Below are 111,489 nucleotides of genomic sequence, written 5' to 3' on the forward strand. Positions count from 1 at the left end.
CACTAGTAGGGACAATCAAGAGAATATATCAAGGAATCCTGTGGCATTTCCAAAAGATGCATTCCAAAGATGTCTATGCAATGATGGCCCCTCTAGAATAGTTAGCAGGTAGGTTGAGACTGTTATCAGTTGCAAATAACATTTACTCAGACTAGCAATGGTTTAAACACAGGAGGTCAAATTTTCTCATGCAAAAAGAAGTCCTGGTCAGGAGGGGTGGTTTATAACCTGTAATCCTAGCACTCTGGGAGGCCGAGGCTGGAGGATTGCTTGAGCTCAGGAGTTCGAGACTAGTCAGAGCAAGAGTGAGATTCCGTCTCTACCAAAAAGAAAAAAACCCCAGCTGGGTGTTGCAGCACATGCCTATAGTCCTAGCTACCCAGGAGGCTGAGACAGGAGGATTGCTTAAGCCCGGGAGTTAGAGGTTGCAGTGAGCTGTGATGACACCACTGCACTCTGGGCGGCAGAGTGAGACTCTGTCTCAACAACAAAAAAACAAGGAAACTGAGCACCCCTCTTCACAACCCACCACCCCTTAAAATAAAAGAAGTTCTGAGGTAGGTGATGGTTGTAAATTATGAAATGCAAATTGTAAAACACCAGTGAATCAATGAACTGACACTACCAGACTTTAGGACTTACTATAAAGCTACAATAATCAAGACAGTACGGTATGGTTGAAAGAACAGCCAAATAGATCAATGGAACAGAATAGAGAATTCAGAAATAGACCACATAAATATAGTCAACTGCTTTTTGACAAAGGAGCAAAGACAATTCAATGGAGAAAGGGTAGGCTTTTTTCTTTTTTTATTTAAAAAAATTTTTTTTTTACCTACAACCCTGGTGAGGGTAGTCTTTTTAAGAAATGGTGCTGGAACAACTGGATACCCACATACAAAAAAACGAGTCTAGGCCAGGCACAGTGGCTCACGCCTATAATCCTAGCACTCTGGGAGGCCGAGGCGCGAGGATCGCTCGAGGTCAGGAGTTCGAGACCAGCCTGAGCAAGAGCGAGATCCCATCTCTACTAAAAAATAGAAAGAAATTATCTGGACAACTAAAAATATATAGAAAAAATTAGCCAGGCATGGTGGCACGTGCCTGTAGTCCCAGCTACTTGGGAGGCTGAGGCAGGAGGATTTCTTAACCCCAGGAGTTTGAGGTTGCTGTGAGCTAGGCTGACGCCATGGCACTCTAGTCCGGGCAATGAATACATGAATGGTATTCGTGCCGTTATGAAAGAGATCCAAGAGCACTCATTTGCCGCCTCCTTCCCATGAGGACATAGCAAAAAGATGGCTATCTATATATCAGAAAGTAGGCGTTCACCAGTCTCCAAATCTGCCAGTGCCTTGATCTTGGACTTTTCAGCCTCCAGAACTGCAAGAAATAAATTTCTATGGTTTATAAGCTACCCAGTCTATGTTTGTTATAGCAGCCCAAACAGACTAAGACAGCTGGACACTGACCTTACACCTTTCACAAAAACTAACTCAAAATGGATTACAGACCTAACTGCTGAATGCAAAACTATAAAACTTCTACAAGATAACACAGGAGGCCGGGCACGGTGGCTCATGTCTATAATCCTAGCACTCTGGGAGGCTGAGGAGGGTGGATCGTTTGAGCTCAGGAGTTCGAGACCAGCCTGAGCAAGAGCGAGACCTCGTCTCTTCTAAAAATAGAAAGAAATTAGCTGGACAACTAAAATATATATAGAGAAAAAAAAATGAGCCGGGCGTGGTGTCACATGCCTGTAGTCCCAGCTACAAGGGAGGCTGAGGCAGGAGGATGGCTTCAGCCCAGGACTTTGAGGTTGCAGGGAGCCGTGATGAGGCCATTGCACTCCAGCCTGAGTTAGACCCTGTCTCAAAAAATTTTTTTCAAAAATTAAAAACTGCTCTGTAAAAGATGTAAAGAGATTGAAAAAGACAAGCCACAGATTAAGAAAATATATTTGCAAAACACATATCAAGTAAAAGACGTGTATCCAAATTATACAAAAAACTCTTAACATTCAACAATAAGAAAACAAACAACCCAATTTAAAAAAATGGGCAAAAGATCTGAACAGACACCTCATCAAAGAAGATATACAAGTGGCAAATAATCATATGAAAAGACGCTCAACATCATATGTCATTAGGGAATTACAACTTAAAATGAGATATCACTACATAATTATTAGAATGGCTAAAATCCAGAAAACCTAACAATACCAAATGCTGGTAAGGATGTGGGGCAACAAGAACTCTCATTCATCACTGGTGGGAATGCAAAATGGTACAGCCACTTTGGGAAATGGTTTGGCAGTTTTTTGCAAAGCTAAACATACTCTTACCATATGATCCTGCAATCACACTCCTGGGTGTTTATCCCAATGGATTAAAAACTATGTCCATACTCTGGTTTCTCTTCAGATTTTATAAATCTTTCACCTTTTAAAAACTATGTCCACCCAAAAACCTGCACATGAATGTTTATCTAGCTTTATTCATAATTGCCAAAAAGGGGAAGTAACCAAGATGTTCTTCAAAAGGTGAATGAATAAACAAACTGTGGTACATCCATACAATAGAATTGTATTCATTTATTTATTTTTTTAGAGACAGGATCTTGCTCTGTCACCCAGGCTAGAGTGCAATGGCATGATCACATCTCACTATATCAAGTGATCCTCCCACCTCAGCTTTCTGAGTAGCTGGGACTATAGGTATGCACCACCATGCCTGGCTTTTCTTTTTTTTATATGGGGTCTTGCTATGATGCCCAGGCTGGTCTCAAACTCCTAGCTTCAAGTGATCCTCCCACCTTGGCCTCCCAAAATGCTGAGATTATAGGTGGGAGCCACTGCACCTGGCCCATACAATGGAATATTGTTCAGTGATAGAAATGAGCTATCAAGCCACAAAAAGGTATGGAAGAAACTTAAATGCATATTGCTTCATGAAAGATGCTAGTCTGTAAAGCGTACATATTGTATGATTCCAGCTATATGACTTTCTGGAAAAAGCAAAACTATAGAGATAGTAAAAAGATCAGTGGTTGCCAGCTGTTCGGGGCAGGGGGAGAGAAAGGAAGAGATAAAAAGAGGATTTTTAGGGTATTGAAACTATATTATATGATACTATAATGGTGGATATATGACATTAGGCATTTTTCCAAACTCATATTGCTGTATAACAAACAGTGAACCCTAAAGTAAACTATGGATTTTAGTTAATAATAATGTATCAATATTGGTTCGATTGTAATAAATATACCACACTAGTGTAAGATATTAATAATAGGAGAAACTGTGAGGGAGGGGGTGGAATGGGAGTATATGGGAACTCTCTGTACTATCTGCTCAATTTCCTACAAACCTAAAACTATGTTAAAAAATAAATTCTATTAATTCAAAAAATAATGAAGTGATTTTTGGCAAAAGATTTTTTTTAATGGCATTTCAATGCTGACACAGATGAGAAAGTATAGGCAACCTTACATACTGCTAAAATAAAAAGGCAAATCACAAACAGGAAGAAGATATTTGCAACACACATAAATTAGCAACATATAAATACACACATTCAAAATATATATGTAAAGAACTATTATAAATCAATAAGAAAAAGACAATAAAAAACAGGCAAGATGCTTGAATAGGCACATTAGTGACAGAGAAAATTCACATGGTCATTAAATATAAGAAAAGTTACTCAACCTTAAGTCATCAGGGAAATGCAAATTACAACTACAATGAGATCTCACTACTCACCTACCCAAATGGTTAAAATTAAAAACATTGACACTACCAAGTTTTGCTGAGGATCTGAAGCAACTGCAACTCTTATTCACTACTGGTAGAAATGTAAAACAGTATAACCACTTTGCTAAACCATTTGACAGTATCAAATAAAGCTGAACGTATATCCTCCATCTAGGTAGACTGTGAACATATGTTCATATGTATACGAAGATATGCACAAGAATATTTGTAACAGCCAATAAAACCTTAACAACCCAAATCAAAAACAAACCAAATGGTCATCAATAGCAGAATGGATAAATAAATTGCAGTGTTATTTGCACAGGGGCATACTTTATGGCAACAAGAAGGAGTAAATTACCACAAGCAACAACCTAGAGGACTCGAACAAACATAACACTGCACAAAGAAGTCAGGCATACTCTACAATATCATTTAAAATTTACTCAGATTAACCTACCTAGCCCATTTAACAGCTGTATAGTACACCACCGAATAAAGACAGCATAATGTTGTTTAATCATTCCTATATTGATAAACATTTAGGGTACTTCAGTGTCTTTTGCTATTTTAAACAATATTGTGAAGGGATTGACTTCGTGCAACTTTCCAAACCAGACAATTTATTGTGAGACATATTAAGCATTTATATATCATATAAATAAAAAGATAAATTTCTTGTTTCTAGGAGATAGCATAGGACATCATGTGATTTCAGAATTTCAGCTGATGGTCAACAGCACAAGCAAGGCCTACCAGTAGGGCAGAGTTTGGCAGACAGGCTCTAATGAGGAGACTATCTTGGGTATGGTCAAATTTCCCAGGATCAGTTTGGTTAGGAAAAGTGAGGCCTAATGGAAAGAATTGGAAGCCCATATGAAGAGTTGATATTATATCCCCACAGGCACTGGGGAGTCTTTGCAAATGCTTGATCATCCCTGGTCATCTAGTGGTTAGGAGTAAAAAGAAAAAAGAAAAAAAGAAAATGCTTGACCAAGGGAAATGCATTCAGTCATCAGAGATTCACTAAATACCCACACTGCACTAACTGGGTAGATACCAGGCTTACAAAGGCAAGAGGGCCGAGTGTGGTGGCTCACTGCCTGTAATCCTAGCACTCTGGGAGGCTGAGGCGGGAGAATCGCTCGAGGTCAGGAGTTCGAGACCAGACTGAGCAACAGCGAGACCCCGTCTCTACTAAAAATACAAAGAAATTATATGGACAACTAAAAATATATATAGAAAAAATTAGCTGGGCATGGTGGCACATGCCTGTAGTCCCAGCTACTCGGGAGGCTGAGGCAGAAGGATTGCTTGAGCCTGGGAATTTGAAGTTGCAGTGAGCTAGGCTGACGCCACGGCACTCTAGCCCAGGCAACAGAGTGAGACTCTGTCTCAAAAACAAGCAAACAAACAAACAAAAAAAAAAAACAAAGGCAAGAGGCACTGTTATAGAACCATAAAATAGTGAGAAATATACATACACTATGATCAAAGCAATACATTTGGTAAGCTTTATAGAAGTTTATGTAGAGTTTGTCCACAGGAAGGAGCAACAGACTCTGTCTTGTGGGGAGAAAAGGAGAGGTTCAAGATCAGCCTGGAGTTTGACTATCAGAAAAGTTAAGGCGTGACATGAAATCAGAGACTCAGAATTGACAGACATTCAAGAATTGACTACCTCTTAGATGAGGAACAGGGTGTCTTCAGGAGAGAGAAGGGAAGGATGTTTACTTTTCCTTCTATACCTTTTAGTACTTTTGAATTTTGCACATGCATGAGTAACTTGCCCAAAGCTCTACAGCAAGGTCTTTGTAACTCTGACCCATGTTCTTAGTCATTACACTAGGCTACCCTCTAATTCCATGCCTTTTCCACTTAGAAAAGAAAAGAGAAGCAGTAGCTCTGATGATGACGGTGACAGAGTTCGAACAAAATTCTTAGTTTGAACTGTGGGTCATTGAAAGCGGGTAGTGTCTGTGAAAGTCGAACATATGAATTGGTCATTTTTTTCATACTCAACTAAGAGTCCAGAAGCTAGGGGAAAAAGCACTCAAGGCTCACAACATTGCTCCAAGAATGTAATTCTCTGTAAGCATGGCTGCTGAAACTGCCTGCTGTAACCTGAAACCAGTTATATATAATAGTTTCTGAAACATCTACTGCTACTCTCTGTTTCAGCCACCCCCATCACTCACCAATCAAAACTTGCCAGCTCCCCAGAACCTTACTTGTGCCAATGAACTTTCTCAAAGAGCAACATATAACACTTCTCTTTTTTTTTTTTTTGAGGCAGAGTCTCACTCTGTTGCCCGGGCTAGAGTGAGTGCCGTGGCGTCAGCCTAGCTCACAGCAACCTCAAACTCCTGGGCTTAAGCGATCCTACTGCTTCAGCCTCCCGAGTAGCTGGGACTACAGGCATGCGCCACCACGCCCGGCTAATGTTTTCTATATATATTTTAGTTGGCCATATAATTTATTTCTATTTTTAGTAGAGACGGGGTCTCACTCTTGCTCAGGCTGGTCTCGAACTCCTGACCTCGAGCGATCCACCCGCCTCGGCCTCCTAGAGTGCTAGGATTACAGGCATGAGCCACTGCGCGCCCGGCCAACACTTCTCTTTTGTATAAAACCTCCAACCTTCTCTTTCTTCTTCAGACATAACCGTAGACCACCTAGTCTACATATATGCCCCAAATTGCAATTCTTTCTTCCTAAATAATATGTTAAATTTAGAGATTCATCTCTACATTTTTATTTTGACTTCAACATGTTAATGACCAAAACAGGGACCGTGTGAGAATCTATTGGTTTGAAGAGGAAGATGATGAGTTTGTTTTGGAGGCATGAATTAGAAATTTGACAGAAACATTTAAACAAAGATATCCGGTGGACCAATCTTCCAAGACCCCTTCAGGGAGTCTGCAAATTCAAAACAATATCCATAATGGTGCTAAAAACATTTGCCATTTCCACTGTGGTTACCTCATGAGGGCACAGTGGAGTTTTCCAGAGGCTACAAGTGGTGGGATAATAAGATCAATCTGATGGCTAGTGATATGTGTGCTTTTGTATTCCTGTAATTCAAAAGTTTCTCATTTTTCAAATATCAATAAATATAACACAAAAAACCAAAAGGTTTTTTTTGGGGGGGGTCTCAATAATTTTCAAGTTTGTAAAGGGGTCCTAGAAACAAAAAGTTTGAGATGCTCTGCTGGTCAATCACTTTCAAACTCTTTATCAAGGTCTTACAAGGGGAAATCCATTTTACAACCTGACCCAGTATCCACATATATGCAGATGTGTAACTGAATCAGAGTCTCACAAAACAGTATTCTGGCTCATGCTAGTTGGGATGCACCAGGTGTTTTCTATTTAATTAAAAAAATCAAATTGCTGCTAATGGCTCACTAAACTGATTTCATGACCCACTAATGGATAATGACCTACAACTTGAAAAATACTGCTCTAGGGTCTAGATGATTGGAAATATGGAAGGAAGCTGGAGCATTAGCAGGAGCCACTACCAACAGAACATGGGGTACACTTAATATTTGTTAAGGAAGCAAATGAAGGGAATGTATTGTTCCTTGAGCTGCTGGTTCTCCAATTACGTGATATTTGCAAAAAGCCAAGAGGTATTATGAGGATCAAATAAGAAAAATGGGCCGGGCGCGGTGGCTCACGCCTGTAATTCTAGCCCTCTGGGAGGCCGAGGCAGGTGGATCGTTCGAGGTCAGGAGTTCGAGACCAGCCTGAGCGAAACCCTGTTTCTACTAAAAATGGAACATAAATTATCTGGACAACTAAAAATATATATAGAAAAAATTAGCTGGGCATGGTGGCGCATGCTGTAGTCCCAGCTACTCGGGAGGCTGAAGCAGAAGGATTGCTTACACCCAGGAGTTTGAGGTTGCTATGAGCTAGGCTGACGCCACAGCACTCACTCTAGCCTGGGCAACAAAGTGAGACTCTGTCTCAAAAAAAAAAAAAAGAAAGAAAAATGAGCCAGGTGTGGTGGCACATACTGGTAGTCCCAGCTACTCAGGAGGCTGAGGCAGAAGGATCACTTGAGCCCAGGAGTTTGAGGCCAGCCTAGGCAACAAAGTGAGACCTGGTCTTTCAAAAATTTTTTTAAACGTAAGTAAAGTGTCTTTGGATACTGTAAAATACTATAGAGATAGGAAGGTTTGCGTTAGAAGAAGCTGATGGAAAAGTACAAAGATCACTGGCCTTAGAATCAGAAAATTCAGGTTTAAATCATAGCTCCACCATTTACTAACTCCGTAACTTAGGTATTACTACTGCTAATAGTAATTAATATTTATTGAGTGCTTATTGCATGCCTGGTATGATGCTAAGTTTTAGTAAATGTTTACCTCATTTAATGTTTACCTTACTTTATTTTGTGAGTATTCTCATAGATTGTTCTCATTTTACATATATAGAAACTGAGGCTCAGAGAGCTAAGATAATTTAAGAGATTACTTAATATAGCAGACTTTTAATTTTTGTTAGCATGTTTACCCATCCAGCATTTAATGCTTTTTCTTCTTTGAAGAACACCTGGATTTTCCTTAGGGAACCACCTCTCCCACACATTCAGTCCATGTTTGGGGGAGTCTGGGTCCACCTCTGGGATTCAGGGCTGCATATGTATTATAACTCGGCTGGCCATGAAGCATAGTCCTTCCTACTGGCCACAATGACTGATTGAGGTATGGGCGTGTGACTCAAGTTAAGGTCAATCAGAGCTAATGTGGGAACTTTTCCTACAACAATGGCAAGGAGGTGTCTCTTTTCCTCTGGACTCGTTGCTATGATGAGGCTGTAACCTGGAGCTACGGTGGCCACCATGCCAACACTGGGTGAGAGGTCACCTGAGGATGGATCAACAAAGAGCAAAGCTGAGATGTTGCAGGGGTGGGAGAGAAGGAGAGAGAGAGAGAACTAATGACACACTGTGAGCCTGAAGTGACACACTATGAATGACACTAGTGATCTAGTGAATGATACACTAGATCCAGCCCGAAGACAGATAACCATGAGCTTTTCAGTTACAAAAGCCAATACATTCCCTTTTCTGCTTAAGTCAGTTATTTTAACTTAGCTATTTAACAAATGCTTATGTAGCACTTACTAAGTACCAGGAATGAATGTAAGCACTTTACAAATACTAATTTAGCCTTCATGACAACCCTGTGAAGGGAGGTAATTATTTTCATTTTTTAAATTATTTTTTATTCTTATTTCTATTTTTTGAGATGAAGTCTCACTCTGTTGCCCAGGCTACAGTGCCATGGCATCAGTCTAGCTCACAGCAACCTCAAACTCCTGGGATTAAGCGATCCTTCTGCTTCAGCCTCCTGAGTAGCTGGGACTACAGGCATGCGCCACCATGCCCAGCAAATTTTTTTTTATATATATATTTTTAGCTGTCCAGATCATTTCTTCATATTTTTGGTAGAGACAGGGTCTTGCTCTTGCTCAGGCTGGTCTCGAGCTCTTGACCTCAAGTGATCCTCCCATCTCGGCCTCCCAGAGTGCTAGGATTACAGGCATGAGTCACTGAGCCCGGCCTAAGAGTTTTTTAAGTGATTTATTTTTTTAAGTACTCTGTTGTCCAGGCTGGAGTACAGTGGCATAATTATAGTTCACTGCAGCCTTGAACTCATGGACTCAATTGGTCCACCTGCCTCAGCCTCCCAAGTTGCTGGGATTATAGGCGTGCCACCACACTTGGCTAATTTTTATAATTTTTTGGAGAGACAGGGTCTCACTGTAGTGCCCAGGCAGGTCTTGAACTCCTGGCCTCAAGCAATCCTCCCATCTTAGTCTCCCAAAGTGTTGGGATTACAGGCATGAGCCACTGCTTATTTTCATTTTAACAAACTATAGAAATGATCCCTGAAAGTATGGGATTTTTTTTGTTTTGTTTTGAGACAGTCTCACTCTGTTGCCCAGGCTAGAGTGCAGTGGCATCAGCCTAGCTCACAGCAACCTCAAACTCCTGGGCTCAAGTAATCCTCCTGCCTCAGCCTCCCAAGTAGCTGGGACTATAGACGTGTGCCACCACACCGGCTAATTTTTTCTACTTTTAGTAGAGACAGAGTCTCACTCTTGCTCAGGCTGTCTCAAACTCCTGAGCTCAAGAGATCCTCCCACCTCAGCCTCCCAGAGTGCTAGGATTACAGGCGTGAGCCACCGAGCCTGGCCCTATTTTCATTTTAAAGATGAGAAAACTGAGGCACTGGGAAGCCAAATAACTCTCCTGGCTCTTTCTTAGGATGTTTCCCTTTGGAACCCAGCCAGGATTTGATCTGGCTCCAGATCCCACACACTTAATCAATCTTTTGCCAGTATTTTTCCAACCCTCTTCATTTGCCTTCCTTCTTTATCATCATTACTATAATCACAGACCTTCTATACTATTGTTTTTTTGTTGTTGTTTTGGGTTGTTTTTCTTTTTTTTTGAGACAGAGTATCATTCTGTTGCCCGGGCTAGAGTGCAGTGGCATCAGCCTAGCTCACAGCAACTTCAAACTCCTGGGCTCAACCGATCCTTCTGCCTCAGCCTCCTGAGTAGCTGGGACTACAGGCATGCGCCACCATGCCCGGCTAATTTTTTCTATATATTTTTAGTTGTCCAGCTAATTTCTTTCTATTTTTATTAGAGATGGGGTCTCACTCTTGCTCAGGCTGGTCTTGAACTCCTGATCTTGAACGATCCTCCAGCCTCAGGCCTCCCAGAGTGCTAGGATTACAGGCATGAGCCACCACACCTGGCCACTATTGTTCATTTAATAATTCCCCTTAAGTACACTTTAAATCAATTCACTTCTTTTATTTGTCCCAAGCTATAATATTAGTGAAATCATGAGTTTGGTGTCCTAGACATGGTTTTCTATTTTAAAAAAGAGGTTAACTATTAATGTGTTATATGTTTATCTGTGGTGCCTAAAATCACTGTGAGTATCCCTGCCCCCTGCCTCCACTTTGCTTCACTGATGCAATTAGTTTCTTCATCTGTAAAATGGGGCTAATCAGATGTCCTCCACAGACTTGTTGTCTGAAACAAATGAAGAAATAACTGAGGCCTTGCCTTGTCACTCATAAAGCACTAAACAGAAGGGAGGCACTATAGCTGTTAAGATAATAAACTCCTAGGCTGGGTACAGTGGCTCACTCCTGTAAGCCTAGCACTTTGGGAGGCTGAGGCAGGAAGATCATTTGAGCCCAGGAATTGGAGGCTGCACTCCAGCCTGGGTGACATAACTAGACTCTATCTCAAAAAAAAAAAAGGGAAAAGAAGAAAAAAAAAAAGAGATGGAGTCTATATGAAAGACAAAGGGAAGAAGAGAAAAAGAGAGAGAAAGAAAGACAGAGAGAGAGAGATGGAGTCTGTTTCCCTTCCCCTTGAAATGGAATGGGGCTTTTTGACTGCCTCAACCATTACAACATAGTAGACAGGATGCTGAGTAACTTCTGAAGTTGGATCATAGGTGATATTGCTTCTGCCTGACTCTCTTTCTTGGGAACTTTCCCCTTGGGATTTAGCCACCATGCCGAGGAAGCCCCAACTGACCCATGTGGCAAGGAGCTGAGGCCCATAGCCCACAGCCTGCATCAACCACCAGATAAGCAAGTGTTCTCTAGCAGAATAGGGTTGTGGGGGGAGAAAAGAAAAAAAAAAGAAGAAGAAGAAAAGAAAGTGAGCAAGCCTTTAGATGTTTCCAGGTTTTGGCCTTTAAGTTTTCCAGCTGAGGTCCCAGACACTGGTGCAGAGATGAGATGTCCTGTGGTGCTTATCTGAATTCCTGACCTAGAGAGCTCGTGATTGTAATAAGTGATTGTTTAATTCCAATAAGATTTGGAGGAATTTGGCATGCACCCTTAGTATCTAGAATACCTCCTCTCTTTGCCTGGCTAACTCCTACTCATCCTTCCACTCTCAGCTGAAATGCCTCTTCTTCAGGGAAGGCCTTCCCTGAACAAGAATAGGTTAGTTCCCTGGTCATAATCTCTCACAGTATCCTCTACTCTCCTTTTGTAACACTTTCCACACCTTTCGTGATTTTTTTCCCTACCTTCTTTGCCATACTAGGAGCTCTGTGAAGGCCAGGACCACGTCTGGCTGCAGAATCTCCAGCAGCTAGCCAGGGTGCTCTCAGTAAGTCCTTGCTGAGTGCATGGATGAATGCCTTTCCCCACAGTGCCTAGCACGAATGCTGGACAGGCGCCAAGAGTTGGACTCTCGCTGGAGGGTTTGGGAATTATTTTTGACAATGTTCCTGTGTAGGCTACTCCACTGCAGCCAGGGTAGTCTTGAATTACTATGTAAATACTTCACTGTTGCCGTAAAAAGATATCCAAGATAGGTTGTTCAGTAACAAAAAGTGAGTTTCAAGAAAGTTTAGGCTCCCACTTTCACCTGGAATGAAGCAAGTGGCAAAGAACATCACTCCCACCTTAACACTGAGGAAAAGGCAGATAATTTATGAAGTCATAATTTTTCTTGAGCTCATCAGAAAGTTAAGGTTGCAAGGTAACCAAGTGAATTGAATTCCAGAGAGGGACAAGCCACCAAAGATGGGATGGGACACACAAATTGTGTCACCTTTGTCAGAGTGTGAGGGAAAGTGGTGGCTGCCCTCCAGGTGGATAAGAAGTAAACAGCTAAAATTTTAATAAAAATTTAAAGACCAAGTGTAGGCTAGCATGTCGTTTGGTATAGATTGGGGTCCAGACACGAGGGGACTCTGCACTCACTCCAAGCTCTTCTCCATGGGCCTCCAGTGGGTGCTCAGAAGAAAGACTGGAGGCAGGGCAGGAGATAAGAGAGAGCCCCCTCAGTGGCACAGGTGTGCAGGAGATGGTGGCTGCTGTTGACGGGTGAGCATAAGCCCTGCAAGCTTTTCTTCTCAACAAAGCAAAGGTGTCTGGGGTAGGGGAAGCAAACCCTTTCATGCCATGTCTCAGGAAAGATTTATTGCTTCTGGGGAGGAGTAGAATCAAAACCCATCTGCCTTGGGCGGTGTGTGCATAGGAAACATTCTCGCTCCATGACACAGGTAAAGACCCACTGCACCAGGGAAAGAGTAGAAGCAAACCCCTCTACCTTTCCAGGATGGGCAGGAAACTGTCTTGGGCCCACGATCCTACAGCAATACCAAGCTGACGTCTGCTAACATAGCAGACAACCAAAAATCCAAGAAGGAAGGGCAGGAATGTTGAGAAAGCTCCAGCCGGAATCCTGGATGCATAAAGCCTACCTAAGACTGAGGCTGGATCAGGACAACAGAGAAACCCACCCCACTCCTGGAGGAGCACAGTAGCAAGTCACAAGCAACAGTTGTGCTCCACAGGGGGTAACATGGGAGAAGGAGCTCTGCTGTGGTCTAGATGTACAGAGGTGGCTGAAAGCTGAGGAGGAAACAAACAAAAGCTGGGAAAATCTGTTGTCAGCAGATGCAGACCTACACTGAGAAACAGTAAAGGAGGTTCTTCACACAGGAGGAGTATGATACCGGAGGGAACTTGGACAAAGAAATGAAAATGGTAAAAATATAAGGTAAATAAACAAAAAAAATGTGTGTGTGTTTTTTTTTAAATAGATCTCACTCTGTCACCCAGGCTAGAGTGCAGTGGCACGATCATAGCTCACTGCAGCCTCAAACTCCTGCCTGGGCTCAAGTGATCCTCTTGCCTCAGCCTCCCAAAGTACTGGGATTACAGGTGTGAGCCACCTTGCACGGCCACCACTGAAACTTTTAAAGACGGTAAAACAAAAAGTCAGTAATGGAGATACAGTGGAATCATAAAAAGAAAAACTCAATCCAGAAAAAAGGAAAATAGGAACAAGTAAGAAATGGGATAAATAAAAAACACGTGATAAGACAGTACCTTTAAATCATGTCAAAAACTACATTTTAAATTATCTAAATATCCTAATTGAGAGGCAGAAATTATCAGATTGTATTAAGAAAGCAAGACCAGAAGCATGAGTGCCTGGCTTCCAGCTGGCCTTCTGCTTTCAAAAAAGGAAAAGAAAAGAAAAGAAAAGAAAGAAAGACCCAACAATACCCTGTCTATAATAATAAATATAAAGACATAGGTAAATTAAAAGTTAAAAAAGTTAATGGGTAGAAAGCATACTAGGCATGGCAACTCATGCCTGTAATCCCAGCACTTTGGGAAGCTGAGGCAGGAGGATTGCTTGGGCCCAGGTGTTCAAGACCAGCCTAGGTAATAGTGAGACCTCATTTCTCAAAAAGATAAAAAAATTATCCAGGTGTAGTGGTATGCACCTGGAGTCACATCTACTTGGGCTGAGATAGGAGGATCACTTGAACCCAGGAGTCAAAGGCTGCAGTGAGCTATGATTATGCCACGGCACTCTAGCCAGGGCAACAGAGCAAGACTCTGTCTCCAAAAAAAAAAAAAAAAATTGAAACTGTAGTTAAAACCCTCCAACAAAGAAAACTCCAGATCCAGATGGCTTCGCTGGTGAATTCTACCTTACTCTTAAGGAAGAAATAATACAAATTTTATACACATTCTTCCTAAAAACAGAAAAGGAGGGATCATTTTCTTACTCTCTTTATACAAAAAGAGTATCACAGACTAATATCTCTTATGAACATAGAAGCAAAAACTTTTAAAAATGTAATAGCATTTTTAGGCTAGTCGTGGTGGTCACACCTGTAATCCTTGTACTCTGGGAGGCCGAGGAGGGAGGATCACTTGAGGTCAGGAGTTCTAGACCAGTCTGAGCAAGAATGAGACCCCGTTTCTACTAAAAATAGAAAGAAATTAGTTGGACAACTAAAAATATATAGAAAAAATTAGCCGGGCATGGTGGCACATGCCTGTAGTCCCAGCTACTCAGGAGGCTGGGGCAGGAGGATCACTTGAGCCCAGGAGTTTGAGGTTGTTGTGAGCTAGCCTGACACCACAGTACTCTAGCCCGGGCAACAGAACATGACTCTGTCTCAAAAATAAAAAAAAAATAAAAATAAATGTAATAGCAATCAAATCTACCAACATATAAAATGATACTACATTATAACCAAATAGGGTTTACCCTAGGAATATAAAGTTCTCCTGACATTTGAAAATGAATTAATGTAACTCACCATATCAACAGATTAAGAAAAACCATCCATCATCTTCATATATGCAGCAAAAGCATTTGACAAAATTCTATATACATCCATGATAATAATTTTAAAAAGCCAATTCTCAGCAAACTAGGAATAGAAAGGAATTTACTTAACCTGACATCTACATCTGTAAAAGGCATCTACAAAAAAACCTGTGGCTCATATCCTACTTAATAGTGAAACATTGAATCCTTTTCCTCTATGATTGAGAACAACATTAACATGTCTGCTCTTGGCCAGGCATGGTGGCTCATACCTGTAACCCTAGCACTTTTGGTGGCTGAGGTAGGGGGACTGCTTGAACCCAAGGAGTTTAAGTGCAACCTGGGCAACATAGCAAGATCCCTCCACCTCTACAGAAAAATTAGCCAGGCATGATGGTACACATCTGCAGTCCCAGCTACTTGGGAGGCTGAGGCAGGAGGATTGCCTGAGACCAAGAGATCAAGGCTGCAGTGAGCTATGATCCTGCCACTGCACTCTAGCCTGAGTGACAGAGTGAGACCCTGTCTCAAAAGAAAAGAAAAAGAAAAAAGAAAAGAAAATCTGCTCTTACGACTCCTATTCAATCTTGTACTGAAGGTACTAACCAGTGTAATACAGCAAAAAAAAAAAAAAAAAAAAAAGAAATGCAAGGCATGAAGGCATGTAGATTGGAAAGGAAAAAATACAACTGTCTTTATTTGTAGCTGACATGATTGTCTACTAGAAAAGCACAATAATAAATAACTAAAAGAAATAAATTATAAAAGCAGCTAGAACTATTAAACAAGTTTAACAAGATTGCAGGGTACAAACTCAATATATAAAAAATCAATTGCATTTCTATATACTAGTGATAAAAAGGAAATTGAAATTTTTGAAAAGTACTAGTTGCAAAAAGCACAAAACAATAAAAAATACTTAGGGATAAGTCTAACAAAATATGTGAAATATTTTTATACTGAATATTACAAAACTGATTTCTCATGAGAGAAATCAAAGAAGATCTCAATGAATGGAGAGATATACCATGTTTGTGGATCAGAAGACTTAAAATTAAGAGGTCAGTTCTCCCCAGAATGATCAATATACTCAATGCAATTTCAACCAAAATCCCAACAGGGTTTTTTATAGACTTTGGTAAGCGGATTCTAAAATTTATATTGAAAGGCAAAGGAACCAGAACCACCAAAACATTATTGAAGAATAAGAGAGAAGGAAGATCACATTACCTGATTTTTAAGACTTACTATAAAGCTATGGTAATAAAGACAGTGTGATATAGGTGAAAGGAGAGATATCATAAAACAATAGAACAGAACAGAAAGTCCAGAGATAGATCCATATACAGATGGTCAATTGATTTTCAAGAAAGTGGCCGGGCGCGGTGGCTTACGCCTGTAATCCTAGCACTCTGGGAGGCCGAGGTGGGTGGATCCCTCGAGGTCAGGAGTTCCAGACCAGCCTGAGCAAGAGCGAGACCCCGTCTCTACTAAAAATAGAAAGAAATTATCTGGCCAACTAAAATATATATAGAAAAAAAAATTAGCCGGGCATGGTGGCGCATGCCTGTAGTCCCAGCTACTCGGGAGGCTGAGGCAGTAGGATCGCTTGAGCCCAGGAGTTTGAGGTTGCTGTGAGCTAGGCTAACGCCACGGCACTCACTCTAGCCAGGGCAACAAAGCGAGACTCTGTCTCAAAAAAAAAAAAAAGAAAGATACAGGCCGGGCGCGGTGGCTCACGCCTGTAATCCTAGCAATCTGGGAGGCCGAAGCGGGAGGATCTCTCAAGGTCAGGAGTTCGAGAGTAGCCTGAGCAAGAGTGAGACCTCGTCTCTACTAAAAATAGAAAGAAATGATTTGGACAGCTAAAAATATATATATATAGAAAAAATTAGCCTGTCATGGTGGCACATGCCTGTAGTCCCAGCTACTTGGGAGGCTGAGGCAGGAGGATTGCTTGAGCCCAGGAGTTTGAGGTTGCTGTGAGCTAGGCTGACGCCACGGCACTCTAGCCTGGGCAACAGAGTAAGACTCTGTCTCCAAAAAAAAAAGTAGAGAAAAGAAAAGAAAAGAAAGGACAGACAAGGCATAGATGGAGAAAATATTTGCTAATCACATATTTGATAAAGGACTTGTATCCAGAATATATAAAGATGACAAAGAACCCTCAAAACTCAAGTTGGTCAAGTTGGTATTGCTATTTGCCAGGCATTGTGCTGGGTGCTGGGGGTATGGAAGTAAATGCGACTGACACAGGTTGTACCTCCACGTGGGTGGCTGAGACAAAGATTTAAAAAGGAAAGGCAGTGTAGCATGAATAGTGCCAGGCCAGGGGAAGTGTGAAGGATGATAGAGTCCTGGAAGAGCCTTCCTAACCTAGTGCTGAAGATCAGAAAGAAAAGCCTGCCCAGGAGTGAGATTTAAACTCAAGCCTCCCAGAAAGATCCACAATATAAACACAGTATTTTAGTTGACTCACACATAACAATTTTGTCTTGCCACAAAACTACAAATCCTCGCTACTTAAAGCGTGCTCTGAGACCAACAGCATTGGCATTACCAAGGAACTTATTAGAAATGCAGATTTTAAAAGCTGGCAATGTGGATTTTTAAAGAAAAAAAAGAAGAAATGCAGGTTCATGGATTCCACCCCAGACCTACTAAATCAAAAGCCACATTTTAACTAGACATGTATGCATATTAAAGTATAAAACACACTGTTGTGGCCAGGTGTGGTAGCTCATGCCTGTAACCTCAGTACTTTGGGAGGCCAAGGTGGAAGGATCACTTGAGGCCAGGAGTTCAAGACCCACCCTTGGCAACATAGTAAGACCGTGTCTCTACAGAAAATAAAGACACACTGTTCTAAGCTACCTTGATGGCAGGGGCTGTGGTTTTTGTACTTAGTACCCTAGGCCCATTAGAACTTCAGTCCCTAACACCCCAGGCTGCAGACTGGTACCAGTCTGTGGTCTATTAGGGACTGGGCAGCAGAACTCTACTGCTCCCCCCATTCATCTGTGGAAAATTGTCTTCCATGAAACTTAAGAAGGGGAGGGAGGGGGTGTGGTGGGCCATACAGCAGAAGGTGAGCAGTGGGATCGGGCAAGTGAAGCTTCATCTGTTTTTACAGCCGCTCCCTATCACTGGCATCACTGCTCCCCATCACTGGCATCACCACATAAGCTCCGCTTCCCTCCTCCCTGCCGTTCATGGAAAAATTGTCTCCTATGAAACCGTCCCTGATGCCAAAAGGTTGGGGACTGCTGCATTAGAATGTTAACTCCAGGAAGGGAGGATTTATATTCATCTTATTCTCTTTTGTATCCCCCGGTGCTTGTTATATGGTTAGGAACTCGGGCTTAGAGCTGGAAAACCTTATGCACTTTATCTTCCAACTTCTGATGCTTTCACAGAGGACCCATAGGATACTAAAGCTGAAAGCACCTTAAACACCATTCATCCCTGTCTAGTAGAACTATATGTGATAATGGAAATGTTCTATATTTGTGCAGTCCAACATGACAGCTACTATCCATAATTATTTATTTATTTATTTATTTATTTTAGAGACAGGGTCTCACTCTTGCTCAAGCTGGTCTTGAACTCCTCATCTCAATCTATCCTCCTGCCTCAGCCTCCCAAAATGCTAGGATTACAGGCATGAGACACCGCACCCGGCCTTGATAATTGTCTATGGAGCTCTTGAAATGTGGTTATGTGACTGAGAAGTGAATTTTTAATTTAATTAGTTTTAATTAATTCAGATAGTCACATGATCCACATGCAGTGGGTCATGCCTGTAATCCCACCACTTTGGGAGGCCGAGGCAGGAGCATCACTTGAGGCCAGAAGCTAATGGCTAGCGTAATGACATCACAGATCTAGACTAATCCTCCATTCTCTGTACTGGAAGACTGAGGTCCAGAAAAACAACAGTGATTTGAGTAAGATCACACCACGAGTGAGTGGGAATCTATAGATGTGATTTGATGAGCATTAAAGGTTAAGTGCACCAAACTTATAAATAGAACTAGGTCTCTGGTATTGGCTCAATCACAAAACTGGGCAACTTGGATATTTTCTCTGGACTTCATATCTCTTCATTCTAATTGGGTCATTTGTGTGCTCTCTTCTTACAGTGCCACCTAGTGGTACACTGTGAACCCTGCACCTCCCCTCCACCAGGGAGGATAGAAACCCTTGTAACAGTTGATCACCCGTTAACTGAGTGATCTGGCCATCAGATCCCACTCTGATCCATCTACTTTGCTCACATAAGACATGGGCAGCAGTTCAGCGCTAACACTGCTAGGAGATGTCACTTCCATGGCTCTTCCTGACCACCTCTCACCCACTGCATCCACAGAACCAGGGCTTTGTGACCATGGAGCCACATCTTAATTTTCCTTTCAGAAGTCTCCTATTCTTGTGTGTCTGGTCTGCAGCATGGCAGCCACCTCCTCTGCCAGGCCCGAGTTTGATTCTTTTTTCTCTATCTCTGGACACAGTTCAACTGATGACCAAGAGAAAAGCCAGCAGGTGGCTAATTTTTTTAACTACAAAAAATTTAAAAATTAGACAGGTGCAGTGTCACATGCCTGTAGTCCCAGCTACTCGGGAGGCTGAGGCAGGAGGATCGCTTGAGCCCAGGAATTTGTGGTTACAGTGAGCAGCTATAGTGAGCTACGATTGCACCACTGCACTCCAGCCTGGAAAAAAGAGCAAAACCCTGTCTTTGAAAAAACTAAACAAAATAAAACAAACAGAAAAAACTAAACATAGAAAAGGTACAGTAAAAATACAGTACTATAATCTTATGGGACCACCATCATATATGTGGTCCGCCATTGAGCAAAACATCATTAGGCAGTGCCTGACTGTAATATACGTACTTAGTGCATAATAGGTTATCAATAAATGGTAGTTGGTTATAATCACAGTAATAATATATACCTTCTATTTGCTCGGCACCAGTCTCTGAACTGCAGAAAATGCAGAACAGGAGGAGATGTGATCCCAGGTGGCTTCCACACCGGTTGTAGAGAGCAGATCATTGGAGACAGGATACAGTGAAGTGCAAACGGCAGGTCACAGCCTGTGAGTGCTGCAGAAGCACAGTGCCAGGAAAGAGAAAAATCATCCTCACATCTATGTAACACTTCAGTGTTTACACTGTCCTTTAACGTCTATAATTTTACTTATAACAACTGGGAAATAGATATTATTGTTATCATCTCCATTTTACAGAGGGAACTGAGGCTGTCAGAGAAAAAGTGACATGCCCGAGGTTGCATCACTAGGAAGTGGCAGAGGTGGGACTTGAGCTAGGGGCATGCTGACTCAGAGGCTGCCTTCTTTTTACTTCCCGGGTTTTCTAGATGACTCTGGACTTGAGATGGGTCTTGAAAGGTGAGAGGCATCAGAGAAGCTGAGGAGGCTATTTGAGCAGTGACATCCATCAGGGAATGGAAAATGGTGGCAAATTGGATCAGGTGACCACTAGAGCCCTCCAAGTGGGGGGAATGCCCTGATTCTATACACTGAGGATTTCTAACTTGGCCTGGTGGGTGGAAGAGGTCAGGGAGGACTTCCTGGAGAAAGTGGCATCTAGGCTGAGATCTGAATGATGAGCAGGACTTGGCCAGAGTTCCCAGGCAAAAGAACTATCATGAGCACATTTGGGGAACTGGAAGTAGTTCAACCAGACAGGAGTAGAGTATGGTTAAAAGCAAGGCTGTGGGCCAGCGCTTTGGGAGGCCGAGGCAGGAGCATCACTTGAGGCCAGAAGTTTGAGACCAGCCTGAGAAACATAGCGGGACCCTGTCTCTACAAAAACCAGAAAAATCAACTGGATGCGATGGTGCACACCTGTAGCCCAGCTACTCGGGAGGCTGAGGCAGGAGGCTCACTTGAGGCCAGAAGTTTGAGGTTACAGTGAGCTATGATGACACCACTGCACTCTACCAGGAGTGGAGTGACAGAGCTAGACTATCTCATACATACATACATACATACTTTATCTCAGGCTACCAAGGACTCAATGGAATCTTTATCTAAGCAATCTGAGATTTAGATCAATCACTGTAATTGGAATGTGCAAACTGAATGACAGGGGCCAAATCGGAGTTAGGGAGGCTGGCAGGAGGCTGATGCAATAACCCAGGCAAGAAAGGAAGTTCGCCTGGTGGAGGGGGCATAGCAGGAATTGCGAGGCATGTGCAGATTTGGGAGATGATTAAGAGGCAGAATGGACTGGAGTTGGTGATTAACTGAATGCTGGGAGTAGTGGGGGCCAGAAGGCGGAGGGAGGAGTTGAGGATGGAGCAGCTTCATCAATCCCTGGGCTGGGGAAGATGAGGGAGACGTGGTCCCTGAAGGGAGAACAAAGGAGTGAGGCTTTGAAGGGCAAGGGGGATTTAGCAGCTCATGGGAGGAGAGGTGTCAAATACACCTCGTGAAAGAAAGCTGAATTTCCCCTTTTCATTCATTCAGCACATATCTGTTAGGGGCATACAATGTGTCAGGCACTATTCCAGGCACTGGGAATACAGCAGTGAACAAAACAGACCAGGTGGTCCTGGTCCTCATGGAGTTTACATTCTAGTGGGTGGAGACAGGCAATAAACAAAGAAATAAATCTATAAACATGTCAACATGTGGTAGGTGCTATGAAGACAGATGGGACAGAGTAAGAAGCTAGTGGGTGGTGGAGGCTGCCATTTGGATAAGGTGATCAGAGCAGCCTTCTCTAATTTTCAGGCAGAGACCTGAATGAAGTGGGGGTATGACTCCCCCAGTGTGGGTCACACCCTTGTGAGCAGAAAGAAGGGTAAGGCTTAGAGGTAAGAGGTTCTCCTCGTGCCGTGGCCATGCTAGCCAGGGCCTGGGTGAGAAATGGGGGCTGGATACCCCGAAAGAAAGTTGGATGTTACCATAAACTCATTTCCTCCTCCCTGAAAGATGAAATTCCCCAAGATCATTTTTGAGCCCACCCAGTCTTCTAGAGACTGGAGCTGGTTTTGCCCTCTCCTAGCTCTGCTGCTTACTAGCTGCAACTTTCTCCAAGCCTCAATTTTGTCATTTATAAAATGGGTATACTAATACAGGGTTGCTGTGAGGACCAAATGAAGTTAAGCATACAGTGCCCGGCACAGCACAGATCGTTCAATGTTAGTGTTTTGTTTTTCCACGGAGGGATAAAAGGTATAGGATGGAGAAAAGTGGTTTGACCAGGCTGTGAGAATCTGATTCTAGCATTGAACTCTCATTGCTATGTTGTCGGCAGGAAAAGAGTATACCGATACATTTCTTCCCCGTCACCTCCTTTCTCTCTCCTCTTTCCTTCCCCCCTCCCCCCCCCCACCCCCGGCTTCTGACCTGGTCATGTCTGTGGTTACAAGCAGGCCCACTGAAGAGAGAATGATAATAGATAATTCTCCTAGTGCACGATATTCTGGTTCACTCTTAAAGCCCCCTCTTCTGTTCCCAAGCCCCCTTCCCCCACTGATGGACTGGATTTATTTCACTGGTGGAGGAGGGAGTGAGCAGAGGGGGTGTGGTGGAAGAAGTGACTCAACCTCGGACTTGTCGAATTCCACATAGGCTCCGCCCTGCAACTCCCTGCCCCGGGTCTCTGGGCTGGGTGGGTTGAAAGGTGGCGCTGCCCTTACCAGGTGTGGCATATTGAGATTCTAAATGCTGAGCCTCTAAAGACAACCGAACCTGGCTGGGGTGGAAGTGGGAGGGTGGGCAATAGAGGTGATCTCTCTGCTAATGACTTAGATTCCTGCCAGAGCAAGGCCTCTGAAGGCAAAGAAGGAAGAACCCTTGGAAGGAAGAGGCGTTGGGTGGGGGAGGGGAGAATTGTAGGGAGTCTTGAGAAGCCGACTGTGTGACCATGGCTGAGTCACTTTGTAATCAGGCCACACCCTTGCTTAACAGCCTTCAGTGGCTCCCCACTGCCACAGGATAAAGTTCCAAAGATTTAACCCAGACCCAACCGACAATTTCAGTTAGGCTTGCTTCCCCTGTTTCCTGCCATGCAGACCTCACCAGAGGTCTCTACTTGGAATAAGCAAGAACTCCTTTATCTCCTTTCTTTTTTTTAATGCCTTGTGAACTAAAAGAAAATCTTAAGTCCCCCTCAGCTGACTGAATGGACACCCTCTTGGCCAAGGGGATACCCTAAAACTGAGTTACCGGCCATGAGAAGGGAGGTCAGATATGTGTCATCCCACTCCCCCCTCATTCTTGGAGAATATCCTTTGTAACGGGCCTCAGGCTATGCAAGACAAACCTACAGGTCCTCAGTTCACACAACAAATATGTCCTGTAGCTTGTCTCTAATTAAGACTTATCTTAAAACATTCCAAGCCCCTCCCCCCCCACTTTGAGATGTCCCATCTTTTCAGGCCAAACCAATATATGCCTTCCACGTACTGATTTATGACTTTACCTGTAAGTCTTGTCTCCCTGAAATGTGTAAAACCAAACTGTAACGCAACCACAGCAAGTCTATTTGCTCAAGGCTTCTTGGGCATGGCTCTGGGTCATGGTCCTCAAATTTGGCTCACAATAAACCTCTTTGAATTATTTTACAGAGTTTGGCTTCTTTTCCATTGATTGACAACAGTCTTAAGGATTACTGGCTGGGTATTTTGCAGCATGTCCCTCAATTTGTTTGCCTGACATTTTCCTCCCGACTTGCCTGGGCTATGGGTTTGGTGGAGAATCCCAGAGGTGAAGTGCCCCTCTCATCACATCATACTAGGTGCCCACCCAACTCACATGACATTACTGGCGATGCTCGCCAGGTTTCTCCACTGTGAAGTTACTTCACCCACTCCCACAGCTTACTCCCTCTCTCCTTCTCCCCAACTCTGCCCCTCCCCTTTCCATACTCTGTTCCTCTGAAGCCAAGTCACTAAGTCCAGCCCACACTCCAGAGGCAGATGGTGGGCTTAAGCGCCTCCTCCTTTGGGGGGGGCACGTATCTACAGAAATTACACATTTATATATTTCAGGGAGACAGGAATCACAGGTAGAGTCATAAATCAATACATGGAAGACATACATTGGTTGGCCTGAAAAGGTGAGACCTCTCAAAAAGTGTGGGGGGGGGGCTTTACAGGTTATAGGTGGGTTTAAAGACTCTGTGACTTGTAATTGGTTAAAGAAATGAAGCTTTGTCTAAAGGTTTGGAATGTTTTAAGTTAAGATAAGGAAGCCTATGAATCAGAGATAAGCCACTGGCCTTATACCCAGACTCAAGTAATTTGTTATGTAAATGAAGGACCTGCAGGTTTGTCTTGCATAGCCTTAGGCCTGTTAATGAGTTACAAAGGATATTCTTCAAGAAGGGAGGGGGGCCGTGATGAGGCACGTCTGATCTCCCTTCTCATGGCAGGTAACTCAGTTTTAGGGTAACCCCTTGGCCAAGAGGGGGTCCATTCAGTCAGCGGTAGTGGGGGAGCCTTAAGATTTTATTTTAGTTAACAGGGAGCTCTTTCAGGTTGTCTCCTGTGTACTTTTGACATGCCCTCATCCTTTTGTTTGTTTGTTTTGAGACAGAGCCTCCTCCTATCGCCCAGGCTAGAGTGCAGTGGTCTCATCTTAGCTCACAGCAACTTCAAACTCCTGGGCTCAAGTGGTTCTCCTGCCTCAGCCTCCCGAGTAGCTGGGACTACAGGTGCAGGCCACTACATCTGGCTAATTTTTCTATTTTTTGTAGAGACAGTTTAGCTCTTGCTCAGGCTGGTCTCGAACTCCTGACCACAAGTGATCCTCCAGCCTCAGCCTCCCAGAGTGCTAGGATTATAGGCGTGAGCCACCGTGCTGGCCTCCTTTTATTTTTTGAGTACTTCACTTTCTGGCACTGCAAGATTCTCTGGGCTCATCATTTCTTTTCCCTGCCCAAGCCCTAGAATCAGCCATTTCTCCAAAGGTTCCTGGTTTGTTTTGTTGGAGAATGATATTCAGAAGCCAAAATCTGAGTTCTGGGTCATTCATCACTCATTGCTACTGGGGAATAGACCTACATTTTGTTGTTGTTGTTGTTGTTGTTGTTTTTTTTTTTTTTTCTTTTGAGACAAGGGTCTCAGTCTGTTGCCCAAACCAGATGTAGTGGTGTCTTCATAGTGTTACAGTGGGTGGTCCCGAGGATAAACCGAGTGGCACAAGGAGAGTCAGAGAATCAAAGTTTATTCACCAGCGGGCTCAGAGGGGTCTGACCACCAAATTCTGAGCCCCACCTACCCAATTTTTCCCACTTTTATTAAGTTGGGGTGGTCTGAGGGGTGGGGTCTCAGTGGCTAAGGTAATAGGTTAGTTGACGTGTCAGGTAATTGGTTAGTATTATGTTAATGTGCCAGGTAATAGATTAGTGGATGGGCCAGGTAATAGGTTTTTATTATGCTGATGCGGGTCTTCCTTGAGGGGTGGGGGTCTCAGGTGGCTGATGCCCAAGTAATAGATGGGAGTTTTCCTTATCAATAGCTCAGAGCAACCTCAAACTCCTGGGGTCAAGAAATTTCCCCTGCCTCAGCCTTCCAAGTAGCTGGGACTGAGGATGAGTGCCACCATGCCCAGCTAATTTTTGTATTTTTTGCAGAGACAGGGTCTTATTGCTGAGGCTGGTCTTGAACCCCTGGGCTCAAGCCATCCTCCTGCCTTGGCCTCCCAAAGTGCTAGGATTACAGGCATGAGTCACTGCACCCAGCTTAGACCTATGTTTTGAAATTTTGAAATATGTCACACATACATCAAGCACATAAGCACAGTTTAAAGAATAATTATAAACTAAACACAATCAAATCTGTTTTTAGCATTAATTATGTTCATTCTTTTTTGTATCTTCCTCCTGAAACCTTCCCCTGACCTGCAAAGCCAGAACTGGGTGCCCCTTATGTGAGCACTCATAGCCCCTAGTACTTATTCCTGTCCTGATTATATGTTTATCCATCTCTGTGGGAAGCAAGTCAGAAGATGCAGAAAAGTTTAAAGAAGAAAACAAGTCAGCATTATTCCACCATCCAGGGAAAAAGGTTCTAACTACCTGAGTAGTCTGAGGATGTAATGGGTTCCTTCTAAATTTGTGCTTATTTCAAGTGCCACGTGGGACTAATGAATACATGAAATGTAGCTGATCTGAATAGAGATGGTTTACAAAAAGAATGAAATATCTCACTAACATTTTTTTCTTTTTTGAGACAGAGTCTCACTCTCTTGCCCAGGCTAGGGCGCTGTGGTGTCAGCCTAGCTCACAGCAACCTCAAACTCCTGGGCTCAAACTATCCTACTGCCTCAGCCTCCTGAGTAGCTGGGACTACAGACATGCGACATCATGCCCAACTAATTTTTTATATATATTTTTAGTTGTCCAGCTAATTTCTTTCTGTTTTTAGTAGAGATGGGGTCTCGCTCTTCCTCAGGCTGGTCTCGAACTCCTGAACTCAAACGATCCACCCACCTTGGCCTCCCGGAGTGCTAGGATTACGGGCATGACCGCGACCGGCCTGTCACTAACATTTTTATATTGATTACGTGTTGAAAAGATAGTATTTTGGAAATGTTAAGTAAAATATAATACTAAAATTAATTTCTCCTGTTTCTTTTTATGTTTTTGTTAGTTACTAGAAAAATTTTAATCATATATGTAGTTTGCATTAGATTTCTTCTCTTTTTTTTTTTTTTTATGTTTTGAGACAGAATCTTGCTCTGTTGTCCCAGCTAGAGTACAGTGTTGTCATCACAGCTCCCTGCAACCTCAAACTCCTGGGCTCAAGAATCCTCCCCTGGGCCAGTAGAGGTGGCTCATGTCTGTAATCCTAGCACTCTTGGGAGGCTGAAGCGGAGGATTGCTTGAGCTCAGGAGTTCGAGACCACCAGTGAGACCCCGTTTATGCTAGAAATAGAAAACATTAGCAGGGTGTGGTGGCATACCCCTGTAGTCCCAGCTACTTGGCAGGCTGAGGCAAGAGAACTGCTTGAGCCTGGGAGTTTGAGGTTGCAGTGAGCTAGGCTAACACCACGGCACTCTAGCCTGGGGAATAGAGCAAGACTCTGTCTCAAAAAAAAAAAAAAAAAAGAATCTTCCCCGCAAGAGTCTTGCTCTTGCTCAGGCTGATCTCCTGAGCTCAAGCAATCCTCCTACCTGGGCCTTCCAGAGTGCTAGGATTACAGGCATGAACCACCGCGCCAAGCCTATGACATATGTTCTATTACTACCAGCATCTTATGGATAAACGCAGGGAGGTATAGTGAAGTAAAGTAACTTGCTCTGGGTCACATGGCTAGATAGTGGTAGAGACAGCTTTCAATCCAGGCAGTCTGGATCTAAGTCGGTCCTATTAACCATTATGCTCCAAATGCTTTGAATTCTTGCTATCATGGAACTTATGTTCTAGTAAGTTCCATGCTAATAAAATATATAGTATGTCAGACACTGAAAGAGTGGTAGAGAAGAGTGAAATAGAGAAGCTAAGAGGGCCTGTGGGGTAGGGTTATTGTACTTTAAAATAAACTGGTCAGGGAATGCCTCGCTAAGAGAGAACATTTGAGAAAGACTCCAAGGAAGTGAAGGAGGAAACCGTGCAGATCTCTGAGGGTAGCATCCTAGGGAGAGGAAACAGCAAGGTCAAATGCTCTGATAGGAGTAGACTGGAGTGTTTGAGGAATAAATGGCAAATAAGCTAGTGTGCCTAAAGCAGAGAGAGCAAAGGGGAACAGAGTTGGAGATGAGGTCAGAGAGAGATTGGGTGGGGGCTTGTCGGCATAATAAGCACCTTTGATGGGCTGAGCAGGGGATGACAGCTCTGATTTAGGCTTTAAAGGGATCCCTCTGGCTGCTTTATTGAGACAATGATCTAGACAAAAAAAAAAAAAAAAAGGCACTGGCTTGGACCAGAGCAGTAGCAATGGAGGTGGTAAGAAGTTGTTAGATTCTGGAAATATTTTGAAGATTGAACTGACACTATATGTGGAGGATTGACATGAAACAAAAGAGTCTAAGATGACTCAAGTTTTTGGCCTGAGTAAGTGGGAACATGGAGTGAGCGGCTGTTTCTGGCATGGGGAAAACAGCAGGACAAGTATGTTTGGGGAGGGCATGGGAAGGTATGGAGCTCAGTTTTGGACTTGCTGAGCTTGAGATGTCTATTGGACAACCAGGTAGAGATGTTGAGTGATCAGTTGGATGTAGGAGTCTGGAGTTTAGAGCTGAGAACTGGGCTAGAGATATAAACCTATGAGTTGTCCTCATATAGATGCTGTTTGAAATCATGAGAAAGGACGAGGTCACTAGAGAAATGAATGTGGATAGACCAGTGGAAAGATGAGAACCAAGCTGGGGCCCCCACCATTTAGAGGTTGTGGCTGAAGTGGAGAAGGAAGATGATTCAGCAAGGGAAGAGGGAGAAGGAACAGCCAGTGAGATGGGAGGAAAGCCAGGAGGTTGTAGGTTTCCTAGGCTAGTTGAAGAAAGTGTTTTCAGGAGGATCACAAGTGAGCATATGTGTTGAAGTCTGCTGATAGGTAAAGAAAGATGAAGAACAAGAAATATCCACTTGATCGAACAACATGGAAGTCATTGGCAACATTGACAAGAGCAGTTTAGGTAAGCACGTGGGGGTGAAAAGCCAACTGGATCTGGTTCAAGAGAATGGGAAGAGAGGAACAAGGCAGCCAGTGTAGACAACTCTCTGGTGTTTTCAGCAGGGCTGGAGGGGGGAGTGGGGTGAAGAGATGTGCGTTAAAGTGCCAAATAACACATTGCACTCATGACAGAGATGCCAGGGAGTGGGAGGAAGGGAGGGGAATGTTATTGGTGGCTTAAAAGACTTTCAAATTTCATAAACCAGCACAGATAGCTATAAAACACATAGAAAGCAAATATATATATATATTGAAAGCAAATATAACAAACTGTAACAGCTGATAATTCTGAAAGTTGAAATTTTGGGTGTTTGTTATATTATCTTTATACTTTAAAAAATTTCTTATAAATAATTGGGAAAAAAAGGTTTGTGGGCCAGATTGTATGAAGGCCTTTGAGTGCTGTGCTGGGATGGGGTGTGTGTATAAACAGGGGATGGCCACAGCTCAGACAGCTCTTCCTGAAAGCTGTGTGGAGGGTGGAATGGAGAGGGTGGTAATTAAAAGTTTAATAGTCCAGGCCACAGTTTTCCAAAGTGTGGATGGAGTGTGGACCATTTGTATCACAATCTTCCTGGGGGCTACGAGGGAAGCTGATGTGGGAGGATTGGTTGAGGCCAGGAGTTTGAGGCTGCTGTGAGCTGTGATTGCACCTGTGAATAGCTACTGCACTCCAGCCTGGGCAGCATAGCGAGACTTCATCTCTAAAATAAAATAAAACAATCTTCTTGGGGCACTTAATAAAAATGCAAATTCTAGATCTGTCTCCTCATGTCTGCTAGATACTAACTTTTTCAGCGGGGCTAAGAAATCTGTATTTGAAAACAAGCACACATACACACACACACACACACACACACACACACACACACACACACATGTGCATGTGACTCTGAGAGGGTGGAGTGGGCTCAAGCTTGGGGGAAGATGGTGAGTTGAGTTTGTACCTATAGAGAGAGAGGCGCCTCTGGGACATCCAGTCAGTAAGTGGACATTAGGGTATCCAGACTGCTCATGGGTGTTTATCAGATTCATTATTGATTTTCCTCCTGCAGGAAGCCTAGGGAGTTGCACATAGTAGGATCTCACTGTTTATTGATTGAATTATGAACTTAGCTTAAAAGCAACTCACTCAAATTCTAACTCCTTACCATCTTCCAAACTCTCTTTCAGTTGCCCAGGGTGTGCATGTTTTTGTTATGGTGGCTATCAGCCTGCGAGGATGTGGGAAAAGCTTGGACTTCAGAGTCAGGCAGACCCAGATCCAAACTTGGGTCCACTTCTTCCCAGTTCTATGACCTCAGACCAGAGATTTTCCTCTTGGAGCCTTGGTTTGCTCATGTGCAATTAATGCATCCTGTGACTCATTCATTCACTCAACAAATATTTATTGAGTGCCTATATGCACTTGTCATTGTTCTAGGTGGTGGGGAAGCAGTGACGGATGAGACAGACAGGGCCCCTGCCTTCCTGGAGCTCACATCCTGGAGGTAGAAAACTGCAGTAAAGAAAAAAGGCACTATAGCACTCTGGGAGGCTGAGGCAGGAAGATCACTTGAGGTCAGGAGTTCCAGAACAACCTAAAAGAAAGAGTGAGAGCCATCTCTACTAAAATAGAAAAAATTAGCTGGGCATGGTGGCGTGTGCCTGTAGTCCCAGCTACTCGGGAGGCTGAGGCAGAAGGATCGCTTGAGCCCAGGAGTTTCAGGTTGCTGTGAGCTAGGCTGACACCATGGCACTCTAGCTTGGGCAACAGAGTGAGACTTTGTCTCAAAAAAAAAAAAAAGAATAAAGGCACTAAATAGACAAATTATACTGCACATGGAAAAAAGCAGCAGGGTAAGGAGTTGGTAAGGGTGGTAGTGGTGGTTATCAGGCAGAGCAAGCATTACTATTAAATAGGGTTACCACATAAGTAGGCTACATCAGGAAGGGAGATTCGGGAAAAGGCTTGAAGGAGGTAAGGGAGTGAGCTGAGTGGACATTTGGGGAAGAGTGGTCTAAGCAGAAGGAATAGCGTGCTGGCCCTGCGGCAGAAATGCGGCTGGCAGTGTTGGAGACTTATCAAGGAAGCAGTGTGGTAGCAGTGGAGTGAGTGAAGCGGAGATTGGAAGAAGGACCTGCCAGCCTATAACATTATGACAAAAGAATGAAGGAAATTAACTCAGTTACTGAGTGCTGAGTATGTGCCAGGAACTGTGCTTGATATACACTGAACTTTTCATCCTGGCAATAACCTTACAAGGCAGGTAATGTGACCCCACCCATCTTTCATATATATGAACAAAGTCAGGGACAGAAACAAAATGTGACTTGCCTGTGATGCACAGCTAATAAGTGGCTGAGCAGGTCCTTTCCTAGTGCCATGCATTATGTGCCATGTATCTATTGATGTCATAGCTATAACAATTCCATAGAATTCCCAGCACTTTTAGTGAAAGGATTCAATGAGGGGATCAGGAAGCAGATAAGGCTTAAGTAGAGGGAGATGCCACCCAGGGCCCAGGCATCCTCAGGCTGTCCTACATCCTCAGGGCAAAGGTCTGCAGAGACACGGCCTCTCCGAATCAAGAGCAGTGTGAGCCTGGAATGCTTAAAAAATGAGGACTTGCCCAAACAATGTTACAAATATTGCAGCATATTTTAACTAATTACCTTTAGCAAGGTAATGGTTTTAACACACACAATACACAGTAATATGATTTATTTCAAAGTGTTAAAATTCATAGCATGCTACAGGTGATATGGTCTGATGCTGAGACCCATGTCACAGATGTGAGGGTCTTCTTCCCAGACTGTCAATTGTCTCTGTGACTGAATGTATAATTTATGTTGTCCTAACATCGAAAGTCTACACTTGAGGCCCTCAGTACATGTCAATAAAGATAGTGATGGTGAATATGTGTGGTGCTTGCTGGATGCTGCTCTAAGTGCTTCATGCACAGTGGCTAATATCTTCACGAGAGCCCATGGGGTTGGTACTATTGTTGCCCCCCATTATGGAGGGAGAAACTACAGAATAGGGACTGACTTACCCAGGGTCTTATAATTCATGAGTGGCTGTCCTGGGATTTGAACATAGACAACGTGGCTATCCACGTTAGGCAGCCCCTGTATTTAACTGTTATTCTTCACTGCCTCCCCAGGGCTGGGCCTTGGGCACAGATTCTCCCAGGTGGTTTCTACCAAGGACTCTTTCCTGGTATTGTCATGTTGTAACCTTTTTCAGGCCATGGAAGATCTCAGGGCTGGCATTTCCTGGCCTTCCTGGGATCTGCTGGCACCTAGAGACTGGGCTGGCACCCAGAGACTGAGGACTGGAGTGGGGGAGAGTCAGAGGGTGGGGAGGATCAGAGCACACCAGTGAGTGCTGCCTTCAAGACTGGAAAGGAATATAGGTCTTGGGGTTCTGGCCTGGGGGCACCTGTGGAAAGTTCCTTCACCAGCCCCACCCTTTCCCTCTCTTCTTCTTTTTACACTGAACCTGTGGTGTTTTGAAATAGGCATTTCCTAATAGCTGTGTAACCTTGGACAAATGGCTTTATATTTCAGAGCCTTGGTCTTTTCACATGTAAATGGAAATGAGAACGGCAGCTACTATTTATTGAGCCTTCTGTGCAGCAGGACTTCGATTGTTGATAAACCTGGGCACTTGGCTGTGAACTATAGAGAGCTGAACAGTTGGGAGGCATTATTGCCACTATTCTGATCCTTGCTCTAAATGCTGTTCTTTTTGGTTATTTCCATTATAGCTGATGTTCTCCTTTCGTCTGCTTCTAGATAACACAAGGCCCCTGACCTTCTCTGAAGGCTCTTGCAGGCTTTTTTGTCATCTTCCAGGTGGCTGGACCTGTGCCTGGAGAATGTGAGGTACAGAGAACTCAGTTTAATGTTACCACCCTCAGTTAGGATCATATCACTCTATTATTTATTTATATTTATTTATTTACTTTTAGAGACAGGGTCTTGCTATGTTGCCCAGGCTGGACTGCAATGGCTATTTCACAGGCACGATCATAGCACACTTAGCCCCAAACTCCTAGGCTCAAGTGATCCTCCTGCCTCAGCCTGCTGAGTAGCTGGGACTATTATTATTTTAATATACTTTTTTGTGGAAGGATAGCATACCTAGAGAAAAGTACACACATCATGAGTACTCCATGAGTTATCACAAAATAACGATAATACATCTGTGTAACCCTTGTAACTACCACCCAGTAAAGAAATAGAACATCATCAGTACCCTAGAAGCCTTCATTGTTCCCACCTTATGCCCCCTTCTTCCTCCTGTCACCTCCTTCCTCCTGACACCTCCTTCCTCCTGACACCTCCTTCCGCCTCATGGCTTATCTCTGTGTGTGAGCCCAGTAAAAAGCCTTGTTAGGAGATCCAGTAAATATTTGTCAAACTGAGTCAAACCTCTGTGAAATTGCTTGTGATCTTGAGCTAGTCACTTTGACTTTCTTGGTCTTAATTTGCTGTTCTCCAAAACAGGGACAGCACTTCAGTAATTTCAATGGCTCTCAACCCTAGCTGTGCATGACAGCCTTTGAAAAAGTATCCATCCCTGAAGCAATTGAATCTAAATCTCTGAAGGTGGGTCCCAGGAAATGAGATTTTTAAAAAGCTTTCCAGTGTACAGCCATGATCTCTTGAACCTTACCAATTCCATCCAACACCATAGGTTCAAATCTCGGTTCCACTACTGTTGTGGGTTGAATCGGGTCCCCCTAAAAGACACTGAAGTCCTAATTACCAGTGCCCGTGAATATGAACTTGTTTGGATAGGGTCTTCGAAGATGATCAGGTTGAGATGAAGCCATCAGGGTGGACCCCTAATCCAATCTGACTGGTGTCTTTAGAAAAAAGGGAAATCTGGACTCAGAGACAGAGACATAGGGACAACTCCATATGAAGATTGGAGTTATGCTGTCACAACCAAGGAATACCAGTCATTGCCTGCAAACCACCAGAAGGTAGGAAAGAGGCATGGAACAGATTATCCCTCACAGCCCTCAGCAGAAACCAACCCTGCCAACACCTAGAGGTTCTGATCTCTAGCCTCCAGAACTGTGAGACAATAAGTTTCTGTTGCTTTACCCACCTAGTTTATGGAACTTTGTTACAGCAGCCCTAATAAACTAACACAACTATTTACATACTAGCTAAGGAACTGACTTCATCTGTAAAACTGGAACCAAAATAATGTGCCAGAGTGTGTTCTAAACATTTTACATGGAGTGTCTCTTTATCATCACATTAGTCCTCTGATACAGGTACTTCTGCTATCTCCACTTTACAGATGAGGAAGCTGTGAAACAGAGACGTTAAGTAACTTGCTCAAGGTCACATGGTAACTGAACACAAGATATCTTTCATGGGTTACTAGAAAGCCTTTACGAGACTGCAGCTGTGGATGTGAAGTGAAAGCGCTTTGTAAATAGTACAGCATTTTACCCACGTTAGTTGGAATCTCTGTAAATTCAGGACTTTCCTCTTCTTCTTCTTTCTTTTTTTTTTTTTTTTTTTGCCATCTCTGACTCTTCTTCCTCTTCCTACGTGGTATTTCCTTCCCTTGGCGACAGGGGCCGCTGCACTGCGCGGGCGCTGACAGGTCGCTCTAGCCTGCGCGCCGGCTGCTCGCTGGTGCCTATAAGTGGCGGCGCCGGGCTCAGCCAGGCATCAGTGCGCTGCCGCCGGGGCCAGGGCAGGGGCTGGAGCTGGACGTGGAGGAGCTGCAAGCTGGGCCGGGGCGGAGCGCAGCGCCGCGCCGGGGCCGCAAAGAGGGGCGTGTTGCTGTTGGCCCACCGCGAGCCGCCCCCAGCCCGCGCCCAGGCGCCTTCCCGCCAGGCCGCCTGCCTCTGCCTTCCGCCTCCCTCCATTTCCCCGGAATCTAAGCCCGGCGCGCTTGGACCCCGGCCCTTCTCTGGGTGGGAAAGCTTTCAGCCGCTTTCCGGCTTCACTCCTTCCTCGCAGACTGGGCTCCCAGCCTCCTCTCTCCTTTTCCTGGACCGGGTTTCACCCCCGTCGGTCCCCTTCCTTTAGCTCAGGCTCCCGACCCCTTCCCTCAGCCCAAAGTCCCGAGCTCCTCAGTCACTTTCCTCAGTCAAAAGTCCCAGCTTTTGCTCTTCCTTTCCCTTGGCTGGTGTCCTGCGTATCCTGTCCCTTCCTCTGTCCCCAGGGCTCATTCTTCCCCTCTTCCCCTCTCCCAGGCCTGGAGTTTCAGACCTTTAGTCTCCCGTGGTCCTTCCTGGATCCTTGTCCCTCTTTCCCAGTTTGGAGTTCCAGATTGCGAACCCAGCCTCCCTCCACCCCCAGGGGAGTGCTTCCACTAAAATACCTCTCTAAAACATGAACTTTTTCTAGAGACTACTCCAGTCTCTCTTCCCACTTGCTGACGCCTTGCTACCTATGTGCCAGGTTTTGCTCTCACTAAGCTAAGGGTCGAGGCCTGCTGGGCTGGGGAAGCAGCATGATGCATCTGTGGTCTGGCATCTGTGGCCTCTCTCCACCTCGGATCTTCCCTTCCTTACTTGTGGCGGTAGCTTTGGTGGGGCTGCTACCTGTTCTCAGCAGCCATGGCCTCCAGCCCAGCCCTACTGCCAGCACCATCCGAGGCTCAGAACCACCACGGGAACGCTCCATTGGGGATGTCACCACTGCTCCACCAGAGATCACCCCAGAGAGCCGCCCTGTTAACCATTCCGTCGCTGACCATGACATGAAGCCGAGAAAGGCATTTCCAGTCTTGGGCATCGACTACACACATGTGCGCACACCCTTCGAGATCTCCCTCTGGATCCTGCTGGCCTGCCTTATGAAGATAGGTAAGTCCAATCTGCTCTGATGCTACCATTGCCACCGAACTGGTGAGCTTCTTGCCCCATCTCTTATCATTTGCAACTGCCTAGGAATAAGGGTCTGAACTACTCCTGTAACGTTGGCAGGCTCCATCCTGCCATCTTGGTTCTCCTCAAACTCCGGCTCTGGTCTGAGGCCTTCCAAGATTGGAGGCAGCATTGTGTACAGGAGAGAGAAGGATTAGAGGATGGGATGCTTCTGATACTGAGTACCTTCAGCAGGGCTTCCAGGCCTGGCAAGTCACCTCTGGCTGGGCCAGACCCCAAGGGGTGCCAGGCACCCAGCTGTGAGTGAGACAGAGGAGTATCTTCTGGCAAGTGGCACATGCTGCTCTGTCAACAGCAACCAGTACAATTTATTACAAGTTCAACGGGAGGGTGTTCCAGGATGGACTGTATTTCTACTTGGCCTGTTTGAGAAGTTTAAGTATAGCAGGGACTTGGATATAGGAAATTTACAAGTGTGGTGAAACATGAGGGATCTCCATATTCTCACCTTCCTTCATTCCCAGAGTGTTATCTGTCAGCTTTGCCTGCCCAGGCTGGTTAGGAGCCCCTGACTCAGTTTCCGGCCCAGGAATGCCAGCCTTTATAGTCTATGGGACAGGGGGCCCTGGCAATTTCTGAAGTCTGCTTTGGGGGTGAAGGGAGAGAGGAGGAGGCTGAGGCTTGGTTTGACCCCAGCTCACCCCCATGTTGGCACCCAGCTGTGTCTCAAGGTGCTGTCTGGGTCAACCAGGCACCTTGGCCTGCTGCTCAGTCAAGTAGGCGAGGCACGGGGACAGGGGCTAGGGGTGTTCTGGTCTGAAGAGACTTTGAAACATTCTTTCTGGGAGAAGGAAACAAACATTGTTCCCTCCCAGAGGGTTTTTCTCCCTGTGGCCCTGAGCTCCCTGTTCTGCTGGATTATTAGTGGAACTCACTGGAGCCTCCATAGCCCAGATGTCCCTGGAAGTGGTGTCCAGGGGGCTTTGAAAACTGCCTATGCTTTTTCAGCCTGCCCCCAGCTAGCTGTGGAAAGCATGCGGTCCCAGGACTCCGCTGTCCCCTTTGCTTGAGATTTGGGTTTGGGGAGTTTGAGACTCTTGGCAGGAAGCCTTGCAGCTCTCTCAAGGACGTGCAGGAGCTGAGTGGCGATGCCAGGCTGGTGTGAGGCAGGCTCTGGGACATGCTGCAGGAGGGCACTGGTGCCTTTGATTTGATAGATCCAGGAGCTGGTTTCCTGGCGTGGGACTTTGGTGCTGAGCCTGTCCCAGTGGCAGAGCCTTACATGGAGCTGGGCCATCAGCACCTATACACTGATGGCAGCCAGTTTCTCAGAAAAAAAATCAAAGACTGGGCAAGTGGAAGCATATGTACTGATTCTGACATAAATGCATTGACCTTGAACAGCTGGGGCCTTTTTCTGTAGGTCTCCTTCACCTGTGAAATCTCAGTTTGACCATACCAATTGAATCGTGAAACCTTGTGTCTTAATTTGTTGTAAGCTGAAGTGACTGTGATGTGTCATTTGACTCTGTGAGACCAAGAAGAGACCTCACAAGTGCTGTCTATAAATTGCCTCCTCTCTCCAACACCTTCACCTCCCAGCCACACCTGGCATTGTATTAGGGCCCTGGGCTGGCACACACACTGCAGGTCTCGATGCCTGCAGTGCATTGACAGCATGACCACAGACCCCACTCTGGGCAGTCAGAAGTTTGTCCCTGCAGGCGTGATATCGCTAATCCTAATGGGGTCAGGCTTGGCCTGCTTTGTCACCACCTGAGTGCTGTGCCCAGGACTGTGGACAGCTGGAGAGCAGAGATGGTGCCATGACGAGGATATCAGTTTAGAAGTCAGGAAACCTGGCTTCTCATCCCATCTCCCTCTGTGACCTTGGGCCAGTCATGCCTCCCTACCCGTCAGTTGATCTCTGTGGTCTCTTCCAGGTCTGATGTTTCTGCCATTCCACTGACTCTGGAAACCCTGGCAAGTCACTCAGCCTTGGGCCTGGGGCTGGATGTGATCTCCTTTGCAATTCCAGAAGTCTGTGTCTCTGACGTGGAAAAGCATTTTTCTGCCTCTGAAAATAGAGGAGCCCTAGCCTCTGGCCATTCTGGGGAAAGAAAATGGAGAGTAAGGTGGCCAAAAGATCTCAAGGGTCCCTGTTAGGGTGGCAAAAGTGAAAGCCTAATTTTTTTCCCCTTCACCTTTGCAGTGTAGAGTTGAAGTTTTAGTGTAGAATTCACCTACCACTGTGCCACTCACCCTCTCTGATCCTGTTTCCTAATGTATAAAATGGGAAATAGAGCAGCAAATCTTACAGGTTAAGAAAAAAAAAGGGAGATAATAGTATCTAGCTATAGTGCCGCTAATGTGACAATGACATAAATGAATGCATATAGGTTGGGTGCAGTGGCACAGGCCTGTAGTTCCAGCTCCTCGGGAGGCTGAGGCTGGACGATCGCTTGAGTCCAGGAGTTGGAGGTTGCAGTGAGCTATGATTGAGCCACTGCATTCTACCCTGGGCAACAGAATGAGACCCTGTCTCAAAAAAAAAAAAAAAAAAACCAAAAAATAAAACCATATAAAGCTGATTTTGTATATACAGGAAGCACTCAGTGAGTGGCAGTTGCCTCTGTTAGTATTTTAACCACCTAAGACAAGTGCATCCCTACCTCAGCCTTCTACAGTCTTCCTCTGAGGCTGGGGGATTACAGATCTCTCAAACTGGCCTGGTGGCTCATGCCTGTAATCTTAGCATGCTGGGAGGCTGAGGCGGGAGGATCATTTGAGGTCAGGAGTTCGAGACCAGCTTGAGCAAGAGCGAGACCCCATCTCTATTAAAAATAGAAAGAAATTAGCCTGGCAACTAAAAATAGAAAAAATTAGCCAGGCATGGTGGCACATGCCTGTAGTCCCAGCTACTCGGGAGGCTGAGGCAGGAGGATCACTTGAGCCCAGGAGTTTGAGGTTGCCGTCAGCTAGGCTGACGCCATGGCACTCTAGCCAGCGCAAGAGAGCGAGACTCTGTCTCAAAGAAAAAAAAAAAACTCCAAAAACAAATCTCTCAAACCTAGGCTGCCACCAAGTGTCTTTCCTTAAAGTTTCTGAGTTTTGGGTGTGTCCTATTCTTCCATTCACTTGGGCTGCCTCCAGAGCTGTCGTTGGGGGGAGAGAGGATGGCACCAGTTGCCTTAGGGGGCAGAATTGGGGGGTTGAGGCCATGCTTCCTCTGCACTTTCAGCTACCCAAGAGCCCAGGAGCTTATTTTGGGGTCTTGCCTCTTCTCAACATACCAGCGTGGGTAGCACTTAGGTTGGAGCCCTCATTCTGTCATCTTGGCAGCTGCTTCCCTTGCAAGGTACCCCTCCTTTAAGAATAGAAAGTGCTTTGTGCAGTTCTTCCTATCCTAATCATGGAGCAGAGCCTCAGGTAGATTCCTGCAGAGACTGGTGTGGGAGGGGTAAGGTGGGAGCTGAAGTTCTAGAGTAGATGCTTCTGGGTTCTATTCTGCCTCTGACTCAGTGGGTGACATTAGGCAAGTCACTTCCCTTCTTTGGGCCTCTATTCTTTCTGTGACAGTCAGGAATTCTTGCCTTTTCCTTGGTGGGGAGGGGCTGGTGGCCTGAGGGGGATTCAGGCTATTGGGAGAACTGTGAGAATAACCCTAAACCTTAGGGTTAGGTCCACTCCCCACCCCAACGCTGCATTGTGGTTTGGACCCTGCATGAATTCTGCTTTGCTCCCAGTTCACCTGACTCCCAGTCCAGTGCTTGCTCCAGGGGACTACCTCACTGTAACCCAGCTCACCACTGGCATCCCTTGCGTTTATTTAGCCATATTTCTGACCCAGAATGGCTGGCAGAGGCCTGGGAGCCCATAAAGCAGGTATTCATCTTGTCTCCTGACCAGGGACAAAAAAGCCTTCTTTTGTCCCTTTGTATCCTATAGCTTTTTTTTTTTTTTTTTTTTTCTTTTCCATTTTGCAAGGCATATCCTGGCATCTCCTCCTAGAATGAGTCTATGAATAGAGGAGGTGGGGTCACTGCTCACTTCACATTTGTGAATATCAGACCCAGTAACTAGTTTCCTGTAAAAATGACACTAGAACTCTCTCACTTCTCAAAAGAAGAGATGAACAAACACCTTAAAGGTCACCTTGAAATTGTCTCTAGAAGCCCAGGTGGAGGCCAGAGGTGGTGGCTCATACCTGTAATCCCAGCACTTTGGGAGGCCGAGGGGGAGGATGGCTTCAGGTAGCACCTGTGTCTCCAGGAGCGCCGGGGCACTTCAAGGGCATAAGTTGGTCAGATGGCCTGGACTTCATTCAGCTGGGCACCCATGAGGCTCGGCTTTCCTCTGGGTCCCAGCCAGCCCCACCCTAGCCAGCTCATAAAGGAAAGACGTTGTCAGAAACCCTGGGTTCTTCCCCTGACCCTGCCTCTTGGTACCCGTGTGTCCATGGACCTTGGGGTTCATGCACCTCATTTCTCTGAATCTGACTTGCCTCATCAGTAAGGTGAAGATACTGTCTCTGCCTTCTAAGACCCAGGTAGAGATTGAATGCCTGGCTCACTGTAGCAGCTTTCAGAGCCCATTCCGGTTCCTCTCCTTTAGGAGGAGGGGGTCTTCTCAGCCCGCTCCAGCCCACGGCATTTACTTTCTCCCCCTGAACCCTGTCCCCTTATTGTTTATCAGTAACTTTGGCATTAGGCCTAGTCTGCCCTGTGACATCTCCCCTGTTGGGGTATGTGTGTGTGTTTTAATAATAATTACCATTTATGGAGTATCTACAGAGTAGTGTCAGGCACTTTATAAAAGAAATCTCATTTAATCCCTACTAAAATCATATGAGATAAAGGCTGTCCCTGTTTTGCAGATGAGGAAACAGCTCAGAGAGGTTATCTTCAGTGATGCTGAATTACGATTTATTTTCTATTCCAGTCTTGGCCTAGCCTCCCAGAGGGGTGCAGCTGCATCTTCTGCCTCTCGCGTTCCCCTCGGCAGGTGCACACAGCCCTGCAGTGGGTAGTGCCAAGCTCACTGCACCTGCGCTCGGGAATTATAGGACTCCCTCCAGGGCTTGGGCTAATGTTGATGGTGGGAGCCCTCTCCCTGCCCCGAGAAAGCTGTAGGTGTTCTGTGCGTGGCTTTGGGCTTGTCCTCTGTCCCTGTGAGTGTGTATGGGTGCACCCAAATCCTGTATTGAGGCTGGGCCTGTCCCTTGTTCTCTGGTAGTGACCATGACTGCCATTGCTCTGCTGGTGCCCTCTCAGCAGTCTGACCAAAGCTTGCTTCTTCCCTGCTTGGGCAGGGGAATGCCAGCTAAAGGGTGGTTTTCTTTAGCTAGCAGGTGGTGGCTGACTGTGACCTCCTGCCTCTGAGCAGTAAGGGTGATGGGCTTCTTTGGGTTATCCTCAGGGCCCAGTAGGATCCCCTGAGAGGCAGCTTCTGTGTTGAGAGCAGGTGGCACAACTTTCTTTAGCTCTACAAAGCAGGAGGAATTTAGTAGTAATTCTCATTAGTACTGATATTTGTTGCCAAAGCACTTGCATGTGCAGTATTTAATTTTGATCTTCTCAATGGTCCTGTGGGTTAGAATAGCACGTGGTATTGATGTACCCATTTTACATCTAAGGAAACTGAGCCCTGGGTCACTTAGCTAACTAAGCAGAGGTCATTTAGCAAGTAAGTGGCAGAGGTCACAATCCTTGGACTCCTAACCCAAGGCCCCATCTTCTTTCCTACCAGGCTGACATATGGGCCTGTTGTAAGGATCAAGGGGAACAAGAAATCCAAGGGGGCTTTGAGGAGAGTAAATGACCAGACACTTCCATGTTGGTAACCTGGATGTTTGTCAGGAGGGACACCAGATCCTCCTGTAGGAAGGAAGGACTGAAGGAGCCAAGTGGTCTGGAGCCTTGGCTGGCTCAGCTCCAAGTTCTTATCAACCCCTCAAACACACCTGCATTTCCATGAAGGAGGTGTTTGAGGGCTGAAGTCAGACGTGGAACTGTGGTCCCTGTAGCCCTTGTCTGTGAAACAGCAAACCTTTGGAATAGAGGGCTTTTCCCTTCCCTCCAAGTGGCGTTATAGGCCCTCGGGGAGAGGAAAGGAGAGGCAAGGAAGTGAATTACAAGGGAGGATAAGAAACCTGACTGAAACTTTGTCTCAGCTCTTTGCTTCCCAGCTGTGTGACCTTAGGTAAGGCACAACCTCTCTGAGCCCCCGTTTCCTAGTTGGTAGTATTTTTGTTTAATACTTGTTGATTATATTAGCTGCCACTTATTAAGCTCCTATTTCAGAGGCTGTGTTAGGGAGATACTTGCACAGCTAGAAAACATTGGGATTTAAGCCCACATCTGTCTGACTTCAGAGCCTGTGTTCTTTTCAGCCTTATGCCCTGACTCCAAGGGCCTTTTCAGCTTAGAAATTTAGTTTTTCCCATAATCATTTTGAACTGGGTAGGTTTAAAGGTTTTAGTATTTCAAGTCTTGGCTACTCTCTGTGGATCACTTCTTGGGTTTGGGGAAAAAACTGTGACCCACTCCAAGTTCCACTGTGAAACAAATAGCCTTTCTCATAGATGGTGACATTCGGAAACACACAGGAGTGACAGGGAACTGGAGCTAGGGGTCCGAAGCCTCCCTCTGGGAATGCCAGCCTGTGCAAAGCCTCCGTTTCTCCTCTCCCCCCTCCCCCTCCTGCCTCCTTTCCTTCGGAGGCATGGGAAGAAGGCTCGCTCAGCAAACCCGGGACCTAGGTTATTCCTGAGTCATCCACTGCCTGTGTGGGCCTCATTTTGTAGCACTCACTCCCCCCGCAAATGTCTGAGTCAGACATGTCTCCCCAAGGTTGTCTGCACACACCGCACTGGGCCAAACCTTCTCTTTAGATGCCGATAAACATCAACTGATACTTCAAGGCAGCCTGTGATTATATGTGGGTATTTTTAATCTTATAGACTATTCTAATTTTAACTGAACTAAGTTTTGGGTTGGGCCTGGATCAGTGAGCTGTCCCTCTTCCCCCTAAAGCGCATCCAACATGCAGGACCAGTTTTGGGGTCTCACCCAGACCTGAGTCCTGAGATCTAATACTACTTGCCGAGAATCTGGAGTTCCCCAAATTACCCCAGCAAGCTGTTTCCTGAAAAGATATGTCCTTAAGCAGCCCTGACTGTGGCTCAGGATGAAAAGGGCTGTTCCTTTTCAGGCCCCCTTCCCAGTCCGTCAGGGGACACTTACCCCTAAGCCCAGACTGGCCTTTCTACAGTGCTGACCCTGTTTGAGACCAGGCCACTGAAGGTGGAGGGGTGACACACAGCTGTGGGTTAGACAGAGCCCACAAGTTCACCAAAACAGTAAATAGCTAATACTTACATGGCACTTGCTGCACGCCAAGTAAAGCTCGAAAAGGCTGTGTCTTTGCACTGGCCACCCAGGACTAAGAGCAGCTTATTGAGAGCCTGGGTCCAAGAAGCAGACCCACTGAAGTCAGCCAGCAGGAGTTTAGCATGTGGCCCCGCGGGGAACAAAGAGGAGTGAGATCCAGGCCTGATTATTAGGAGCTTCCAGTCCTGGCAGAGGCGAGGTGCATAGGGAGTGAGCAGTCCCTGAGGGCTGGAGTGTTTAGAGAAGGCCTCTCAAAGGAGGTGGAACTTGAGCCCAACTCTAGAAGGATGGAAAGAATTAGATAAGCAAGCTATACTTAGTACCAATTCCCATAAGAATGTAAGCCTCTTGAGGACAGGGGGCCTTTGTTCACCCCTCTTATCTGTGCCTGGCACAGAGTAAGGGCTCTGTAAATATTTGGGGAATGGATGAACAAATGAGCATGTGTCAGACTTACATGAAGAGATATGGTCCCTGGGAAGCCTTTGGGGCAGACAGGAAACCAGTTTGACTGCTCAGAGGAGGGAGGGCAAGTGTTGCAGAGACTCCTTGGTGCCAGACTGAATGCCAGTCCAGGGAGTTTAACTGAGTTCACCGGGAAAGTGACACTGACACTCACAGATTGATGCTTTAGGCATCAGCCAGCGTTTTAGTGGTGCTGCTGCGCCACCTCCCTTGGCATGACTCTAATGGAGGGTCTGCGAGGGCATCTCTCTGGGCTGGGTGGGGTCTGTCTGGGAAGATCTGGGTTTGTTTGGTCTGCCCTCAATTTGTGTAAGTAAAAGCGTGATACCAGAGCTTCCTTGGGAAGCTGCCGAGAGCCCTAATTGAATTAAGCTTTTTCCGGGAAGATTCCTCAAGCCATAAACTGCACTGTGACTGTGAATTAATGAGACCAGTGGCCATAAACCATACAAGAAGGCAATCTTATTAATTTATAGTTATACCTGGACAGGTTTACTGATGGCTTCTCTTTGCTTTTATGTGTGTTGGGGTGGGCTGGGGCCAGAATCTCCTTTCTGTGGCAGATTTATTTTTATAATCTGAATAAATAAAGCACGTAAAACATGTTAATGGTAAAACAACAAAAAACAAAACAAAAACAAAAAAATAAAACCCAACAGTACAGAAGGGTATTAAGGTGAAAAGTAAAAGTCCCCTCCTCACTTCTCTGACCACCCCCATTGTCATACTCCCTAGAGGTTACCACTGTTAACTTTCTTGTCCATATTTTTAGAAATTCTCTATGTATATATGAGTATGTGAGTGTGTGTGCATGTGAGGCAAATTTAATTTTCATAAAGCCATTTTGTAGGCCGAGAATAGTGGCTCATATACCTATAATCCTAACACTTTGGGAAGCTGAGGCTGGAGGACTGCTTGAGGCCAGGAGTTCAAGACCAGCCTGAGCAACATAGCAAGACCTTGTCTCTACAAAAAAATTTTTTAAATTAGCTGGGTGTGGTGGTACATGCCTGTAGTCCCAGCCACTCAGAAGGCTGAGGCAAGAGGATTGCTTGAGCCCAGGAGTTTGAGGTTACAGTGAGCTATGACTGTACCACTGCACTCTGGCCTGGGTGACAGAGTGAGACCCTGTCTCAAAAAAAAAAAAAAAAGCCATTGTATAAAGGGAAAGAGCTCTGGACTGGGAATTAGGGACCTGAGTTCTAGTCCCAACTCTTCCTCTTTCCTGCATATTGACCTATGGTAGGTCATTTTGCTTCTCTGGGCCTTAGTTTACCTATCTGTTGATTTCATTGTGAAAGGCCTTTTGGGGCTTTCCAATGGGAAGGGTAGTCATTCCAGGGGAGCCCCTGCTCTGTTGCGGCCTGGGCAGATTCTGAGGTACTCAGAGGAGAAACGCTACTACACAGCCCCATCCTTTGGAGGTAGGCCTATTCTGTCTTTGAGCCCTGGCTTCAAAGCACCGATTTCTCAAGTACAGGATCATGGTCATCTCGAACTCCAGATCAGGGTTATGAGATTGAAGAAATGGGCATTTATGTTTTACTGGCTGGGACGCTGGAGGGATCAGAGCAGAGGAGGAGAGATGAAGAAGCTGCTGCCTTTTTTTTTTTTTCCTTTTTTAAGAGATGGTGTCTTGCTGTGTTGCCCAGGCTGGAGTGCAGTGGTGTGGGCATAGCTCACTGCAGCCTCAAATTCCCGGGCTCAAGTGATCCTTCCACCTCAGCCTCCTGAGCAGCTGAGATTACAGGTGCAAGCCACTGCACCCAAGGGAAGCTTCTTGAAGGAGATGGTCTTGAGGTGGGCTAGGTGGAACATCATTCAGGAGGAGTTGCTTAGGGATTCTGGCTTAGGTGGGAGAATGGACTGGGTGACCTGTTGTTCTTCTAAGATCTAGGTTTCTAAGATTCTTCTGAGTCCATGATGGAGTTCATGGACCCTGCAAAACAGTCTGCAGACATTGTATATGTGCACTTTTATCAGAGGAAGAGAGCCCATGGCAGCCACAGATTTTTTTTTTTTTAACATGGTTGATTATCAGTGTGCAAGTAGCAATAGATTCTAAAGGTTAAGAGCTTCTGCCTTTTGTGCTTTGGAATTTGGAGAAGGGTAACGGACTAAGTAGTCTGAGGTGAATCCTTGGAGGAGGTGGTACTTAATTCTGGGATGAGTACAGTTTGCTTGGGGGACTGCAGAATGCCCTCTAGGCAGGCAAGGGGAAGGAACCCAGTCAGAATGAGTAAGCTGTGTTCTGAGGGAAGAGGAGGGAAAATAAGTCCTTAAGGTAGAGAAAAACTTTTCTGGGTTGGAGATCAAAGCAGACGTAGTAGGCTTCTCCTGCACCATGCAGGTGGGGAAGGTGCTGGCTTCCTTCTGCCCCCTGGGTCTGCTGGGTTGCCATGGGTGAGCCCATCTCACACCCCAGTAGGTGACTCAGGCCTCCCGCCCTTTTTCCTAAAGTGCCTACGGCCCAAGCACACCTCTGAGGCTCTGTTAGAGGTGGCAGCAGACACACAATAGAGAGCCTCTGAAGGTGGTCTGGCTTTGAAGGTACAGTGCTAGGAAGCCCTGTCTGGCCTCTGCTATGTCCCTGATCTCTGCTCTCACTGTACCAGGAAGTGAAAGTATAGAATATGATGCCAAACACAGTGGCTCATACCTGTAATCTAGCACTTTGGGAGGCCAAGGCAGGAGGATTACTTGAGGCTAGGAGTTCAGGACCAATCTGGGTAACATAGTGAGACCCTGTCCCTACAGAAAAAACCAAAAAATTAGCTGTTGTGGTGGCATGTGCCTTTGTAGTCACAGCTACTCAGGAGACTAAGGCAAGAAGATCACTTGAGCCCAGGAGTTGGGGGCTGCAATGAAGCTATGACGACACCATTGCACTCCAGCCTGGGTGACAGAGCGAGACCCTGTGTGAAAAAACAACAACAAAACAACAACAATAACAACCCCAAACCCCCAAACGATATTCTAACTCTAGAATGTTAGAGGTAGAAATAACCTTATCACAGCCTGTGGGGGGAATGGAGATGTTTTGATCCAGTCCTCCCATTTTCCAGTTGAGGCCCAGAAAGGACTGGCCCCAGGGCACATGTGAATTGATGGCAGAGGCAGAGCTCTTCCCTGCTCTGTTAACTAACTGAGGGATCTCTAGGCAGTACAGTTAGGCAGTGGACCAAGAGGAGGGGCTGTGGTCTTTGGTCTTTGGCCTGGATGTTGGTATCTGAGCATTGGCAAATCTGTTTTCCCAGTGGGTCCTTTAAGCCTAAAGGCAGGCAGCTTCCTGTTTGGGTATTTATCAGGGAACTGTCCCTGGCAGGGAAACCGTTGTGCCTTAGCCACACTGGTCCTTACATGGGAACCAAGTACAGGGCTTGGGACCTTTGAGCCAGCCTGGAGACTTCTGCCTTCACTCACTGAATTCCTCAGGCCCAGTAGTCTATCACAAACCAATGTTGAGCTTGGGTGCTGTGCTTTTTATAGCATCTTTTCCATCAAGCCAGGGAACAAGATTCTATCTCCTGGGTCCTGGGTCCTGGGCCAGGGCCCACAGGAATCTGGATGCCGTACCAGGTAGGCAGCATGCCAGCATTAGGCTGGGCCTACTCACCTAGCTGAGCAAAGCATAAAACTCAAGTAACAGCTAGATGGGGGAGGGTGAGCAGGCACCCCACCCCACCCTTCCCTAACTGAGCCCAGCCTGCCTGGCTGGTGGAAGAAGGTACAAAGATGTATGAGAACTGCTTCTCTTAAGGAGCTCAGGGACTGGTCTAAGAAATGCGATACAGATGCAGAAGAATCAGGTGGTAAAAAGTGGGTGTGATTTAAAGTGCAGATGGATTTTCATGGGAATTTAGAGGTGGAAGAGAGGCCTTCCCACCTGGGAGGATCGGGGAGGTTTGTGCAACAGTGATCTTGAGGTAGGCCTAGATGAGATGCTTGAATGAGATCTCATTGGGCACAGTAGGAAGCTTCTACTTGGGTTAGAACCTCTGGTTTGCAGAAGAGTGTCCCAGTTCCCTTTGGAAACATGCCCACAAGCATGGTGGTCAGGAACACAAGTTTTATAGCCCCACAGACCTGGGTTCAAATCTCAGCTCCACCACTTTGTAGCACCATGACCTTGGGCAAGTCACTTACCCTTTTTGAGTCTCAAGTTGATCATCTGTAACATGGAATAACACTTACCTGGCAGAGCTGTTAGGGGGATTGGGGAAGTTTCTATGTAAAATAGATAGCACAGAGTTTGCCACATTCTGTACACACATAAATGGTGGCTCTTAGGCGTTCCTCTAGAATCAGGAAGAGAAATACTGGCTTGTTTTCTCTGGCTCTTATATCTCCCAGCAACTGAAAAATCACTCAGCAAAACTTATCAGCACGTATCGGTGCCTTGCTGTGTGTCCAGTGATGTGCTAAGCACAAAGGTGAGCTGGCTATGGCGAGAGAATGTTGATCTTTTGGATGATTATATCCCTTAGGTGGGTAGACCACTGCCCAACTTCCATCAGGAAACCTTTAGAGGGGAGATGCACTTATTTCTTTTTTTATAAATGAGGGAACAGGCCCAGAGAGGGAAGTGACCTGCCTAGGGTCCTAATGCCTGACAGTAGTACAGCTGAAGCCAGACCAAGGGCTTCCCATTCCAAGTCCTGTGCTATTTCTCCTGCGTATATTTATGTTACGCTACCTAGCTGGAGTAGCAAGACCTATCGCCTGAAACATTTAATGAGCAAGACACAACTTTGTATGACAACTTGATGTGTAGCTATAAAAGCATTCAATTTAGCAGAACAGATGATAGTTTTTAAAATAGGCTCAGCTATGGTAAGTGCCAGGTGAGCTATGCCAGTGTAAAGGGCAGAAGTCTGCCACTTCCTGGTTGCATCGCCCTGTCTGAGCCTTGGTTTGTCCAGTCAAATGGGGTAATGTCTGTAAAGCCCTGAGCACATTGTATATGCTCAGTAGTGGGGATTGCTGCTATTCCTGTAGCATTGAAGGAAGAAGTGAGGGTGGAGTGGAGCCCTGGAGGATCATTTTAGGTATATGGGCCAGAGGGCATTGGGGTGGGGCTGAATGTCACCAATACTGGGGTTGGGGTACAAATGCCACCGAGAGCTGAATTGCCTGAGTTTGGTCTTCATTTGGGAGAGGGGGAGACACAGGCTTAGCAAACATTGATTGGATAAATACTGTACTGAAGATGGAAAGATGAATTAATATAATCATAGCCTCAAGGGAGAGACCAGCATGTAAACAGGCACTTGTGGAGTGCTGTGAATTGCCACAGCAGGGGCCCACAGAGCTGTGGGTACATGGGAGGGAGAAAGGGGGATGGATCAGGGGAGGCTTCCCAGAGCTTTGAGCTGGGTCCTGAAGGTTAAGTAGGAGTTTGCTCATCTCATACGGAGGGGAGAACTGGAGAAAGGCACAGAGATGTGGATAATGTGGAACCATTGACCTTTGCTTTTCAAACTCATTGGGATGTTTCCAACCGTTCTGCCTCATTGCAAAACACACCTCATGCACCTGCTTGGCTGGGCAGAGAAGGCGGAGGAGCTAACCACACCTATAAGAGGGTGAGCACCTGTGATGGCTGTCGCCCTACGTAGGCAGTGAGGAGGGAGCTACCTACCGCTTATTGAGACCCTGTCAGGGCCTGGCCTTGTGCTGAGGGCCTCACATAGTGCATTGTTGTTTGATGCACTATGCAACAGCCCCGAAGGCTTCGAGTCTTGGTATGTAGCTTTACCCAGCTTACAGCTACTTTGGGAAAGTGGAATGGAATAATTAAGTGCTTAATGATTGCTGTGCTACTGCCCCAAAGCACAGGGGGCCTTTATGGAGGGGAGAAGTGTGGCTGGAATGAGCAGGGAGCACAAGTTTGTGCAGACACCTTCACCAGACCTGTCTAAGAGGAAGGAAGGTGGCAGATCAGGCAAGGACCACGACAAGGCTCTGAACAGCAGGCATGGGCAGGCACCTGGGAGAGAGGCCCAACCAGCTGGGGGGGATGTTAGTAATGTCAGTGAGCATCTAGAACCCCAGCCAGAGGGGTGTAGACGTGACCAGGCTCCTCAGGTTGGTGGCAGGCATGGCCACAGGTATCGAAGGCTTGCCCTTCACTCCATCTCCTTTTTGGCTCCCCGTCCACACGTCCACACGAGCATCTCCACCCCAGTGACTCCGAGCCTCTAGCCTCGGAATGGTCTCTCAGCTCCACTCCTGCCTGCCTGTAATCAGCTCTCCATAGAGCAGCCACAGGGAGCTTTTAGAAATGTAAACCAGAACATGATGTTCCCCTGCTGAAACCTTTCAAATGCTTCCTGATAAACTTGGGAGAAAATCCAAGCAAAGTGTGACCCACACCTTTCTGCACGTCATGGTCATGCTCCACTGCTCTTCCAGCTCCAGTCACACTGGCCTTCCTATGTTCCTCAAACACACCTGCCTTGCCAGGCCCAGTCCTCTTTGTGGCCCCCAGCCTGAACCACTGCTCTTAGGCTGCCGCAGGCCTGCGTTCTCACTCAGGCCCCAGATCAAATGTCGTCCCTTCAGAGAGGCCGCCCTGACCACCCAGTCTAACGTGCAGCACACGCCCCGCCAGATGCCTCCCCTGTCATGTCAGACGCTATTCGGGATCTGAGGACACGGCCAGGAACAATACAGAAGAGGCTCCTGATGTCAGGAGGCTCCCATGCCAGCATGGAGCATGGGATAGTGGACACAACAATGTCAGGCAGTGACAAGTGTCTTGAAGAAAATAGACATGAGAGAGAGATGGGATTACCTTGGATGGTCATCAAAGGTCTTCTAAGGAGGTGGCATTTGAGCTGAGGCCTGAATGATGAGAAGGAGCCCACCTTTTGAAGACCAGGGCCCCTTAAAAAAGGATATGTTTGAGGAACCTGGAGTGGGGTAAGAGGGGAAGTGTAGCATGAGAGTGGAGAGGAAGGCAGGGGCCAGGTCATGTTGGGCCTGAGGGCCTTAGGTTAGGATTCGAGGTCTGTGTGGTGCCACCCAAGGCCTTTTTTTTTTTTTTTTTTTTGAGACAGAGTCTTACTCTGTCACCCCAGCTAGAGTGTAGTGGCAACATCGCAGCTCACTGGAACCTCAAATTCCTGGGCTCAAGTTATTCTCCTGCCCCAGCCTCCCAAGTAGGTGGGACTACAGGTGCCTGCCCTGACACCTGGCTAATTTTTCTGTTTTTTTGTAGAGATGGGGTCTCACTCTTGCTCAGTCTGGTCGCAAACCACCAACGGCTTTTGAGCAGCATGACAGAGTCTGATCTGTGGAGGGATGTGCAGACAGCCTGGGAGTCAGATGGAGAGTTGACTCGGCTCTGGGCTGGCTCCAAAGTGAGCTGAGCAAATCAGATCCCTGCCTACCAGCAGCTCTGCCTGGGTCTGTGAGAACAGCAGAGCAAAGCTTCCCGGCAGGCACGGCTGGCCAGCCCAGCAGTGGAATGGAAGCTCCAGCCTTGGACAGCCGCTAGCAGGGAGGGGTGCGCAGGGCTCTGGAGCAGAGTGGGAGGGGATGGGGCTGAGTGGGCGCTGGGCTCTGCTGGACTCCTGCTGGCATGCCTCCTCCCCTGTCCAGCCTCAGCGCCTGCAGTCGGACGGTCACCAGACCTGTCATGTGGGAGGCGTGGTACCGCTGAGCACCAGAGCCGGACAGGCCTGTTCCCAGCTGAACCCTACGGTCACGGCCTGAGGAGTTGTCAGCCAGGAAAGGGCAGACCTGGAATCAGAGAATCAGACTTTAGAGCTGGGAGGGGTCCTAGAGACAGAGTGGGGCATCCAGGAGGTGTAACAGAGAAGACGGGGTTTGGGAATCCAAAGACTTGGACTTGAACCCTGGCTCTTTCACTTGCAGCTGTGTGGCCCCTACAGAGGGTTGTGGAGGTTAATTGAGCACGCTGTGGCGAGCACCTAGCAGGAAGGACTCTTAAATGTCTGGTACATGATGACAGAGCTTGGCCCAACCCCCTCATCTCACGGAGGAGGAAGCAGAAGGCCAGAGCGGAAGGGACTTGCCCAAGGGCCACAGAGCTGGCACTGAGCTCAGCTTTCCTGACCCTTAGTCTGAGCTCGTCTGTGATGATATGAGTGGTCCTTCGTCCCACACCATTTCCTCTGGAACAGTTCCCTGTTCCTTCTGCAGAGGTGAGGTGGCTTCCCTGGTATACCACCTTCTTTTCCACCTGCCTTGAGCACCTACTATGTGGCAGGCACAGCTGCGTGGGAGGTGGTTCCTACCCTTGAGGCACTGACACTTGTGTTGGAGACAGACACAAACAGCTAAAACACAAGGCAGGCTCAAGTGATGCAGGGACGCAGCACAATGCAGGTGGCCCAAACCTAACTTGGAACATGCCCACCTCGGATTCAGTGCAGGGGAGTATGGACTCTTTTCTGTAGATGGAGGAACTGCCGAGGCTCTGTGGGGAGGCATGACCGTGACCCGCCTTTGTTTAGGATGAAGGCCCTCCTGGCTGATGGAAAACGGACTAGATAAAGTTTTTCCCCGGTGTTCTTGGCTCTGAGAATTTCTGCCTCCTCCCTCTGTGGATAATTATCCTTCCTAAGAAATTGATCAGATGGGAAACTGCAGGAGATGGTTTGGGACAGGGATTGTGTAGGAGTTGTGGGGAGAGTGGAGAGGATGTAGCAGGAGAGGGGGAATCTGTGCCAAGCAGCAGGAGGTGGCTCCCTTCAGAGGGGAGGGAGGGAAGCCTGGTCAGGACCAGGAACCTAAAGCAGGATGCAGGTGGCTCTGGGGGAGCTAAGTCCCTGGTTGAGGAGAGGGGTGAGGGTAACTGGCAGGGTCTGGCTTTTCTGGGTCCACAGGAGCTGGGGAAAGTGTGAGGCAGTGTGGCCCAGCAGTTGGAGCCAGGCCCAGCCCTGCAGCTTGGCTGTTACGTGGCCCCTACAGCCGTGGCCCTTCCCCATCGGAAATTCCCTTATTGTGGGCCAGGGCCTATCAGGAGCAGTGGGTGTGCACTGGGCACCCTCTCCTGGCACAGGGCATCCCTCCTCCTTTCCCTGCTCCCAGCACGCCTGGAACTTGAGTTGTGGGCCTGGCTTCTGCCCTCATTTGGCCTTGCTGGGTTACACGGCAGCTTTCAGTGTACTGAGGATTCTGGCGGGCCAGGCTCCACTAAGTAACCGAGCCACAGTGGCCAGTGAGGAGCAGACGGCCCCCCACATCTGAGCCCAGGAGCCAGGCTGCCTCTGGAGGGGCCCCGATGGCTCTGCAGGTGGAGATTCAAGGCATCCTTCTGGACAGCCAGGGATGAGTAGAGCCTGGTATCTTTGTGTGTTTTTTTTTTTTTTTTTGAGACAGAATCTCACTCTGTTGCCCTGAGTAGAGTGCCATGCCATCAGCCTAGCTCACAGTAACCTCAAACTGCTGGGCTCAGGCAATCCTCCTGCCTCAGCCTCCTGAGTAGCTGGGACTACAGGCACATACCACCACATCTGGCTAATTTTTCTATTTTTAGTAGAAACGGGGTCTCGCTCTTGCTTAGGTTGGTCTCGAACTCCTTAGCTCAAGTGATCCTCCTGTCTCGGGCTCTCAGAGTGCTAGGATTACAGGCATGAGCCACCGTGCCTGGCCAGAGCCTGGTATCTTAAGGTTACCAGAGCCTAAGAGATCTGTTTGAATCCCAGCTCCACTGTCCACCTGACCTGTGAGTGTCATTTTCTACAGATAATTCTTGCCCCAGTGGTTTGTTTTTTCTTTAAACCTTTCTACCCATATTAATTTGAGGAATTACATGCATACATATATACACACCATAAAGTGTACTAATCCTAAAGTGTACAGCTGAATGATAATTTGCAAATGTTTGCATCTGTGTTAACCACCCAGATCAAGGTATAGGACATCTGTACACCCCTGAGGTCCCCTCGTGCCCTTCCCCGTCTGTACCCCAGACTCCCCTGGGGCAACCACTGCTCTGACTTCTATCATTGTTGATTGATTTTTACCTGTTCTTCAACTTCTTATAAATGGACACATACAATAGTTGCTCTTTTGTGTCTGGCTTACTTCGCTCAGCGCATCTGTGAGATTTCTCTTCCTCGTCACACCTACCAGAGGTTTGTTCTTTTCATTGGCATTTGGTGTTGCCTCTTGTGAATATACCACAGTTGGCTCGTTCTCCTGTTGATGGGCTTTTGGGTTGGTTCCTTTTTTAACAATTATGAATAAAGCTGCTCTGAGCATTCTTATACTCCATTGGGCTTTTGTGAGAATTAAATGAAATAATCTATTATAGTAAAGTGTTTAATACTGAATTTGACTCAGATTTTTTTTTTTGGTTCAGAAAAAGTAAGAAAGAAAAGAATTCAAACACTGCATAAATACATAAAGAAAAAATATGCGAGTCATACCCCTTTCACTCCCCTGCTTCTCATGCTGAGTGCTCTGAACAGTTCAGCGTTTCCGCCTGGGCTCTTCTCTATCGTGGTGTGAACTTTTTAATAAAAATAGTTGGCATAAAAACAATCATGGTGTCCATAGTCGTCTGCAACTAACTTTTTAAATTAAATCTGATCTTTTAAAAAAGTTCTCTTATCTGCATCGAGGGAGCAGCTTTGAGAGAGAGTCTGGGATGAGTGCCGGAAGCAGTCACATGTGCTGCCTGGCCTGGCCTGGCAGGGCCACTGTCACAGGCTTCACTCGGGTGGAACCCAGGGTTTGGTTTCCGGAGCCCCGGGTGCAAGTCTTGGCTCTGTTGCTCCCTGTCTGCGTATGTTCTTGGGCTTAAATGCCCTGAGCTTTGATTTTCTTATCTTCGACATAGGAGAACCCATACCTACCTCAGGGAGATGCCGTGGGGCTTAAGTAAGATAATATATATGAAAGTACAAAGCAAAATGGAAAGTGATGTGTGTGCTAGTTATTATAGGCTCTCAAAGCTAGAAGAAACCTCTGAGAACTTAACTCAGCCCTGTCATCTTATTTGTGAGGAAACTGTAACCCAGGGAAGGCCACAGAGCCAGCAAGTAATGGAGCCAGAACCGAACCAAGGGTTTCTGACTCCTAGGAGTCTGCACTGCTGCTTCCTGGGCAGGGGGAACTCCCCTGGAGGGTTCTCCCTCTGGGCCAGAGCTTAGCTCTGACCCACACACTTCTTATCTGTAGGCTCCCTGCTACAGAGGAAAAGCACTTTATAAAATGTCCAAGGCTAGTTGCCTCCTTAGCGCAGTAGGCAGCGAGTCAGTTTCATAAAATGTCCAAGGCTCTGCTGGGTGGGTGGCTCATGCCTATAATTCTAGCACTCTGTTAGGCCGAGGCGGGAGGGTCGCTTGAGCTCAGGAGTTCAAGATCAGCCTGAGCAAGAGCGAGACCCTGTCACTACTAAAAATGGAAAAAATTAGCCAGGCATCTTGGTGTGCACCTGTAGTTCCAGCTACTCAGGAGGCTGAGGGAGGAGGATCCCTTGAGCCCTGGAGTCTGAGGTTGCTGTGAGCTAGGCTTACACCATGGCACTCACCTGGGCAACAGAGTGAGACTCTGTCTCAAAAAAAAAAGCGTCCAAGGCCCTGGCTGAAGCCACTGGGGTGACTAGAACTTCTGGGCTGTGAGGTATGTCCAACATCCTCTAGTGTAAGAAGGCAGAGAAGCAGAAAGGTAGAGCAGAGATATAGGGGCTTGGCTGGCGAGGGAGAAGCTGCCACAATAGGCCACAGCGGCCCTTCTGTCCTAACTGTACCCGCAAACCTGGCCCTCAGTCAGTTCCCCAGTCCCACCAAGCTCTCCCCCACCCGCCAAGAAGTCAAGCTAGGATCCCTGCTCCCTGCCCTCTTGGGCAGATGATTTGAGTCGTCTTTTACACTTCTTCTAGCTCAGTGTTCAGATCTCCCGAATCTTCACCCTCAGCGTCCATAAGAAGACAGGAAGAGGCCCCCAGACCTGTGAGATTACAGCTTACACTGAGGTCAAGAATCTAGAAACAAACCCTTGACTGGCTTGGGCTAGGCTTTGCCTGGCTCACCCTGCTCCTTCCCCGGAAGCATTTGGCATGATAAGATTTACGTGGACTGGCCCAGGTGGGCCTCACTCTCCCAGGTGTTTAGCTACCTCAACGGTACCAGGTACCAGGCCGTGGAAATGGCTTCTGGTGCCCCAGCTCCCGCCCTCTCTTGGAGCCGCAGCTCATTAAGAAAGCACCGTGGCTGTGATAACAAGGGAGCCAGACAGGGCCCACCCGGGAGTGCCCTGTTGGCCCAGGGCGGGGATTGGGGAGGGACTTCGAGCCCTGCTATCTGCTTTCAGGGCGAGGTCATAGAGTGACATGTGAATGGCAGTGAACAGTGCTGAGAAAAAGTCCTGCACTCAGAGTAGGAGGTACCCCCCCAACTCATGCTCGGGTGCCTGCCTTATCTGGCCCTGTGCTGGGCTTTCTGCCATCATCATCTAGGGTGGTCTTCACCTGACCCCGTTAGGTGGGTAGAGGTATCCCCATCCTATAAATGAGGACTCCGAGGTCCAGAGAGATTAACTAACTAACCCAGTATCACACACCAAGAAAGTGGTGGAAATGAGTGACCTGAATCCTAGGAAGTCAGAGTGAAAGAGCCATTTGAGGTTACCTAGTCCACTGCCTTCATTACATGGCCAAGCAAACCCAAAGCCTAGAGTGTCACCTACTGAAAGAGTTAGGGCAATGTGGAGACTGGCATCCAAGATTAGTGTTCTTTCTATTCTGTTGATAACAATAGTTGTCATTACCATACTGAGGCCCCCAGCTTGTTCCTTTGAACATTCTGAGACAGTTCTGGCTATGTCCATCCTTTGGAGAACTGAGAAAATAAAACTCCTGCAGATCCTTTTCTCTGTGGCTCATGAGGAACCAGTTGAGAAATGCTCCAGCTCTGGAGTCAGCTTCCTGGGCTTGAATCCTGCTTGGCCCTGTAACCTAGCCTCTCTGAGCCTCAGTTTCCTCATCTGTGATATGGGTATGCTAGTGCCTGCTTCTTGGGGTAGTTGTGAGGATTAAGAAGCCCACAGGAAGTGCCAGCTCCCATTATTGCTATCGTCTCCTCCTCATGAGGAAGCTGGGTGACTGAGCTGATTAGAACCAGGGCCCCTGCCCAAGTTCCTGACCCTCCATATCCTCCACATCCTGCCCAGCGATGGGTGCTTCCCCAGTTCCGGCTGCCACAGGCATCGCCCCTGCCCTGCCGCAGGGAGGCGTGTGCACCTCGTGTCTGTGCCATGCGCAGGATCACACAACGTGCCCTGCCTGGACCCAGCAGCCAGTGCAGGGCCAGGCGGAAGCAAGCGCTGACAAAGGCTTCCTTATCTCCTTCCTGGGCACAGGGCGCTTAGTTCTATGGGGTGGGCTGGCTGGCAGGCACGTGGGCAGGCAGACAGCCTCTCAGTCTTCTGGGACCCTTGGCCCTCTGTGTTCGGCTCATCCCTGATGGGCTCCCACCCAGCCTTCAACCAGGATCTCGTGCTGGAACCTGTGCTCCAAGGACGAGAGCATCAGCAGGAAGTGGTTACCAGGCTTGGTAACCTGAGGGCAGAGCTTGGCCTCTGGGATCAAGCAGTCCTGGGATCAGATAGCAGTTTGGTTTCTTACTGGCTGTGTGTCACGTCAGCAGGTTCTTTAAGCTCTGAGCCTCAGTTTCTCCACTGGAAAATGGAAGCAGTAATGTTTGCCTCTCGCAATGAGAAAGCACAGGGCTCGGTGGTAATTCTCCCTTCCCACAGTGGCGTGTGGCTGGAGTGCCACACTGTGTCCCCCAAGGCAGTGCACACAAGCCTGGAGCAGAGGCCTGCAGGCTAGACCCCGGCCTGGGAGGTGCTGCCAGCAGAGCTCCGCTCCCTGTTACTGGGGGCCAGACAGCTCCTGCTTCTCCCCTTGTGGGGCACATAGGGAACCAAGGCATGTCGGTGCTACCAGGGGTCTTAGAGAGACCAGCAGTTTAGGATGGGTGAGTGGCCTGCCCAAGGTCATGCAGCAAAGGAGTGACAGACCTGGCAGTGCGCAGGGCTCCTGCTCCTCACAGCCCCATTTGGTCCAGCAGCAAGACAAAGAAATCCGGGCTCAGAGCCATAGGCAGCATGGTTGGGGGTGTGGCTGTGGGGCCTGGGTTAATTCCTTTCACCTCTCTCTGCCTCAGTTTCCTTAGCTATAGAATGAGGGTGATGCCTACATCAGAGGGCTGCCAGGAGAATCATGCAGTTAAAGTATACAAAGCATCAAAGGGAAGTGCTCAGTAAAAGGTGGTTAAAAAAAAGTGAAAGTGGGATGGGGGCTGGCACCATGTTCAGAGCGAGGACCAGTTTGGGGATGGATCATCCTGGGGCGTGAGTCCCAGGTCTGCTATCACTTTGCTGCACGACCTTGGCCAAGTTCCTGCCCCTCTCTGGGCTTCATCCTTTGCATGACTAAAACAGGGATTAGATTATATGGTCTCGGAGGGCCCTGCCTCTTCTAATCTCCTGTGGCTTCTTGCTGCCCCTCTTCTCCCCTAGGAGAGGTCTGACCTGTTTCCTTGAACCTTGGGCCCTTCTGACACCAGGACCAAGCCCTGCAGCCGGCTATGTCCTCGTCTTTTCTCCGCAGTGTCCTCTAAAGGGCAGCCTCCTCTGAGCATGCTCAGCTCTGCCATCCGCTCAGTAAATCTCCTGGCTCCTAGCAGCCTGAGGTGACAAACTGTCCCCAGTGTGGTGGGATGGGAGGCAGGGAGAGGCTCTCCAAGCATGCCCTCCATGTCTCCCACCATGAGCAGGGCTCAGCCAGCTGTGCTGTTTTGGGGAGAAGTGTGTGGATGATCCTCAGGGCTTCCCTGGAGACAGGTGCCTCAGGCACCTGCCTAGGGGGAAGCTCTGGCCTCCCCAGCCCCACCAGCCTGCCTCTGGGACCCTGCTGAGGGGTTCAGGGAACTACATCTGCAGGAGAGTGTTCAGCTTTTACAAAGCCCAGCCACTTTCACAGCTCTTGTGACCTACACTCAAGGGACCCTGTGAGGGAGTTTAGCAGATTCTATGGGAGAAATGCAGCAGATTCAGTGGGGCTCCAGAGGGCGTCTGCCTCTCCCAGCCTTCCTCAGCGTCTCTGGAGACTCCTGCCAGCCAGGCTCGGCCTGAAACCAATCATGACAGGGACAGGCACAGGGTGCCAAGCTCTGCTTCTGCAGGGCTGCCTCCAAGTGCAGCCTGGTGGCAGGCCTGGGCCCGAGCATGCAGAGATGGAACGGTTGAGATACATAATCTCATCCACTCTCAGAACAGCCCTTTGAGATGGAAATGATTATAAGCCCAGCTTTTCAGGCGAAGAAGGCGAGACTCAAAGGTTAAGTACCTGCCAAACAGACGTGGCTAGTAGGTGGCAGGAAACTGGGCTGCCTGGTCCCCAAGCCTGTGCTCTCTCTCACCCACAGAGCCTCCTGCCTGTCCTGCCTGGTAGCTGGATTTGGGTTGAAGTTTTGGACAGGTCCCTAAGGTGATACCCCTTCCCCAGCTAGTTTTTCTGGATGTCCCCCTTCCCAGCCACCTTCCTCAGGATCTCCCAGCCTGCATGTGGGACTGCCTCCCTCAGCCCAGCCATCCTTCTGGCCCGGGGCCCAAGTGCTGCTCCCCAGCCCCCGCAAGAAGCTGCCCCTAGTGTAGGCTGCCGCCCAGGCTGTGGGCTAGGCTGAGCCTCCAGCGTGTGCCAGGCAGTGAGCAACCTCTGCTTCAGGGGAAGGCCCAGCCCCTCTGGCTTTCTTCTTGAACCCAAGAAAGTGATGTCGGCCATGCTAGGCTACAGAGTGGGTTGAGCCCTTGAGGGCAGACATCCTCTGCTCCCTAAGAACAGAGAAACCCTTTGGCATCCCACTCCTCCACTCAAGATGCTGTCACTTTGCCCCCCGCCGTGTCCTCCTTGAAAGCAGAGTTGTCATATAATTATCCCTGTACATCTCTGGGTGTTTGTTGTTTTTGCTTCCTTCTGAGTGTTTTTACCTCCATACTTTCCTCTTTCTATAGCAACCCTGTGCCATTGCTTATCCCAAGGTTAGAGAAGAAGAAACTGAGGCTCAGGGCAGTGCCGTGATTTGCTGTAGGTCACAGAGAAGTTGAGGTTTAGAACTGGGACAGAAATCAGCTCCTTTGTTGGCAAACCAGGGCTCTCTACACTGCCCTGCACTGGCTCGTGCCGTCTTGCTGTGGCGCGAACGCTGTTCTGGGCCCAGATGCCGTGCTTGTTGGCATGGACAGAGATAGTGAGTATTATAGAGCCCCACGTTGTCCAGCAGCAGAGCTCATCAGTCAGTTGTCAGAGGTGGAGAGGCTCTCAACAAGCCCCTGAGGATGGGGAAACTGAGGCCAGAGAAAGGCAAGCCTTGTTCAAAGTACCCACTGCGTTGGTGGCAGAGTCTAGCCTGCACCCCAGGTCTCCTAATACTCAGTCTGTGCTTGGCTCAGGCCCTTCCTCCTCCTGAATAGAGCTTTCTGGTCTCCTGAGGCTTTTGGAGGTGGAATGGGGAAGGCCCCACCCACCCTGCTGGTATCAGGCAGAGGGCAATGCTGGCTGTTCCCAGAGCCTAGACTTAATGGCTGTGCAGTTGGACAGCTCTGTGCCACCCCAGGGTGCTGAGGCTGGGTGGCCAGGGCCATTTGCTTTGACCATCTCCCTGGGGTGTCTGTGGGGAGGACTTTCGTTGTTCCTTGGGCCAGAGCCCTCCAGCGGCTCTGCTGGCTCACCAGACTGTTTGGGAATTCCCTCCCCGCAGGGTATCTAAGACCTGTCATGACCTGGCCCTGGCTGAGCACTAGACTGGGAGTCAGCAGTCCTGGGTTTGTGACCCAGCCCCACTGAGTCCATATGATCTTGGCAGTATCTGGACATCTCTGAACTTTTGTTCCGTCATCGCTGCCCGCTGCTCAGGTTTGTGAAAAGCAGAGAAAAGGCTGCTCTATGAGCATCTAAGTAACGATTTCCTCTCCAGCCTTCACTGTCATGCGCTCCCAGTAGAAATGCTCTACCTCCCCACACGCATTCCTCTGTCCTGCCCTGCCAGACGCTGCTACTTCACCTGCAAGGCCTCCCCGGTGCCTCACTCTAACCCTTCCTTCAAGGCAGAGGCCAATTCAGCTGGAGTTTAGTGTACACGTGCTTAGTGCCTAACACTGGAGATGAAGTTAAACCAGGCAGGAATTCTGCCCTCAAATAGTCCTTCAGGCTGAACATGCAAGTCTTGATTCTTACCGTGTGCCAGGCTCTGGGCTATGTGCTGGAAAGTGAAAGATGAATAGTGCAGCTCCCTACCCTTGCTTGCAGGTAGGAGCTTGCTTGTGGTCTGGAGGGGAAGACAAACCAGCCCTGCAGGGTCATCAGACTCTTGATAGAGGCTCTGCAGGACCACAGAACCGAGTGTGGCTGGTTTCTGCCCTAGGGTATTTAGAGAGAGCTACTGGGCAGCACCTTGGAGGAGGAGTGGCTCTCCAGGGACAAGCCTGCGGTGACCTACCCTGACAGGGTCTTGTGGTTTGCTCAGTGCTTTCATATCTGTGTCTCATGTGACCCTTACAACAACCTTGTTAGGTCACTGGGGTAACAGAGGCTCATCCATTCAGCAAGTATTAATTGTGAGCCTACTGTGTGCCAGGCACCACCGTAGATGCCAGGGACATAGTGGTGATCGGGACAGAATCTGTCCTCACAAGGCTCACATTCTGGGTGTGGTACCATCAGAAAGCACAAAGCGCAGACAGGCTGTCAGGAAGTGACAAGTGCTATGAAGGAGGAGAATGCGGAGTGAGTGGGTAGGAGGGTTGGGGAAGACCTCCCTGAGGAGGCAGCATCTGAGCAGGGAAGGGAGGAACTGAGAGAAGGGAGGGACTCTGCCACCCACCCACATGGCGAATCTTTGGCAGAGGGAACAGAGAATGCAAACCTTGAGGTGGAATCATATTTGTGCTCTCAAGGAGCCAGTAGAGCTAGAGGGGAGTGAATGGAGATTTAGGGTTGGTGGAAAGTCACTGGGGGGCTTTGTCTCCACCTTTCAAGAGTGCACTTACTTACTTCTTTTTTTTTTTTTTGAGACAGAGTCTTGCTCTGTTGCCAGGCTAGAGTGCTGTGGCGTCAGCCTAGTTCACAGCAACCTCAAACTCCTGGGCTCAAGCGATCCTTCTGCCTCAGCCTCCCAAGTAGCTGGGACTACAGGCATGCACCACCATGCCCGGCTAATTTTTTCTATATATTTTTAGTTGGCCAGATAATTTCTTTCTATTTTTTTAATAGAGATGGGGTCTCACTGGTCAGGCTGGTCTCGAACTCCTGACCTTGAGCGATCCTCCCGCCTCGGCTTCCCAGAGTGTTAGGATTACAGGCGTGAGCCGCCACGCCTGGCCTTACTTACCTCTTAAAAAGGTTCACTCTTGGCTGGCGTAGGAAGAGCCTGGGGACAAGAGTGGCTGCTGCTGCGGTGGTCTAGGCGGGCAGTCGTGGTGAGCAGTGTCAGGGTCTGCCCATGTCTAGAAAGTAGAGGCAGCGGGGTTTGCTGGTAGATTGGATATGGGCTGCAAGAGGAAGAAAGGAGTCAGGATGATTCCAGGGCCTGGGACCTGAGCAGCTATAGGAGGAGCAGGTTTGGGAATGAAGAAGTAAGAGTCCCCGGCCAGGATCCCTCCACTCCTGTGCTTTTGCCATTCCACAGTCCTCCCCGTGCACACCCAGACACACCTGCCTAAGGGTGCCCGTGCCCCACCCCTCCGGGACGGCTCCCCATCTCCTGGCCCACTCCAAGTTCTGTCCTGAGAGTCATTTTCTCTTGATGATATGTTTCTGGCCCTTCAGAGAGGTCCAAAATGCCCAAGTTGAGGGTGGCTGACACCCTGTCATCCTGTCCCCAGATGCTGTGAAGTGCACATAATAGAATAAAGTTGGCTGAGCTGCAAGGGGGAGGAGGGCCCCAGTTGCCTCCCTGGGGCTGCTGGTCTCTCTCCCCCACCCAGCCAGTGCCACCTGAGTCTTGTTCTTCCTTTGCAGTCCCCCCTTCCCTGTAGCAGCTGAAAATAGGACGCCGTGACTTGCTTTCTGCAGGGCAATTGTCCTGGAAATTGTAGAATTTCTTTTTGTGTTGCTTTCCTACCGCCACCTCTCTCTACCTCACCTCTCTGTATCCAAGTATGATATTTTAAGTAAGTTCAAGTTATATATAATGGATTTAATACTTTGTTAAGCTTCTGGGCTAAATGACTTTTAAATGGAAGTGACACCAGGAACAACAGCTATTTGGTATATTCAATTTCAGTTTTCTCCCAAATTTGCATTTTGCAAGCTATACCCACTGAAAAGAAAAGAAAAATCTAGCTTTCCCATGACTCTAACATTTCTAGAACTGGAACCTCTCTTACTAAGCCTCTGTTTTCTCCCACGCTGATGCCCCACCCCAGGTGTGGGGCAAACTGGTACTTGGCGCCCCTGATACCGTCTGCAAATCCTGACAGCAGTCCTGCAGGAGGCCAAGCCAGGGCTGGGGATGGGTGTGGGGAGGGGAGCACCTCCGCTGGGGAGCCACACACCTGGGGCGTCAGGAAAGGAGGGGGACGGTGGCTGGAAACCAGATGATTCCCAGATTCTTTTTCAGCTCAAACATTCTGTGCTTTCACCTCCTCCACACTCCAGGGTTGAAATCTGGGGATCTAAGAAGGGTCCCCTTTGCAAGGAATGTCATTTAGATCTTTCTAACGCCAGTGGTACCATAGAGTCGGATGAAGGGGCAGAGAAACCAGGAGCTGAGGCCCTCTGGTTTCACTGCCAGCAACATAGCCAAGGCCTGCCTGGAACTCTTAGTAGAGGACATCAGTATGAGAAACCAGCTTCACCCTAATGCCATCGTGGGGAACTGTTCAGTGATCTTGGTGCAGGCAAGGCCATACATAGAGTGGGGTCACTCCGCAGGCAGGCGTCGGAGGAGGAGGGGTGGGGTGCCTCCGAAACACTGCTCCATACCCCTGGCTGTGTGTCCGTGAGACAAGTAAGTGGCCATCCTCTGACCTTCTCTTTACTTATCTCAAGAAGAGGATAATACTAGTACCTACTGCATGAGGGCTGTTGAGAGAATCAAATGAATGTTTAGTGCAGTCTCTGCCCCATAGAAGCAGTTTTAGGACAGTATGTGTGATGCACCATTTACACATAACTTTAAAACTATAGATGCAGGAGAGTTTGGAAGTATGGATACCAAACTTAGTGTGGATTTTGGCGGAGGAACTGATACGGTAGGTCTAGGGAAAGGGGGAGATGGTTCTGGAAGATGATCCTCCTTCTACTTAAAGTACTTGTATACCATTAGAAAAAAAATTTTAAATGACTGTGAGTTGTGTTTAAAATCACCAAAGAAATATATTTCCATTTTGAGAAAATCAAAAGAAACCATTGTGTAAATCACATGGTCACCTACCAGGGACCTAATTAAGCCATGAGAGTCTTTGGAGCTTCAGATCCTACCCCCCAAGTAAAGCCCACCCCGAGCTGTCCCCCGCCCCAGGTAACCACCCCCGTGGGCTGCCTGGCACCTCTCCCTTGCCAGGCACTGTTGTGGAGCTCTGTCTGTTGTCAACACATGGGCTGTTTACCTCCTGTCTTGGTCCTGTCCCTCCCCCTGTGTGAGTCATCCTCACTGCATGGGGACTCTTGATCCAGCGCCTTTCCTGCAGGGGGGTGGGGAGGATCTGCCGGATAGAAATTCATTCAACAAATGTTTATGGAGAGCTTGGATGACTAGGGAGACGAGCTGAATACCAAGAGGTGCTGCCCCAGTGTGGGGTGGGGTACTGAAATGGGTTTTTGAGACGCAGACAGAAGGCTGGTGGCAGTAGAACCTGGCTGCAGGCTGGGACAAGGGCATTTGGGGCCAGGCCTGAAGGCCAGGAGACCCTCTGAGGCCTGCAGCGTCAGCTCAGTTCCTGCCACAGTCTGCCCGCCTCAGGCCCGTGTGCCAGTGTCCCCCCCACTGTGCAGCCTCATTTCCAGGCTGGCTTCAGGCTTCATGATCCTCAGAAGGCTTTTGACATTCCCTCTCTCTGTTCTTTTGTTCACACTCTTCCCCCTCTGGTCCCCCACCCTTGAGACCAAACTTTAATCCCACGTCCTTGAGGAAGCTCCCATCATTCCCTTAACCTGCTTTTCCTGAGTGTCACCTCTGTGGGGCTCAGGGCTGTGTGCCCAGGATGCCAAGCTGACTTGAGCACCAACCACAGATCTCCTCAGTTTGGAGCAGCACTTGACTTAGCCATGGGTTTTGGGAAGCCTTCCCAGAGTAGGTGACACCTGCACTGGGTTTTGAAAGGTGGGTAGAGGTTCAAGACCAAGACAAAGAAGAGTTTCCCACTATTTGTGCAGAGGTGGGGTTTGGGGACCTCTGTCTGGAAAGCAGAGTCGAGGAGTTGATGGAGAGTAGAAGGGACTGGAGAGACGAAAGGGCTGTAAATTGTGAGGGCTTTACCCATTGCTAAGGCCCCTGGCCCTGGAATCCTTGATCGCAACGTACCTGCCTCTGGAGCAGCCTCTTTTGCCAGGTCTCTGAGCACAGACTAGGGCAGTCGCTGCTGGCAGAGTCACTCTGCTTGTTACTCTGGGAATCGCCTCGCCCCCTCCCACCTGCCTTATCTCTCTTTTATCAGTCGTCTCTGCCACCTCACAACATCCAAAGTACTCCTGTGTCTGGTCCCTTAATTCTCAGTTGTTTATACCTGAGGAGACTAAGGCCCTTCTGTGGTGTAGTAATTTGCCCAAAGCTCATGGTTTCTAAAGGGCAGAGCTGGTCCTAGACACAGGGTTCTGGCCTCCTGCCCCAGTCTTCTCGCCTCCTGCCCCAGTCTTTTCCATGGGTCAGGGAGCCCAGGATATGTGGCATGTGTGTGTGTGTGTGTGTTTTTAGTTTTTTTTTTTTTGTTTGGTTTGTGGTTTTTTTTTTGTTTGGTTTGGTTTGGTTTGGTTTTTTGTTTTGAAACAGAGTCTCACTCTGTCACTCAGGCTGGTCTCAAACTCCTGGGCTCAAGCGATCCTCCAGCCTCTGCTTCCTGAGTAGCTAGCTGGATTACAGGTGTACACCACCACACCCAGCTAATTTTTTTATTTCTCGTAGAGACGAGGGTCTCACTGTATTGTCCAGGCTGATCTTAAACTCCTGGCCTCAAGCAATCTTCTCTCCTCAGCCTCCTGAAGTGCTGGGATTACAGGCATGAGCCACCACTCCTGTCCCTGCTGCTTGTGTTTTCTGCTAATTTTTTAGCTGCTTTCCTAACCAGACCTGATGTTCCAGAGGGTGGGATCCTGTCTCCCCAAGATAATAAGACCCTCTGAAATCTGAGTTGAAACAAACAAGAATTAGTAGTGCCATTTGGAAGAATGATGGGGAAAGGTACAGAGGGAGAGACCAGCTCCCTTGGTCATGGGGAGTAATTCCCGTCTGGGTACTCGGAACAGATTTATTTGCGGCTGTTTGTGTGGGGGAGGCATGTCACAGACTTGTGAATTCTCTTCCTGGTGATCCTGGCAGGCTTGTTTTTCATCGAAGCAGCATGGCACTAAGAACTGGCAATTAGGAGACCTGGGTTCTAATGACGACTCTGCCCCTTCCTAGCTAGGTAGCCTTGGGGATGTCACTTTGCCTCTTGAGCCTTGATTCCTTTATCTGACAAATGGGGGTCAAGATATGATATGAAACAAGGAGATACAGAAAAGCCCCCAGCACAGCACCTCACATCAGGTACTATTAAGTGTCCAGTAAGTGTTTTTCTCCTTCTCTGTGCTACAGATTGTATCTTAATGTGGATCATGATCAAATGGGTTTACATTTTTTAAAAAGTGTTATTCATCCAGTTACTGCCATGAGCCAGGAGTTCTAGTTAAATTATCTCAGTGTTGCTTCCACCCACCTGGTGGGGGAGGGGGGATAGCGTCATCAACCCAGTTACAGAGAGGAAATGCAACTCAGAGACTCAAAGCCTGGTATCCTGCTAAGTGTTTTGCATGTACCATCTCATTTAATCTTCACAAGAGCCCTCATTTTGGACATTGGCAAAAGCTTGGTACAGTCAGCCTGCCTTCCTGTTTGTTGTCATCTTCCTTTGTTTTTCACACATTCATCACCCACATTTGCTATGTGCAAGGCACTATGCTAGGCTTTTTAGAGGGTACAGACACTTCTCTTCTTGCAAACTTTTATTGATCCTTCAAAGCCCAATTCAAATGGCCCCTGCTCTGGGAACACTATCTACTCTTAAAAGTTCAGAGCCGTCCCCACCTCCTTACTCTTTCTCATACTTCATATCTCCCAAGGCAGATTTATTTCAATTCACAAATAATTGATGCCTATTCTGTGCTGGAAGCTGGAGACTTGGATGACTCTAGAAAGTTCCTACCTTCAGGGAGTTTATAGCCCAGTAATGGACACATGCACACCAAAAGGTCAAGATAAGATAGAATGATTTGTGTTATACTGAGGTTTTGAGGAAAATGACAATATAATAGTAGTCGCCACTTTCGGCTAAGGTTGAGTACCACCATTGTTTGCCTTTCTTTATCCTTATTATCTCCTCCAGAAATCCTCTGAAATAGGCTTTTACATACATGGGGAAACTGAGGGTAGGAGATGAAAAGTAACTTGCTCAAGGCCACCCAGCAAGGCGGTGGCTGCACCCTGATGGGAACCCGGTTTTCTAGCAGTGGGAACGTGGGGCTGGGCAGCTCGTACTACACAGCTTTGTCTGCTCTGCAGGTCTGGTTGTGGACCTGCTGAGGCCGAGGCTGAGTCCGGATTATCTTTCTCCCTGGTCCTTGTAGCCTTCATTGATGGTAGGAAGAATCAACATTGAGAAGATCCAGACTCAAAAAGAATCCGAGCCCTCCCCCACCCAAGGGCCCTCCAGCCCCAGTGGACGCCAGGGCTGAGTGCAGACCAGGCGGGCAGGGGCTGAGCGGTCTGAGTCACTTCCACCTCTCACCCTGAGAGTTTGGTAGAGAAACTGACCCTTCCTGGGTGAGTTAACTTGGCTTTCTGGAGGGGGCAGGCTGAACAGATAGGAAAGATGTCATGAGGTCTTCACTAGGCCTCTAGAGTAGGAGGGAGAAGTGGAGAAACTTCCCTTGAGAAGAGCCCGTGGAGAGAAATGTGCACCTCTGGCCCTCTGGGAACTGCTTCGGGCCTCTTTAGTCCTGGGGTGATGCTGCCCTTAGAAGCAAAGTGAGAATAAAACAGGGATGAGGTGGCAGGTGGCTAAGAACACAGATTCTGGGCCAGACAGCCTGGGTTTGAATCTCACTTACCAGCTGTGCAACTTTGAGCAAGTTGCTTAACCTTTCTGTGCCTCAGTTTCTTCATCTGTAAAATGAAGGGTTGGTAATTGTGACCTCCCAGAGCTGTGGTGAGGAGCAAATGCATTAAAAAGTGTCAGGGCGCAGTGCTATAAACTGTAGAGTGCTGGACTTTTTTATTGGAAAGTATTACCTTTCGTAGCTGTAGTTGAGACTGGTTGCTGGGGCAGTTGAAGAGGGAATTAAAGAAATGGAATCGTTGTGCAACTAGGAATCCCTTGGGAGCTGGCCGAGTTGCAGCCCCAGAGCAGTCCTCAGGCCTGGAAGTAGGGCGGCAGAGCCCCCAGTGTGCCCCTGGGTCCCTGGTGACCCAGCACTGGTGGGCCCAGGACACCCCTCTTCCCAGCACTCCCCTCTAACTTCCCAGGCCAGGGGAGGAAGTGGGATCAGGGGTATCTGGTCACCCCGGCAACCCAGGGTGACGTGGGGCAGCCCTGCCTGTTCCTGTGCACGAGTCTCTCAGCAGATGGGGACAGTCGAGGAGACGTAAATAAAACATTCTCAGGGGGGGAGGGCAGAGCAGCCACCTAGGGGCTGACAGCCCCCTACCAATTTGGAGTTTGATGACATGTCTGCTCAGCACGCCACTGCGTGTGTGCGTGCGTGTGTGTGTGTGTGTGTGTGTGTGTGTGTGTGTTTCCAGCTGCCACTTATGTAGGATAGAATGAGAAACACCTTTCCCTTCCTCCAGCCTCTTCTCCTAAAAGGGGAGCCGGCCCTGAATCACACTAGAGCTTGGCCTGAAGCTCAGAGATGCCGAATTCCACAACTTCTTGCCTCCTTGCTCTGACAGCACTGGATGCCCTTGAAGGCTGTGTGGCTCAAGCAGACCACTGAACTTGGAGCGTTGTGGGCTGTCATGTTGGGACTGGTCATGTGACCACTGGCTCTCCTTGAGTCTCCGCTTCCCTATCTGTGTAATGGAGAATTTAGATGCTCTCCAAGGTCCATTCCAGCTCTCATGTCTCTGCCTTGATCCCAACTGCCTCTGCCCCACCCGGGTTCTGTCTTGGTGACATCACCACTGCTGCAAGTTCGGGCCCTGGAAGTTTTGTCTCATTTCTTGACCTGCTGGGGTCTTGCCTCAATGCTGGGCCTTTGTCAGGGTACCAGGGGCCCCAACCATTCTTCCATGCCCCTTTCACCATACCTGGTGTCGGCAAGCTTCCTGCACTTTGAAAGGACTCCTCAGAGATGTGGGGTGGGGACAATTGGTGGAGTCAGAGCCTGGAGAAGGACAAGCCAGAGCAGGCCCACTGCCGTCCCTCCTTCCCTGAGCTGCTGTGCCTTCAGGCGCCTCCTCCTGATGACAGAATCCACCCCCTCCCCCAGGCCTGGAAGAGCTTTCCAGTAATGTGCCGTGTGCCGCCTACCCGTGGGCAAGGAGCCAAGAGTGGATCTTAGACCTTCCTCCTCTGCCTGGCCCAACCCTCCCTTTCCCTCAGTCCAGAGAGCCCTTGGGGCCTGGATCTCCTGCTGACTGAGAGGCAGAGCAGGAAAGCCTGGGAGATCGGGAGCTGACCTGGGAGCTGGCTCGCGCAGGAGAAAGGGCGCCACACTGCAGTTGGGAGGCCCAGGACCTAGTCAAGCCTCCTCTCGGAGCTCCAGTTTTTCATCTGTCCAGTAGGAAAGCCAGCTGTCACTTCACCTAGTGATGAGGGTCCCGAGGCCCGGAAACGTGTGGCCATCCCATGAGCTCCTCACGGAGGCTTGAAGTCAGCCTCAGTGCCCAACATGGCCTGGTTCAGAGAAGATACTGACCTTTTTTTTTTTTGAGACAGAGTCTTACTCTGTCATGCTGGGTAGAGTACAGTGGTGTCTTCGTAGCTCACAGCAACCTTAAACTCCTGGGCTCAAGGGATCCTCCTGCCTCAGCCTCCCGAGTAGCTGAGACTACAGGCATGTGCCACCACACCCAGCTAATTTTTCTGTTTTGAGTAAAGACGGGGTCTCGCTCTTGCTCAGGCTGGTCTGGAACTCCTGAGCTCAAGCGATCCTTCCTTCCCCCTTGGCCTGCCAGAGTGCTAGCATTACAGGCATTAGCGACCGTGCCCGGCTGATGCTGACCTTTGAATAAAGGATTAATCAGTTCTCAGCTACCACCTATGCTGGCCGGAATGAGAAACACCTCTCTCTTGCCCCAGCCTCTTCTAAAAGAGCAGTGGCCCTGAACCAGGTCAGAGTGTTTGGCCTCTGGCTTGGAGATGCCGAATTCTACACCTTCTTGCTCCGACAGGACTGGAGAGGGAGGCCATGTGGCTTTAGCAGACAGCTTGAGCCACAGGTGTGAGACACCCTAAGCTAGAGCAGACCTCCTCCCTTAGGCTCTAGGGACGCTGCCCAACCTTGCTGAACCTCAGCTTTGTCTTCTGCAAAATGGGGACAATAGCTAGCCTATAGGGCTGTCGTGAGGACGGAATGAGATGGCATGTGCCAGGCTCCTGGCACGCCTTCAGAAATGATGAACATTGCTTCAAGTTACTGCCCTTGGCTTGCTTCACACACCTTCCCCCTCCCCAGGAATGACTATGGCCCACTCATCCCTGGGTCTCCAAGACACTGTCTTGTGTCATGGGGCCAGGAAAGCTCTGTGAATTGGGCTGATGGCACAGAAGCGGGGAGGCATTTTTAGGGGCTCATCTCCTAGGTAGAGAAAGAAGCCGAGAGGGGAGGTGTTGGTGGGGGTCAGCTGGCTGGAGCTGGACTTCTGGCCTTGGGAGGCTGCTTTCTGGCTCGTGCCTTAAGCCCCCACGCCCACCTGTCTCTTCCCTAGTGCAGTGCAGGTCTTTGGGGTACAGTGCCAGTGTCCAGTCTCGACTGCTTCTGCCTAAGTTGTCCGACTGACCTCAGTGGGTTCTAGGGAGAGAGGACCTGGGAGATGACTGTGGATTGAAGGTTATGGGAGAGGGATGCACCAGAGAAGGACCCTTGCCCTAACCTGGGCAGGCCGGGTGGTCGGGGAACACTGAGGAGGAGGCAGGCAGAAGGATATGGTGGGGCACAGTGGGGTAGAGGTAGAGAAATGGTGTTCCAGAAAGAGGAAATGGACGAAGGCCGGCAGGCAAAAGAGGATGTGACTCACGTGGGGCAGTTACAAGGAATTTGGCAAGGTGACACCAAAGAGACAGTGGGGAGAGTGGGACACGAGGCAAGACCAGATGACAGAGGCAGTACTGAAAGTTTGGGCTTTATCCTATATAGCAAGAGAAACTTGGACTCAACATGACCTAGCCCTTCCCAGTGTAGCAGCCGGCTGCCCACTGGGTGTTACTGGTGGACACTGCAAACACTGGGGGACTTTCAGCAAAAGAGGTGACTTTTGGCTAGGTCTCTTTTGAAGTTAGGAGAATGTACATAGTGGCTCTGAGGTCCTCTCCTGGCCTAGGATGGAGATATTTTCCTGACATGTTTTGAGTGGCTCCTTAGTACTTGGCACTGTGCCAGGGTTCTGGGCCCGGATGGTGTTCAGAGTATGAGTCTTGTCTTGTAGCTGTGTTAACACTGCCCAGATCAGTACCTGAGAATAGGAGGGGCTTTGGGTGTGGGGAGAGAAGTCCCTCCTCCTTCCCAAGGATCTCAGGGGTAGGACGAGCAGAGGCCTGGCCAGATGGGTTATCAGGAATCATGTGGGTGCTATCCTATCCCTGTGTGTTTTCAAGTCAGCAGGTATTTGTTGAACACCTGCTACGTCCTCAGCCCTGGGCATACACTGATAAACAGACGTGGAACCTGCCTGCATAAGCTCACAGGCTAGGGAGGGGAAGAGGGAGAGCTTTCACCTTGAGCAAAGGGTCACACCTCTTGGCCAGGCTGACCCTGGGGGTTATGGCACCCAACATGCAGCTCCATACGCCATCCACCTCCCCATCCAAAACCAAACAAAAAAACAATGCGTAGGGAACTTGGGGCCCTGTGGCCAAACCTGGTATCGAGAGAGGCATTCTCTGGTGGGGATTTTTGCTACCTCTCGGCTCTGGATTTGCAGCCCTAAGGTGGGCCACAGCAGAGTGGCCGCCTGCTGCTGGCCAGGACACGGCTTGGGGAGATGGTTGGTGCCTCTCAGGCAGAGGGGTATGTGGATGCCGTGATGGGGAGGAAGCCTAGAGAGCTTGCGTTACAGAACTGCAGAGTTTGATGGGAGCTGGGGGGGGGGGGGCGGGACAGACCTGGGTTCTATCCTGGTTCTGCTACTAACTTGCTGTGTGACTTTGGACAAGTCCCTTCCCCTTTCTGAGCCTCAGTCACCCCATCTCTGAAGTGAGTGGCATTGGGCTAGAAAAAATCTGGCAAATAGGTTTTATCTCACATGCCAAAACTGATCGGTTGCTGTTGACGTCTTTGAGCTCTGTCTTGAGCAGCTGTCTGGCTCAGCGGGAACGCCCGCTGTGATTATTTAGAGATGTCTGGGACTGGAGGTTGCTGAGAGTGTTCTGCAGGTTTGCAGACCCCAGGCCTTGTTATCTCCAAGTTCCTTCCTGCACTGATATTCTTTGATTCTTCTCTGCTTTCTTCTGTTTCCTGTGTCGCCTTCCTGCCTGCTGGTTGTCTGTCTTCTGCTTGAACACCTCCGTGATGGGGACCTCTCCTTCCTCAGATAGAATTGTTAGATTGTTATTTCTCGTGTTGAGCCCAGATCTGCCTCCCAAACTTGTGCCTGGAATGATGCCACGGGTTCAGCGTAGGCGATGCCCTTAGGTACCTACCTCGTGCCTCAGTAATCGGTTTATAATTTCTGCCTTCTGGAGGCATACAGAATGGCTTTCTAACATTTCATGGCAGTGACAGAGATAGCACATGTATATCCTATGAAAAAAAGCACTTCGAAAACATCGTCACTTAGTTTGTACGACAACCCTGTGAAGCTGGTGTTATCCCTTCCATTTTACAGGCGGGGACGCGGAGGCTCAGAGAGTTAACAGAGCGGCCCTCTGAGACCAAGCCTGTGCACCTCTCGCCAGCTGCGTTCCTTGTCCCTGGCCCTGTCCCCAACCTTCTGTTTTGGCTCCCCCAAAAGCCCATGGCCTCCCATTCTCTCGCCCTCCACAGGTTTCCATGTGATCCCCACGATCTCGAGCATCGTCCCGGAGAGCTGCCTGCTGATCGTGGTGGGGCTGCTGGTGGGGGGCCTGATCAAGGGCGTGGGCGAGACGCCCCCCTTCCTGCAGTCGGACGTCTTCTTCCTCTTCCTGCTGCCGCCCATCATCCTGGACGCGGGCTACTTCCTGCCGTTGCGGCAGTTCACAGAGAACCTGGGCACCATCCTGATCTTCGCGGTGGTGGGCACGCTGTGGAACGCCTTCTTCCTGGGCGGCCTCATGTACGCCGTGTGCCTGGTGGGCGGCGAGCAGATCAACAACATCGGCCTCCTGGACAACCTGCTCTTCGGCAGCATCATCTCGGCCGTGGACCCCGTGGCCGTCCTGGCTGTCTTTGAGGAAATTCACATCAACGAGCTGCTGCATATCCTCGTCTTTGGGGAGTCCCTGCTCAATGACGCCGTCACTGTGGTGAGGGGGCCGGGGCCGCGCCCACATGCACACAGCACAGACCCGAATGCAGGTCCAGCAGGAATCCCTCATCCGCCCACCTCTAACAGTAACAAAAGCAGCTCTTCCCGTTCCTGCTCGCTGTGTGCCAGGCGCCACGCTGAGCCCTTTGATGTGGATTATCTCATTTAATCCTTACGACAGCCTCGGGAGGTGCTTATTATTCACATTTTCCAGAGGGAGAAACAGGCCCAAAGAAGTCAGCTGATAACTTGCTAGAATGTGATAGAACCAATCTATGAATGAACCAGGTCTGTCTGACTCTAGGGCTTGAGCTCTTGGCTGTACCAGGTCATGGGCTCCCTCCTTGACTTGCATTTTGATGTGATCTTGAGCAAATTACTTGTCCTCTTTGTGCCTCAGTTTCCTCTTTATAGATCATTTAATCTCCGGAGCCTTTCTGCTCTCATGTTGACTATGTCTTAAGTCAGAATTTGGTTTGCCCAGAGTTTTAAGGTGAAGATTATGGGAAAGGGTCTTGCCCCTAAAACCTCCAGAAGGTGATAAGTAAGGTGGGTTGGCCTGCGATGGCCACTTGCTGTGTGACCTTAAGGAAGTGACTGTACCTCACTGGTCCTCACCTTTGGCAGCTGCAAAGTGGCAGAGTATTAGTGCTTTCCTCCCAGGGTCTAGTGAGCAGAGGACAGAGGACAGAGACCCCCAGTGCAGGGTCTGCACAAGCCTTTCCTCCCTGCTGTTTCCTTGGGAGACAGATATGTGCACATGCACACGTTGTGTGGTGAGGACACCCCCACCCCTTCCTAAGCTGGCCCCTCAGAGACAGCACGCACAGGAAAGCACAGGGCATGTGGCACACTCGCACACGCACTCCTTCTGCGTCCACAGCCCCGCAGGAAGCAACATATCAGAGTGGAGGGACTGTGGTGTTCAGCTGCCGGCAGCCTGTTTCCTCTTCCTTCCCTGCCTCCCTCACCAGCTCCTCATGGGGTTGGGTAGAGCTGCAGCCTGGCCCGAGCAGGCAGGCCTCTGTCCCGGTCTCTTCCAGCACCAGCTCTCGCCCAGGGTTACTGCATAAGCCTCAGTTTCCCCACCTGTGACACAGGATTGCAGTACCCATCCTGTCATCCTCCCAGGGCTCCTACAGGAGCTACATTCACTGATGTCTTTGAAACCAGAGGGGACCAAAGACAAAACCCACCCCAGTTGGATCTGGGTGTTGGGGTTCAGGTTGGCACTGCTGGGGAGCAGTGGGATGTGGTTGTGCCAAGTGGGTAACTCAGATCCAGCCACTTTGGATGCGCAGCCGTGCCACCTGAAGGTGGTGGCTGTGACTGTGGTGTTCGTCAGGTGCTTCCTGTCTGAATGTGCATCGCCTCATCTGATCTGCACAGCGACTCCATGAGGTTGGCATGGTTATTATCCCAGCTTTTTGAGAGGAGGAAACTGAGGCACTGAGAGGGTACATTAGCCTGATAAGTGGTGTAGCTGGGGTTCCCATCTACACGCTTATCACTGTCATACACTGCCTCTCTGTGGCTTCAGTGGCAATAGCGCCAGGCCAGGAGCGCATTTAGGTAGCCCAGGGCTGAGTGCGCACCTGCTGACAAGGCTGTCTGCTGCCGGAGGCCGCCCCTCTCCCAGGCAGCTGTGGGCCAGGCAGCACCAGGCCTGGCCAGTGCAAGTCGGGCCTTTCTGGAGCCATGGGCATGGCTGTGGGTGCCCCGTTTCCCAGACAGTAAAGCTGGAGGCTGCCCCTGAGCTGTCTGGTGTCAGGTCTATGTCCTAGAGCCGGTCCCTTCTCGCACCCCATTCCCCCTGCCTCCAGGTCCTGTGGGCTTTGGAAGGTTCCCTGTCATGGATTCCCAGGTCTTCTCCCTCCCCCCAGGCCTAGAAACTTCCCACTGGTTCCTGGCAGAGCTGTCCAGGACCAGACTAGATAGGCCAGGCAGCCAGAGAGCCGCTGCTATGAGAAGGAAGGACCTTAAAGCTCAGCCTGCTGGGGTGGCCCCAGCCCATGGCCAACAGGGGACAGGTTCTGGGCCCAGTCCTACTGAGATCGTCAAAGGGCTTTACAGTGTGTGAAATGCCACTTAAAACACCTGACCATAATGTTACAGTGACCATCTATTTCCCAGTCCAGGAAATGGGGAAGCCTCAGAGAGCCTCCAGTTCTATAGCATCTGAACTTGGCTGTTCATTGCAACCACCTGGGGAGCTTGTGAAATAGAGATTTCTGGGCCCCACCCCAGAGACTCCAGTATGGCTTGGCCTTGTGTATTTTCAGAAAGCTTCAGAGGTTAAGAAATCACCTTCTAGTTCATGGTCTGAAGGACGGACTGGAACCCAGAGATGGACATGATGTGCCCAAAGTCAAACAGTGAGAGAGGCAGAGTTAATAGTACCAGTGGCAGCTAACACTGCGTCAGGCAAGGTTCTGAGCACTTTATTAACTAGTTTAATCCTCACAACAGCCCTGTAAAGTTGGTACTATTGTTATCCTCACTTTATGGATGGGGGACTAAAGCACAGGGAGATTGCACGATTTGCCTTCTGCGTACAGCTTGGGGGCGGCAGAGCTGGGCTTCCAGCCTGGGCAGTTTGGCTTCAGGGTCTGTCCCCTCACAGGTGGCAGGCTACAGGCCCACAAAAGCCCCTCCAGCCCCAGGCCGTGGTTTTGAGCACTGCTTGGCACTAGGGTTTCTCTGCTTCCATGTGGCCTCTTTTTGTGGCTATGGTCAATGGAGGGGACAGGGTCACTCTGGGTAGACCCCAGGGAGCCGTGGGCCAGGCCCCTGCCCTCCCACCCACTAGCCTGCACACCCTCCCCAGGTCCTGTATCACCTCTTTGAGGAGTTTGCCAACTATGACCATGTGGGCATCGTGGACATCGTCCTCGGCTTCCTGAGCTTCTTCGTGGTGGCCCTGGGCGGGGTGTTTGTGGGCGTGGTCTACGGGGTCATCGCAGCCTTCACCTCCCGATTTACCTCCCACATCCGCGTCATCGAGCCGCTCTTCGTCTTCCTCTACAGCTACATGGCCTACCTGTCAGCCGAGCTCTTCCACCTGTCGGGCATCATGGCGTGAGTCTGGGTGTGCCAGGCTTGGTGGGGGCTACCAGGCTTGTAGGGTCACGGAGCTCCCCAGGGCCCAGCCTCCAGCTCCAGGGATGAGACACGAGCTCCAGGCTCCGGACCTGCTTGGTAGCCATTTAAATGACCAGGGTCATCAGAGGTGCCCTAGAAGGGGTGCACTTCTGGGCTTTTTGGGATCCAAGCATCTGGACAGAGCATTTCTGTCTGTGAGCAGATGCGGCAAGAGTGACCTGCGTTAGGGCAAGGGAGGGCAGAACCTGGGGCTACTCTTGGAACTTGGAAGCCACTAAGCTTAAAGTTTGGGAAAGTCTCAGTTGTCCCAAAGGGAGTCCCATGGTCATTCTTAGACACAGGCTCTCATCACTCCTCCCTCAGCAGCCCCAGTAAGGGGCCATGAGGCCTCCGTCGAAGCAAGGCTCACCAGGCCTGAGTCCTGGAGGTCCTGCACCCTCTGCTGGGTCTTGAAGTGGGGGGAGTGGATGTGGTGAGGTAGTGAAGTGCGAGGGTGTTCCTGATAGGGGAGGACACTGGAGGTGCCGAGGCAGGACAGAACTGGGGGCTCCAGGACAACAGTGAGGAAGCCGGGCTGGCAGGAGCAGAGCCTTGGTGTGGGTGCTGGGCTGGGAAGACTTGGGCTGCTGCTTGGAACAAACCCTGCTGTGGAGACCTCTGCACTGGGGAATGCCACACTCGGGGAATAAACCCAAGAGACCACGGACATGTTACTGGCTCCCATTGGGCAGAAAGGCAGCATGGCCTTGGGGTAAAGGCACAGGCCTTGCAGCTGGACAGACCATAGTTGCATCTTTGCTCTGCCAGTCGCTGGCAGCGTGACAGTGGGCAGGTGACTTTATTTCTCCTAGAGTCCGATCTCTCATCTGGAAAAAGCAAGAGTACGCCGTGCCTGCGGGGTTGATGCGAGTGTTGAGTGGACGTAGCTGTCTGACCCACAGGCTCAGTGCAGGCACCTCATCGAGCGTGCTCAGCCCCCAGCAGTGGAGGGCTCAGGAAGGTGCAGCTCGACGTGGAGCCCTGATCCCCCCTCTTCCCGACCCCAGACTCATCGCCTCGGGAGTGGTGATGCGGCCCTACGTGGAGGCCAACATCTCCCACAAGTCCCACACTACTATCAAATATTTCCTGAAGATGTGGAGCAGCGTCAGTGAGACCCTCATCTTCATCTTCCTTGGCGTCTCCACCGTGGCCGGCTCCCACCACTGGAACTGGACCTTCGTCATCAGCACCCTGCTCTTCTGCCTCATCGCCCGAGTGCTGGGTGAGGACCGGGCCAGGGCTGGAGGGGAGTGTGCGCATGTGTAGGGCGTTGTGTGGGGGGCCGGGCTGCAGGGACTGTGGTGCACTGGGTGTTGGAGGGCCCTGCTTGGCTCCTGGCTGCCCCAGCAAGGGTGGACACGAGGGGCTTCTCATTCCTCCTCTGCAGGGCTGGCTCTGCGATGGGGCCTTTCTGAGATGAGCGTTAGGTCTGTGGTCCCCAAGCCTAGCTGGGCGTCACATTTTTGGTGCACTTTTTAAAATCCCCATTATTCCTGACCTCATCCCCTAGGGGTTCGGGTTTTGTTAAGCTTGGACTCTGCCCTCTGCATTCATTCATTCATTCATTCATTCATTCATTTATTTTTAAATTTTTCATTAAAGAATTTTTTTTAGAGACAGGGTCTTGCTCTGCTGCCCAGGCTGGAGTGCAGTGGGCACAGCAGCCTTGAACTTCTGGGCTCAAGCCATCCTCCCACCTCAGCCTCCCAAGTTGCTAGAATTACAGGTGTGACCCATTGTGCCCAGCCTGCATTTTTAAGTGTTTTATTATGGAGATTTTCAAATCCATGGAAAAGCAGAGAGAAAAGGATAATGATCCCCCATGTACCCATCATATTTAAGAAGTATCAGGTTGTGATCAGTCTTGTTTCATCTCTTCTCCCTCCACCCTACTATTCTTCGGCCACCAGAGGCCTCTGTGACATCTCTAAAGCACATCCAGGTTGTGGAATCCGCTTAAGGGTCCATCCAGCTCTTGGGTTGAGGGATTTAGAGCGCCGTAGGCTGAGGGACCCAGGAGATGGGTGAGCTGGGTGGGCTTAGTAGTGGAAGCTTCCTGGATACTCAGAGAACTCACTGGTGCAGAAGCCAGGAGGGGCTGGGGACAGCCTGACCCTCTCCTCCTCCCCTCCCTGGCAGGCGTGCTGGGCCTGACCTGGTTCATCAACAAGTTCCGCATCGTGAAGCTGACCCCCAAGGACCAGTTCATCATCGCCTACGGGGGTCTGCGAGGGGCCATCGCCTTCTCCCTGGGCTACCTCCTGGACAAGAAGCACTTCCCCATGTGTGACTTGTTCCTGACTGCCATCATCACCGTCATCTTCTTCACTGTCTTTGTGCAGGTGCTGGGCCAGGGCAGCGCAGGCCCTTCTCTTGGGGACCCTGACGGTGTTCCAGAGGAGAGGAAAGCATGTGACTCGAAATGGGGCCATGGGTTCTAGTCTCAGCTCCACCGCTAATTTGCTGCGTGACCTTGGGCAAGCCACTCCCCCTTTCTGGGCCTCAGTTTCCCCAATTGGAAAGTGAGAATTGTGATAATGAGTCATTGTGAAGTGACTGATCAGAATGTAAAGTAACCACACTGCTGCCCAATTTATTTAGGAGCCCAAATAGCATTAAGAGAAGGGGGTACAGTCAGCAGGCCCGAGATCTGCCTTTGCCACCAGCTCATCATAGGGTTTTAGGCAAGAGATTTCCTATCTTAGGATCTCCGCTTCTGTGTCTGTAAAATGGGAACAATAGCACTGCGTGGGGAACTGAGAGGATCTTACAGTCAGGCCAAGCTCTGCTGCTGTGTGATCTCCAAGAATCCAGCTGCTGATCAGTGATTTCTGCACATTTAAATGACCCAGGCTCAGCTCAGAGCCCCCTGCCGCCCCCGTCCCATGTCCCCAAGGAAGCCCAACTCTGCCTTGCCTCTCTTTGGCCTTGGCAAGTGAAAACCACTGTTGGGGCCTCTAGTTCTGGACCACTCCTCTGTCTTTTTGGTCACTAATCCTTGCAGAGCCCTAGATGGGACACATCTTTGCATTCTCCTGAGAAAAGAGATAGGGAAACCTCCTGCGGCCGGGCTTATTTTCTGTCCTTTGAAAGAAGGGGCTGCTGCTTTTGTCTTCCTGCCCTGCTTCCACTGTCAAAAGTATTTTTTTCACCTTGACTTTGCAGTTATACGTGCTAATGGTTTTCCAAGCCCCTTTTCCTTTAAGGCAGCATTGGGATGGGGACCTCTGTATGGAACTAGCCTGCCTGGGTTTGAATCTTGGCTGTCCTACTTCTGTGGGACCTTGGAAAGTTGCTTAACCTCTCTGAGCCTGAGTTTCCTCATCCATAAAAGAGCGACAATGAAAGGACCTACATCTGAGGGTTGTTGTGGGGATTAAAGAGCTAATACTAACACGGCACTTGAAGCCGGGTCTGTCCCCGGGCAAGTGTGCAGTTAAATTAGCCGCTGCTGCCATCACGAGGTTCTCGTGCAGTCCTGGGAGGCGGGCAGAGCAGAGCTGGTTCTCCCTGTGTGCCAGGCCCCGAGTGGGCAGAGCGAGTCTGCGGTGGAGCCTGCATGAGTGCCAGGGTGGAGGCTGGGAGTTCCAGCACCCTTCGGTCCTGAGAGAGGGCAGAGCAGAGGGCATCCTAGCCTCGGGCCTCCCTGCCTGGGTAGCAGAGCTGGAGGGCCTGACACCCACCTGCTCCCCCAGGGCATGACCATTCGGCCCCTGGTAGACCTGCTGGCTGTGAAGAAAAAGCAAGAAACGAAGCGCTCCATCAACGAGGAGATCCACACACAGGTTCTGGGAGCTGGGGCTGGGCCCTGGGGTGCAGGGGAAGGCTCAGGAGCTGGCTGGCAGCTAGGCCTCACGTCTCCGCCCTCCTCCCTTACGCCAGTGCTGGGCTCGTCCCTCAGCCCCTTGAGGCTGCCAGGGTCTGGCCATAGGGAACGTGCTGTGTGGGCAGCTGGGAGCCTGAGGAGGGGCACCATGCCATCTCTGCCTCTAGTTGGAACCTATCCCAGGCATTGGGCATAGTCAGAGAAGGGGGCTCAGCCGGACACCAGGGGCAGAGGGTTTGGGGCACCCAGAGTTGGTTCCGCTGGCGTTCAGGATGAGTGAGGTGTCGGCGCCATCTCCTGGCCACTCCTGGGACTACAGGGCCGGGCTGAGCAGAGCTGCAGCTTGCAAGGAAGTGGTGCGGGGAGGCTGTTGGGTGGTTTGGGGAAGGAAAGTGCCCGGCAGTGAGCCTTGACCTGGCTCTGGGCCCCTTGCAGTTCCTGGACCACCTTCTGACAGGCATCGAGGACATCTGTGGCCACTACGGCCACCACCACTGGAAGGACAAGTAGGTGGCAGACCTGGTGGATGGGCAGGTGGGCAGGGAGGTGCAAGTGAGGGTCCTGGGGCCTGGGCGTCTCCCCACCTGGGAGTTGGCACCATCCGTCCCTGGCCTCCCACCAGAATCAACCGGTTTAATAAGAAGTACGTGAAGAAGTGTCTGATAGCTGGCGAGCGCTCCAAGGAGCCCCAGCTCATCGCCTTCTACCACAAGATGGAGATGAAGCAGGCCATCGAGCTGGTGGAGAGCGGGGGCATGGGCAAGATCCCCTCAGCCGTCTCCACCGTCTCCATGCAGTGAGTGCCCGCGGCGACACCCTGGCCCCGCCACCCCTACTAGTTGCAGGCCACCTGGGGGGGTGGGGAGCCCTCTGTTGTCCTGTCGGGGTGGGGAGAGAGCTGTGGGGCCACACCCACCTGGGCCATCACCAGGGGGACCTCCTGGCCCAGCCCAGCAGGCTCCAGGATCACAAGAATTTTCTTGGGGAACCAGTCTGTACCCTGTTGTCCCAGGAACATCCATCCCAAATCCCTGCCTTCCGAGCGCATCCTGCCAGCATTGTCCAAGGACAAGGAGGAGGAGATCCGCAAAATCCTGAGGAACAACTTGCAGAAGACCAGGCAGCGGGTGAGAGCCTGCTCCCGGCCCAGCACCCCTCTCCACGGCGGCCCTGCCCTGCACGTGCCCCTCGGCTTGGTGCTCCTGAGCCCCGGCCCAGCCTCTAGCACTGTCCCCAGCCCTGCCCTGCACGCATGGGCAGAGCCTCCAAGGCCCAGCTTCTGGGGCCCGTCCTGATGGCTGTTCCTCCCACAGCTGCGGTCCTACAACAGACACACGCTGGTGGCAGACCCCTACGAGGAGGCCTGGAACCAGATGCTGCTGCGGAGACAGAAGGCCCGGCAGCTGGAGCAGAAGGTGGCCCCTGCCTTTCCCTAGGAGTCTGGGTGGTTCTTCCCACACCCCACCCACAATGCTCTGCCGTGCCCCTCTGAGGAAATGTGCCTATTCTAGAAACTGGGAGGGTTTGGGCTTGATCCCAAGAGCGTGGAGAGCCATGAACCCTTGTCCTAAGCAAGGGTGTGACATGGGGGTATGGTGGCAGTGGCCTGGATTAGGGCAGTGGCAGGGAGATGCAGAGGAGTGGGTAAGGGACATTGAGGAGGTGGAACTAGCAAGACTTGGTCGTCAGTTTGAGGTGGGCTGAGAGAAGAGGAAAAGGAGTCAGGATCACCTCTGGGCCTCTGACTGGGCTGGTAGGGAGAGGTGACTGCCATGCGGGACCCCAAGGAGGGAACCAGGTTTCAAGGGAGGGTAAGGAGCTGAGCTCAGTTTCAAGGCCTTTGGTTTGAGCTACCTGGGGGCCATCTGGGGCCCAGGTGTCCACTCCCGAGCTGGCTTTAAGGGTCTGAGCCTCAGGGCAGGTGTGGGCTGGAGCGAGAGGCTGGGGCAGTGGAGGGGTGTTCAGAGCTGCCCAGGGAGGTTGGTGGCTTGATGAGAGCCTGGGATAAGCCCACCCCTGAAGGGCCAGCGTGGGTGCCGGCACAGGCACGGGGAAGAGGGGGTGAGCAGCCCCAAGCACACGGAAGGGGGCGCACTGGCCGTGGGCCCCATCCAGGGGGCTCCTGCTGCCCGGCTGCCCGACTCACCGCTGCTCTCTCTGTCAGATGAACAACTACCTGACGGTGCCGGCCCACAAGCTGGACTCGCCCACCATGTCGCGGGCTCGCATCGGCTCAGGTAAGGGCCTGGCAAAGGGCCTTGGGGCTGGGCGCTCATGCCGCCACCCCCTGAGGATGAGGCTCTGGCAGGAACAGGCCTCGGAGAGCCTTCAGGGAGGACAGACCCTCCCTTGCTGGCCTCCCCCCAAGCCATGAGCTGCTTCCAGGTCAGGTGTGGCTGGGGGTTCACAGAAGGGGGCAGAGGGCCCTGCTGCCGTCCCCAGGGACAGGTACGCCCAGTGAGGACTGAGAAGGGAGCTGGGAGCAGACAGGCGCCTGGCGGGGGAGGCGGGGGGTCTGCGCTTTCCCGATCTCCAGCACATGCGCGGGAGACAAGGGCAGGCCTTCTCGAGGCCTGGGCCCCGGGCAGACAGTGACTCAGCAAGGGCCCTAATTCTTGGCCTGCGGAGGGACACCTATGGTCTGAGGAGAGGGCCCGTCTGAGGGACGAGAAGCTCTTCCCTTCTCTGGGGTGGAGGGTCGCAAAGGCCAGTGTAGACACAGACCGTGGATGGCTTTGTTCACGGGAAGGCCCTGTGGGAGGTGCTGAGGTGACGCGTGCTGGGCCAGGCTCAGGAGCAGAACCCAGCTTGTGCTTGCTCTTGGTCCCCAGACCCACTGGCCTATGAGCCGAAGGCAGACTTGCCCGTCATCACCATCGACCCAGCGTCCCCGCAGTCGCCCGAGTCTGTGGACCTGGTCAACGAGGACCTGAAGGGCAAGGTCCTGGGGCTGGGCCAGGATCCAGCAAGGGTGGCCGAGGAAGACGAGGATGATGATGGGGGCATCATGATGCGGAGCAAGGAGCCTTCGTCCCCAGGCACCGATGACGTCTTCACCCCTGGGCCAAGTGACAGCCCCAGCTCCCAGAGGATACAGCGCTGCCTCAGTGACCCAGGCCCCCACCCTGAGCCTGGGGAAGGAGAGCCATTCATCCCCAAGGGGCAGTAGCACCAGGGCCACGGGCAGCGCCCATCCCACCAGACTCTCCCACCAGAGCAGGGGCTGCTGGGGGCCCCCCTCACCCTTCCTGACCTGGATCGGCCCTGCCCTTCCCCCACCGCATGGCAGCTGGGCCCAGAGGCCACCACACTCCCCCAACCCCCCACCGCACAGCTTCCCCTGCCTCCTGGGAAGCGTCCTGCCGCCAGAACTGCCTCCCAACCCAGGGGCAGAGCTGCCAGGGCTGGTGAGGCAGGCCCTGCCCCTTGCCCAGGCCCAGGCCCCCATACCTGGACTAGGGTCTCAGAGGCCCCTACACTCCATCACCTCCTGTTCAGACCAATCTGATTTCCAACCAAAGAGGCTCTGGCTCAGCTGTGGTCCCACCCAGAAGGGAAGGCACGGAGGCCTTTATCAGGGGAAGCACAGCCATGTGACTAGGGGAGAGATCCGTGACCCATGGGGTCTCACCCTACTCCTGCCAGCCCTATCACCCTGGCTGGCCACTTCAACCCGTCCTCACTCAGAGCTGCTCTGCCTGGAGCTGGGGCGCTTTGTACAGAGACAGTGTCGTGACTCAGCTTTCCAAACTGTGCTCCTACGGGGACCACTGGGCCCTTCAGGGGCTGCTGCCAGAGGAGGGACTTTCTGGGCTCCAGAAAGTGTCGCCTTTTTATGTCTTGTCTGTTCATGCTTCCATGTAGGATTCTGTCTGCACAGAGGGCACTCCTGTTTTTAAAATGTTTTGAAAACCCCTGGCCGAAGAGAGCTCTGCCCTCTATCTTCTTCCTCCCACTGCAGAGAATTACCCCTCATCATTCATGCCTGTCTGTCCAGCCCCCTCCAGTCAGTCCTCTGCCTGCTGGGCTCTTAAGTGCTGCCCAAAGGCTCTGATTGCAGCAGTGACCGCCCCCCCCACCCTAATCATGATTCTCTCCAACCTCACAGACACTGGGCCTCTTGGCACCTGCCTGGCTCTTGGGCCTGACCCTAAGTTCCTGCTGGCCTGGTCTTTCATATTTCTCCCACCCCAGGGTTGGCCCCAGGAACCTCTCCCTTGTGTCTACTGCACCCAGCTGCCGTGGAGCCCAGTCCTGGGAGAGCAGGCCTCCCCTGAGGATCTTTTGTCGCCAGGGCTGGTAGGTTGGGCAGAATGCTGGGCCCCCAGCGGCCTTTGCTCACAAGCACTCCCCACCCCTAGCCCCACCATGGCCAGGCCTGTTGGTGTTTGTCCTCCCCCAGGGCACTCCCTTCCCCAGGATCGTGCAATAGTCAGAGTGTCCTCTTTCCGGTGGACTGGGCCACAGGTCCTTGGCCCATCTGTCCACCCTCTCCATGCAAGTGCTGTTTTGAGCAGGAGTCACCGTACAAGGGTGACGTCGACAACCATGTACGAAGCCACCACAGCTGCTGCCGCTCTGCCGCCTGTACAGAAGAAACTGAATCTTTTTCATATTCTAATAAATCAATGTGAGTTTTTGATAGAGTCAAGAGCTGCTTCCTGGGGACTAGGGGCTTTAAGAAGGAAGGCAGCCTGCGGGCCTGGAGTGCTCAGCTCAAAGGCTGGCACAGAACCACCTAGTAGCCATGAGCTGCTGGTGTGGATGTTCCCAAGTGCCAGGCACCGAGACACAGCAGTGAGCAAAGCAGGACACCCCCCACCCTGCCCCAGGAGCCCTCAGCTCAGCAGGAAGAGCAGCCTGGAAAAGCCCAGTGTGTTTGTGAGGTGAATAAAAGGCAGAGGGTGAGGAGGGGATGGCATGGAGGACTTTCCTGTGTAAGTGATATCCCAGGACGGGACTAAGAAATGAGCCAGGGTAACCAGGTGGGGAAGGTCTGAGTTCCCACACACACTAATTGGGAGCTGCCCACATGACACCCTGGGATCTGAGAAAAGGTAGGGGTGGCCAGGTCAGAGAGTGACAGCAGGAAGCAAGGATGGGACCTTGAGGTCCATGGTTATGATTTTGGTCTTATACCAAGGGCAGTGGGAGGTCACTGAAGCCCTTGTGTTCTCACCTGTAAAGTGGAGACAGCAACCCCTGGGTGAGATACGCTTAGGTATGCACAGGTTGAGCATGTGCAATCTGCAAATCTGCAATCTGGAATGCTCCAAAAGCCAGAACTTTCTAGGCTCCAATGTGACTCCACAAGTGGAAAATTCTACACCTGACCTCATGTGACAGGTTGCAGTCAAAACACAAAACTTTGTTTCATGCACAAAATTATTTAAAATATTGTATAAAATTACCTTCAAACTATAGTGTAAGCTGTATGTGAAACAAATGAATTTCACGTTTAGACTTGGATCCCATCCCCTAGATATCTCCTTATGTATGTGCAAATATTCCAGAATCCCAAATCTGAAATGCTTCTGTTCCCAAGCACTTCGGGGAAGGGCTACTTTAGCTCAGTTTAGAAGTTGGACCCCTGAGGTGCATTTCCCGGAGCTGACCACCAGAGGGCAGTGGGGCCTTGGCGCACACCCCAGGCACCCTTGGACCCTGGGCTGTCCAGGAAAGCTCTCCTGCCCACCTGGGACCCGAGTGTGAAGCGCTTTGACTCCAATTCTGAAGTGGTCAGTACCAAAAGGATTGCAGTGAGGGACCACACTGTCCTTTCCTACCAGTGTCCCGACAGGAAATGAATGTGACAGTTATCCGTCTGTGTTTTCTGGGGATTGGTTCCAGGACTCCCACGGATACCAAAGTCCTGGGATGCTCAAATTCTGGTATAAAATGGTGCAGTGCCGTCGGCCCTCCGCATCCGTGTGGTCCATATCCATGGATTCAACCAACTGCAGATTGAAAATATTTGAGGAGGCTGGGTGTCATGGCTCACGCCTGTAATCCTACCACTCTGAGAGGCTGAGGCAGGAGGCTCACTTGAGCTCAGGAGATCGAGGCCAGCCTGAGCAGGAGTGAGACCCCGTCGCTACTAAACGTAGAAAAAAATAGCCAGGCGTGGTGATATGAGCCTGTAGTCCCAGGTACTTGGGAGGCTGAGGCAGGAGGATCACTTGAACCCAGGAGTTGGAGGTTGCAGTGAGCTATGATGACACCACTGCACTCTAGCCTGGGGGACAGAGCAAAACTTGGTCTCAAAAATATAAAAATAAAAAATAAAGAATGGGCAGAACCTGTGTGTGTGATGGGATATTGCTGTGGTTAGGATACATTATATAACAAAGGTGACTTTTGCAGATATAATTAAGGTCCCTAATCAGTTGACTTTGAGTCAATCAAAGGGAGAATATTGCGGTGGGCCTGACCTAATCAGGCGAGGCCTTAAAAGAGAGACTCTACTCCTGGCCTTGAAGGAGCAAACTGCCCTTCTGTGAAGAGGGCCACATGTCAGGGAACAGCTAGTGGCCCAAAGGAGCTAAGAATAGCCCCCTGTTGGCAGCCAGCAAGAAAAGTGGGGACTTCAGCCTTACAATCACAGAGAACTGAATTCTGCCAACAACCAGTGAGCTCGGAGGATGATCTGGAGCCTCAGCAGAGGTCATGGCCTGGGCCACGATTTCAGCCTGGTGAGATGCTGAGCAGAGGACCCAATGAAAACATGCTGGACTTCTGACCCATAGAAGCCACGACAGAATAAATTTGTGTTGTTTTAAGCCACTAAGTCTGTGGTAATATATTATGCAGCAATAGAAAATTAATATAGGTGTTTGGTTTTGGTTTGTGGGGGTGGGGGTGGGCAGGGAGATATTAGAAATATTTGTAACCTATTGGGAAATGACCCAGTAGAGAAGGAAATACTTTGAGAAAGTAAAAGGGGTAGGTAGAAAGCCAAAGTCAAGACACCTGTGAGACGGCTGGGCGTGGTGGCTCATGTCTGTAATCACAGCACTTTGGAAGCCCAGGGCAGGAGGATGGCTTGAAGCCAGGAGTTCCAGATCAGCCTGAGCAACACAGTGAGACACCATCTCTGCAAAGAATTTTAAACAACAGCTGGGCGTGGTGGCACACACTTGTAGTCCTAGACACTCGGGAGGCTAAGGCAAGAGGATCGCTTGAGCCCAGGAGTTGGAGGCTGCAGTGAGCCATGATTGCACCACTGCACTCCAGGCTGGGCGACAGAGCAAGACCCTGTCTCTAAGAAATAAAAATAATGAATAAGTAAATAAACAAATCAAAAAGACACCCTTGAGAGGAGCAGGGATGGCTTCTCCAAGGTATGAGGAAGCAGATGGGTTTGCAGATTTAGTGGAGGAAAAACGAAGCGTCTGTGTGGTTGAAGGCTTTAATTCTCTCAGTGTGAGGCAAAATCATCAAATGAGAATCAATCTAGGAAGGCAGGTAGGAAATTTGAAGAAAGTAAAAGGAATGAAAGAGTTAGATGAGAAGAAGGAAATATGGTTCTTTGAAAAACAGTTGAGTTTTCCAGGTCGAGTCCATTTCATGTTTGAGGACAGTGAAACTGCTCAGCCCAGTCATATGATTTTGTCAGTGATCTTCAGATACGTGAGCACAGGCACCAGGAAGGCTGGGTTTTGCAAGGCAAATAAGATGAAAATCAGATGAAGTGAAGGGTATTTGCAAGGATGTGATTATGATGGTAAACCACAGAACCTGGAAGGCCAAAGAGAAGTGGGGCCTGGAGGAGGCTGATAAGAACTAGTGCCAGTGGACAGGACTGTGCCATGAGACGGAGCATCACTCAGTGGGTGTGTGTTTGCTGGGGAAGGACAGAGACATCCCAAAATACAGCGGCCCCACAGAAGTTAATTTTTTTCTGAGATAAGTGGCCTAGGTTGTTGGGACCACAGTGCTCCCTGTTGTCATTTAGTGACCAAGTCTCTTCCATTGTGTCGCTCTGACATCCCTCAGATGTTGTCCTCATCTTCACGGTCACAGCATGGTCCATGAATGGGCGAGGTGGCTCGTGCTTATAATCGTAGCTAGCACTCTGGGAGGCCAAGGTGAGAGGTTTGCTTGAGGCCAAGAGTTCAAGACCAGCCTGGGCAACAGTAAGACCCTGTCTCTACAAAAAAAAAAAAAATATTAGCTGGGGGTGGTACACACCTGTAGTCCCAGCTACTCGGGAGGCTGAGGCAGGAGGATCCCTTGAGCCCAGGAGTTCCAGACTGTAGTGAGCTATGATTGCGACACTACGTTCCAGCCTGGGTGAGAGAGCAAGACCCTGTCTCCAAAAACAAAAACAAAAACCATGGTCCATTAGCCCACTGGAAGGAAATGGGCATGAGGGGAACACCTTAAGTTTGAAGGCCTGTACTTGTAGGTGGCACATATCACTTCACTCATATCCATTGCCGATAGCTTATCACATAGCCCCACCCAGCCACAGGGAAGCTGGGAAATGTAGTCTCTATGGGGACAGCCAAATAATTCTATAAATCCAGAAGAAGGAGAGACTAGATTTTGGTGGACATCCAGCAGTCTTTGCCATGGTGGGATTTTAGCAAATGAGCATCATAATTGTAATATGTGATCTCACAATTTATTTAATAATTCCTCCTTTTTGAACATGTAGGTTGTTTTACCTATTATAACTAGTTTGCCAATGAATACTTTAGCTGATGGTTTATAAGTTTTGGGGGAGTGCAGTTTCTGGTAAGCATCTTCCTAGAAACATCTTCCTAAAAAGAAATGACAGGCTAATAATGAACAACCAGGCAAACTGAAGTGAAAAGAGAGGTAAGCCCAGGTCTAGAGTGTGTTTTCCTGAGATCATTTGCTAACTGGGTACGTAGGGGCTTCAGGTTGGATGTCACAAAGTCCAGAACTTAACCAAGAAGGAGAATCTGACATGAGACCCCAAAGGGCCATACTCTTCGGGTACAGGTGAACCAGAAGAAACCAAAAGCTCACCCCTAGAGAACTGCAAGAAAATATACCATGGTGCCAAAAAGAGCAGAAATTTAAAAATCATACCCCTGAGAAGTTGCATCCCGGAGCAACTTCTTTTGCTCAGCATTGCATACCAAATTCACTTCACCTACAATGGTCTACAAATCTTCAAACTGCGTATTTAGTTTGAAATGATCCTGGGCTTCTAATTCTCCTAGCACCTAATAGAAGCAAATGCAAAAGCTCTCTGAAGAAATGCACTGTCATCTTGAGCCTCAACATTTCAACAAATGACGCTTTTTAAAATGTGAATTGTTACCCATGCAAGCAAGGGATTGAGGTGACCATAAAGGAAAAGATAGGTACCTTCAGGTATATTAAAATTCAGAGACTCTATAAAGAAAATGAAAAAACAAGCCATACAGTGGAATAATACTTGAACACATAAAACTGCTAAAGGAGTCGTATCCCAAATAGATAAAGAACTCCCACAAATCAACAAGAAAAAGACAAACGGACAAATACATTTAGTACACACTTCACCAAAAAAAAGGAAATCCAAATGGCCAATAAATGTATGGAAAAATGCTTAAATCCATAAATAATCAGGCAAATGCAAAACCTGTAATGAAATACCACTATACACACACCGATCGGGTAAAATTCAAGTCTGCCAACAGCAAGTAGTGACAACGGTGTGGTGCACCAGGGACTCCCATACACTGCTGGTGTATATTAGTACAACCACTTTGGGGGAGAGTTTGGAAACTTCTAGTAAGTGGTATAAACACTCATGCCCTATGATGTAGCAACACCACTAAAAAAATCCCCTAAGAAGTGTATACACTATGTTCCAAGAAATATTGTACAAAAATGTTCAGAGTAGAATCATTTATGTATACCCAAACTGGAAACAATCCAAATGCCTGTCCATAGCAAAGTGGATAAATTTTTTTTTTTTTTTTTTTTTGGTGACAGAGTCTTGCTTTGTTGCCTGGGCTAGAGTGCCGTGGTGTCAGCCTAGCTCACAGCAACCTCAAATTCCTGGGCTCAGGCAATCCTCCTGCCTCAGCCTCCCGGGTAACTGGGACTACAGGCATGTGCCACTGCGCCTGGCCAAATTTTTTATAATTATACTATGGAGTATTAAACACCAATGAAAATAAACAAACTAGAACTTCACAACAATGTAGATTGATGTCGTAAATACAATGCTGAGCCAAAGAAGAAAAGCACAAGAGATATGCAGGGAATGATTTCATTTATACGAAGTTCAAAACCAGAAAAATCTACATTATATTGTATAGGGATGGATAAACTGTAAAGAAGCATAAAACTGTAATGATAGACAGGCATTATCATAAAAATGCAAGGATGATTGCCCTTAAGAGGAAGGGAGGAGTGTGATTGGGAAGGGGAACCGGGGATCCCTGTGGTGCTGGCAATATTTTATTTCTTGAGTTGGGTGGTGAATGCACAGATGTTTGTTTTATAATTACACATTATACTACATATTTCTATTCTATGCACCTTTCTACACATGAGTCATATCTTACAATTCCAAGTTTTCAAACAGAAAGATGTCATGAATAGCTTTATGCCAATATATTAGAAAATTTAGGCAAAATGGACAAATTCCTAGAAAACTATTACTTCACAAAACTGAATCAAAAAGAAACAAAATATCTGAATGATTTTGTAACTAGTTGTATTAGTTATCTATTGCTATGTAACAAATTACCACAAACTTAGCAATTTGAAAACACACATTTATTATCTTATAATTTCTGCGGGTCAGGAGTCTGGGCACGGCTTACATAGTTGAGTGTTCTATGTTGAGGTCTCTCACAAGACTGCAATTGTTGTCCAGGGTTGGGGTCTCATCTGAAGGCTCAACTGGGGAAGGACCCATGTCCAAGTTCATGTAATTGTTGGCAGAATCCAGTTACTGAAGGGTTCCTGGACTGTGGGCCTCAGTTTCTAGCTGGCTGTTGGCCAGAGGCCACCATCTGTTTCTTGCTAGATGGCCCTCCCCAACACAGCCATGTGCTTCGTCAAAGTCTGCAAGCCAAAAAGGCAACAGGGAGGGTCTGCTAGCCAGACAGAAGTTACAATCTCACGTAATCTAATCGTGGAAGTGACATTCTATTACCTTTGCCATATTCTATTAGTAAGAAGTAAATCACACATCCCCCACCCACACTCAAGGATAGAGGATTATACAAAGGGTTGATCCAGGAGGCAGAGATCTCTGGGGGCCATCTCGGAGTCTGCCCACAGCATGACTAAAGGAATTGAATCAGTAGTCAAATATCTTCCCATAAAGAAAACTATAGCCATCCCTGCTAAGTTCTGCCAAGAATTAAAGCAATGATTCCAAACTTACATAAATCTTTGTCCTCATTTCCAATTATTGCCTTAGAATTGGGAAATTAATGAGGCATTTTTGCTGCTGAATTTTTTTCCCAGGTATGTTGTACTAATTTACACTTCTATTTTTCTTTACTTTTTGAGACAAGGTTCTCCCAGGCTAGAGTGCAGTGGTGCGGTCATAGCTCACTGCAACCTCAAACTCCTGGGCTCAAGTGATCCTCTCACCTCAGCCTCCCAAAGTGCTAGGATTACAGGTATGAGCCACCTCACCCAGCCTATTTTTCTACACCTAATTTTTCCAATATTTTATTATGAAAAATTTCAAACTGTACTTAACTGTACTATTTCCAACTGTACTGTACTCATCACCCTGATTCTACAGTTGGTAACGTTTTGCTCTGTTTTCTTTATCATAGATCTATCCCCTCTATTTATCCATCAATGCATCTTTTTTGATTTATTTTTAACTGTGGAAAAATATACAGAAAATTGACCATTTTGGCTGGGCACGGGATCTCACACCTGTAATCCTAGCACTCTGGGAGGCCAAGGTGGGTGGATCATTTGAGCTCAGGAGTTCAAGACCGGCCTGAGCAAGAGCTAGACCCCGTCTTTACTAAAAAATAGAAGGAAATTAGCTGGATAACTAAAAACATATAAAAAAAATTAGCCAGGCATGGTGGCACCTGCCTGTAGTCCCAGCTACTTGGGAGGCTGAGGCAGGAGGATCGCTTGAGCCCAGGAGTTTGAGGTTGCTGTGAGGCAGGCAATACCCTATCTCAAAAAAAAAAAATTATTTTTATTTTTAATTATTATAGGTGCACAATAGTTATATATCTTTACAGGGTACCTGTGATGTTTTGATACAGACATACGATATGAATTAATCAAATCAGGGCAATTGGCATATCCATCACCTCAGGCAAAAAAATGCATTTATTTTTAATGCAATTTGCAGATATCAGTATACTTCATTCCTAAACACTTCAGCATGAATAGCATTGACTAGAGTCCAATTTTTGCTTACAGTGTTTTTCTTCTTTTGAGATAAAATTTAGACACAGTGAAACACACAGATCCAAGTATGCCACTAGATGAGTCTGGACAAATGCATATATCCGTGCTCCCCAGCCCTCATCAGTAAGTAGAATATTTCGGTGCTTTTTCCTCTTCAGTTCCCAGCCACCCTTGCCCCCAGTCATGAAGCAGCCACTGTTATGGGTTTTTTTAAATGATAGATTGGTTTGGCCTGTTCTAGAACTTCACACAATAAGTACTCTCTTGTGTCTGTCTTCTGTCACTCAGCAGAATGTTTTTGAGACACATCCAGGTGGCCGCATGTAGCAGCAATCCCTTCTGTTCTCTTGATGAGTGATATGCTATTGTTTGGACACAATAGACTCCATTCTCCTGTTGATGAACACCTGGGCTGTTTCCAGTTTGGGCTGTTGTGAATAGAGCTGCTACGAACCTTGTACGGATCTTTTTGTGGACGCGTAGTTTCATTTCTCTTTGGTAAGTCCCTGTAAGTGGAATTACTGGCCATGAGGTACAGGAATATCTAGTTTCATCCAAAACTGCCAGACCAGAATGGCTGAGCTGTTTTCTTCTCCCACCAACAACACATGAGCGTTCCAGTTGCTCCTCATCCTCGAGGACACTGGGTGTTGGCACTCTTTTCATTTTTAGCCCTTCCGATGGGTCATCTCATTCAGTGGCATCTCATTGCGGTTTTTTGATTTGCATTTCTTTGATGACTCACGACATTGAACATCTTGCCTTAGCTTATCGCCGTGCACATATCTTTCTTTGTGAAGTATCTGTTCAACTCTTTTGCTCATTTTAAAATTGGGTGTTTGTCTTTTTATTATTGAGTTTTAGAAGTTCTATATGTATCCTGGGAACAAGTCATTTGTCAAGATACATGCTTCGTGAGTATTTTCTTTCATTCTGGCGCCTGTCTATTCATAATGACTTTTGATGAGCAGCAGTTTTAAATTATGGTGCAGTCTAATTTACCATGCTTTAATGGTTATTGCTTTCCGTGTTCAGTCCAAGAAACCTTTGCCTACCTCCAGATTGCTAAGCTTTTTCTCCTGGTTTTTTATTTGTTTGTTTGTTTGTTTTTGTTTTTGTTTTATTGAGACACAGTCTCACTTTGTTGCCTGGGCTACAGTGCAGTGGCGTCAGCCTAGCTCACAGCAACCTCAAACTCCTGGGCTCAAGTAATCCTCCTGCCTCAGCCTCCCAAGTAGCTGGGACTACAGGCATGCGCCACCATGCTCAGGTAATTTTTTTATATGTATATATATATTTTTAGTTGTCCAGTTAATTTCTTTCTATTTTTTAGTAGAGACGGGGTCTCGCTCTTGCTCAGGCTGGTCTTGAACTCCTGAGTTCAAACGACCCACCCGCCTCAGCCTCCCAGAGTGCTAGGATTACAGGCGTGAGCCACCGCGCCCGGCCTTTTCTCCTGTTTTCTTCTAGAAGCTTTATGGTTTTAATTCTATGTTTAATTTTGACAACAACTTTTAAGATTTAGATACTGTTTCCCCCCTTTCTAGGGGAGGAAACTAAGGACAAGGAAAGGCTAAGTAACTTGCACGCATGCACGCTCGCACATACACTCCTACTAAGCGATTGTCCTGGGATTGGAGTCCAGGAAGTCTGACACTGCACTAGGCACCACTTCCAAAAGGTGCTGTGGGTCTTCCTCCACAAAGGAGTAGGTTTTCTGGAAGGAAGAATCCAGACCAAGCTATTCCCTAGGGCCAGTGGTCTTGTCCTTTCCTACAGAAAGAGAGAGCTGGCACCGGGGGCTGCAGAAGGCAAGAGAGGCTGGAAGGACTCGAGTCACGAGTGACCCAGGAGGAGCTGGGCTGGCCTGGCTCCCTCTGACTGTGCCAGCCTAGCCCCCACACCCTCCACAGGCCACGCCAAGGGGCCTCCAATCCTGCTGGTCCCCTGAGGGCAGTATTTCTCTCCGGCACTGCCTCTTTATGTTCCTTCTGCCTTTAGCCAGCACCACAGCTACAGGATCCGTTCATGACACAAACCTTTGTTCCTGAAGAACCTCAGCCCCTGGGTGCACTTTTTCCCACGTCGGCTGAAAATCCCCCACTGGCCTTACTGCGAGACGTGGAGGAACAAGGACACGCTGCACAGGACGCTGCCCTGTCCCGGCTCTCTGCAGATCCTCCCTGTTTCTGCTTTAGAGCAGCCTCCGTGTCCCTTTGGCACTCAGGGTCAACACCACAGCCAACCCCACAAGGCACCCTCTTGTCTGTTTCCTCAGCTGCGGTGACAGTCCCAGAGGAATCATTTTTGCATCTCTGGATGGACCCAGGCCTCCCCAGGGGACTAAGTATGTGCCCCTCCTGCCACCCCTCACTGCCTCTCAGACCCCTGGGCTTTGACTCCAGGAGAAATAGCATCACGTACTGGCTCCAAGCACGTGCCACTTCCTACAGCTCACAGGAGGGCATCCACCATGCAGTGAGGCCACCTCATCCTGGGTCCCTGGTACAAGGGAAGACCCGTGCACCTCACGGGCACTGGCCCATTGTTGTACGTCTTCACAGTCCTCACAGAAATGTGAGCTTCTCGGTGGGAGGCGGTGCCGTGCAGGACACCCGAGCAGGGGCATTCAGTAAGGTGACAAGTGTGGGCGCAGGGGGAGGACGGGAAAGTGAGCCCGACTGTACCATGAGGAGCTGATGCAGGTGTACAAGTCACTGCTCCTCCATGAGGGAAGGCGCTTGTGTAATCAAGCAGTCACCAGATGGCCGGCTGAGCCCCGAGGGCACAGGTGTGGCCACGCAGAGGTGATGGGAACCAGGTTGCCTTGGGTGGGTGGAAGGTCCGGCTGCAGAGGCCAGGCTGAGCCTCCTGCCCACCTCCATGGCCACTTTGTTTGTGGCCCATCGATTATGCTCTTGATTAGCCGAGGCTTATGGGAGACTCTAAGAACCCCTGGACAGCGCCATGTAACAATTTGTCCTCCTCTTGGGAAGCAGATGGAATAAACAAACTGTGACTATTAAGCAAGTTATACTAGGAGATAAATTACACATATTGCAACAAGGAGGAAGAGAACATGTGATGTCTGCAAAATTCCTAAGGGAATTTGTCCTTGTCCTGGAAAAAAAAAAATGCTGGCTTGCTGTTTAACATTTCTATTAGAAAATTAAGGCTCCTTGTGCCTCAAATAAGATAAGAAAGTCATGCTGGGATGTCACCCCGAACGCTGCCTCAAATGAGGTAGAGTCACGACCTAGTTATGACCATTCTGTCCCCAGCGAACAATGGTCAGATGTTGCTGGGCATTGTTAGCACAGGACAATGGACCAGGGGAAACTCCGTATCGCTGTGTAAAGGTCTGTATCTCCAAAATGTAAGTTTCATTGCAATGGGAAGTATCAAAGGTAAGGCCTAGGTGTGGCTGGGATGTCCTCTTGAATTTATCCAGGTCCTAATAATAGAGAAAAGGATGATGGTGACACCCACAGCTATCACCTGACTATAAAGAGCCTCCTTCGGGGGCAGGGGGCTTTGGTGAACAGTCACTTGGGACAAGCGTTCTCTTGCAATCTGAGCCCATTGAGAGCCCAGCCATGTAGCACTAATGCAGTGCCTTGTCACCAACCCTCCCACCTGGCAAGACCACCAGCCACTTCCCAGGGCCGCACAAAGCCCAACCTCAGGCCACCTCTCCTTCCACACAAAACGGACCCAACCTGGTGCTGCTGCAGGCCCTGGAAGGGTCTCTCCTGGCTGTCGCTGGGGGAGGCAGGCGTCAGTGCCTCAGCGACGGATTTCAGGCTGAGGCTGACTGCTGCGGGACCATCTGTTCACAGGCTGTGGAGAAAGCTCAGAGTTGTCTGAGGAATGACCTCGAAGGCTCATCCTGGGTTGCCTGGCAACTAGCAAGCGGGGACCAGTGGCTCCCTGTCCCTGAAGGAGGGGCAGTGCCTGCACTCCGCTTCCCACGGGAGGAGGGTGGGGTGGGGCAGCCAGCCCCAGGCCTCCAGGCGGGCGGCACTCCCACGCCTGCTGACATTTCAGTTCAGCTTGCTGAGCATCTGAGCTCAGAATGCAGGCGATCCCCACCCCACTGCCCCAAGGTCATTCTCATACCTGCCTATGAAAAGGGAGGATGTGGGGGGGACAGCCTCCCTCTGCTCCATGCTGCCTCCAAGTGTCTGTCAGCGCGAGATCCAGTGTTCACCAAGTGTTGCTGCAAGCGTCCACCAGAGCTCTTAGCATGGCACAGGCTTGAGTGCTCAACTGGTCCTAGGGTGTGGGTGGAGGCAGGGACAGCTGGGCAGCCCGAGAAGGGACTCTGGGGAAGGAGCCACCTGCTCCGCAGCTCACCTGGGCTTCAGGACGTGCCTGCACTCAGCCCTTGGCCACGTGTGCCCTCTCCCCTTGGAGGACAGAGGCTGCTGGGCACACCTGACTTTGTGGCAAGGTCAGACAGCACTCAGCTCTTGTCACGAGGTCCCCAGGTGCCACATGTCAGGCTTTTCATCTCCCAGCTTACCAAAGGCATGAGCTGTTTCTCAAAGGGAGAACCGTGGCTTGCGGAAGGGGTGCAGCTCTGCACTAAAATCCTGGCTGCCAAGCTGAGTTTTGCCTCCTGGGGCTTGTCCCAGGCTCCATTAGGGCGTCTCAATATGCCATAGGCACTCAGGGGCCTCAGATGGTTCCAGCAAGCTTTGGTGCAACTGCTGTGTGTGAGGGCAGGGGGTGGAGGCTGCTGTTCCACACCACCCAAGACCCCCCCCACCCCCAGAAAGAGCTGCCTCCTCTGGGAGGGCTGCTCAGCTCCTGCCTTAGCGGATGGACACAGATGACCTGAGACCCTGGGTGCTCGACCCCTGCCCTCAACCTCTCCCTGCCTGCCCCAAGTCCCCTGAGTTCCACCTGCATTTAGTTCCACCCAAGGAATCAGAATGGACTCCTGATTTTCTTAAGAATTACAAGAGGAAATAGCATGAAGCTCAGTGTTCCCAGGTTTGAGTATGCATCAGAATTCTCAGGGTGGGGAACTTGTTTCAAAGAGAACTGCCAGGTTCCGACTCCAGAGAGTGTAATTCAGCAGAGCTGAGGTGGTGCCCTGGAACGTGCATTTTAAACAAGCTCCCCACCCCATGATTCTGATTCAGGTACTTGGCTATCCACACTTTGAGAAACACTGGTAGAGTGCCTCGGGGTCAGGCAAGTCTGGGTCTAAATCCAAGTTCTATTCCTGTATTAGCTGGAATTCATTTAAGCTATGAGTGATGGATACCTGAAATAGCAGGAGCCTCAATGTGATAGAAATTTATTTCTCTCATTTAAACGTCTAGGAATACAGTCCAGGCTGGTATGGTGATACTGCAATTATTAGGGACCTAGATTTTTTCTGTCTTATTGCTCCCAAATCCTCCAAATTCACCTTTTCCTTCATGGTCCAAAATGGCTGCTCCAGCTCCAGCCATCGTGCCTACATTTTATCCAGCAGGAAAGAAGAAAGAAGAGGAGAAAGGCACAATACCTCTGTTGCATATACTCCCAATCCCTGGAAGTCGCATATACTACTTCTACTTATATTCCTCTTGCCAGAACTTGGTCATTATGGCTAGGTCTACTACTGCAAAGCAGGTAGGAAAAGTGTAGAAATGTATTTAACTGTTTGTAAATGGTGATTTAAGGCACAAAAAGAGTGTCTAAAGTAGCTGAAAAGGAGAGAGGCTGCAAGCTAAAGATAAAATCAGCTAACATCAATCATATACTTCCTGAATGCCAGTTATAGTTCTAAGCATTTCATGTGTAACCATGAATTTAATTTTTCCAACAATCCTGAGGCTTGTTGTTTTCTAGAATAGGGAGACACACACACTCCTAAACCACACAGATTGAAGGATTAGCTTTGCCTGCTTGTTCTCTGAGTGACTCTGAGCAAGTTCTTCGCTGACAAAAGGGAATGAAGAAACCAGACCAGACACAATTCAGCACCCTGGACCTGGTGTGTTGCCAACAACACCTTCACAGAGTCAGGCCTCTACCAGCCAGGAGGAAGGAGTACATTCTGGCCTAGTATTTATAAATCAGGTGTCGGCAGGGGTGTCCCATGAGACTGGGGAAAGTTTTGCTCAAATCCCTTCCCGTGCCCTGTGGTCATGTGAAGCCTTCCCTACGTTCTCTGTACACGTTGGGAGTTTTGTTCTCAGGGTACTTCTAGCTCTGAAGCCAGAATTCTTGCTTCTGCTGAGTTCTTATGTCTGTGCAAGTTTGGAGCCTGGAGGTGCAATTAATTGCTGGGCTCTGGCTCCTCCAGTGGGTCTGCTATTGGCACGGTGCCGGGCACAAAGTAGATGCTCAATAAATGCTTGTTGAATAATAATGCTAATAGCCATCATTTAAGAAGTGCTTTCCATATTCCAGGCTTTGTGCTAAGAGCCTGATATATATTATACCATTTGATCCTACAACTGCCGAGATCTTCATTTTACCAATAAAGAAAACTGACTCACAGGGTTAGGTACTTGCCAAAGGTCTCACAGCTGGTAAGTGGTAGAGCTGGGGTTTGAAGCTGCAGAGTTTTAACCACAGTGCTCAGCTGTCCACAGCCACATGCACTATGAATGACCCAGGAGCCTGGCGTCCTGAGACATGCAGAGCCTGTCCAGGCTGATGGCTCTGTGGACTTCCAAGGATTCTAACTGCAGGACACTCTTGTCCAATCTCTTCTATTTCCTGCCCCCAGGTCCCCAACACCTGCCCCCCTCTGCCTCATCAGTGATCATGTGCAGCACAGAATGGCGGCCACTTACGCTGAGGCGGGAGCGGGGAGGACAGGCCTTTCATCCCCAGGAGAATTGGAAACCATTTCCAGAAAAGCCGCAGAGTGGGCAGCTGAGAGGCTGGCCTCTCGCCTGCCACTCTTTGGCTGCCACCAAGCCAGTGGGGATTAAATGAGTTCACACAGGTCACAGAAAGCACTTAGAAAGCAGCTGGCGCCCTACCCACCCTCAAGGGTTAGCCATCGTGATGACGATACCAGCGGAAGCTGGTCCCTGCAGAAGTCAGCCGCCCTGGAGAGAGGGACAGGTGCCCCTCGTCTCTCTTTTATAAATAATAAAATGGTTTTTAAATAGCATGTGATACACGGTCAACTAGAGAAAATGTAAAAATTCAGATTAAAAAAAAAAAATCACTGCCGAGCACAGTGGCTCACGCCTGTAATCCTAGCACTCTGGGAGGCCGAGGCGGGTGGATCGTTTGAGTTCAGGAGTTCGAGACCAGCCTGAGCAAGAGCAAGACCCCGTCTCTACTAAAAATAGAAAGAAATTATATGGACAACTAAAAATACATATAGAAAAATTAGCCGGACATGGTGGCACGTGCCTGTATTCCCAGCTCCTCAGGAGGCTGAGGCAGGAGGATTGCTTGAGCCCAGGAGTCTGAGGTTGCTGTGAGCTAGGCTGACGCCATGGCACTCTAGCCTGGGCAACAGAGTGAGACCCTGTCTCAAAAAAAAAAATCACCTATAATTCCACTCTCCAAAGACCATCTTTCTAGTCTTCTATTTGACTAATATCTTCGTGATTTGGTGGTGACTGAGGTGGTGACTGGGATGTGTGGTCCTCTCACCCCATCAGCATCTGCCTGTCACCCTGTCCCAGTCACCCAAGACGCTGGGTTGCGAAGGGAGTGACGTCTCGGGGAGGAGAGGCTGAAGAACAGGCCGTGCGGAGTGCGGCTGGCCTGTGCCCAACAGGGAATTTTACGAGCAAAGCCTTCCAGCGACGTTGAAACGGTGAATCAGAGCTGCCAACCCTGCTTGAAACCTTTCAGCAGCCTCTCGCGGGGCTACGGTAGCGGGCAGTGCCGTACCCAGGCTGCGTCTGAGGCCTGGGCAGCATGTACCAGCCGTATGGCTTCGGACAAGTCATTTAAACCTGTCTGTGCCTCAGTTTCCTACTATAAAGTGGTAAGAACAGAACCTGCCTCACAGGACTGTTACGAAGGTGAAAGACGCTAAGCGAGGTGCTCGGCACAGCGCCTGGCGCGTGGCAGGTCCTCGGTAAAGATGAGCCATTGCGGCCGTTATTATTTCGTCCCTCCTCCCGCTGCCGTCTTCCCCAGGGCCACACCCAGCGGCCCAACTGGGGAGCCCCCACCTCTAACCCCTCTGCCGCACGGCCTGTGACGGCAACATGCCAAGGTGGAAGGACAGGGTGACGCTTCTCCTCAGATGTCGTTCTTGTTTTATGAGGGGCAGGGGTGGGGGTGGAGGATCTTTCCAGAACCCCCTTCTGTCTCATTGACCAGAACAGGGTCCTACACCTGCCCCCTAACAAATTGTTACACAACACTGAACAAAGTCAGGCTCTGTCAGCATAGACTAGTGGTTCTCAACTTCGGATGCGTCAAGACCACCTGAGGGTTAAAAAGCAGATTTCCAGGCCCCACCTTAAGAGGTCTAAGGTCAAGAATTTGCATTTCTCACTAGTTTGCAGATGCTGCTGCTGGGACCACACTCTGAGAATCGCAGCATGAGGAGGAACCGAGGTGTAGCCCCGGCTCTGACTGCGGCCCCGCCCCTAGAGATTGGGGTGAGGCGAGAGGGGCCCCTAGAGGTTGGGGTGAGGCGAGAGGGGCCCCTAGAGGTTGGGGTGAGGCGAGAGGGGCCCCTAGAGATTGGGGTGAGGCTTGCCTCACTCTAGAGATTGGAGTGAGGCAAGAGCAAACCCGGGCTGACCAGACACCTCACGATTTCTGCCGGCCCTCAAGGCTTCCCTCCTCATGGCCACTGTCCTGCTTCTGCTGATTTCTTGCAGCTGTTGCCTTTATTTCTGCCCTGGACTTGACCCAAATAAGGGACAGGCCGGAGAATATTTTCCCCGGCTCCCAGAGCCCCTGCGGGGCCAAGGCTGTTGTGTGAGTGGGATTTCGGAGGCCGCCCCACACCGGGGTGCCCAAGGGCCTTCATTTCCTCCCTTCCTCCTCTGTCCCCTGGGCAACCAGGACAACCCAGCTCTAGTCCCGCCTGTGGCCAAACCCCTGAACGGAGGGACCAGGGCTGGAGAGTCCCCCCACTGTGGGGGGCCTTTCGGAGGGCGCCGAGGCAGAGCCCCAGCCTGGGGAAGGGCGTGTTCCTTATCTGCGCAACCCTGAACACAGACAGGCGACAGCCGCGGCCGGGCCGGGCGCCCCCAAACACCCGCATCCCCGGAGGCCGCGTGGGGCTGCACTGGCTCCAGGATGGGGCCTGGGCTTCGGGCCTGCGCTATTCTGGTCCCGAGATGGCACCTGGGAACACTGGTGGGGGGACCCAGACTTCTGCAAAAGTAGGACGGGGCTCCCTCCCACTTCTTCAGCTCTCAAAGTTGGTCACAACAGGCTCCTAAAAGAAATCACTGAGGCTTTTGAGCCTCAGAGGCGGAAAGCCCGCTGGCCAGGCAAAGGCACCCCCGGGGTGTCCTGAGGCACCAGTTTGGGGGATGGGGATTTAGAAAACTCAAGAAGGCTGGAATTTGGATTTTACTTTCGTGGGTTCTGGAAAAATGACTGTGTCCTTCTCTGTGAACTTCCTAAGGACTCTGAGGGGCTTAGGCCCGGGCAGGGGGAGGCCCCCTTGGCTGTCAGCTTATTCTGAAATTTGAATTTCCAACACAGGGAGAGGAGCCCAGAGGGGTCAATTGTTATTTATAACCACAGCTTCCCTCCAAGGAGAGCAGATCCTGCTTCATTAAATAAAAGGCCCTTTTGTTCTGAGGCCCCTCGTTGGGTTTGGCCTGGCAAAGGCAGCCTGGTTTGGGGGCAGAGGGAGGGGCTGGGGAGAGCGGAATTGCTGGGTGTCCTGTGTGAGAACTGGAGGGCCCTGCGGGCACGAGGTGGCAGGCGGGGCTGACAGGGAGGGCAGACGATGGGGGGCCGGCAGCCCTGTGTGGGCAGTGCGTGGCGGAGCTGAAGGGTGAGGGAGGAACCAGCTTGTGAGAACAGGGGTGTCCCAGGGCCCCCTCCGGCTGTGTGCTGAGCATCTCTATAGCTCTTCCAGGGCCCCACAAATCTTCCATGCAATTCTGCTTACAGAGCAGTCTGGTATTCATGGTTTCTTGGGTGAAGAAACAGGCTACATCCTACGTTTGAGTCAATTCCAGGGCAGAAATAAAGGGAACAGCTGCTAGAATTCAGCAGAAACAGGAAACCGGAGCCGCGCGATTATATGCCTGAGAAACTGCAGGCTTTTCTTTTCCAGAACCCAAGAAGGTAAAATCAAACATTAGAGAGATCCGGGCCTCCTTGGGTTTTGAAAAGCCCTGTCCCCAGGACTGGTGCCTCTGGATACCTCGAGGGGCTTTGCCTGGCCGGCTCAAACGCCTCCGTGATTTCTTTTAGGGGCCTGTTGTGAGCAATTTTGAGAGCTGTGGAAAGTAGAGTTTGGGGCTGGAGCCAACTTTATTTTAACCCCGGTGGACTGGCCGACCCCAGCTACCAGCCATGGCTCCTGCCACATGGGCAGACCCCTGTGTGCCCCTGCCCTGTTTGGTTCAGGTGACGGGGCTTGTACCTAACGACCCCCAGGTGGATGCTGACTGCTAAGAGAACCGCATTTGCTCCACTCCCCTCTCTGGTGATGGGTTGGGGGGAAGCGTCTGACCTTGTTCTGGCCAGTGAGGCAGGAGGGGGCGTTATTGGGGGGCTACTGGGAAGGAGTTTCCTCTCTAGTAAAAAGAGAGAGAGATGTTTTAGGACAAGGCTTCTTTCCTGGGGTGCTGCCTGTGGTGACGCAGCTGAGCAGTTAAAAGTGGGGGCCCCAGAGTCGAACCACCTGGGTTAAAAGCAGGACTCGCCTCTGAGTAGCTGTGTTGTCCCAAGCAGGTTACTGGACCTTTTTATACCTCATGTTCCTCATCTGCAACATGAAAATAATAACTGTACTTTCCTCATAGGTTGCTGTGAAGATCAGATGAGTGACCACACCTAAAATGTTTAGACAGTTCTAGCACGTGGTTAGCACTGGATACATAATAGCTGTTATTTTGTTGTTGTCATCTGTAGATATGATTGAGACCACAGTAGTCATCTTTCAGCCACAAAAGGCTTGACATAGAAGATGAAGGGGAAGAAACAAGAAAAGAATATTGACTCAAAATGGTCTATCTTAAGATAAAGCTCCCAGCCAAGCGTGGTGACTCACACCTGTAATCCTAGCATTTTGGGGAGGGCAAGACGGGAGAATAGCTTGAGCCCAGGACTTTGAGACCAGCCTGGGCAACATAGCAAGACCCTGTCTCAACAAAAAATAGAAAAATTAGCCAGGCGTGGTGGCGCTTGCCTGTGGTCCTGGCTACTCAGGAGGCTGAGGCAGGAAGATTCCTTGAGCCCAGCAGTTTGAGGTTGCTGTGAGCTAGGCTGACGCCACGGCACTCTAGCCCAGGCGACAGAGGGAGACTCTATCTCAAAAAACAAACAAACAAACAAAAAAACAAAAAAAACCTGCCATGTTATAGCTGGGCACACACTTCCTGGCTAGAAACTACATTTCCTAGTCTCTCTTGCAACTAAATGAAGCCATGAACCCAAGTTTTAGTAAAGAAATAGGAATAGAAGTGATGTGTACCAAAGGACTGGGCATATTCCAACCTCACTCTTCTCTCTTTTTGCTGGCAGGAAGGGAGCAAGAGCCAGAGCTCTCATCTTTTTTTTTTTTTTCTTAGCGACAGGGTCTCACTCTTGCTCAGGCCAGTCTTGAACTCCTGACCTCAAGTGGTCCTCCTGCCTCAGCCTCCCAGAGTGCTAGGATTGATTACAGGTGTGAGCCACCGTGCCCAGCCTAGGAGCACTCACCCTTGATTCAGGTGCAGAAGAGCCATTGTAAGGGTGGGCAGAGTTGTCCCACCAGACCTGAACCACTTACCCCTGACCTCTTGCATGCAAGAAAATAAACGATCTTGTTTAAGCTACTGTATTTTTGGATTGCTTCATTGCAGCAGATCTATATGAGGCTCCAGAATATGGAGTGGAAATTGTGGCACAGAAATAAAGTTCTGTGAGTATGACTGTGACCCTTCTTAGGGTCAGTTAGCTGTTGCTGCATAACAAACCACCAAAAATTTAGGGCTTAAAACAGTAATGCTTTATTTATTTACTTATTTTGGAAACAGGGTCTTGCAATGTTGCCTGCCCAGGCTGGATTCGATTGAACTCCTGAAGTCTCAGCCTCTGAGTAGCTGGGATTACAGGCATGCGCCGCGATGCCCAGCTAGTAATGATTTATTATTTCTCATGGTTCTTTTGATTGGCTGCAATGTCCTGCTAATTTTTCCAGACCCTACTTATGTGGATACATTCAGCTGGAAGAATGGCTGTGGGCTGGTTTCAGCTGGGACAGTGGGGACAGTTTATCCTCACTCTCCATGAGCTCTTTCATCCTCCAGGAAGAGAGTCTAGACTAGGTTTCCTCTCATGATGGTTCCATGAAAGTTACAAGAGAATAAGCCCCAAAGCACAAGTGCTTATCGAGCCTCTGTGTCCCACTGGCCAAAGGAAGTCCAGAGTCAACATGTGGGGGGCTTACACAAGGGCATAGATATCAGGAAGCTTGATTCATTGGGCCATTTGAGTAACAATCAACCTCACTCTATGATGCCCCATGAATTTTAGAGGCTCATTAAGGATAATTAGAAATCCTAGTGCAGTACTCATTAGGCCCATCTGCACAGAGACTAATATAGGATTAGGGACAATTGAAATTCATTCCCCTATTTGGTTATTCATCACCTAGCTCCAAAAAAAAAAGAGTTTCAGGTTGTTTATGTAAATACAAAAGACTTTTAAATGATAAAATTAAAATAAGCGTTGGAGAGAATCAGAAGGAAAATGAAGGTAGAAATAAAAGATGGTACCAGGAGTAGGGTGAGAAGTAAAAAATGCGTGTCCCAGGAGCCCATGCTCCTGCTAAGAGAGGGACATGATGCTCCAATGGACAGTGCTGTGACAAGATCAAGAAGGTGGTCAGGGGATGGTGGAGGAAACGAGGGGTGAGGATATGGCCCTCCAGGGAGCTCTAGCACTTTGTGGGACTTTGGGAGCCGGGATGAGGCCACATCTGAAACACTTTAAGGTGGTGCTTCTCAACCTTTGTTGTGCATCAGGATCACTTGCGGAGCAGGTATAAGAACAGGTTCCTAGGCCCAATGCCCAGGACCTGGATTTTTAACACACTGCCCAGGTGATTCTGAAGCAGGTGGTCTTTGAACCACATTTTAATTGACTTTGAAGCCCATAAGTGGGTGCCAGAATCTGGGAAGGGTATTAACAGGGAAAGAACAGGCAAGAGAAAAGCTTCTCTAATTAAGTGAGTGGCCCTCAGAGTTCCAGGAAGATTCTAGAAAAGGGAGAGGGATGCCACATGCTCTTGAAGCACCCTAATACCTCAAACACTTTATTTCTGCACAGAACAAACCTCTTCCCTGAATAGCCATCTCTTGGTGAGCTTCTCCACCCTCAGCAATATGACCTGCCCCAGGACCTGCCCCCACCCCTACACCACCACCCCAGCTGGGATTCCTCCCCTTCCAGCCATCACTGATTGGACCAGGGGTGTGCACCTGACTCAGCTGGGCCAATCAGACTCTCTCTGCTGGGAAATTGGAGCAGCTAAACTGCACCTGGATGAAAGGGGTCTTTGGGACTGTGTCCATGTGACCATGGTCTACAGTGGGAGCCCATGAACCCCGCTGCTAGGGTCTCTAGGACTGCTCTGGTTCCCACCCTTCTGGATCTTGGCTCCTCAACTTCCCTCCACCTTGTGACAAACACTGGCATCCTTCCACTAAATTCCACTTTTGGCCAAGTCAACTTTTGTCACTGACCTCCAAAAGAACCTTCACTGCAGCAGACTGGCAGTGAGATGGGGACAGATTTGGTGGGTCCCTATGGTTTCAAACCAGCTGGCCCTAAGAAATGGGCCCATCTAGTCAGTTTCCTGAGGAAACCGTGGGATGCCAAAGGCTGAGACTGTTGTGCGAAGAGCTGTGGGAATCTCAGGAAGCCATCATGTGCTACATCTGGAACTCGCCACTGAGACACAGGAAGCACAGACCAGTGAGGAGCAAAGGAGGAAGTGAGCCCTTGGGAAGCTGGTCGGCCCTGCATGGGCGTCAGCCTCATCCCTCTTCAGACAGATCCATCATGGGTAGAAGAGACGCTTAAGATCCCTTAGATAGTTCCAGGGGGCAGGGAAACTGCAGCATATGAAGTTGATGTTTCTAAAGATTTACCTGAAGGCTGGTGTAGTAGCCAGCCTCCAAGATGGCTCTAGCAATCTCTACCTCCCGATAGTCCTGCCCTTGTGTGGCCTTCTCCGCATTAAATAGGGCTGACCTGGGTGACCAAAGGGGTGCAGCAGGAGTGATGGCATGGTAATTTTTAAGGCTAGGTCATGAAAGACATTGGTGGCCTCAACCTTGCCATCTTAGACCACTTCCTTTGGGGGAAGCCAGCCACAATATTGTGAGGATGCACAAGCAGCCCTGTGGAGAAGCCCCCGAGGTGGGAACTCAGGCCACCTGCCATCCATCAGCACTAACTTGCCAACCATTGTGTGCTGCCTTGGGAGCAGACCCTCCAGCCCCAGTCAGGCCTTCAGGTGACATAGTCCCAAGTGACACCTTGACCACAACTTCACCAGAGACCCGGAGTGAGAACCACCCAGCTAAGCTGTTCCTGGATTCCTGATCCACAGAAGCTGAGTGAGAGAATAAATGTGTATTGTGGGATAGTTTGTGCCCCTGCAATAGATTAATAATACATCTGAGGATGAGAATGGGCTGGACTTGTAACATCTCTGGAAAGCAGTCACAAAGAGATGACAGTGTTAATGGGGGAAAAAAACCCAAACTCTGTAATATAATTCAGAGGTTTATTCTGAGCCAATATGAGTGTCCATAGCCCAGAATCCATAAATCCAAGAAGCCTTGAGTCAGTGGTCCCAAGGTGGTTGGGTTACCATTTGGTTTTATATATTTTAGGGAGACAGGAATTATAGGTAAAATTGTAAATTCCACATATTGGAAGATAAACATTGGTTTGGCCTGAAAAGCCAGAATATGTAGAAGTAGGAACTTACAGGTTATAGGTAGGTTCAGAGACTCTTTGTTTGTCATTGGTTACAGAAATAAAGCTTTGTCTAAAGACTTGGAGTCAGCAGAAAGGAATGCTGGAGTTGAGATAGGGGGTCTGCTGTCATATGACGCTATACCAGAGTCAGGTTGGAAAGTAAGCCACATTACACTGGGTTAATTAAAAAAAACAAAACCTGTTTAACAAGATTTTATGGTTTGTAAGGTATGACTTAACCTTTGCCTTGCATGGCCTTAGGGCCTGTTTGCAATTGGTCTAAACTCCAAAAGGGAAGGGGTATAATGAGGTGTGTCCAACCTGCCTTCCCTTTATGGCCAAAAACTCAGTTTTAAGGTTTTTCTGGGGTCCCCTTGGCCAAGAGGGAGTCCATGCAGTCGGCAGGGGGCTTAGGGTTTTATTTTTAGTTTACAACAGGATCAGGCTGTGTGGCCCAGATCTGCCTCAGTGGGACTTCAGGCAGCAAAGGCAGCCATGCAGAGTCCCCCAACTGCTCCTATACTGGGGAGAAGGGGACGGGAAGCCCCTTGGGAAATTGAGGGAAGGCGCCCTGTCCACTGGAAACAGCACTCATTCCCGTGGCCTTTGCAGGCATGTCCTGCTACACCATCACGAGAGCCAAAACAAGTTCCCAGTTCCTCTGATATTCAAACTACCAGATTTTTGAGTGCTTTTGCTATTAATGGAAAAAAGTCTGCCTTTTGTTCTCCTGAGGTAGATCTAAGGATCCCAGAGTGTCTTGTCTAACAGACCAAAGGGGGCCATCCTGGTTAGTTTTGCCCAGCCTTCCTCAAACCAGACATGCCAGCAGTTTCTCAGAGCACATCCTGCCTTTGCACAACACCCAGGGACCTACCCCGATGGAATGACTGAGGGATGTGGCTATGGTTTGAATATTTGTCCCTTCCAAAACCCATGTTGAAGTTTATTCCCCACTGTGACAGTATTGAGAGGTGGGGCCTTTAAGAGGTGATTGTGTCACGAGGGATTAATGTCACAAATGGATTAATCTATTCGTGGATTAATGGATTAATGGGTCATCATGGGAGTAGGACTAGTGGCTTTATAAGGGGAAGACAGACCTAAGCTAGCACCCAGCCCCCTCACCATGTGATGCCCTGCACCACCTCAGGACTCTGCGGAGGGTCCCCACCAGCAAAAAGGCCCTCACCAGAGGTGGCCTATCGACCCTGGACTTCTCAGACTCATAACCGTAAAAAATTAATTCGTTTTCTTTATAAATTACCTAGTTTCGGTTATACTAAGGAACAGAAAACAGACTAAGACAGATGTCCCAATTCGTCCAAGCAAAGAAATCCAGCCCATGGTACAAGCTGTCCTCCCGGAACGCTGAGTCAGGCTGCATCCTTCCCGGGAAAGGAAGGGAGACTTCTCCCAGCCTGTTCGGGCCCGCCTTTTCCCTCAGGGAACGGTAGGCCTCCAAGGCTTTCATGATTCTTCTTCCCCTGCCTGCCTTCTAATTCTCCGGTGCTGTGCACCCACCACCCACCTCACTGCCCCCGATCCGCTGCCTCAGGCCCACGGTGCTCGGAGACCAGGGGCCTTGCCCCAGGAGCCCCTTCCCAAACAGCCCCACTCTTTCCTCTCAGAGATTCTCCTTTCAGGAAATTCCTGAGAGGCTTGCCAACAGCACTGTGGTGACCTCTGTCCTGCTGGTGTCCCAGGCATGGGCTGGGGACAGAGACCCTCATCCTAACTCACTCCCCACCTCCCACGGTGAGAGGGAGGTTTTCTTCCCCCAAGTCCCACAATCCTGGACCCAGCATATAAGGAAGGGCCAAGGGGCCAGGGAAACCATGCCCCATTCCCAGTAAGACAGACATGTCCTCTGGTGGCTCCATGCCACAGCCCCGGCCACCACTCTTGCAGTGCCCCAGCATGGGCCTCACTGCCACGATGGCCTTCAGGACCCTGCCTGCCCACCTCCATCCCCTAGGCCGCTGCCCCTACCCCAGAGCAGGGACTCAGCTGAGGACGAAAGGAGGTCACCGCAGAGCCCCTTGCCTGCTGAGATGGGACCGTCCTGTGCAGTTCGTCCCGCTACATCCTGGAGAACTTTTCAGACCCCTGGGAAGGGCCAGGAGGTGCCTCTTCTGCTGCAGGATTCTGAGTGTGAGCTTATAGGAAGGCTGTGGGATGGGGGAGGCCAGGGGGCATCTCGGCCATCCTCTGCCCTAGGTGACGGTGGAGTGTAGCAAAGCGGCTTGGAGACACGGCTCGCACCCCATTCGGGACAGCCCCAGAGAGGAGAAGGAGCCTGTGTTCTCTCCTGTAAAATGGGAACAATATGAGCCTGAAAGGAGATTATAGAAGTCAAGCCCCTCATTCGACCTCTGCGAGGTGAATTTCTAGAGCAGCGGACACAGCAGGAGGCAGGCCGGGTTGCAGCAAGGCCAGGCAAGCAGAGACAAGGACTGTTCCTCGGACACATAAGAACTCCTGGAGAACCTCAAGAATATGATTTCTTTGTCAAATGAGAGAACGACTGACTCAGTGAACGACTGAATACACCGCCCTGTGAAGTCCTGACGTCCTGAACCCTGACCCCTGGAGGCCAAAGTCAAGAATTTCCCTCTGCTGCAGGGAAGGATTGGCCTCGGCGCCACCTGCTGGCGGGCCCTGACTGGCAACGCCTGCTACAGGGAGAAGATGTCACCTGAATGGGGAAGGGGACCATTGAAGGAGAGGGACCAGGCTCTCTCCAGATGTCTTGCTCCCCCAGAAACTGCTGCTACCTGATTCATCCCGACCCTTCCGAGGGTCAGACAAGAAAACATACCGAAGCCTCTGAAAAGGCAAAAGAGATTGCTTGGTGTCTGTCCTTTGGGAGAAGGGCTGGGTGTCAGCTAGGTGACCTTCAATCATCTGACCCCAGTCTGTTGGGGTGGGTGCTTTTGACTGTCTTTGATTGACTTTATAACTCTGTAGGGACAGAGGCAACTATTAGAAAACAGATCATAACACACATGAAGCCTGTTTGTAACCACGCAAAGGAATTTTGTCCAGTAGAGAATGTGAATACCTGCAAGTGAAATTCTCATTTAAACTAGTTTTAACATCTTGCTGATTCCTTGCCAATTAATGAGTCAAAGAACATCTGTGACACATTCTCATTTTTATTTGTATGAAGGTCATGATTTTACCTTTTTGAAAATTATACTCAGGCAGGTCCTTGGTCCCTAAGGGATCTACAAAGTCTCTCACACCTTCCTTCCCTTCTCCCCAACCTGTTCAGGTGGGACCAACAACTGCACCTCCTGGGTCCCCACTGTGCCCAGACCCAGCCTCACCCTCCAGACTGCCAGCTCCCCAGGGTGGGGCCAGGTCTGATCCTCGCTGGAAGGACAGAACTTCATAGATGCTGCCGAATGAATTTATGCACATACTTTATTTGGGCCACACCTGGCTACTGAGGGAGGGTATGAGGCAAGGGTGATTCCTGCACATGGCCTAACACTTCTGAGCCTGAGTTTCTGCAACTGTGAAATGAGGATAATGTTTCCTATGTGTGCAGCATATAGATGGAAGGAAGTCTTCAGTAACGCCTGCATGTTTTCCATTTCCCTCTTTTGGCTTCTTTTCCCACCTCCCACCCCACCCCCAGCATGCTGCATACGGGAACCGGGTCATTTGCTCTGGCTGCCCACCCTGAAAGGCCCGTGAGCTATGTTCAGTTACACCCTTCTGTCCGGTTCAGGAATGACAAGGGGCGGGGAGACGGGCCGGGGTGCCGTCATCAGGACAAGGAGCAGGGCCTGCGTAGCAGAAGACTTGGGCTCCAGTGCTGGGGGACTGTGGGGAGAGCGTGGGGGCCCGGGCGCTTGAATACTGACAAGGAAACCCTAAAAGACAAACCGAAGGAGGACAGAGGCTGAAAGTGGCTGGATTTCAAGCAGATCCATGTCCTGGCACAAA

General features: G+C 49.3%; 1 protein-coding gene across 1 annotated transcript; it reads left to right on the top strand.

The window, feature by feature from the left end:
* The first annotated feature begins 34,241 nt into the window (after nucleotides 1–34,241).
* SLC9A1 (solute carrier family 9 member A1) lies at nucleotides 34,242–84,716 on the top strand. The gene is made up of 12 exons (XM_045545838.1): nucleotides 34,242–35,380; nucleotides 72,638–73,098; nucleotides 75,928–76,178; nucleotides 77,249–77,466; nucleotides 78,384–78,586; nucleotides 79,940–80,029; nucleotides 80,506–80,576; nucleotides 80,693–80,866; nucleotides 81,083–81,197; nucleotides 81,384–81,485; nucleotides 82,235–82,307; nucleotides 82,902–84,716. The coding sequence occupies exons 1-12, from the start codon at nucleotides 35,026–35,028 to the stop codon at nucleotides 83,237–83,239; spliced, it is 2,451 nt and encodes an 816-aa protein (XP_045401794.1). The 5' UTR covers nucleotides 34,242–35,025; the 3' UTR covers nucleotides 83,240–84,716.
* The last annotated feature ends 26,773 nt before the right edge of the window (nucleotides 84,717–111,489 follow it).

This window comes from Lemur catta, chromosome 3, assembly GCF_020740605.2.
Source record: "Lemur catta isolate mLemCat1 chromosome 3, mLemCat1.pri, whole genome shotgun sequence".
Classification (NCBI taxonomy): Eukaryota; Metazoa; Chordata; class Mammalia; order Primates; family Lemuridae; genus Lemur; species Lemur catta.

Excerpts from the sequence above, each read along its gene's own strand:
- SLC9A1 (XM_045545838.1), top strand. The coding sequence starts at position 35,026 with ATGATGCATCTGTGGTCTGGCATCTGTGGCCTCTCTCCACCTCGGATC. Across the intron at positions 73,099-75,927 it reads TCAATGACGCCGTCACTGTG|GTCCTGTATCACCTCTTTGA; the intron begins GTGAGGGGGCCG and ends CACCCTCCCCAG. Across the intron at positions 80,867-81,082 it reads GTCTCCACCGTCTCCATGCA|GAACATCCATCCCAAATCCC; the intron begins GTGAGTGCCCGC and ends CTGTTGTCCCAG.